Source organism: Sciurus vulgaris (assembly GCF_902686455.1).
Source record: "Sciurus vulgaris genome assembly, chromosome: 3".
In the NCBI taxonomy this organism is placed as follows: Eukaryota; Metazoa; Chordata; class Mammalia; order Rodentia; family Sciuridae; genus Sciurus; species Sciurus vulgaris.
This window is the reverse complement of record NC_136463.1, coordinates 35,185,664-35,329,842: the sequence shown is the minus strand read 5'-3', so window position 1 is coordinate 35,329,842 and position 144,179 is coordinate 35,185,664. Positions and strand designations below refer to the sequence as shown.

The following is a 144,179-nucleotide window of genomic DNA, read 5'->3' as shown; positions in this document are numbered from 1 at the left end:
AATTCACAAGTTTGAATGCACATGCTTTTTCTATACGACAACAAAAAAATTGTTTTTTTCTTCTTATCTTTGCTAGTCTATAATCCATTAGAATGAAAATGATTGCCTTTTCTTTCTTCGAATATTATCCAGTTTCTGTTTTAACCACTGTCCTACCAATCTCCCTGAATGATCAGTTGGATATAAAAATCATAAAACACATCTGGTTCAAAATAATAAAACATATCGTCCTACCCTTCTACTCTAAAAAGACCTTAAAGCTTAACAGTGTACAGTCCACATATTCCATATCTAGTCATTGACTGCTATTTCACAGAAGTAAAGCCACAACACATCATGTGACGTTTCTTCTTATTCCACTGCTCCTCCCTACAACTATTTAGAAGGTCTTGCTGCTATACCTATATTTGCTTCCAACATTGCACACATTTTCTCCTTGTGCTCAAAAATAAATGTCAAGTTCTTGATCTTTTGTTAAAGATTCATTGCCAGAGATGGATTCACAGCAGGAGCCTTCCTCGGGAGAGAGTTGGCTCACATTCCTGCTAAGAACATAACCTAGGAATGATGGAAAAATAATTATAATCAATGTCAGAGAGCATACGGGTTTCTATGGAGCAGCCTGCCAAGTGGGACCTGCAGTAATTCTTTCCATCCACTATCAGCTGGTTGACGCTAGCAGACAAATTCTTCCTATTTGGAAAAATGGAAGTCCAATTCACACATAGTTCTCCCACATCTGAGAGGTTTCTGACAGAAACCAGTGAATGCCTTGCATTTTCAAGCTTAATTTCCATAAAACCATGCTATTGTGTTTTCTTGTCTATGAATGCGAAACTGCTTTATTTCTACTGCTTTTTTTTTTTTTTTTTTTTTTTTTTTTTTGGTGCTGGGGATGAACCCAGGGCTTTGTACATGCCAGGCAAATGCTCTACCACTGGGCTGCATCCTGCCCCTATCCCCCCGCCCCCTTCTTTAATCCTGGTGATCCATTAAGGTCAGTCCACACGCAGAGAATGAAATGAGGTCATTTTAATATGTACATTTAAAAAGCACATTTTAAAGTCATCGTGCTTTATACTGATATGTATTTCAGCTGGATACACCCCAACTGTACGTGTCATTTCTAAAATAGGAATAATGCTGAGTTAATTAAATGGAAGCAGAAACACCTGGTGCATATCATTATGAAATAAGGTCCTGGGTGATTTAATTAAGATCTCTATTGTTACAAATTGGCTTTCCAAGTACTTTTCCACTGAACTTATATTTTACTTTACCATCCACCCTGCTTCTCTTAGGATGTAAGCCAGGTGGTACACAGTTATTTTAAGAGAGAATTTTCTGTCTGTGGAATCTCTGAATGCAGGGAAATCAGAGGCGAATTTGAATTTTCCTTACAAGCTTCTGCATTTCAAACATTTGAAAGCAATTTGCTTCTTTTCTATATAGTGACAAGATGAAAAACAGCCTCTCCCCACCCAGCATTCTGTTATCTTCTAAGCCTAAGTAAATCAATAAACACAATAAATACATTGTATGTTTTCTGGTTACACAATGCAGAGAGCAGACAAATGGGGGACATTTTAATTTAATATTGGTGATTCTTGTTTCCAATGTTCAGAATATTTTAAGCAAAGAGAAAAATGAATTGGAGATGAGGTTGCTGTTTGCTGCTATGGAGATTTCATTCACAGATCTAGCACTTAATTAACAAAGACGCAATCAATTGGGCAGCTGCTTCTCCATCATAAGACCCCTCTGCACCTATCCAAACATGCAGTTTAACTGTGTGAGCTTTCAAGTCAAATTCTAAACCCAAGATTTTAGAGGGGAACTGTGTATTGATAATGTTATTCCTCCCAGCTATGTGAGCAGGCCTTCACTCCTGATGATGAAGTTGCAAAGATGAAATGAGTTTTTCCCCAAGGCTGCATTATCAGCTTTCAGGAAGACTTATTTTTCTCCAAGCATATGTCTGTAAAAATCTCCAAAATGACCAATATCCCTAAAATAAACCTGGGTGCAGTTTTGTATTTGTAGAGTAAAATGAGTCAGCTATGGACATTCTCACACAGCAACTGTTCAGAGCAGGTTAAAACCTGGAATTCAAAGTATTTTTGACTCAGGGAAAAAAAAAAAATTCTTGCTACATTTTCTCTGCAACTGGTTTGACAGGACCTAGAAATCAGATTTACCCAATACTGGTCCCATTTATTTTGTGATGATACTATGCATATCACCCATAGGTTTCATGATTCAATTAATGAGGTGGCCAAATAAGATTATAGGAGTTTTCTTTGTCTTGAGTAAGCTAAGAAAAACACTTCACCCACTCGTTCAGTATAAAGGCAGGCTCCAACGCCCTCAGGAATTGTTCTCGTGTTTATTAGTAAGTTGGTATTTAGAAATCAAAGTTGCTTGTCCTTAGACACAACAATAGAAATGATAGTTAAATTCAAGCATAAACTCCAAAATTTGATTATGAAGTTATAGAAGCAAGATTAGTGCAAATTCCAGATGCTGGAATCAAATAACTGTGCTGGTTAATCTCCATTTTATCATCTGCTCTGGGCTCTGGAAGACTCTAGAAGGTTAACCTCCTACCGACTGGTTTATTCACCTGACTTCCTTGCTGACTGATTTTCAGTTGGCTTCAATCATGGAGGGGAATGGACCAGAGAGGGGAGAGTAAAAAATGGTGGTGTAATTCTTAGGCTATTCCTGTCCTGGTTAGCTGTCACCAGTTCACACAGTGACTGTGTTCCTCTGAGACACATGTCTAACTGGGCAGCTTCCTCCACAGGAATGCTTCTTACTGGGTTCTGGTAACACCATTCACTCCCTATGGCCCTAGTCTTTGGGGGTGTACAATGACTCCCTGTTCTTGCAAGTCTCTGGTATCTGAACATCCTGTATTGTTTGTCTTACCCTTGCCCATGTCTCACTTAATAGTTGCTTCATTAAAATTCTTCATTTGTAGGCTGGGGCTATAACTCAGTGGTAGAGTGCTTGCTTTGTGCGTGCGGGGCACTGGGTTTGAACCTTAGCACCACATAAAAAAAGATATTGTGTCCATCTACTATATATATATATATATATATATATATATATATATAGATTCATAATTCTTCATTTGTATTATCTGAGCAGAATTCCATTCATCAAGACTCTGAATCAGGGCTGGAGATATAGCTCAGTTGGTAGAGTGCTTGCCTCGTAAGCACAAGGCCCTGGGTTCAATCCCCAGTACCAAAAAATAAAAAATAAAAAAAAAAAACAAAGACTCTGAATCAGAAAGTGAAGGAAGAAGAAGGAAACAAGTTTTATATTCCTTTCCTGGGTCCAGGTATAATTGCAGATAGGATTGTTCATATATCTAACAGATATTTAGGATCATTCCTGTATCTAACAGATACTGACTGTGCCCCTCTTAAGTGCCATTAATTGTGAACAAACCAGATCTAATCCCTTCCCTCAAGTAAATTACTTTCCTTGTTGGGGAGACAATATATATATACAAATGAACAGTCAAAATAGTTACATGTTTTGGAAAATCTTATGAAGGAATAAATAGGGTGCCCTGATAGGGAATAGATGGGGAAGGGCAATTTAGGATAGGGTGATCAGAGGAGATGGCATTGAACTGAGACCTCAAGGTTGCGAAGGAAACAGCCACCATACAAAGAGCTGGCAGAGCTGGGAGATGTGTTGTAGGCAGAAGGAATAGAAAGTATACAGGCTTGGAGGTGGGAAAAGAGCTTTGTGGGAAAACCAGGACCTATGACAGTTGTTGGACTTTGGAGGAAATTAAAGGCAGGTATTTACAAGACACAAGGGGAGTTGAAAGGAGTCTGGTGTGACTGGATTGGGAGCCAGTTGAAGAGGGTAGGAGATGAAAGCTTGAGAGCACAGGCCAGGGCCATGGTGAAGACTATGGGTTTTATTCCAAATATAATGGGAAGCCAAGAATTTTAAAGAGCATAGTCATTCAATCTGATTTATCTTTTGAAAGAGCACTCTAGCTGCTCTATGAAGAAGGACTCAGGCAGAAACAGTGGAATCAGTGGACAGTCAGAAGCTATCAAAATAGTCCAAGCAGAAGATAGCCACAATTTCTTCCAAGTGGTGGGTAGGAGGGAAAAGCATACCTCTTCTAGTTTTGTGTCAAGGTAAGCTGACAGGACTTGATGAAGACGTGCTGTAGGGGGAGGTGAAGTAAAGAGGAAAATCAGGGATGCCTCTCAAGTGTCTGGCTCGGGTCACTGCCTGGATGGTGGAGCTATTTATGGAGAGGAGGAAGACCAAAGAAGAAAAGGGAAGATTGTTAAGATGAAGATGACTTTGAGACATCCAAGAGGGAATGTCAAACAAGCAGATGGGTACCTGAACCTGGGGCGCAGAGAACAGGCTTGAGCTGGGAAGTCTTTCTTCCAGTCTCTTAGTGGTTAAGCAGCCTTCTCAGGCCAACCAGGCTTAGGCCAAAAGGCCTAACTAGAAAAATGCCTCACTAGAACTCTACATGGGGTTTAGCTGTGAAGCCCCAGTTAGTAAAAAGCATTCCTATACTTGGCTTTGTCATGAATGCATGTTTTCTTTGAAAAAAGAAAAGAATGGCTAGTCAAAAGCAAGATTTGAGAATTCCTAGTCCCTGACTAAATACCATTGCAATCTTGCCTCTAGAGTGCCAATTTCAACATGACCTAATGGTTTAAATATATTTAAAGAACAGCCCCCAGTGTCCAGTTTGGCTGACACACAATAATGTCCTTACGGAGAGACATGTGCCCATAGTGAGAGATAAGGTTCCAAGGTTTTTCACTCTGGTTGTCATAGCAACAACAGCAAGAGCTCAGAAGGTGGGAAGGAGGAAAAGGGAGGAGAGAGGAAAAACCCAAAGCTGTGGTGGTTGTTAGTCCTCAGAAAATAATTGAAGACAGATATGTGCAAGCTTCATGGAGAACACACCCGGTACATCCAGGGTAGTTATGTGATTTGTAAGTGGACAGTTTATTCATTTTAATTGTCCAGATATACACACAAAAGCTTTATTAGACTCAGGGGCTAGAAGTACATCCAAGTGTCAACTTCATCCCTTGTGCCCAGTAGACTGTCTGGTATTCCATGTACTTGCATGAATGAATAAATGAGGTCTCAAAAGAGTAATTACCCTACATATTTCATATGGGGCTTAAAGCTGCTAGGATGGGAGATCTTTTGGATAAAGTTAAAAAAAAAAAAAAAAACACTTCAAAATCCTAAGTATATTGTGGTCAGTGATTATAGGGTAACAATCCTGAAAGAAGGACTAACTCCCAAATCAAAAGATCCATCAGGAAGTCTCAGTCTCTGGGGTTGATGCTGAGAGTTATTTGCTAACCATGGAGAGGATGTTTTATAACTACACCCCTCCCATCAGAGTCCATCTTATAATAGGCTTCAGATTACATTCTTGAGTAATTAAATACCATCTATAAACTGGGGATGTAATTAAAGTCAAGGAAGTAAGAAAGGTGATGGGTGTGATAAGCAGTACAGGGGATGGGGGATCTAGCTCCAGAACAAAGCACTGGCCTAGTATGTGCAAGACCCTGAATTTGCTGGCACTATAAAGTAAAATAAAATAAAATAAAGAATATAGGCAAGGACTGGGAATGCAGCTCAATGGTAGAGTGCTTGCCTCTATATCTGAGGCCCTGGGGAAACTTGAGAAATTTTTAAAAATAAAATTTAAGGGGTTGGGGAATCTCCAGAATTTTAAAAAAAAAAAAAAAAAAAAAAAAAGTTTAGTACATCTGAGTATATCTGATATCTGGTGCTTGCAAATATTCAGACATTTGAAAAGGAAAATTCCCAATGCTGTGAATCCTTGAGTAGCCTGTGTAAAATATCCCTCAAGACCTTTCATTTATCATTAATGCCACACTCACTGAACATAGACATATTTTTTCTTTTTTAAAAATTTTTTCAAGTTGTAGATGGACACAACACCTTTATCTTATTTATTTATTTTTATGTGATACTGAAGATCAAACCCAGTGCCTCACACATGCTAGGCAAGAGCTCTACTACTGAGCTACGGACCCAGCCCTGGACATAGACATTTTAATTACTAATTCTGTTTCCTTTATATGCTCAAGAGAATGACCCGGATAAGAAACATGTATATCTGATATTTGGAAATGTACATTTCCCTTTCAAAATTGTACCAGGACTATAATTTGAACACTGTACTCCATCTCCTGGCCTTTATAATCAGCCCCTGATGATCTCTCTGACCTAGAGGCCATTCGCTCGCCCCTTCTGCACTAGGCTCTTGTCACACTGGCCTTCTTTTCATTCCTGAGATACCACAAACTCACTCCCATCTCACAGTAATCACTCCCGCCGTCTCAACTGCCAGCCACACTTCTCTCCCAGGTCTCCCCATGCCTGCTTACTTCTTTCCTTCCAATCAACTCTCAGTTCAAACATCACCTCCCTAGATAGATCTCTGTGCTTATTGTTGTAATCTTTCCCCTTTGACCTCCCCTCTCAGTTCCTATCTATCTCTTAGTCTGTTTTATTTATTGTTATATGATATCTTACTTGTTTACTTGCTTATTATCTGATTCTCCCACTGGATAGAAATCCTATACTACTATAGCCCCAACACGTTTAGCAGAGTCAATACTCAATAAATACTTGCGTAACAAGTTGAACTTAGGAAAGAATGAAGTATGACTTGAGAAGATAAATAGGAAGCAGAACTGAGGTAAATGGAAACTTCCTTTCTGCCCACACTTTGACAAAGCACCCTTCAGCTGCTAGTCATTGCATATAGCTTATCTTTGTTTTTGAATGCCTCTTTGTCCCCTGTCCACTTTAGACTGTGAACAACTTGGGGAAAAGGACCAGATTTTTTCATGTTGACATTTCCAATGCCTACACAAATGTTTGCAGGCTCCTTCAGTGTCCTGCTGATAAAAGTGGCCTTTTCAGAGAAAAATTTGAGATTTTCTGGCGGGTGACCTTGGCTTAATTGGATGGGCCAGTGTCTGCCAGTAGGAGCAGTTTCTATAAGAAAAAAAAATAAAAGGGTTTGTGTGTATGGGTAATGGCAACACCAACAAATGGCTTAACATGGGTCCTCTAGCCCTTTCTCTTTTCTGGTCTCCATCAGCATCCCCCAAATCACCACTAAAAAGATTCCAGACAGGGACTGAGGATGCAGCTCTGTGGTATATAGCACATACTCAGGATGCAGGAGGCACCAGGTTCAATCCCCAGCATACACACACAAACACACAAAAGGAAAAAGGAAAAGATTCCAGGCAATTCCCCACATTTCTCCTATTTTGACCATATTGCTGCTCTGAGCTTTTCCTATTTAGAAATGCTAGAACCATCTCTATACATGGAAGCCAGACAGAAACAGTTCCCACTTGACAAGCATCCAGGGAGGAACTTATGAAAACAACCCGGCTGAAAATAAGCTGTATGAAGGAGTACCAGTAAGCACCAGCATTCAATAAGGAGTGACTGGAAAAACTGTTTAATGTTTTAAACATTGCCAATCTGAGTAACATGAGACTGAACTTGTTATTTTAGCTCAACTATATATAGTTTGCATCCTGGAATTCACTCATACTATATATAGTAGAGTTTTATTCACGCACTCAAACTGATTATGTGCGCTGGACTGAAGTGTCCCAGTGGTGCCAGAAATGAAGAGAAAATGAAAATCTTCCATGGACCTGTGGGCCTGTTCTTTACCACCATTGCTATTTTCACAAGTGCATGGCGGCAGCAGAAAACTAATTGAGACCAGCCATGGAATAACAGGATGGAAATTAGCCAAGAGAATACTTTTATTTGAGGACTTCCCCTGGAAAGAATGCCTCCTTTCAATCTTTTCCTGGTGGAGTATTAAAAGGCTGTCTATGGTCATGTTTCAGAAAAAATACATATTAAAAGAAAGTTTAAAGGCCAAATAATTGCCCAGCTTTTATAAGACAAAAATAGTTTATTGTCTTGTCTAACCTAACAAACAGTTCTATTAACTGCTCTTCATTAACTGCCTCAGAAACTTAAGTTTGGGAGATATAAGTAATTTTTTTTTGAACCTCTGCTCTGTCTTGATTAGGACAGCAATTTTTCTGACCTGTTTTTAAAAATAAAATGTTCTCTGAATAACCTGTTTCAGGCTGAAGAACTCTTATTTTAATTTGGCATCTCAAATGTCTTATGAACAGCTACTTTTTCATCATCTCCCCAAAACCTGAAGTGTCCAGTAGGTACATAGGAAGACTGTAGTCAATTCCGTAAGGGATAGGGGAGTCCTTTAGTGAGTGGTAGTGTTAGAGACATTTATACCATCCACCATCTAACATTCTTTCCCAACTCAGTTTTGTGTCTCTTTCTTTCTTTCTTTTCTTTTCTTTTTTTTTTTTTTTTTGGTGCTGGGGATTGAACCCAGGGCCTTGTGCTTGCAAGGCAAGCACTCTACCGACTGAGCTATCTCCCCAGCCCCGTCTCTTTCTTTTCTTCTTTCAACCTAAGCATTGTATTGTATTTATTTATGGTGGTGCTGGGGATTGAACCAAAGGTCTTGTGCATGCTAGGCAAGCACTCTACTATTGAGCCACATCCCACATTCCCAGTCCCTCTAGTTGAATTCTTTAATTGAGCTATGTCTGGGACCTAGGCCTGAACTTTTCAACTTACCTCCATCAACAAATTCCCAGTTTTGCTTAGATCAGTTTGGATTGAGCTTTCTGACACCTGGATCAGATACAGATGGAGACTGAAGAAAATTTAATACTTGAGGAAGAGAGGAGATATGTGAGGATGGTGGAGCAATTGGTATGAGGACCTAACAGAAAAGGCCTAAAGATAGTTTTATAGGTACCAAACTACTGATCTTACAAGTAATTTTAATTTTGTATTTCATAACTTGAAAGTCAAAACTAAATAGAAAGTTATTCACAGAAGGTTTCCCTTCTTCCCTTGCCCTCTTTCTCTCCATGAGTAACAATTTTTATCGTTTTTTATTGTTGTTTATTCTTCCAGTGTTTCTTTATGCAAATATAATCAAACGTGAACATATTTCTATTTCTTCCTTTTGTTATCCAAAAGACAGTATGCTTTGCTTTGTTCTACATGCATTTTATTTCTTCAATATATGTTCATTCAAAGAGTGCCCTTGCTTGAATTCTATATGCCTTTGATTAGTACTGGTTGCTTTCTACATAATGTTTCAAGCGACTCAGAACCTTACTTACAATATCTTACCATTTCTCTGCTCTGTTACCCTGGAGATATGTTAGTTTAATGCTGGAGAATCTTATTTCATTAGCATTACAGAATCCAAATCAAGGAGCTAAAATATGAGCCCAACTCTAAACCAAAAAATAAAAATAAATAAATAAAATAATAAAAGAGAGAGAGAAATAAATATATCTAGAAAGTCTAATTTGAATGATATTAGTGAACAGAGACCTTTGAGGGTGGTAGGGAGATGCTTATGAAAATAGAAAAGTCACTAAACACGGTGGTGCACGCCTGTAATCCCAGCTACTTGAGAAGTCGAGGCAGGAGGATTGCAAGTTCAAGCAACTTAGAAAGACCTTGTCTGAAAATAAAAACCAAAAAGGTCTGGAGATGTAGCTCAATGGTCAAGCATCCCTGGGTTCAATTTCTAGTACTAGGGGGAAAAAAAAGAAAGAAAGAAAGAAAGAAAGGAAGGAAGGAAGGAAGGAAGGAAGGAAGGAAGGAAGGAAGGAAGGAAGGAAGGAAGGAAGGAAGGAAGGAAGAAAGAAAAGAAAAGAAAAACTAAGAGGAGTCTAAATATTTAGATTAAAATGAGATGAATATTAACAGGTTTAGAGGCAAATATCCCAGAAAGAAGAATATGTATTGCCATAAAATGATCCATGATTTTGAATAGATGTCAAATTCAGTCCTCTCAATTGGGCAAAAATCTCTAATCAAAGTAATGGTATTGACCTGCATGTTCTCTATGCTCCCCGGTATCTTAGTAACCTCTGAAAGGATAACAGGGCTTTGATGAGGCCTGATAACCTCAGAACTTAGACCTGAAAACAGGGGATAATTCACCCGGGGCAATGCAAAAGAGAACATTTTCAAACTGAACCTACATGATGGATGTTCTAAAATTAACCTTTCTTTCTTAGAAATTGCATTCAGCCTTCGATGTGAGAGAAAATGCCTAAAATATGAATTTCAATGAAACAATGGGTTGAAAATGAAAGGCAATCAGAGATACACTTATCATTTCACTGCAGAGAGTCCTGATAATTCAACCTATTCTATTAAGCATTTGGCACTAGGATGGACCAAACCCAGTGCTTAGTACGTACAGAGTCTGCTGACTTCCTCTGTGAGTGAATGAACAAATGAATGTCTCTGAGATGTGTTTATTATTTCCCCTGATTCCTAGGCACAAATCACCATCTGCAGATGTTAACTTCATTCACTTGGGTATTTATGCAAGTGTTTATGGGCTATATTTAGTAGAGAAAACTATTTCAAGAAAAGAGAAAATTGGGTCTTCTTTTTCTGGTCAGTTTTTCTTTTCTTATATTACAAAACAATGTATTGACACAGGGAAGGTCAATGTTTTCTCTGGATCAGTTAGGTTTTAAATAAGTTACATAAGCACAATTCTGTTTCTATGGTTTCATGCAGATCATATTAGAAGTAAATGAGTCAGGCATTCTGTTCTTTTATTCTTTAAAAACTTAGTATTTCTTGCTTACTTGCCTTTTGATCTTTGAAATTCAAATTAGAGAGTTCAAAGAGTCATGAGAAAAATATTTTAAAATTTTTAGGTAAATATTTTTGTCATTTGTGTTTTGCCAAACTACAACCAAAAGAATAAAATTCTAAGCAGACATTCTCAAAGAAAGTAAGTCTTATGAAAATATACTAGGGTTTGCCCAGCATGGTGGTACACACTTGTAATCCCAGTTACACAGGAGGCCAAGGCAGGAGGATCACAAGTTTGAGGCCAGTCCGGGCAACTTTGTAAACCCTGTCTCAAAATAAAAAATAAAAGGGCCAGACTGGGTGTAGTGGGGCAAGCCTGTAATCCCAGTGGCTCAGGAGGCTCAGGCAGAAAGATCTGAGTTCAAAGCCAGCCTCGGCAATAGTGAGGCACTAAGCAATTCAGTGAGACCCTGTCTGTAAACAAATACAAAAAAAGGGCTGGGAATGTGGCTCAGTGGTTGAGTGCCCCTGAGTTCAATTCCTGGTAGCCCCTCCCTAAGAAACAAACAAATAAGTTAAAGTCCAGCCTCAGCAAATTAGTGAGACCCTAAGCAACTTAGTGAAATTCTGTCTTAAAACACAAAAAGTGCAGGCTGGGGTTGTGGCTCAGTGGTAGAGTGCTTTCCTAGTACATGTGAGTTACTGGGTTCCATCCTCAGCACTACAGAAAAATAAGTAAATAAATAAAGGTATTGTGTCCATCTACAAATAAAATATATATGTATGTATGGGCTGGGGATATGGTTCTGTGGTAAAGTGCCCCTGGGTTAAATCCGCAGTACAAATATAAATAAATAGGACTGGGATGTAGTTCAGAGGTAGAGCGCCCTGAGTTCTATCCCCACTACCACTGGGGGGTGGAGGGAGGAAAGAATTCGTATGTACACATACGGTATGATTACTGGGAAACACAGTCTTAATAATTAAAGGTTAAAGCTTTATCTTGTTGGTCCTGAAAATGGAATATTTTGTTTGCTGTACAGGTGATGTTGTGGAATGCATTTCCAGATGCTGGGATCTTAGGATATAATTATTGAATTTTTTAATCTAAAATATATGCAGTTTTTAAGATGGGTGCAGTGCCTACACCTGTAATCCCAGCGACTCAACAGGCTGGGGCAGGAGGATCATGAGGTCAAACTCAGCCTTAGCAACTTAGGAAGGCCCTGAGCAACTCAGCAAGACCCTGTCTAATTTAAAAAAAAAAAAAAAATATATATATATATATATATGTGTGTGTGTGTGTGTGTGTGTGTGTGTGTGTGTGTGCGCGCGTGCAGTTTTTTAATTAAGGTAGGGTTGTATGCTATTGTCAAATTTCAGTAATTTTATTTTGGGTTCAATAAAGCAATCAAAGAACATATATTTTGGAGCTAATGCTTTTATTCTAACAAAGCACATCTCCCAAGGATTAATTCAGCATTAAACTTATTCCAGTCATAAATCATAGACTCAAAATGTTATTTAGCTCATAGATTTACACTTGTAAAATAAGCAAGGATTCAATTAAAAGTCAATAGGTCATGTCTAAGCATCAATTAATTTTAGCCTGGGGCATACACCATTTCTATATTAAGTAGCCTAATAGAAAGCACTTTACTTTCAAGGTTTTATTTCTTCACTAACACACCATGTGTGAAAAATCCATTCTTGGCATAATATATTATACAATGGAGTTTGATTACTTACATATGTGTCTGAAATTTACAAAACCTGCATTGTCCTCAGAAGGTAGTATGGAGTATATTAAGTTAAAGACTACAAACAACAGAACAAGAAGTCGGTCCCCAATTTGAATAGACTAGAATATGTAGCCAAGGAATAATGGAGACACTCCTCATTTGTGGCTTTTTTAGAATGTAGTAAACAACTGTCTTTTAAGGACAGGTCACCAACCAAAAATTGTAACCAAACGAAATCTTAAGGAAGCTTTGCAGAAGAGAAACTGGTACATTAGAAGGGTAATCCAAAAGGAAAACATAGGAAACAATGAAATCCACAAAAGATTTGGCCATCAGAAAATCTGAGTATAACTGGGGTGGTGGAGCATGCCTGTAATTCCAGTAGCTTGGGAGGCTGAGGCAGGAAGATCACAAGTTTGAGGCTAGCCTCAACAAATTAGGAAGGCCCTAAGCAACTTAGTGAGACCCTGTCTCAAAATAAAATAAAAAAATGCCAAGAAAATAATTGGGGAGGAGTTGGGGATGAAGCTCAGTGGTAAAGCACCCCTGGGTTCAATACTCAGTATCAAAAAAGAAAAAAAAAAAAAAAAAGGAAGATATCTTGCTATATATATTTGTCTAATACTGAAGGCCTTTGATTCTGTTATGAGGCAGATCTTAAAGATCAGTGGATTTAAAAACAAGAACAATTGCAATCGCAATTTTCTCTGTTTCTCTTCTCTCTTCACTGCTAACTACTCCATTACAGAGCTTCCACTCGGTCATTCTTTGCTCATCAAGGACCTTTGATTCACTTTTACTCTTTACTAATTTAATTGACAGTGATGCTGTTATAAATATGGAATTACTCTTCTTGAAATTATCTGCTTTATAATGCTTAAATGTCACCATTAAATTCTAAATCTACTTCCTTTATAAAAATATCTTTAAAGAATGAGTCACTTTTCTTTCAGGCTTTCTTAGAGCTTATCAGTCATGATTTTTAAGGATAGTATCAGGACCAGTATCAGTAGCACACCCTCTAATCCCAGCTGCTTGGTAGGCTGAGACAGGAGAATCAGAAGTTCAGGCCAGCCTGGGCAATTTAGCTAGACCCTGCATCAGAATAAAGTAACAAGACTGTGGAAGTAGCTCAGGGGCAGAGCACCCCTGGGTTCAATCCCCAGTACTGCCACCACCACCAAAAAAAAAAAAAAAAATACACACACACACACACGCACACACAAACACACACACACACATACAGATCTCCTAGGTCTCAAATCATTTTATTGGCATTTAAGTCCATTCATACCCTTGTTGTATTTGTCAGGCCTGTTCTGTTTTCGTTGGACCTGAAGTTTTATGAGACAGATCTTAAAGTAGTCAGTGAGAGATTAAATTTAATTTAGATCAGGTTTTTAGTAACTGGCTATTGTAATAATAAGTTTTTTTACTATGTATTAATTTCTACATATTTCTAGAGCATCATAGTTTTGCTATGTGCTTTGTAGATTTTACACCTTCTTATCCAAGAAGGTTTTTAAATCCTTAAAACAAGACCAAATCATTTAAATTTTGCAAATCTGATATATATTTTAAAATAAACATAAACATTATACCCTCTATGGAGAGAGAGGAGTAACTACTCTCAAAGAGATGTGGACATTTCTTGTTCTAGACTCCTTTCCTGACAACCGAGGATTCTTTGTCCATGTCTGTGGGCAAAAAGAGAAGTACTAATGATCAATATTCCACAGGATTCTGTCTGACAAGCCTGTATTGAGTTGCCCTTTTGTTTGCATGGTTTAGGCAAAGAGACAGAGAGAGAGAGGAGAGAGAGAGAGAGAGAGAGAGAGAGAGAGAGACAGAGAGAGAGAGAGAGAGAGAGAGAGAACGTTCAGAAAGGAGCACTGTGGAAGGAAATAAATTCCTATGATGTAAAATTCTTGCACATGCTTCTTAACCATTTAAACATGACTCAACACATGTGCTGGTCAGCTCAAGTTGCTAAATGAACATAGGACCCGGAAGGTTAATAAGTATACCTATCACCTTGGGAGAACTCTAACTACAGGTCAGCCATCTCCTCTTCCTGTCCCTACCTCTCAATAAGTGACTTCTGTTTCACATTATTCAGAGTAGCCAAATCCAACTTAAGTAAAACATCATGGTTCTTAACAAGAAGAGTTTCAAATCCATTTTGCCTTGGTGTGGTTAGCTTTCAGTGAACAGTTAGGACTAAAGAGCTGCTATTAAAAGAGCTGTATTTTTTATTTTTCTTTATTGCCAGTTCTTGCCCTGGGACTAAAGTATGTTTGGTTAAGGATACTAAATCTAGACAAGGTCCTTCGTCTTAAAAAAAAATAAAATAAAATAAAAAGGAACAAGTTCTGTAATGTCTGTAATGTTTTTACAATAATTCAGACTGAAAGCAAATGAATGTTCCATTTTTTAGTCACACAAAAAGAGTGTATGTTTCATTTTATTTATTTTTCAAGTTACTGCCAAGAAAAGATGATTCTTTATACAAAATTTGGATGGAGTTCTTAGGGGTAAAAGAAAATGGACTGAGTATTTGTCTTAAGAGAACAATGCTGCAGAAGACTCAAGAAGAGGGGATGAGAGACTGACAAATGGTAATCACTGAGACTTGAGCGGACTGTCCCTGATTTGAGATACTTTAGGATATTTATTTTATTTTATTTTATTTTATTTTATTTTATTTTATTTTATTTTTGGTAGTGCTGGGGATTGAACCTGGGTCCTTGTGCCTGCAAGGCAAGCCCTCTACCACCTGAGCGATATCCCCAGCCCTAGAATATTAAAAAAAATTTTTTTTTAGTTGTTGATGGATCTTCGTTTTATTTATTTATACGTGTTGCTGAGAATCGAACCCAGTGCCTCACACACACTGGTGGGTGCTATACCCCTGAGCCACAACCCCAACCCTGTGTTGTTTTAATGAATGTTTTGGTAGTGTTTACCTCTCATACTTCTTTAAAATGTGGCACTCTCAAATCCAATTATCCGTGTGTGTGTGTGTGTGTTGCTGGTGATTGAACCCAAGACCTAAGTATATTAAGCATAAGCACGCACTCTACCACTAAGCTACATCCCCAGCCTCCAAATGTTATTTTTATTCTCACCCTTGAACAGCTAGGTATAAATGTCCTGTTACCTTCCCTTCACTTCCTGTAATATAACGCTTCCTAACTCTTCCTTTGTCTCATTTTACCATTCCTGGCTCTTCTTACCCTTCCTCCTGACATCTGCCATCTCCCAAGCATGCTTCAGCCTCTCTTTTCATCTGCCCATCATGGACAGCCACGTACTTACCACCCAGTCCTGTTATTCCTTAATTCTTTTATCCTATTCATTCCCTTCTCAAAAGACAAGGCAAGTACCTTAATGCTAAAAACACATCCAAGCAGAATGGACAGGAAAACCAGCCAAAGAAAATGTCCCCATTTCCCTTTCTCATGTTTATGAGGAAATACATGATGTGGGTCTGCGTCTGTGTTATCTCACTTAGTTTATACAGTTCGTGAGAGAAAGAGATTTCATTCCTGTCTCTGCCACTGATTGTCTGGGTGATCTTGGACAAGTTACTTAACCAGATGCCTGAGATCCTTTCTGGAACATGGCAATAGCACAAATAAATAAATGACCTCACTCAGACTTAATTTCCTAATTATAGAGGAAATATAGCATAGAGATTAAAAGCACAGGCTCTGGACTTAAAAATACTTGGGTGGGAGTCCTGGACTTTCCACTGACTTGCTATATGGCTTTAGTTTCCTCATTCGTGAAATAGAGCCAATAATAATATCAACATCATGAGACTATAGCAAACACTGAATGAGATAATGCACAGAAAGCTTTTTAAAGAGTGTCTGGCACTCTAAATTTTAACTATTATTATCACTAATGCTGCTGTCTTGAATAGGTTAGCATCATAACAATTAAAATCTTAGAGGTCAGATCACAAGGTTAAAAAGGAGATACCATTTTGTGGAAATAATCTACATTAAAAGAATTGTAAGCACATTTAAGTAGTATCGACTCTACTTTTATTAATTAATATTCTCCCCCCTCCTTTGGTACCAGGGATTGAACCCAGGGCCGCTTAACCACTGAATCACATCCCCAGCCCTTTTTATTTCTTATTTTGAGACATGGTCTACTAAGCTGCTTAAGGCCTCACTAAGTTGCTGAGGCTGGCTTTGAACTTGTGATTCTCCTGCCCTTGTCTCCTGAGTCACTGGGATTACAGGCATGAGCCTCTGCACCTAGCTTAACACTGTTTTTAAATAGAGTTGTCTCTTCTAATTATAGAAGTGAAAATATCCTTGCTTGCAATGTTCTGTGTTCTATCAGACTTGTTCATTAGTATATAAATTAATTAAAACTAGGCTCAAACTGTATATACTGTTTATAACTTGCTTTTTCATTAAACGATACATAATGGGCATGCATTCATGTAAATAAACATGAGACTACATCATAATTCTAATGGCTGTAAAGCAGTCCAGCATATGGTTATGTCATCCTTTAGTTAATGAATTTCCTATTGTTAGACATTTAGGACATTTCCAATTTTATATGCTAAATAATAATAAAATAATGAACTGTGTCTTTACTCACTCAAACATTTTTCCTTAGATACTTTTTTAAAAAATATTTTTTAGTCATCAATGGATTTTTATTATTCATTTATTTATATGTGGTACTGAGAATTGAATCCAGTTCCTCACACTTGCTAGGCAAGTGCTCTACCACTGAGCTACAACCCCAGCCCTTTCCTTAGATTCTTAAATGTAAAATTTCTTTTTCTTCCTCCTTCCTTCCTTCCTTCCTTCCTTCCTTCCTTCCTTCCTTCCTTCCTTCCTTCCTTCCTTCCTTCCTTCCTTTCTTTCTTTCTTTCTTTCTTTCTTTCTTTCTTTCTTTCTTTCTTTCTTTCTTTCTTTCTTTCTTTCCTTCTTTCTTTCTTTCTCTTGTGTGCATGTATGTTGGGTAGAGGGTACTAGGGGTTGAACTGTGTGCACTCAATAACCTCAGACCTAAAATTTCTTGATTAAAGAATGTATACTTTTTGAGCTTTCTTCTCACTCCAGTCACAAAGGCAATTATCAAGAATACAAGTAACAGTCAATATGCTTCTATTCTTTCTCTCCCCCCACCTTATTATGTGTTAGCATCCTCAGATCACCATCCTTTCCGTCCCCACACCCACTCCCCTCCCCTTACTCCCCTCTGCCCAATCCAAAGTTCCTTCATTCTTCCCTACCCTCCCCACTTAATGAATAAGCATCCGCTTATCAGAGAAAACATTTGGCCTTTGGTTTTGGGGGATTGGCTTATTTCACTTAGCATGATATTCTCCAGCTTCATCCATTTACCTGCAAATGTCATAACTTCATTCTTCTTTATGGCTGAGTAATAGTCCGTTGTGTATATATACCACATTTTTTATCCATTCATCTGTTGAAGGACATCTAGGTTGGTTCTATAGTTTAGCTATTGTGAATGGAGCTGCTATAAACATTGATGTGGTTGTATAGTATGCTGATTTTAAGTCCTTTGGGATAGCTAGATCAAATGGTGGCTCCATTTCAAGCTTTCTGAGAAATCTCCATACTGCTTTCCAGAGTGGTTGCACCAATTTGCAGTCCCACCAGCAATGTATGAGTGTGCCTTTTCCCCCACATCCTTGCCAACACTTATTGTTGCTCATATTCTTGATGATTGTCATTCTGATTGAAGTGAGATGAAATCTTAGAGCAGTTTTGATTTGCATTTCTCTAATTGCTAAAGATGATGAACACTTTTTCATATGTTTGTTGATAGATTGTATTTCTTCTGTGAAGTGTCTGGTCAGTTCCTTAGCCCATTTATTGATCGGGTTATTTGTTTTATTGGTGTTAAATCTTTTGAGTTCTTTATATATCCTGGAGATTAGTGCCCTCTGAGGTGCATATGGTAAAGATTTTCTCCCATTCTGTAGGCTCTTACTTCACATTATTGTTTCCTTTGCCGAGAGGAAGTTTTTTAATTGAGTCCATCCCAGTTATCAATTCTTAATTTTACTTCTTGCGCTTTAGCAGTCTTGTTAAGGACTCCTTCAGCCTTCTTAACGTCTATTCCTATTTTCTTGGGAGGCCCTCACAGCTTTCCAATAAACTTACTTCTCTTTCGGTAACTAGAATTAGTTTATGTAGCTATTAACCAAACAGAATATCAAGTAGGTTGTTGAATATACAAGTCTGGAACTAAGTCAAGGGAAAGACTGGCCAGGAGATGTATATTTGAGAGACACTAATATTATACTATGACTGAGAAACATCCCAAAGAGAATATGAACCCAAGAAGATGAAATCCTAATCTCCAATGCATTTACTCCTAACTTCTCTAACCAGTTCTTACTACTGCACTAATTTCTTTAGAATGAATTTGATTTTACCAGGAACAGACAAATTATATGAGTTGGCCTAAGTTCTGTAGATGTGTTTTGTAATGAAACACACACATACACACACACACACACACACACACACACACACACATATACACCCGCATGCCTGCACACACACACCACAGGATAAACAGTATAAAATTGGTGGGATTATTTTGTTTATTTATTTATTTTTTGGTTTGTTAACAAAAGTATGACAAACAAACAAAAACTTTGCACTAGAGTCCAGATTCACCTGGGGCATTTAAGATTCAAATTGGTTTCTGTTAGGTCCATATTCTCATGGTGTTGCCTAAGCAGCTGTTCTCATATCCATTCTGAAGACAAAAGACTATATCTTAACTCCGAAAAGTTAGTCTAGATATGTATCCTGAGTCTCAAACAGTGTTTTATAAAATAATGCATTTATTAATTTTGAAGGAGTTTTCAGTGGGGCTATCTGGAACTGAATGTCAACTTCCTCAATGCTTATGTACCTAAGTGAACAAAATTCAGTATTACACATGTTGTAATAAAGGGGGGCTTTCCTTCAGAAAAGATGAAAAGCGATCCAGCAAAATGGCACATGCCTATAATTCCAGTGACTGGTGAAGTTGAGGCAGGAAGATCCCAAGTTCAAGGCTGATCTTGGCAGTGAGACCCTGTCTCAAAAAATAAAAGGTCTGGGGATGTAGTTTTGTGATAGAGTACCCCTGGGTTCAATCCCCAGTACTGCAAAACAAAACCCCCCAAAACCTAAATCTTTTTCTATACTTAAATTCATTAATAAGAATATGAATATCCAGAGAGACTGATGAGTTTTTCAGTCATATGCATGTTTGCAAAAAGTTAAAGGCAATCTTATGTATTTAAAAAAATTTTTTTTTAGTTGTCGTTGGACTTGTATTTTATTCATATGCGGTGCTGAGAATTGAACCCAGCCTCTCACACATGCTAGGCAAATGTTCTGCCACTAAGCTACAACCCCAGCCCTGTTCTATGTATTCTTAATTTTGATTAAGAATACTTAATTTTGATTAAGAATACTTGATACTGTTGCTGAATAAACAAATAAACTCCAAAACTTAGTGTGGCAAAACCATAGCTATTTTATTTTGTTTGAGATTTTGTGAGCCAGGAAATTGGGAGGAGCTCTGATGGACAATTTTCTTTGGGGATTTCTCAGATGACTGCAATCACAGTTTGGCTGGGGCTGTGGTCATGTGAAGGCACGACTGGGCTCACTCTCGTGGCTGGCAGGTGCTGGGAGCTTGGTTTGGGCTGTCTCCTGGACCAGCAGGTGATCTCAGGGGTATCAGACTTCCTCCATGATGAGTAACTTCCCAGAGACTGAGTGTTGCAAGAGAACCAGAAGGAAGTTGCAGCACCTTTAGTGACCAAGCCTCAGAAGGCATACACCCCCACTTCCCATGTATTCTATATGCAGAGCAATTGCAGACACGTCCAGATTAAAAAGAAGGGGACATACACCCTTTCTTAATGTGTGAAGAGTGTAAAGAATTTGACACATGCAGCCACGTCTTAAGATCACCATCGCTACATGTTTAGTGTAGTCAGACTTAGTTTTGCAAGACTTTTAATTTGGTTTTAGGTCTAGCTATCTTCAGAGTACATTTTTTTTTTCTTTTTGGGGGGAGGGGGTGGTTTTTCTTTTCTTTTTTGGAACTGGAGATTGAACCCAGGGTTTAATGAATGTGAGGCAAGCACTTTGCTGCTGAGCTACATTTCAGCCTGAGATTACATTTTTGAATGTTTTATTTTTTTAAGAAATTAAATTTTTTTTTAGTTGTCAATGGATCTTTCATTTTCTTTTTAAAAATTTTTTAGCTGTTGATAGATCTTTTTTTTATTCATTTATTTATATGCAGTGCTGAGAATCAAACCCAGGGCCTCACACATGCTAAGCAAGCACTCTACCACTGATCCACAACCCCAGTCCCCCATGGACCTTTTATTTTATTCATTTATTTATATGTGGTGCTGAGGATCGAATCCAGGGTCTCACATATGCCAAGCAAGTGCTCCACCACTGAGCCACACTCCAGCCCTTGAATGTTTTATTATAGAGAAATTCAAGCATAAAATCAAACAGAATGGTACAATGAACTCCCATGTGCTATTACCCAGTTTTAAAAATCACCAACACATGACCTGCTATGTTTCATCTATACCTCTCACCTACCTGCCCCATCTCTAACTCCCGTATTTTTCTGAAGTAAATCCAAGACATCATATTGATTTATCCATACTTATTTCAGTATATATCTCAAAATGATAAGGATTTTTTAAGATAAGAATTTTTAAAATAATCATAAACAATCATAAATAATAATTACCTGATATCAGATATTTAGTTGCAATTATGTTTCTATTGTTTTGTAAATGACATAATTTTTTATTTAATTTGTTTGAATCAGGATCAAAATGAGACAATTTATCAATATGTCTTTAAAATCTCTCTAAATTTCAGATTCCCTCCTGCTATCCTGTTGTCTTATTCCTGGCCAATGTGGTTGCATACTTCTGTAATCCCAGCAGCTTGGAAGCGGGAGGCAGGAGAATCACAAGTTCAAAGCCAGCCTCAGCAGTTTAGTGAGGCCCTAAGCAACTCAGCAAGAACTTGTCTCTAAATAAAATAACAAAAAAGGGCTGGGGGTGAGGCTCAATGGTTAAGTGCCTCTGGGTTCAATCCCTGGTATCAAACAAACAAAAACCAACATAAAAAAAAAAAAAAAAAAAAACAACCCTTAAGAGAAAAAGCAATCATGAAATTCATCTGGAAGAACAAAAGACCCAGAATAGGTAAAGCAATCCTGGGCAAGAAGAGTGATGCAGGAGGTATCACTATACCAGACATTAAACTCTACTATATAGCAATAGTAACAAAAACAGCATGGAACTGGCACCAAAATAGACAAGTAGGTAGATCACTGGTACAGGATAGAAGACACAGAGACATACCCACATAAGTACAGTTATCTCATACTAGACGAAGGTGCCAAAAACTTACAATGGAGAAAAGATAGCCTCTTCAACAAATGGTGCTGGGAAAACTGGAAATCCATATGCAGTTAAATGAAATTAAACCCCTAGCTCTCACCCTGCACAAAGCTCAACTCAAAATGGATCAAGGATCTAGGAATTAGGCCCAAGACCCTTCACCAAATAGAAGAAAAAGTAGGCCCAAATCTCCATCACGTTGGCTTAGGACCAGACTTCCTTAGTGAGACCCCCCCCCCGTAGCACAAGAAATAAAAGCAAGAATCAATAAATGGGATAGATTCAAACTAAAAAGTTTTTTTCTCAGCACAGGAAGCAATAAAGTGAAAAGAGAAACTACAGAGTGGGAGAAAATCTGTTCCACACACACTTCAGACAGAGCACTCATCTCCAAAGTTTATAAAGAACTTAAAAAACTTTACACCCAAAATACAAAGAACCCAATCAATAAATGGGCTAAGAAAATGGGCAGACATTTCACAGAAGAAGATATACAGGTGATCCACAAATATATGAAAAAGTGCTCATCATCCCTAGTAATTAAAGAAATGCAAATGAAAACCACCCTAAGATTTCATCTAACTCCTATTAGAATGGCTGTTATCAAGAACACAAGCAATAATAAGTGTTGGCTGGATGTGGGGAAAAAGGTACACTCATACATTGCTGATGGAGTTGCAAATTGGTGCAGCCACTCTGGAAAGCAGTGTGGAGATTCCTAGAAAAACTTGGAATGGACCCACCATTTGACCCAGCTATCCCACTCCTCAGTTTATATCCAAAGGACTTAAAATCAGCATACTATAGTGACGCAGCCACATCAATGTTCACAGCAGCTCAATTCACAGTAGCTAGATTGTGGAACCAACCGAGATGTCCTTCAATTGATGAACAGATAAAGAAACTGTGGTATAAATACACCATGGAATATTACTTAGCCATAAAGAAGAATAAAATTATGGCATTTGCTAGTAAATGGATGAAGTTGGAAAATATTTTGCTAAGTGAAATAGGCCAAACCCCAAAAACCAAAGGCCAAATATTTTCTCTGATAAGTGCATGCCAATATATAATGAGGGGGGTTGGCGGGGGGAAAAGAAGAATGAAGGAACTTTGGATAGTGTAGAGGAAAATGGGGTGGGAGGGGGTGGGGGACAGAAAGATAGTAGAATGAAACAGTATTACCCTGTGTATATGTATGATTACATGAATAGTGTGAATCTACATTATGTACAACCATAGAAATGAAAAATTGTACCCCATTTGTGTACAATGAATCAAAATGCAGTCTATAAAAATAAAAGATTTTAATTTAAAAAAACCCTTATCTTATTCTTTGCAAAGCATTAGTTGAATAAAATAGCTTATTTGGCCTATACCATTTTTCATAACTTGGGTTTTGCTTACTGCATCCCTGTAGTACAATTTTCCTTGTTTGTTTTTTAATCTGTATTTCTTTTTTTTAATTATTTTATTTGTTCTAATTAGTTGTACACGACAGTAGAATGCATTTTGATAGATCATACATAAATAGTGTGTAATCTTTCCTTTTTCCGATTATACATATTACAGGATCACATCGGTCATGCAGTCATACATGTACATAAGGTAATAATGTCTGTTTCACTCTACTACCAGTCCTTTCTGCATACTTTCTTATAAATTGGTAGCTGGATATAGATGTTTAACCAGGTTTCATTATGACTGGGTTTTTTTTTTTGCAAGAGTATTTCATAGGTGGTTTGAGTTATTTCTTCAGGAGAAACATAACATACAATGTTCCCTCTTTGTGTGTGTGTGTGATATCAGCAGCACTGATGTTCAATGCCAATGGCCATTCATTCATTAAGAAAGTCAAGGAGGGGTGCATTGGCACATGGCTGACGCAGGAGGATCACAAATCCAAGACCAGCCTGGGCAATTTAGCAAAACCCTGTCTCAAAATAAAAAATAAAAAGGCCTGGAGATGTAGCTCAGCAATGGAACACCCCAGGTTGAATCTCTGGAGCTGAAATAAATAAATAAAAGAAGGTTGAAGGGGCTGGGGAATAGCTCAGTGGTAGAGCGCTTGCCTTGCAGGTATAAGGTCCTAAATTTGATCCTTAGCACCAAAGGAACTTTTGTAAGGGAGATGTCCCTTCCCAAGAATGGGATAAAGACATGAAATTTGCCGGGCAGTGGCAGGGACGGTGGTCTGATGGTGAATGTTGCAATGGGTAAGATCTACTGAGCTCACCATAGATCATATCAGGTATCTCCTGAGCTCCATTCTAAACCACCATGGACGCTGGGCTGGCCAGGGGAGACAAGCATCAGGAATGCAGCCAAGGAGAGTCTGATGGATATCAAAGGAGCAAAGCAGTTGTGCAACAAAGAATTAGCATTACACAAAGAGGCCTGGCCTTTGCTCTTGGCTACTGAAAGGTGACCTCTAGGCCCCTGAATGTCCTGCCTGACAGGGGTATTTTTGTTTGCCTAGGGGCTTTAACCATTGGAAAATCTAACATGATTTATGATGGAGGATTTGGGTCACACCATATAGGTTTTGACCTTTAGAAGGGGATAGAGACTTTGTAGTAGACTTCACAGCAAGATGTGATTGAATTCCCATAAAAACTTAGGTCAACAAAGGCTTGGATTAGTTTTCCTTTGTTGGCAATATGTGAATACTACTGCATACCATGATTAGGATTCTGTGCTTCCCTAAGAAGAGGTTGGAAGTTCCACGTGTGAACACCTCCTCAACTCTGCCCTTACATCTCTTCCCTGGGCTGATTTTAATTTGGATTCTTTGCTCTAATAAAATTATAACCATAAATATAGCACTTTCTTTAATTCAGTGGATCATTTATGAGGGTGGTTGTGGCAATCTGTGAATTTTTAGCCAACTAGTCTGATGTGAGGGTGGGCCTGAAAACCCACAAACTTACTGCTGGTGTCTAAAGTGAAGACAAATTTGTGGGGGCTATTCCTTCCATTTGAACAGTTAGTTAACTCAGTCCCCTGGAACTTGACAGCATCACACTGGCAGGGAACAGGCAGAAGTTTTGCACAGGAGTTCAGAGCAAAAGCCTTCAGCAATAAACAGACCTGGAGAAGGAGCAGCCAGGATCTTACCAGAAAGAAGAGAATTCAAGAAAGACTTCTTATAAAGAGGTTTCCTACCGAAGTGTCAATGACAGGCAATCACAAGGAACAGGGCAGTAGCAGTCCTTGATTCAAAAACACAAGAGAAGGAAGTAGAAGGGGAGGATTCTAGAGAAGCAGCTACTTCTGGGTGCAACCAACCAAAAACATCCTCTCCATTCTTTCCTCTTATCTGTGGAGTCTCCACCAACAGACCCAATGGTGCTAGGGACAAGGAAGGCTGTTGATGCAGACCATACAGGTCAGCCTCTGGGGTGGAAAAGAGCAAGGAAAAGCTGATCTAGAGGGACAGACATATAGCACCTGGCCTCAAATCCTTGCTTTGTGTCTACCAGCTGTGATCTTCAACACATCACCTAAGTGCAGTTCCTTCATCTATGAAACAGATGCGTTGATAAGCAAGGACTGAAAGAAGGAAAGGAACATGAAGTGCCTGACGTAGCACCTACTTCACAGGAAGGGCTCAGTACACAGCAGACAGTAGTATTAAGTTACATTTCTACTCTGCCAAATGCCCAGCCTCTAATAACTGGGCTTCTGACTTGCCTGTAAGACCCTGTTGCCCCCAGAATTCCATTCTGAATTGGATCCAGGTAATTTACATTGAGACAGGGGCTCTGTCTTGTTATTTGCTTAATCCTGGGGCCTCTTAGGAATGGGACCTTGCTGTATGCTTGCAGGTAACCATGGAAACTGGTTGCCTTTATCAGACAAGTAAAGGGAGTCGGAAACTACCTGAATGAGGATAAGGAAAAAGATGGAGAACAAAGATTTTTATAAGCATGCTAAGCAAAATCCATGCTTCATACTTGTGGTTGAATATTTTAATCCCTCAGAAGAACACCCAGTGCCACATTGGGAATCCTCTCTCTTAAACCACACTGCACACAGGACTCAAGAGTGCCCTCATAGTATATATTGTTAAGGTCCCCATGTCACTCTGCCTGCTGACTTCCAATGAACTCTGCATACCTGGAAGATCTACTGGAGCCATTTTTATTGAATAGCTCGCCACAGTTTCCCTTCCTCTGAGGCTTTGATTCAAGAAACCAGCACTAGACTGGCCAGAAGTAACATGGAACAGGTCTATGATTTTAGAGAAAAGGGACATATTAGTTTGCTAGGCTGCAGTCACAAAATACCATAAACCGGGGGCTTCAACAACAGAAATTTATTGTCTAATAGTTCTGGAGACCAGAAGTCTGAGAGCAAAGTGCCAGCAGGGTTGGTTCCTTCTGAGGGCTGGGGGGAAGAATCTGTTCCATGCCTCTGCCCCAGCTTCTGGGGGCTAGCAGGTAACCTTTGACCTTCCTTGATATGTAGAATCATCACCTAATCTTTGCCTTCATCTTCCACATGATAGTCTCTCTGCGTGTGTATCTGTGTCCAAATATCCTTTGTGTGTGTGTGTGTGTGTGTGTGTGTGTGTGTGTGTTAGCTTCTGGGGATTGAACCCAGGGACACTTTTCCACCAAGCTACAACCCCTATTTGTTTACTTTATTTTAACATAGGGTCTAGCTAATTGCCCAGGGTGGCCTGGAACTTGTGATCTTCCTACCTCAGTCTCCCAAGTAACTGGGATGACAGGAGTGTGCCACACTCTTGGCCTAACTATCCCTTTATGCAAAGATATTAGTTATAAAGGATTAAGATCCACCTTAATGATATCATCTTAACGAATTACATCTGTAATGACCCTATTCCCAAATCAGATCCCATTCTGGGGTACTGGAGCTTAGGACTTTATGAATGGGGTGGGAGCAGGACTCAATCTATAACTGGGGTGGGGGTGGGAAGACCACCCTATGACATCTGTCCTGGCTCTTAAATATTAACCCTTCTTGAATAGCTCAGGAAGTCCCTAACGGTTTGGATAGTTTGCCCAATGGCATCTAGTCTTATCCACCTTATCCATCTACCTGCTTCCCTTAGGCAATCTAGTTCCATCTCCACACCTTCACCCACTCTGGGTGGACACCTACGTATCCCTGTTCTGCCAGCCTCAGCAGACCTCCTCCAAGTCGAGTGTGTTCCTCTTAGAGTCGTCTTCACCTTGCAGGGTGCAACTAAAACAGGAGCTTGTCTCACTGTGTCTCAAACTCTGCAGGTGGTAGGTCAGACCCAGCTACATTCTCAGGGAAGCCAGCATTGTCTGAAGCTCATGGAAGGGGAAACAAGAAGCCAGCATTTAGATCCAGACAGACAAGGTTCAGAGCCAGGTGGGAGAATGCTGCAAAAGGAGACAGGTGAGCAGAGCTATAGTGCAACCTGGTGGATCTAAAGGGTGTTTACTCTTGGCTCTATTTCCTATTGTCCCTCATATAGTTGGCCCAGGCCCACGAGGCTGAATATGGCCATATGAAAGTCTGCAGATGAGGCCTGACCTACAGGAAAGCAGGACATTTGTGGTAGATAGGAGCATGAACTTGCTCACTGGGCCTCAATTTCTGCACCTATAAAATAAGACCCAAACTAAAAACAAACTAACAAAAATAAGGTATATAACAAAACTTATTTTCTTTATATGGGATTTTTGTGGGGATTGAGTAATAATATATGACCTTAATCTAGTGCTAAAGCATTGAACACACATTAGCTATGTTGGCCACGATGACCTCTTACAGTATACACAACATTTTACAGCAATCACAAAGCTCCATGGTGTTGGCTACCAGGTAATTTTTGGAATATGACAGACTAAAATTGCTGTTCCTTTTTTCTTGAAATAATACGCCCACACAAAATTAGACAGACTCTTGGGAAAATGATGGATCTCTCTGGGACGTTTCTATGCAATAGTATGCGTGGATGACCATTGAGCAGGGTAGGAGCTATCAATACTGCCCACCCTAATATTTCAAGCAGTTTCTCTGGCATTGAGCAGGTATCTTTTCTTTCCTCCCCAGGGAGAGGAGGGTGTCTGTGAGTTCCTGAGATTTTTAACACTGGGCTAGAACTAGATCCTCTGAGTGCTAACAATTATCCTACACACTTCCTAAGTTAGCTCAAAAAATACCCACACTCTTAAGAACAGGGTCAGGAGCACCTGATCATTTTGAAGAGATAATTTCCTCAAATGAGACATGAACCGCATGAGTAGTCATTATGTGCATCCCCTCCTGCCCCTTAGAAGCCAAAGTGTGATTTAATGTATTTTAGGAACTAAAGTTCAAAATGTGAATTTCCTGTGTAGAGAAAAATAATCTGTCAGAAAGCACTTAGGAAAAGGCACGGCAGACAGATTAAAAATGTTTGAAGATCCATCCTTGGCCTGGCTCTCTTTTCTGTTTTCCTTGACGATGTCATTCAGACCCCAGCTCGTGATGGAGGCTCACTCCCTGCCTGTGGTAGCAGCCTTGCCTACTTTCTGGAGTGCTGGGTTCTAAGTCTCTACTGCCTACTGGGGAGCCATCTACAATCCTGGAAAACCAAAATATCTCAGAGGGACATGATCATTTCTACACTTTTCCAGCTACTTCCTTTTGTTTGATGTTTGCCCTGCACTCTGGTCCCCACCACACTCCATTAATGATACTACCATCCTATTGACCATCTAGGCTCAAAACTGCTGGGCCAGTGATTCTTAGTCCTTTTTTTTTTTTTTAAAGTCTCAGACACTTTTGAGGTTGGTTGGAAGGTACAGATTCTCTCCCCAGAAAAACAAGCATCTGGCTATTCGCACAAATAGCTCAAAATATCGGGGGGGTCTTCAGGCTCCCCTAACTAAGCCATCTTAATTCCTCTCTTATTTCCTAATAATGCCTGCTCAAAAACCTTCAGTGATTCTGCACTACGAAAAGAAATATGTCTGTATTTCTTAACCTAGTACTTAGAGCACACCAAGATCTGATTGTAGGGCCTGGGGTTGTGGCCCAGTTGTAGAGTGCTTGCCTAGCATGTGTGAGGCACTGGGTTCAATTCTCAGCACCATGCATAAATAAATGAAGGTCCATTAACAACTAAAAAAAATTTTAAAAAAGAAAAAGATCTGATTGCAGCTTGTTTTTCTTTCTTTCTTTCTTTGTGTCTGTGTGCGTATATGTGTGTGTGTGTATTACTGCAGATCGAACCCAGGGGTGATTTACTACTGAGCCACATCCCCAATCTTTTTTTTTCTTGGTGCTGTGGATTGAACCCAGGGGTGATGTATCACTGAGCTACATCTTCAGCCCTTTTTATTTTGTATTTTGAGACAGGGTCTCCCTAAGTTGCTTAGTTACTGAGACTGGCCTCCAAACTTGCCATCCTCCTGCCTTATGATCCCAGGCTACTAGGATTAAAGCGCACTGTCATGCCAAGCAGCTTCTCTTTCTGAAATAACTGGTTAACACGTGCAAAGTGCAGAGCTTAGCACCTAGTGGACAATGTAGAAGTGTGAGCTGTAATTGCCACTGTCCTTTGTATCAGTCTAATTTCTCATTTGTCCTCTTTCTCTTGAACTTCCTGTTTTGCTCCCTCTGTGTCTTTTTATTCTCTCCTCACCAATCGTGCACTCCCACTGTTCTTAAGAGCCCTAGCTTTCTGAGAATCAGTTTCCTTAACTCAGGTCCCATGGTATAGGCTGTTCAGTCTCTTCCTCAATATTTCTGAAGCCACCCCAGACTATTCTACCTTCTCCTAGCTGAAACTGGTTACCTCCTTCCCTGACCCCTATCATGGCTTTCTCTCTAAAGCCTCAGGCGATTGTACAGCTTTGGTTACTCTCCATACCTGCATGGCACGCCCACACACACTGTCCTACACAGCCCAGCAGAGATGGAAGTCAGCTGATGCCATTTGTCTAATCAAAATCCTTTAATAGCTTCCCATCAAACCTAGAATAATCCAAATCTCTCCCTTAGCCAACAAAGCCAGTCTCCTTGCACCCAGAGACAGATTGAGGTTTTCTGAGGCTTAGAACATACAATTTATGCAGCAGGGAAGCATCTTAAGGGCAAAATATAAAATCACAAATAAAAATTTAAATTGAAAATGAATATTTAGAATCCAAGAAGAAACCACAGTAAATTTCAAATTTATTAAAGTTTAAAGAACTACCACCAAGTTGGGAAAATAACAATATATTTTTTACAAATTGACTGCTTAAAGCAACTACATTTTTTTGGACTTTTTTTTGGCTATATATTATGTCTTTTTTGGTACTGATGGTTGAATCCAGGAGCACTTTACCACTGAGTCCTTTTTTTTGGCAGGGGGCGGGGGCCGTGGTGGGTCCAGGGATTGAATTCAGGGGCACTCGACCACTGAGCCACATGCCCAGCCCTATTTTTTGTTTTATTTAGAGACAGGGTCTCACTAAGTTGCTTAGGGCCTCACTTTTGCTGAGGCTGGCTTTTAACTCGAGATCCTCCTGCCTCAGCCTCCCAAGCCACTGGGATTATAGGCAAGTGCCACAACACCTGCTGTCTTTGATTCTTCATATAACAATGTCTTAATACTTTTTTTTTTTTTTTTTTTTTTTTGTGGTACTAGGGATTGAACTCAGGGGCAATTTACCATGGAGCTACATCACCAGCCCTTTTTATTTTTTACTTTGCTTGCTTGCTCAGGGCCTCACTAAATTGCTGAAGTTGATGTTGAATTTGCTATCCTTCCTGCCTCATCCTCCCATGTTGCTGGAATTTCAGGCATACACCACCACACCCAGCTCAACGATTATTAATACTTTAGTTTTCATTTTCTAGTGAGAGAATAGAAATTCATCTGCCCTTCAGTATGTTGTTTAAAATTTTTTAATGATCATTTAAAAGAGTTTCTTTCAATTTTACAACTCACTGTTATGTAAAATGTTAGGACTGTTGTCAAATTTGAGCAAACCTCTATCAAATTTCTATCAGAGATGAGCTACAAGACATCAGGTGTGATGGGCTGACAAATCTGACTCCTTGAGAATGTTATAGGCCAGACTCTAAGGGAAATGACTAAACAGACTCCATTTTGCTCTGAGACTCCGTGTTACGTAGGAAATAAGCTTCTCCCGTGGGAACACCCCGCCTCTGTGCCCATCATCAGTTACTTGGTGTGACATGTTTAATAATATACAATGGCAACTCCTATGTAGTAAAGAATTGCTCTCTTTTGATTCCTATTGCTCTTAAACAATGTACCATGTGAACAGCGATTGTGTGGATGTTAGTAACCATTCTTTAGTTTGTACCTAGGTACAGGTCATTTTGACCCGCTTCCCCCTCTGTTGATGATCTCATGATGTTAATGTGTAATTTCAAATCATAGCAACAGACACTTATGATTAATGTGATTTTTGGTATAAGAACCCCACAACCCTGTGGTCGGGGCTGTTCTCCCAATAGCCATTTTTTGGGGGCATTGTGTGAGACAGTCAGCTGGCCGGCTTAATAAAGACTCTCAAATTTGGACTTCTCAGTGGTGATCGGTCTGTTCTTAAGTTGCGCCCCATAACATTTGGAGGCCCCAGCGAGATCCTCGCTGCCTGGTGGGCAACCACCGCTCACCAGTGACCTGGGAACTCCTGCGGAGGGGAGAGGCCACAACCTTGCTCCTAGGGGAAGGCCTCTGAGAGACGTTCCTCAGCCCCAGGCTGCACGGTCTGTGGAGCCCCACCCCAGGACTGAACTAAATTCTCTGAGTCACCTGTTTCTGCACCCCTGGGGGACTGGTAAGTCTGTTTCTGGTGGATCCACATCTAGGAACTCTGAGGAAGGCTAGACGCAGCATTACTTCCGGAGTCCGGGACTGGCAAGACATTGCTCAGTCCCTCTGGTCTGGAATCTGAAGTGGCCACTTGTCCATGTCTTTGGTGTTTTATCTGTTCTGTGTTTGTTTGACCTTTTCTGTTTTTTGTTGCCTTTAAGTGTAAGCATGGGTCAGTCTCCCTCACGTCAGTCATCTACTCCCCTCCAATGCATGTTAACTAATTTCCAGGAATTCCAGAAGAGAGCCAGTGACACGGAACTGGCTGCAATGTCTTTTCTCTCTCTAAATTCTGTGAGAGAGAATGACCAAACTTCGAGGTCAGATGGCCCCCTCAGGGGATCACTAAATTGTCTTTGGGCAGCCTGAACAATCGGATCAAATGTTTTATAGTCAAATTTGGGGGAAAAAAATTGTTAAAAAGGATTTTAACCATGTTCACTAATGCTTACATTAAAATGTAAACTGCTGCCAATTGGAACTTCCAACTATTGGAGTTGGTCCACCAAAATGCCAGGCTAAAATTTAGATGGCTGCTATACAAGAGACCAGGAAAACGGGGTTAGAACAAGACCCCAACCTGAGGGGGGTATCCCAAGGAGACCAATGGAAGCAGCTCTCTTGCTGTCTCTTCGGGAAACTCCTTCAGAGAGGGATAGGGTATAACCTTTGTCTATATTCTCTTAATTCCTTTTCATCTCTGATGAGAGGGACCACATCAGGATGGAGGCCAAAAAGACTCTCAAATTTGGACTTGTCAGTGGTGAGCGGTCTGTTCTTAAATTGCGCCCCATAACAAGGGCATGTCAGGTTTCCTTGTTAAAATGAATCTTAAAAAAAAAAAAAAGAAAAAAAAAAGAATCTTAAGCATGTCTTCATTTGACAAGAACTATCAATTGACTGGTTTGTTATTGAAGTCCTTATTTTATTTCTGTGATGAATTTTCAGTGTTATGATACTTTCATTGATGTCAATATTTCATGCCAAATCACAAGAAATCAGTTTTTTTCTGATGGATGCTATGATTCTCATCTTCAATAAGTAGGTTATCAAACAAACTAGGAATTAGTTTATTCGGTTCAAGGGAGTGTCCTTCTAATACCTTAGCAATATCTGAAGGTTCTGAAATTTTCGTTTTTATTGTTTAATTTACTTCTCAATGTTACAGTATTTACCATTTATTTAATCACATTTTTTCCTCTAAATATTTTTATTCATTGTTGATGAACCTTTATTTTATTGACTTATTTATACGCAGTGTTGGGAATTGAACCCAGGGCCTCACACATTCCAGGTAGGCGCTCCTACCACTGAGCCACAACCCCAGCCCTAATCACTTTCTTTTTTTAAAATATTTTTTAGTTGTAGATAGACACAATACCTTTATTTTATTTATTTATTTTTATGTGGTGCTGAGGATGGAACCTAGTGCCTTGCTAGGCAAGGGCTCTACCACTGAGCCACAACTCCAATCCATATTTTATTGCTTTCTTGATCACCTCTTTCACATTCTACTAATAGTTAATCTGAATTTCAGTTTTTTCTATAAAGATTTCAGAAGAAGGTGACTTTCATATCCAAATCAAAAGTCTATGACTTCTCACTTTTTCATTAAACTATTCCAAAATATTTTTCCTTTACTTCACAGCAAATTGACTTCTGATTACTGTGCTGCTTCAGAACCTTCCCCAGGCTCTGCTCCAGCTACCTGGCCATTTGATTCTTTGAACAAATCATGCTTGTACCAGCCTCAGGACCTTTGCACTGATGGAGATCTCGCCCTATAATGCCCTTTCCTCCAGTCTTTACTTTCCTGGCTTCTGTCATTCAGTCCTTAGCCTAAATGTCACCTCCTCAGAGAGGCCTTCCTTGACCATCCTGTCTTAATAGCCAACAGCAATCTCTGTCATATCAATCTACTTGAAATCTTTCAAAGTAATTCTAGTTGGGCACAGTGGTGCATACCTGTCATCCCAGCTAGTCAGGAGGCTGAGGCAGGAGGAGCACAAGTTTGAGGCCAGACTCAGCAACCCAAGGAGGACCTAAGCAATCTAACATGACCCTGTATGGAAATGAAAAATAAAAGGACTGGGGATGTAGCTCAGTGGTAAAGTGTCCCTGGCTTCAATCCCCAGAATCTTTCCCGGCCAAGGAAAAAGCAAGTCTTGGTCACAAATCATTTGTGTATTTATTATCAGTATTTAGTATCAGTTTTCCTTACAGATTGTAAGCCCATGAGAACAGAAACCTCCTTATGTATAACAGCCATTTGCTTGATAATCAATTACTTTTTGTGACAGTTTGGGATAATGGAGGTGTTCAATAGGCAATGCTATTGCTGAAGTTGGTTGACCTCTCCTGACCTGAATTTAGTTTTTCTCTCTCTCTCTCTCTCTCTCTCTCTCTGATACATGGGGTTGAACCCAGGGGCACTTTACCACATCTATACCCCCAGCATTTTTTATTTTTTTATTGAGACAAGGCCTCACTAAGTTGTTGAGGCTGGCTTTGAACTCATGATCCTCCTGCCTCAGCCTCCCCAGCCACTGGAATCACAGGCATGCACCACTGCACTCAGCAGCTATCTGTTCTTCACTCAGCCCCTGAATGCCGTCTTTTCATACAATTTCCTTCCCTCTTAACTTCTTTGAATTCTAAATCTACCAAAGCTCCGGTCCTGGAGCCGGCCCAAAGGAAGCAAACATCATTTTACATTGGAATAACCTCTCTATCTCAAGGAAACACCAGTTTATTGACTTCTGCACTTCCTTTTCATTTCTATTTTCCCCCCATGCCCTGGGCCTTGCTTTTCATAATGGAAAGGCCCATCAGCATTTTTTTTCTAAATGAAGAGGAAACCTGTAATAGCCCTCATGATGTGGAAAATGTCACCATCAATTTCGTTTAATACCGGTTATAATTTTTCCTTTCTGTGACACTCTACTTTCTGAAAATCCAATTTGCTCTCATCTCAAGACCTAAATATGAGGGCCAGTTATGAGGGCTACCTTGTCCACAAGGCCCGTCCAAACTTTCCTAGTCAGAAATATATCTTTTCCTGAAATTCAACTGTATTTTTTTCTGAATGTTTTATACACACACACACACACACACACACACACACACACACACACGATGTATAGCGTCAGGAACTAGGCCAGGTAGATAGTATTATTTCATTACACAGGTCTCTAAGTAGAGGTCACTTGGTATCAGTCATGAAGTGGGATTGTTATGGGCCAGGCTATATGGGCAATGCCCAGATAGACTCCATTTTACCCTGAGACTCCTTGTCACGTAGGAAATGCTTCTCCTGTGGGAACACCCCACCTCTGTACCCTCCAACAGTTGCTCAGCAAAGCATGTTTGGCAACACAAAATGGCAATTCTTAAACAATGTAAAATTGTTCTCTTTTTGGTTCCATTTTTCTTGGACAATGTATCTTGTCAGAGAATGATTGTCTAGATGTTAGTAACCATTCTTTAACTTGTACTCAACTAGGGTCGTTTTGACCCACCTCCCCTTCTGCTTCTGATTTTAGATCTCATGTTGTTTGTAGTTTTGAATCATAGCAACAGCCACTTATGATTAATACACTGACATGCTTTACTTATGGTATAAAAGGTGTACTCTAACCCCTGGAGGGGGCCGAAGGGTGAGGACTTGCAGCTTGCCCCTCCGTCCTGCCAGCTGGTGAGTCTGAATCACAGCTGGTGGAAAAAGATGGTTCCATCCATCTACTGCTTTAAGATCGACTTGGTGATTTATTTCAGTCTCACTATAACAGGATTCAAACCCATTCCTATTTCCAGTACACGAGCTCTTGGGCATTCAGAAGACAGACAGTGCTAGGGAGGAGTGGTATCCCAGTTCAAAAAAGCTAAAGATGCCAGGTCAGGTCAAACACTCTTCACAGAGCCCAACAGCAACTACAGGCCCTCCAGCCCCCTTGCTTAGCCTCCCCTATAGGACAAGCAAAGTTCACTGCAGGCTTAGAGGTGTGGGGGCAGCAAGGGGTCACCATTAAGGTTGAAAGGGAAGAAAGGGACCTCATCGAGTGATAGGTGCTGTAGTCTAGAGTTGTTGGCCTTCACTTCTAACTGAAGAAATAGAAACTGTAGGAAGAGGTATTTTACAAGGTGTGGCTGGGTGCCAGGAATAGTACTATTTAGCCATGATGATGCAAAATAGCAGTTTTACAGGATGTTTCAGGATCTGTTGTTATTGTGGCTTTCTTACTTAGTGCCAGACACTGTGCTGAAAGTTATACATGCATTATCTCATTTTTGTCTTTACAACAGCCCTAGGCCATCGGGGTTGCATTAATTGATAAAACCCTATAATTTAGAGAGATTAAGGAATTGCCCTCAGGACTCGCCCCTGGTGAAGAACATCCAGCAATTCCCGGACCCATCGGGAATTTTAGAGTGTTGGTTACTACTTTCTGCTGACTCTTCATTAGGTTCGTAGCCCACCATGTGATCCAGCTTAAAATACCCAGCTCAGTCTGCCCATCATCAGTGCCTAGCAGAGTGTTTTGTACATCAAACTGAATTGAATTAAAAGGTGCTGAGAGACCTCTTTAATTATAAATGTCAGTGGGACAGTCCACAAACATCCTGAACAAGGCAGGGTAGACTTTTTATTCACACCATGGAAAAGAACCGAAGTCCCATCCTGATTCATCAGACACTCCCATTTCCTGTAACGAAACAGGACTCACAAAATCGGGATCCCAAGGTGATGTGTTTTTCCCTGACTAAAAGTACAAATGAGTCAGAGACTGTCATTACTGGTGGGGACAAGTAGGTAGGCACGTCAGTCTTCGTGATCAGCTTCCTTGGGAATAGTTTCCCTGCAGTGATGGGGGAAGAGGGCTTCAGCTGCTTGCTTTGGCTCCCCACTGCTTCCCCAGCTGCTAACACAGTTCCTGGCACATCGGGAACTCTGGGTAAATTGGTGTTGGGGTCAATGCACTGCTCTCAGGGCAGTGGCCTGGGAAAGGGAATGAATCCTGGTGGAGCACCTGCTGTGCGTCAGTGCTGCCCTAAGAACTGGGGGTACGAAGGTGAATTGCAGACAGTTATATAATTGACAGGACCCAGAGCAAAATGAAAATGGGGTGGGGCACATGCACTTCACTTGAACAGTGCTAAGAATTTCAAGATGGGGATAGCAGAGCATTTAAACCAAGGGTGAGACCACTGAACTGTTTTTTTTTTCCTATACAAGCATACACAAATGTAATGCCTTTTCCATCTAAATAAGGACTTACAGTATACTTTGGCAGTTGGAGATTCAACAGAAACCTAATGAATTTTCTTTTCCTTCGCCACAATTTTATGGATGGAAGACTTATTCTTAGTGTAGATCTTTGAAACCTTAGCATATGCCAGGTATGGTGGCGCACACTGCTTGTAATCTCAGTGGCTCCAGGGGCAGAGGCAGGAGTATCACAAGTTCAAGGCCAGCCTCAGCAACTTAGCGAGGCCCTAAGTAACTTAACAAGACACTGTCTCAAAATAAAAAATAAAATAAATAAATAAGGGCTGGGGATGTGGCTCAATGGTCAAATGTCTCTGGGTTAAATCCCCAGTATCAAAAAAGAAAAGAAAAGAAAAGAAAAGAAAAGAAAGAAAGAAAGAAAGAAAGAAAGAAAGAAAGAAAGAAAGAAAGAAAAACTTTAGCATAGGATTCTTTTCTTATTAAGACAAGAACTTTCTCTTTGTCACTTCAAGGAAGTACTTTACGACTTCTCTTCAGCATTTCCAAATTGCTGACATCACTAGTCCTGGGCTTTGGGGTCATGATCAAGTAAAATAGGGGTTATTTGGATGCAACACTGTGATAGCATAATAGTTTATCTGATGACCTAGAAGATTACTAAGTGGCTGATGGGGAAAGTATACATATAAGGTGGATTTGCACTGGACAAAGGGATAATTCACCTCCAGGGGAGGATGGAGTCCAGGATAGTGTGAGATTTTGTCATGCTCTTCTGAATAGTGTATAATTTAAAATACGAATTGTTTGTTTCTGGAATTTTCCATTTAATATTTTCAGACCATGGTTGACTTTGGGTAACTGAAATCAAGGGATGAAAAACTGCAAGTAAGGGAACTATTGTGTATAATCTCCTTTTTTTCTCTCTTGGTACTGGGGATTGAACCCAGGGGTGTTTTACTACTGAGTTACATCCCAGTTCTTTTTATTTTTTATTTTGAGACAGGGTCTCAGTTAAGTTGCTTAGACTAGCCTTGAACCTGCAATCCTCCTATCTCAGTCTCTCAAATTGCTGGGATTACAGGTATGTACCACCATGCCTGACTATAATCTCCTTTTTACAGATGAGGAAACCAACACTCTAGAAAGCTAAACGATTTTCTCATTATCACACAAGTGATAAGTAGCACAGTTAGGGTGTTCCACCCTCTGAATTTGTCCAGGACTGTCCCAATTTCAGCATTAAAAGTCCCAAATCCCAGGAGACACCATAATCCTGGACAAACCAGGACAGTTGGTCCCTGTAGTTAGTATTTAGCCTCAGTCTGGCTGCAGTGCAACTGAAAATGGCTTTGTGTGATAAAGAAGCACTATATTCTTCAGGTAAAATCAAACCAGTATCTCCTAGAATAGCGTAGAAAATTTGGTTATTATCTCAGTATCCTTGAAATCAATCTGTGTTCCTTTCACTTAGTTCTCTAAGTCTCCACTTTATTTATTCATCTACTTATTTATTTATTTTGCAGTATTTTATTTCTTATTTTGCAGTTGAACCCAGGGATGCCCTATCATTGAGCTACACCTCCAGCCCTTTTTATTTTTTATTGGGAGACAGGGTCTCACTAAATTGCTCAGGTTGGTCTGGAGCTTGTGAACCTCCTATCTCAGTCTCCCAAGTGACTGTGATTATAGGTGTGCACCATCATACCCAGCAACTCTGTCTTTGTTTTAATATGTCCCAATTTGCCTCCCCACAACTTCTACTCTACTATTCTACTATCTTTTTCTCACAATTTGCTTACTTATGCTTTTTTTTTTTTTTCTGTCTTCTCTCACTGGGATATAAGATTTATTGAACCAGAGATAGTTCATTCAAATGTTTCGGTTGCTTAGTGTCTGGCCTATAACACACACTCAAAAAAAAAAAAAAATCTTTTTTTTTTTCACTGAATAATCCTTATGTGACTCCTAGACCTTGTATCAGGATGTCTAGTTGTATACCTCAATATCTATCAGGAAGTGACTATGAATAACAGTCACTATAATACTCTTAAAAGCTCCAAGGCATAGTATGAAGTCTAAGACGCTTACTCTCAAAAAGTTTGAAACCTCAGGGAAAGGTTTAGAAGAATAGTTTACTGAACATTCTAAAATCATTTACATAGATTTACCAATTATTAACACTTTGCCACATATCTCTACACACACTTTTTTAAAAAGTAGGATGCAGCTGTCATGACATTTCATCCCTAAATATCTCAGTATGAATCTCCTAGAAAAGGCATTTACTAAATAACCACAATATCACTACAATCACACCTAAGGTAATTAATATTCATTTAGTAATACAATTTAAGAGATTATCTATATTCAAAATTCCCCAATGGTCTTAAAATTGTCTTCTATGGTAGATTTTTTCCCCTCTGCAAGTCCAAAATCGAATTAAGGTTTACACATTGAATTTGGTTATTTCCTTAATCAATCTCTCTCTCTCTCTCTCTCTCTCTCTCTCTCTCTCTTTGTGCTGGGCATCAGCCCAAGGACATCGTGCATGCTAGGCAAGCACTCTACCACTGAGCTACATCCCCAGCCCCCTAAATCTCTCTTAGTCTAGAAAATTCTCTACCTGTTGGTGTTTTCCATGACATTGAACTTTTTTTTAAGAGTCCGGGCCAGTTATCTTGCAGATTTTTCCAAATTCTGGATTTGCCTGTTTCCTTATGTTTATGTTCAGGTTAAACATTTCCCGCAAGAATTCTGCATAATGGGTATCACGTATATCTGCATGCACAGTATCAAGAGGCCACTCATTCTCTTACCTTTGGCAAGGTCTGGTTTCATTGCTAGGTTCAGATAGTGTCTACCATATCTCTCTGTGGTAACCATAATTTTCCTTTTGCACTTATTCATTGGTCTGTGGGGGCTGCTTTGAAATTGTGATTATTCTGATACCTGACATCCTTTTACTTGATGACCTTATTGTCCATAGGTAATACTAGCCTGAATTCACTTATTTCATTGGCAGTTGCATATCCATATTCTATATTTGTCTATATTTATCAGTGGGCAAGCTTCTGAATTACTGTGAAATCACAGTCTTTGCATTTTATGTGTTATAATCCATTACCATCATTATCATTTTGATATCCAAATAGTTCTAAACTTGGCAAGTGAAAGCTCCAAAATTTGAAAGGTATTTATAATAACCTAATATAATGTCACAAAACATGATGGATTTAGGGAACATGAAACTCTAAAATGTAGACTATATTCATATATTTTTAAATAATTTTTGGATAGCTTGTTGGCATAACATGTTTGCTACCTAAAGGAAGTTCAGGGAAAATAAATCTGTTGAAAATCCCTTTGATTTTCTTAGAAGCTATATTGTAGAACATTTTCTTTGAACTTGATGTTGATGTATCATAATAGCATTTCTTCTTAAGAAAGTCTATGGGTTTTGATCTTTCCATGTTATTTGAGTTCATAACAGGATTTTAAATAATTTTAACCTTTTGGAGTGGCACAGGAAGAATTGGGGAATTAATTCAACTGCATTGGATGCTGGATTGTTGTTGAATTTTCATATCCTAGGCAATGTTGATCAATGTGAGAATAGGAGGGAACTCTTCATAGACCCAGATAGATAGGATTGGGTTGGGTTGCAAGTAATTAAAAACCACATGATGACTTTAATCCCACAAAGACTGTTTTTTGCTTGTTTGTTCATTTTGTTTTTTTCTCATAGAATGAAAAACCCAAAAGCATTCATTTCAGGGCTAGTAGAGCTGTTCCACAATATCATCAAGACTTCCTCTTTCGCTCCATTTTTAGTTTTTTGCTTTTGTCCTTATGGTCATAAGATGGCTAGTATACCCCTAAGTCAATTGATTGATATGTGCTCTTGGTCAGGAAGACAAAAGAAGAGTCAAGAGATCAAATTCAGACCCATGCGGTGGCGCACATCTGTAATCCCAGCAGCTTGAGAGGCTGAGGATTGCGAGTTCAAGGCCAGCCTCAGCAACTTAGTGAGGACCTAAGCAACTTAGCAAAACCCAGTCTCAAAAACAAAAATGAACAACAAAAAAAAGGTGACTATGAATAGATTATTAGTACCTAATAAATAGTGTCTACCATAGTCACACAAATAGCTAGGCATCTTTAGTTGATATTTCATAAAAGTGACAGCTAAAGAAATCAGCATAGCTACAATCTGTACGCCTGCAGTTCATAAGGCAAAATTTGAGAACGTCTTCTATATGTTATTATTTCATTGGCGACCTAAACATGAAAATAATATACTACTCTTAATTCTCTTTAGATTTTATATATATATGTATATATATATATATATATATTTTTTTTTTTTTTTTTTTTTGTGGTACTGGGGATCGAACTCAGGGCCTTGTGCTTGCAAGGCAAGCACTCTACCAGCTGAGCTATCTCCCCAGCCCCTAGATTATATTTTTGAAGGCTCCAAGTACTGAGTGCTCAGCTTTACGTCACATTTTAATGATAGTTTCAAATCCTATCAAAACAGAAAGGAATCAAATCACTCCATTGAGACAACTAACTCAGACAAAAATTCAACATTCTCCTGTGTGAACAGCTCGTTTTGTGAAGACTATCCTGAATTAAATTGATATTCAGGCAACCTTAACAAACTAACCTCAGTATTGGGTTAGACCAGCATCAACTCCAATATTATAGTGACTTCAGCAGGATTATGATCTTGAATTAACTAATGATAGTTAAACAGTAATAGATATTTTGGGAATCCTACTTACAAATATAACTTAAAAGTCATAGTGCTAGTACCCCAAATTCTTGTGCTTACACTCCAAACATAAATATATAAGTTTACTTAGAATTTTTGTGTCAGGCACAGCGGTGCATACCTCTAATCCCAGCAACTGGGGAGCCTGCGGCAGGAGGATCTCAATTCCAAGGCCAGCCTCTACAACTTAGAGAGGCTCCAAACAATTTAATGAGATGCTGTCTCAAAATTAAAAAATAAATAAAAAGACCTGGGATGCAGCTTAGTAAAGCATTCCTGGATTAAATCCCTAGTACCAAAAAGATAAAGGAAAAGAAAAATTGTTGCATCCAGCTGCAAGCTTTCTTAAATCTTCTAGATCAGGGATTGGTAAACTATGGCCCACAGGTCAGATTTGGATTGCGACTTGCTCTAAAGTTTTAGTAGAACACGGTATATCCATTGGTTTATGTATTGTCTAAGGCTACTTTGTGACCACAAAGGCAGATCTGAGTAGTTGTGATGAAGTCTCTATAGCCCTGAAAGCATAAAATACCATCTGGCCTGTGCAGAAAAAATTTTACTTATGTTAGCACATATAAGTGCTTCTGGAATTATGGAATGAATATATTCAAGGCTTTCTGGTTGCATATGAAAAAATTAAAAACTAGTTCTTTCTGTAGACTTCTAGGTATGTAGTCAGTTCTAACAAATTTAACCACACAGCATTTTATGTTAATCTGGTATTTGCTTGTAGTCTGTTATTGTTAACAGACCACATGTCTTGAATAGAATCTTAGTGCTTCAAGATTTCAGAAAGCAAATTGCTCTAGATGCAAGTTTTCAGAGTTGGCCTTTGGGCTAAACATGTCTCCCTGACATGTTTTATTTGGCCCATTTGGTTGTTTGTTTTGAAGGAACATTAGCTGCCAACATTTAAAAATAAAGCAACTTCACATAATGATACAGATTTCCAGACTCTTTTCAAAAATTGAAAGCTCTGGAAATGCAGGTTTTTTTAAGTCCAGAACCACCCAGGACTGAGTAGCTATTGCTACCTTCTCTGGGGTGAGTTTCCCCAGTTTTCCACAGTCCCCACCACTCCCTGGAGTCTTCACCCTGGCTGCCTCCACTCAGGTGCCTTATCTGCCTGACCCTTCTGTAGATTTTTATAGGTAGAATTGTTTACTCTAGAAAAGTATCATTTGCTACAAGAGCCCGGAACTGTAGCACTAGCTGATAACTATACATTAGCTTCATCTTCCTGGCTTGAAAACAGACTTGTATATCTGAAGACAAAACAGGAAAGAGTGATCGTGCTATTAACTCTTACCTTCTTCCCAACTAGAAGGCAACTTGGGTCCCCAACTCCCTTTTTCCTTTTCTGAACAAGTGGAGGACAGCTTTCTTTCCTGTCAACTCTTTAGCTCCTCGCACCAACTTCATATCCAGGCAGTGTTTACCTCAAACCCAGGGGGCCCGTCTCCCCAGTTCTCTGCTTCCTTGCTGTCCTTGAAAACAAACACCTTGGTCCTTTCTATTTATGGAGTTTTACTGTTAATCACTACAGGGAAACATACAGGAAATAACAATAAGGAGGAAATGACAAAGTTTATAAAGACCTTCTAGTTCTTAGTCATAGTCCCTAATTCTGTTAATGAGCAGGCACCTGGAAGTACACTATTTTTATTCTGTCCTGTTAGCGGGTGGATTGTGTGTAAAGGGCCCAAAAATACTGCAGCATCCAGTGCTGAAGAACTGCCTCCATAATACGGGAACCATTAGGGGGCAGCACAGGGCATGTCTTTTCAGGTCTTTCTACAAGAAGCAGTTGGGTGTGAAGTACTGAAATTTCTAGGAAGGGAGAACTTTGGAGTATCATATCAGGGCAAGCTGAGACCAGGAAAAGGGTAAGAGTCAGCTGAGAGACTCCCAATCACCCTGGGCTGTGAATTCCTGTCTCTGTGCCCTTTCCCTGGTATGGACATTGATTAGAATCACAGGCTACTAGAGCTGATAGGAATCTTCCAGCCTTACACCTTGATTTTTCCAGACAAGTAAACCAAGGCCCTGAGAGACTTAACGGGTCCAGTCACATGTCTCTGTGGTTTCACTAGTGCCAGTTTACCCTTCTGCTCTGTCCCTCCTGTTAAAAAGTATTTATTGACATCTGTTTAGTATGGTTAAAGACTAATTTTTTTTTTTTCCTGTTTTCAAATGTGAAGCCAAGAAGGATCTCTTTGCCTCTGATAGAGCAAGACTTTACACAGAAACAGAGACCTATAGGGATACAGGTAAATAAAAGGGAGCTTTCTTTATTTTGCCTCTAGTTACTTAATCCTCTGGGGAGAAGAGTGAGGGCCTCTAGTCCAGAAGGGGGAGTTACAGCTCATATGCAGGGTAGTTGGTATAATTGTGGCTCTTATCAAAAGTGACCTAGCATTACAGGGCTGGGCATGCACACTCGAAATAACTCACCAATCCTCTCAAATTACATTAGCAAAACCAAATGTATTCCTAGAATTTAAACACAGATTCAAACAACTGCACTGTAACAAAGTCATGGCCTCGGGCTTCCGTTAATTTAGGGGACAGTCTAGTGATCAAAGGGGGGAAACTGTATTATAAGGTAGCATTTGTTTGAAGGGCTCAGAAGGGGAAATTTCCTAGAAACTCCTACCAATCTAAACTTTCTGGTTTATGTTTAAAGCACTATTCTGTGTGTTACAAAGCCTCACTATTCAAAGTGTGGGATGGAAACTAGCAGCAAAACCTGGAAGCTGGTTAGAAATGCAGAATCTCATGCCCAACCTGAGGACTGAATTAACATCTGTATTTTAACAAGATCCCTACATGCCTGGTGAAGTTTGAGAAGCACTCCTTTAGGACATTCAAGATAAAATGCAACAAGAACAACCACACCACACTTCCTCCTAGTCCTACTTCAGAGAGTTCACAACTGATTCAGAAACACAAACCAAACATGTGGAAAATGGCATGAAAATGATCATTAAGAAATATGTGACAGGCATGGTGGTACACGCCTATAATCTCAGACACTCAGGAGGCTGAGGCAGGAGGATCACAAGTTCAAAGCCAGCCTCAGCAACTAAGTGAGACCCTAAGCAACTTAGCAAGATCCTGTTGATAAATAAAAAATAAAAAGGACTGGGGATGTATCTCAGTGCTTAAATGTCCTTGGGTTCCATCCCTGGTACCCCCGCCACCCTGCACCAAATGTTATTGTGTTGGGAACACAGCTCAGTGGTAGAGCACTTGCCTGGCATGCACAAGACCTTGGGTTCAAACCCCAACAGTGAAGAAAAGAAAGGAAAAGAAATATGTCATTAATGCCATGTGGGTGGCCCTAGAATGTATAGGAAACGCACATTTGGAATGGGTACGAAAGAATGATTACAGCCCCGCGTGATTGCACACACCTGCAATACCAGTTACTTGGGAGACTGAGGCAGGAGGATCACAAATCAGAGGCCAGCTTGGGCAACTTAGCAAGACCCTGACTCAAAATAAAAATAAAAAGGTCTGGGCATGTAGCTTGGTGGTACAGCACTGCTGGGTTCAATCCTCAGTACTGAAAAAAAAAAAAAAAATACAATTAATAGGGGTCATTCTGGGCAGTCTTCCTGCAGGTGGTGAGATTTTACTTAGCTCCAGACTAAGGTGATAAGCATGTGTTCGTGGAGGTCGAAAGGACAGGAAGGACATTTCCAGCGGACAGAGCGAGATAAACCTGGGAGGAGGCAAATTGTAAATCCCAGGCAGGTCCTACAAATACTTTATTACTTTACGCACGTTCCCAGACGTCCATTAGCTCCTTCCAGCTCCACATGTGTGGCACGCTGCTGTGGCTGCACGTTCCTTTAACCTCATCACATTACACCTTTTATTCAGTCAGTGTGGTTCTCATGGGATTCTTCAACGGTGCTCACCAGTATGCAAACTTTTTTCTTTTGGATTCACACAGGGAGGTTTACACCCCTTCCTTTCCTGTGCATTTGGCTGTGCTTTCTAGCTCTTCTTTTATAACCTGATAAAAAGAAAAATTCCTTACATGTGCATTCTTCTAAATTGCTGGAGCCTTTCTTAATCGTGATGCAAATCTTCTCTGTAAAGCTCTTAATCAGATCTCACGAACGATTAGCCCAAATGTGTTTTCAGTTTCCAAAGTTAATCATCCTTGAGGGCCAGGAATTAACAATGAGAATGAGGAACTCGTCTTTGTTCCTGTCTTTTGGGGTAGATTTATCTTGCAAAGCAAAAGTGGTTCCACAGAAGATGAAATCCAGAATGTTAGGGTTTACTTTCTAAATGAGCTGGTGGGATTGTCAACTTGTCATCTCCACACCCTTAGCCTGCAGCCCAAAGAGTTGTCCCACAGGTGAACTAGCGGGGATAAGAAAGAGAATGTCCGAGCGCCCCCACTGGCTGCCTGCGGGAAAGCATTCAAGGGGATGTTTCCAGAAGCAACATAAGTAACAAGACTCCAGAAGAAAGCCTCATCATTTGGGGGAGATCATGCCTTTATATAAGTCTTTATTTCAGTTCGCTCATAAGCTCATGTTCTGTTCTCTTTCCTGAGGCCTCTTGTGGGTCACTGAAATGAGGAGGGAGCTCTGAATCCAGGTGGGTGTCTGCCCCCGGGCTTCAGGGCTGCAGATGCTTTTGCCCAGCAACACTCTGGCAGGGAAGGCCTCATCGCCCAGGAGCAGCCAACTGTTCATCTCTGTCGGAGCCTATCAGCCAGCCGCTTGTCACCAGCTGCTCGGTACACTGGAAAAAATGGTTCCTATATTCACACAGATAATTTGGGTTGATAGGAAGAGCATCAGGGGACGAGAATGGTGTCACCAAATCAATACTTGAGCTTCACAAATGAATGTCTTGGCTCTGGTTCTGAGTTTATATTCAGGAGGCCACTGCTCCCAGACAGAGACACTAAATGAAACAGACATTGTGCTCCCAACAGCAGCAAATTCCCTTTTCTTAATGAGTCAAATAGAGATTTGATGTATTAAAGAAAAATCCATGGAGAACATTCATTCGCTGTGAATTTTATGTTTGTTTGGTATATCTCTAGGAATAATGTGAGGGGAGAGAAGGGAGCTGCATGCCTGGCCAAAAAAGCAGAAGGTACCCAAGTGTCTATCCATGGATGGTAAACAAAATGGGTAGGTAATATTATTCAGCCTTAGAAAAGAAGGAAATTAAGCTATAACATAAATGAAATGAAATGAATAAAGGAAGGAAAACGCCACAACATGGATGAACTTTGATGACATTAAATGAAATAAACAAATCATAAATAGGCAACTACTGGGCCGCGCACAATGACACATGCATATATTCTTGCCACTCAGGAGACTGAGGTGAGAGGATTGTAAGCCTGAGGCCAGTCCTGGCATTTTGATTTCACTTATGTAAAGTACCTAGAGTAGTCAAATTCAGAGAGACAGAAAGTAAAATGGTAGTTTTCATTGGGGGGGGGACCGGGCAAGTGATGAGAACTATTGTTTAACCTCTACAGGGTTTCAGTTTGAGAAGATGGGAACATTCCAGAGATGGAAGGTGGTAATGTTGCCCGACAATGTGAATGTACTTAACGTCACTGAACTGTACATTTTAAAAAATAGTTAACATAGTAAATTTATGTGTATTTTTCCACAATAGGGGAAAAAAAAAAAAAACGAATCTATCACTTATCAGCCAGGGAGTTATTTAGTACTTTTTTTTTTTTTTTTTTTTTTTGGTGGGACTGGAGATTGAACCCAGGGCCTTACGTTTCCTAGGCACACACTCTACACTGAGCTACATCTCCAGACCTTGCAAGCCCCTTATTTAAATAAAATCTTCACATCAGGCTCTCTGGAGATTTCTTAGAAATGTTTACTAGAGTTGAAATGTTTTAACCCCTGATTGAGTTTACTTTTGGATATAAATTCATAATCATAGAGGCAGACGAACAGATTATACACCAATCAGTCATGCAAAACAAAACAGATTGCAACACAGTGACATAAGGTTTACCAATGAGGCAGTTTTCCTATCTTGTAGATCAGGGTTTTTCAAACCTGAAAGTGCATGGGAATCACTCAGGCATGTCTTGTTAAAAATGCAGATTCTGAGTAAGTAGGTTTGGGGTGGGGCTTGATAATTCTGTTTGTCTAACCAGTTCTCATCTGACGCTGCTTCAGCTGATCCAGGGATCCCATTTGAAGTAGCAAGAGTGTAGACCTTGCTGGACCTGGTGACCTGTAATGGCTGCTCCTCAGGAGGCTGAGGCAGGTGGATTGCAAGTTCAAGGCCAGTCTGGACAATTCAGCGAGAACCTGTTTCAAAATAGAAAAAGGATGGGAGTATAGCTCAGCATTAGAGTTTGCTTACCGTGTGTGAGGCCTTGGGTTCAGTCTCCTCTACTATAAAATAATAATTTACATACACATATATATTTTTAGCTGTTGATGGATCTTTATTTTATTCATTTATTTATTTGCAGTACTGAGAATCAAACCCAAAGCCTCATACGTGCCACTGAACCACAACCCCAGCCCCTAAAATAATAATTTTAAAAAATAAATTAATTTTAAAAATTAATTTAAAAAAAAATTAAGAGTGTTGACCTCTCTACAACTAAGATTCCTGTTCACACCCCAAATTAACAGTTCCTTTTCAAAGCAGAACACAGGCATTTCCAGATTTAGATGAGAGTCTCTGGGTGGTATGAAATATTTCTGGGATCTCCACTCTACTTCTTACTGCCATCAAAAGTCAGATTTCACTGGGGCAGGGGGAGAAGAAGGAGGTGGCAAAGGCCAGTAATCCCAGTGATTCAGGAGTCTGAGGCAGAAGATCACAAGTTCAAGGTCAGCCTGAGCAACTTAGTGAGATCCCGTCTCAAAAACAAAACAAAGGAAAAAGGTCTGGGTATGCAGCGTGGTGATAAAGCCTCCTCCCCCCATTCAATCCCCATATTATGGTTTAGATCTAAAAATATCCTTCCAAAGAGCTTGTGTGTTAGGCAACGTATCAGTGTTGGTAAGGGAAAGACTAGATTCTGAGAACTGTAACCTCATTAGTGAAGTAATAATTCATTTGATGGACTAATAATTTCAGTGAACTACTGGGTGATAATTGTAGGCAGGTGGGGCATGGCTACAGGAAGTAGGACACTGCTCTTGGGCAACAGATTGTGTCCCTGGCTCATGCTCTGCCTGCTTCCCAACTGCTATGAGCTGAGCAGTCTTCCTTCCCCACACCCTTCCATCATGATGTTCTCCCTCATCTTGGACCCAGAGCAACAGAGCTGGTTGTCCATGGACTGAACCTCTGAAACTGTGAGTCCAAAATAAACTTTTCCTCCTCTAGATTGTTCCTGCCAGGCATTTTGGTCACAGTGGTGCACGACTGACTAACACACCCCAGGACCAATACAAAAACCAAAAATAAAACAATGCAGCGGATTTCAGTGATTTACAACTTTATCTTTTTCTCCACCCAAAATCATGAACACACTATAATGAATTCCTTGCCTTTGTCTTCTTCAGTTTTATGCCAGATTAGCTGCAACTTTCAGAAGCAATCTAGAAGGAAGGAAAAAAGAGAAAAAAAGAGATATTCTAAAAGACAGGGTTGAAGATGTAGATCAAAGGTAGAGCACTTGCCTAGCATGTATGAAGTCCTGGGTTCAATTCTCAGGATCACAATCAATCAATCAATCAATCAATGTCAACAACAAATATGTCAAATAAAAAAGGCTTTGCTTGAAGTGTTCTAAGAGAATCTTTCAGGGGTTCTCCATTACTTTCAGGCTGAAGTCTAGACTCTTTAAAGAAGAACCTGTAGGGGACTTATGAGATCCCTGGTCTGCTCTCCCAGCTCATCTCTTATATTTCTCCTCCTTATAATCTATGTTTAGCCATATTGAATTCTGTTCTTGGTTTTGTTTTGCTTGTTTTTGTACTGGGGATTGAACCCAGGAGCACTTAACCACTGAGCTATATCCCTACCCTTTTTATTTTTTATTTTGAGACAGGGTCTCTCTAAGTTGCTGATGCTGGCCTTGAACTTGCCATCCTCCTGCCTTACAGGCGTGTGTTAACGTGCCCAGCCAAATTCTGTTCTTTCTTACCTTTACAGTTGCTCGCCCCTTGATCTGGAACCCCATTCCTCCTCGTATTCCCCGGCAGGCATTTTCTGTTCTGGAAAGACTTCTATAACCACGCCACCACCCTCTGCGTTGAGAGGGCCTTCTCTGTCTTCAGTCACACACTTACCTCCATGACAACATCTTTTATTTATATTCTGTTATTTATGGCCTCCACTGGGCTGTGCACTGCTTGAGGGATGGGAAGATGTCTTTTGTTCCTAGAACAGAGTCTAGAACATTTGGTGTTCAAACAATATTGCAAGGATGAACAAAGACAAAAGAACTCTATAACATTGTATGACATTTGAAGATGTTGCTTATCTCCTAAAACACCATGAAGTTGCTCTCAGAATGACTTTCCTAAATGTCAAACACATTGACACCAATTTCTGTGTTCCAGCACTTATAATGGAACTCCCCTATTCTGATAAACTGTATTTCCACAGCTTCCTCATTTTATAACATTAATGGTGTACCTTCTCCTAAAGACAAAATACAAAGAAATATACAAGATGGTAAAAGCAGTATTATGTTCAATGAAATACAGGGAAGGTTAGAACCTCTCTCTCTTTCTCTCTTTATCCCCCAGTACTGGTGTTTGAACCCACAGGTGCTCTACCACTGAGCTACATCCCCAGCCTTTTTTTATTTTGAAACAGGGTCTCACTAAGTTGCCAAGGCTCTCCTCCAACTTGCAATCCTCCTGCCTCAGTCTCCCAAGTCTCTGGGATTACCAGTGGGCTCCAGGGCTCCTAACTAGAATCTCTGAATACTAATATGCTAGTTGTACTCCTATTGCTACTTTGACCCTAAAATAACATTTTAAATTTATAGTCTCCAAATTTAAATCTCTGGGCATTTAGCAGTTTCTAGCAATCTCCAAATCTCTCTCTCTCTAGATATATAGATATGTGTGTGTGTGTGTGTGTGTGTGTGTGTGTGTGTGTGTGTGTGTGTGTGTATCTATAGGCTGTTGCGTTGATACTGCTTGCTTTATGGGGTTAGGGCTCCTACTGCCAAAGGTTTTGCTCTTTAATGGAGAAATTTCACAAATGCTATGTGAGAACTCTCAGCAGCTCTGACCTACTCAAGTGCTTCCTTCTCTTGTCTCCTGTAACTTCCTCTTCTCTCCTGTTCTTTCAGTTGTTCTCTGGAATCCTCGTTTTAATTTTTTAGCTGGCTCCTCTTCCTTGGCCATCAACTTATAGTTGAGCTCCCTAGAATTTGTCTTAGGGCCTCTTCTTTTCTCACACTTCAGTCTACCCAGTCTGTGCCATTTAAGTCCATGACCGTGGCACCTACCTGTCTCAAGATCTAGCCCCAGTTTCCATCTCTCTCAAGTCTACCTGTCAATAGGGCCTGTCCATCTGAATGTCATGCAGACATCTTAAACGCAGCATGTCATCATCTTCCCTTCTGTTGCCTGTGGTGGAGACTGGCACCCTCATTTCCTCAACTGAGCAGGCTAGTGATTTCCAGATCATTCTTAACTCTCCTTTCCCACATCATCTCCCATTCAATAATTACCAAGTCTTGATTCAACTCTCAATTCGTCTTTTAACTCCTTCTGTTCCTCTTTTTCGATCACCAAGACCTTATATTTCTCGTCTAGATTATTGAAATAGCGTCTCTGTTGATTTCTTTGCCTTCACTCTCTCTCCCACTAAAACTCTTCCTTCAGATTGCTGCCAGAATGTCTTTCTCAAACCCCAAATATCGTCACTCCTTTACTTAAAAACCTCCAACGAGTCCCTTTTATCTATAAAGTCCAAAGCCCACAGCAAGGTCTGCGAAGCTCCAAGTGACTTACCTTTTGCCCCACTTAAATGTTCAGACTCCTCTTCTGATTCTCTGATGGCCTCAGATCCCTGTGCACTGACTACTTACCTTAACCATCAGCACATGTACTGGCTCTTCAAGGGCTTTAGTTACTCTGGAAATTCAGTCTGAAAAACTGTTATGTCGTAGATCCACTCAAATGTCACCTTTTGGAAGACTCCATCCCCAAGAATTCAGGGCATGTGTCTGTTAGAGGACCTCTCCTGTTATATTATAAGTGTTTGCACATGCCTCCTCCCCTCTTGGACTGAGCTCCTAGACTCCAGGAACCATGTCTTGCTCTGTTTGGTATCTGGGCTTTGGCGTTGTGCTTGGTACACATCAAGCCTTCCATCAATGTTTAATGAGTGAATGACTGAAAAATTGAATGAATAAATAATTAAATAATTAACTGTGATACAAGTCAGAATAAGAGCAGTCAGAAAGGTGCAAATGAACTGCTGCTGTACAGCATCCAGAAGGCAGAGTTATACTTCTTTGAGAGATCAAGACTTTGTATAATTGATTGCAATCTCTTGATTCAGCCCTCTATATTTGTTTATGACAGAACGAAAGGTCAATTCACTCAGTCCTGGTCATGGTCCACTCCTTCTCCAACTTCCTCCCCCAAAATGAAACTAGTTTCACCATTTCTGTCTCTAGCATAATAGATCTTTAGTTCGTTTTAGCTTTGCATATGGTTTCTTGTAATAATTTACATATTTTTTTAAAAATTGTTTGTAGTTTAGGTGGATAGCAGGCTTTTATTTTGTTTATTTAAGAAAAAAATTTTAGTTGTAGATGGATATAACTTTATCATTATTATTTTTTTAATGTGGTGCTAAGGATCGAACCTGTGCCTCACACATGCTAGGCAAGCACTCTGCCACTGAGCTACAGCCCCAGCTGTAACTTACCCATTTATAAAAGGAGAGTAATTATTATTGTTGTTATTAGTAGTATTATTTTAATACTAGGGATTGAACCCAGGGACACTTAACCACTGAGCCACATCCCCAGCCCTTTTAATTTTTATTTTCAGACAGGGTCTCATCAAGTTGCTTAGGACCTCACTAAATTGCTGAGGCTAGCCTTGAACTTGTGATCCTCCTGCCTCAGCCTCCTGAGCCACTTGGATTATAGGTGTGGGCCACCACACCCAGCCCGTCCTTATTTTAAAAAGGATTTAAGTACATGCCTATAAACTGTGTGTCCCTATTGTAGCTTTTTATATAGAAGTTACCAAAAAATGTTTGTTAAATGAAGAAATCAAGGATTGCTCAGGTACCACTGGTATTTTTGAGTTGCTTGTAGTTCTTCAGGACTGGCTATGGAAATTAGCAAGAGCACTCTTTCCACACTGCATGTTTGACTGCATTTCTGTCTGTTTCAATTCTTTGGGGTTATATCTTGTTTTACAGATCTTTTGAACTTAGAACATTTTCCAGTATAACTTCATGGCTCATGGCTCAAGTAGTACAGATCTGCCCAAGTGTGGTTAATATTTAGTCTCTAAACCACCAGCTGAATGTCCTTAAATCTGAAAAAGTAACGAACACACACCAATAGATGACTTAAGTAAAGTGACATGTGCCTTTTGCTTTGTGGCTACCACATCAATGATCCTTTAAGAATTCCTCTAAGGCACATGGTATCTTCCTTTCAAAAGGGAAAAGGGAGCCAGGTGTGGTGGTCCTTGACCCTAATCCCCACTGCTTGGGAGGTTGAGGCAGAAGGATTCGAAATTCAAGACCAGCCTCAGCAATTTAGTGAGAGACCCTGTCTCAAAAACTAAAAAGGGTTGGGAATGTAGATCAGTGGTAGAGCACCTCTGGGTTCAATCCCCAGTACCAATGAGGAGCAGAGGGGAGATAGAGAAAGAAAGGATCACAGAGCAAGAGACAATAACTAAAGCATATCAAATCCCTGCAACATCTGCAAGGGTCTGCTGCATACAGGACCAGTACAGAATTTGGAACAGTAATGTCTGGATTCCCAGGCCTATGCTTAATTTACCAGGAAGTAATGGAATGTCTCTATTGGTTTTGTTCCCTCAGAGCACAATCATAATTTTATTTATTATCTTCTTCTTCCCTTTTTCCTTTCCCAGTAGGTGCCCAAATTTCTGAGCCATGTGGAAAGGGCTCAATCTTCCCATATTCAGGGTGGGCCCCACTGGGTGTAAAACAATTAGTGTATCCTATCACACTGAGCTCATGACCTAAGATGTCCTGTGACCTAAGATGGTCTAATCAGAGAAGACCTCAAGAATTTGAAGGGATTTCTGGGATTTGGACTCTTCTCAGCCTGGTAAATGGCATGCCTTAGATCTGCTGCAGCCAGAGTGGGAAGCTTAAAGCTGCCAGGAGAGAGGAGGAGTTGTATCATGTGGTGGCTAAAGAATGAGTCCAATCAAGTCCAAAGCAGAGCCAAGCAATGGATCCGTGTTCTGAATCAAATTGTGCTGGGTGGCCAATGAGCCAATAAATTCCCTTTAGTGTCTAAGCATGTTTGAAATCATTTTATTTCACTGGAAACATTAAACATTCTAATTTATGCACCCTGGTTAGATTATAAACTGCAACAACAAAGACTGTCTCTCTCCATCTTCATTGTATCCCCTGGCATTCAAGAAGTAACTTTAGGATGGATGCATTTCGGCTGAAAGGAACACCTTCTATAAATTCCCCTCTGCTCATTTGACAGCTAAGGAGCTGGAATTCTGTTGGAAAGTTACGATTCGGATCTAGAAGCCAGATCTCACCTAACGCAGACTTTTCGTAACCACCAGGAAGTCTCCCAGTAAGCGTATTGGGGTCTTTGCAGAGGCCTAAAAATAGCAACCCCCTCCCTTCTCTGCAAGTTTTGAATGGAACCAAAGGTAGCGGTAAATTAAACGAGAGCCAAAAATAACCTTTATTACAGATATTACAGAATGTGGCTTATAATGTCAGACATGAGCTTCCCAATCCTCAACTTTAGGATCAGACAAATTGGTCACAGAGTGTGTACCCAAGACAAAAGAGAAGATGACATGAAACCTAGTTTCTCCTTCCAAACTCATCATCATATTAAACTCCTCCTACTTCTCAGGGAGGAGTGAGGAGGTGGAGAGAAGCCAGGAGTGCTGTGCTGAGCTTCTTTCAGAAAAAGAAAACATCAAGAGTGGGAAGACTCAATCTCCCTAACACACATCAGGTGTGGTTTGGTCAGGTCAGTTTGTTCTGCTTTGTTTTCAATCAAAATGGGTTGTTTTTCAAAGTGGGATTTGAATCTAAAATACCAGTCACCATAGAATAACTCACATATCACAGCAGCATCAAACACCAAAGGAGTTTCAGATCTTCATTTAAAATCATACAAAATCCAAAAGAAGAAATAAGAATGCATGGCAAAATGACACAATCGGGGGCACTAGGTGGCAATAATCCGCGTGCTTGCTCACCATGCCCATCAAAGGCATCTCAAGAGCCCTGAAATCTCACACACTTCCCACGCCAACTGTCAGGTTCTTTCTCGATGATCTCAGAGCCACACAGTGCATATTAGTCACCGGGAGAACAGAAACAAAGTTTAACTCCTGATGGCACAAGGGAAAATGGCTCTTGCAGTTGGATTCCAGGAAATCCAGGGAAATACTGGGCTTAGGAATCCTGTCGCCATGTTCCCAATTTCCCCAATGCCAAGGCAAGCACTGTTCAGAACAAATGCTCGGTCAGTCTGCAGTGTGACTGCCTACCACATCCTTTTTGTGTGTGGTTCTGGGGATTGAACTCAGGGACACTCAACCACTGAGCCACACCCCCATCCCTATTTTGTATTTTATTTAGAGACAGCGTCTCACTGAGATGCTTAGCACCTCACTTTTGCTGAGGTTGGACTTGCGATCCTCCTGCCTCAGCCTCTTGAGCAGCTGGGATTACAGGCGTGTGCCACCACGCCTGGCTTGCCACATGTTTTTGATTTCACTCATCAAGGCATTTTTTTCTGCTTTTGTTTTTTAGAGTTTGTTTGCTTGCTTTTTGCTTTTTAAGGTAAACATTTACTATTCAGGTTTCAAGAAGCTTCCTAAAAAAAAAAAAAAAAAAAATTCTTTGAAGTTTGTGGACAACCATTTCAATTGGACAATAACCTCCCCCCAACACACACAACAAATTAACCAAAAATACTATTAAACTTCAACAGCTTTTACTGAAAACTGCATTGTGAACCATTTAATGTGACCAAGTCCAGTGAGAACCAGGATGCCCTGAACCCAGCAGGGATCTCCTCTGTTCTAGCTGCTAAAACCATGCTTTGTTGTAATCCTGCATAGTTCCATGGTGGACTTTTTGTTGGAGGTCACTCAGTAGATTTGGCTGGCCAGTCCTGGGAGAGAACCCCAAGCTAACAATGGAAACCTAGGACACAGCAGATTGAGACAATATGTTCTCATCCTCTTTTCTCAGATATAAAGTGATTTTCTCATCTATTACCTACCTCTATTTTTATCAATAGAACTCTCCGATGCCACTTTAGCTATCAATAATTGGCAGGGAGTTTTGCAGTTAACAACTGCCCAGAATCAATTCCAAGGATGCTACAACAGAAACCACCTCCAAGAAACCTGATCTGGGGATTACTCAGCGGCCTTTTCCTTACCTCCTACAACAAGTATCTGCTGGAAGCACCTGAAACTTGAACCATGCGCCCAGTTTTTTTGTTTGTTTGTTTGTTTTTTTGTTTGTTTTTGTTTTGGTATTAGGAATTGAACCCAGCGGTGCTTAACCACTGAGCCTCATCCCCAGTCCTTTTTATTTTTTCTTTAGAGACAGGGTCTTGCTGAGTTGCTTAGGGCCTTGCTAAATTGCTAAGGCTGGCTTTGAACTTGCAATTCTCCTACCCTGATCAGCCTCCTGAGTCACTGGGATTAAAGGTGGGTGCCACCATATTCGGCTTAAATGCCCAGTTCTGAGTATATTTTGAGATATTCTAGAAATATTTGGATTGACTGATGGATTGATTGATGTGTATCTAGAGGAAGGATGGGGGCACTTTCATGAGAAGTTGCCTGTAATCCATAGTGAAGAGTGTCTTTCCTGCTGATTCATAACTCCATTCTTATTTCAGGCTAAAGGGCCCAGGAACAGATTTGGGTAAGAAAGCTGGCTTCAGGGAAGCAACTGAAGTCTGATCATTCCTGGGAAGAAAATAGGGAATCATCAACTATGTAGGGCACATCTCAGTCTTTACTGGTTTATCTCCTTCCTGACAGCCCCAGGAAGGGGCCCTTGAGGTGGCTGAACATCCTTCTCATCCACTCCAATTACAGACATAAACCAAGGCTTGAGGCAGAAGTATCACAAGTTCCAGGCCAGCCCAGGCAACTTAGCGAGACTGTGTATATAAAAAAAAAAAAAAAAAAAAAAAAAAGAATAGCAAGATATGGTGGCGCACACCTATAATTCCAGTGACTTGGGAGAGTTAGGCAAGAGGATTGCAGTCTCAGCAATCTGGTGCTGCCCTAAGCAACTTAGCAAGACCCTGTCTCAAAAGAAAAAATAAAAAGGGCTGGGAATGTGACTCAGTGGTTAAGTACCTCTGGTCTTAATCGAGTGCCAAATAAATTAATTAATAATAATTTAAAAACTAAAAGGGCTGGGGATGTGCAAATCAAACAGACATTAACCAGTGCTTTGGATAGCTTGTCATAGCTTCTGCTCACTTGGCATTGAGGAAGCCAGTCTTGTCACCATGACCTCAAAATGACTCTTTCCAGTACTGAAGTCTGTGGGCCTCTGTTAGCTGGAGAACTAGGAGGCTTTTATTTTTAGAGACATTCTACATTCTGAGGAGCTGTCTGCTCTATCTTTCCTCAGCTCCTAACCTGGTGGGTTGTGGCACGAAACCCTCCCAGGGCAGCAAACTTGGAGGGGGTACTCGGGAGGTGATGGCAACTGGAGCCAGCTGGAGCCAAGAGCTGCTGCGAACTTGGGGTGCACAGGCAGGGATTTATGGACCTGCCTTTTCCCTTGCACTTCTGCATGTGCTTCTTTAAACCAACTGTAGCCAAGCCGCTGTCGTGAGGCCTTGTGTTTACAGCAGGGACCGAGATAACAGAACCATGGAGATGCCTCTCCTGTTTGTATACTGACTCAATGGTCCAGGAATCATCACCTGGGCCAGCGGGCAAACTCTGTCCTGTCCCCTCTGTGTGAAATGCCAGAATGCCTCTGCCTCAAAGAGGTTGACTCTGTTGTCAGCTGTGGGAAAAAACAGCCAGAGTTACTATTTACACAGTGAACTGCAAGCTGGGTAAAAATAGCGCTAGCAGCTTGGTCCAGCTTCAAACCCCACTGCAGAAAGAGATTATTTTTGGAAGAGAAGATTTTCCTTCCCACCTACAGATCTGAAACCGGTCACCTCTCCGGAAGGGAAGAGGAAAGACAATCCCACGCAAAGGTGAAACATACCCTCTTTGCACCCCACTACAGGACAGGCCAGAAAGGGCCAGACTAGAAATGCCCTCCCTTATAGCCACGTGAGGTCCCTAGCACAGACCTGCAGGTGACCTAGTTCAAGGTACAGTGAGAATTAATTAACTTTGACTATAGTGAGAGGAAGCAGCTGTCTGAACCTAGATGCTACCGCTGGCTGTTGATTATCACTGCTATTTAGGATATTTGCCTCTCAAAAAAAATTCTTTTTTAAGTAAAAAGAAGAAAGAATTAGCCAAAAGAGTACATAAGATCCTTAATCTTAGCTACCTGGGAGGCTAAGAAGGAGAATCTCAATTTTTAGGCCTGTCTCAAAAAATAGCTGGGTATGGGGGCCCATGCCTGTAATCCCAGTGACTTGGAGGCTAGGCAAGAGAATAACAAGTTCAAAGCCAGCCTCAGCAACTTAATGAGGCCCTTTCTCCAAATGAAAAATAAAAGTCTGGGGATGTAGATCAGTGGTAGAGTGCTTGTTTAGCATGTGTGAGGCACTAGGTTCAATCCTCAACATCATATAAAAATAAATAAAATAAAGGTAAATAAACTATTTTTTTAAAGTACAAAAAAAAAAAAAAAAAAAAAACCCAATAGTTTAGAGATTGGGGCCTTGAAATTACTTTCCCTTCCTCTCAGGATCATTTGCAGCCATGATACTGTTGGTCTCACCTCCATATTTGAGACTGCTTGAAAGCTTCCCTCATGTTCTGCCAGAGTTTGAGACCTGAGTTCACAGGTCTGGGTTCACAGGATCTCTTTCAGATCTAGGAAGTGACCCATGTGACAGTCAGTGAAAAGAAAGCCATTACTTAACATTATGCTCTGTATTCTGTAAAAAGATATTCTTTTTTGTTTGTTTTCTGAAGTGCTACAAATCATATCCAGGTGGAAGAAATTCTATAGATACATCTAGATGGACGTGGTGGTGCACACCTTTAATTCCAGCTACTCTGGAAGCTGAGGCAGGAGGATTACAAATTCAAGGCCAGCTTCGGGAAATTAGTGAGACCCTGTCTCAAAATTAAATTAAAAAGGGAAGTAGAAGAATTCCCCTGGATTCAATCTCCAAGTACCAAAAACTTTAAATTAAAAGGGTATGATACATCTCAGTATACAGTTATGAGACCTGTATAACTCCAAAGAGAGAGATACATGTGGGTAATTTTTACCACTTGGAATTATGTTGAAAGCAGCAGAGAAAGACCAGATGGATAGAGTCATAAATTACTCTATAATCTAAAGTGCCCAGGTCACCCAAAGCTGAACCTGATAGGTGCTTAATAATTTTTAATAAAACACCTCCCACATCATCTCTCTATCTGCACCTCCTTCTTCAGAGATCCAAGAACCAAAACAGATCTCCAATTTGAGGAGGCACAGGAGGCATACCTGTCCTACCAAAGGAAAGGCAAGAAGACTACAATATATCACCCCCCAACTTCTCATAACCTCCCCCAACACATACCACGGACCCTCCTCCCTGGCCTCGCGGGAGCACTGGAGTTGTGACAGAGTGAGTTGTGACAGCTAAGTCTAAGGAGAAGTGCAAAAGATGAGGATGTGCCTCTGGCACCAGGGGGGCGCATGCAGCCTGACTTTTCTCCTGGCATCCAACAGACTTAGGTTTTAGTCCTATCTTTGTCACCTGCTAGCTGTGTGAACAAGTCACCCCACCTTTTGAAATCTGAGTTTTCCCCTCTGAAGAGAAGGGTGTTAATAAGCCACTTGATAGGTTGATGAGCAGCAGCCTACAAGCACATGCATAGGGTCCTGTATGAAGGAAGGGATACTGTGAATCCAGGCTCCAGGGGCAGTTCTGCCTCCTATACCATGCCCTGACTTGGGGATCTGTGCTGCTTCCAGCTGCCAGATGATGGCCGAGTCTGCCAAATGGCTCAAGTCTTATCTTCCTGAGAAATGCACTGAATTTACAGAATTTACAAAGCATCTCGTTCCCATAGTTCAAGGCCCTTCTGCACCATACCCTTAATTTGCCGTGGCCTTTCACCTCTCCGTTTCCACCTTTCTGTAACACCCACATCCCCAAGCCTTATCAAGAAACCAGAAATGGAATCTCCCTACTTGGATGTCTCTGCCAATGGGGAGCTCTGGCCAGCTAAGCGATGGGTCAGCACTGACTTCTCAGTCGAAGGAAGCCACAGAAATGTAGCCTGGGTGCCCCTGTCCAAGTGGTATCGACTGAAGGCAAGGAAAGAAGAGTTGCTGCTCTTGCTGAGTCATAACTATCGAAGCTATTTGCACTCAGGATTCTAAAACTCCCCAAGGACCAGGGAAAGACAGCTAAATAGCCCTTTCATCAAGACTGCTTCAGGATTCTATTTCCAAAGTTGAGAAATCCAGATAATGCTGACTCCTGCCCAGGACGGAAATGAACTCAGGTCTGTCTTGTGCACTGACCTCCTGTAGAGGATTGTAGGCCAAGGTGGCCAGGCTCCCCCTGCCAGCCTAAGTCAGCTTCCTTCTGAGTCAGCTTTCTTCACCTCCCTATTAATAGCCACTGCTTTGGCTGACTCCACTCACGGTATGATTACAGTTTAATAATACAGTTCAGGCAAGGAAGCAGCACCCTTCCTGGAGATGGGTTGCCAAGGCCCGGTAGAGCACATGATCCATCCCACAGAGCAGGGGCTGGGGCTCCCTTCTCTGCAGAAGGGGCAATTGAGTAGAGACTGGGAGACTAAGTAGTTGGCTGCAAAGACAAGTCACTGCTTTGGGGTTTCCTTCCTGCAGAGCTACCCCTAGTTTAGGGCAGGAGACCAGTATGCAGGCTGACTTTCATTTTGTTGGAGTCTTTTCCCCCCAGATATTCCTGGGGAGGACTGCAAAAGTGTGACTGCTATCTTATCCAGGAATGCAGATTCCTTAGCCACTCTGATGGGTCAAGTTGGGGTTAGTCCCTATCAAGGTCACCTTTTCTCAGCCTCTACAGTGACAAGGTGGCCTACTTAACAGACGCTCTGATTGGATGGCATGGAATGCTGAGATCAGATTGAACTCTAGCAAAAAGACAAAAAGAAAAAGTTTCTTTCATGTCTACACCTACCTATACCTCCCCAGTAAAAGCAGATCAAGCTAAACACTCTTTAGCTAGATTCATACAAATAAGCAATGTTGCCAGGTCACCCTGAAACTTATTCTAGTCTTCCCATCCCTTGTGGGCCCCGAATGAGAAGAATAGTCAGGTTTAGAAGCCAGATACTTTGGGTTCAAATTCTGACTCAGTCTCTTACTGCAAAGGTTTAGTAAATTGATTCCACATTTCCCAAACTCTACCCTCTCATATATATAAAAAGAATAATAATATATCCTGAAATGGTTTTGATACAAATGACATGTGACAACTTTGGAAACTATGTCTAATACAATGCCTGGAGTATAGTATGTGAACATTACACTGTCTTAATTTTCTTTCCATAAAATAAAAGATGGGGAAATGTGACAGCAAGCCAAGGCCACTCAAAACCCTCATGCTAGAGGGAAAGCAAGTCCAGCATCTCCAAATGTGCAGACATTTGATACCAACACCTTTTTTTAAAAAAAATATTTTTTAGATGTTGATAGACCTTTATTTCATTCATTTATTTATATGTGGTGCTGAAAATCAAACCCAGTGCCTCATAAATTCTAGGCAAGTTCTCTACCACCGAGCCACAATCCCAGCCCCTAAACATCTCTTGATGTGAAGGATCATAAGAACAAGCAGAACTTTATGTCTCTCCTTTTTTTTTTTTTATGTTTTATTTATTTATTTATTTAGTGCCAGGGATTGAACTCAGGTGCACTCAACCACTGAGCCACATCCACAGCTCTTTTTTGTATTTTATTTAGAGACAGGGCCTCGCTAAGTTGCTGAGGCTGGGTTTTAACTTTCATTCTTGCCTCAACCTCCCCAGCCACTGGGATTATAGGTCCACTGTTTCCCTTCTTTAGATTCACACCATTTACAAATTCCTTAGAGCCCAGGGTGGTGGCACACACTTATTCCAGTAGCTGGAGAGGCTGAGGCAGGAGAATCACAAATTCAAAGTCAGCTTCAGCAACTTATCAAGACCCTGTATCAAGATAAAAAAAATAAAAACAGAAATAAAGGACTGGGAATGTGGCTCAGTGGTTAAGCACCTCGGGGTTCAATTCCCAGTACCCCTGACCCCCCAAAAAAGGAGAAATCCCAAAGATAGGCCCCAACCTGAACTGCACTGTATCCGCTGGGGCCAAAGTAAGGAATTCCTCAGCTCTGTTTATCTTCCCTGTTGACCGTTGGGAGGTCTCACCATTCATAAACAAAGGATGGCACTATCAAGCATGGGTAAGCAAAATGTAGGGAATTCTTCCATCTGTTCACCACTGTGTGCCTATCTGTATTTCAAGGTCTCCTTTAGAAGAAACAGGTCAACCAGGCCTCAGAGCAGCCCTGCTATCAGGAAGGCCAAAGGAAGAACAAAATATCATGCATGCACTGTTCTTCAAACTACTGAGAAAAAACCTGCTCCCAGACACCTGCTTATTAGATGGCAAATAATGGTCCCTTCAACCCAGAACCAGGTGGCTTCATGTCTGGGGGCCTGGGGGGCGGGAGGGCTACTTTATTCTTGCTACAGCTCAGCTCACTTCTTCCTGCATGCCAAAAGCTTGCTTATATCTGATGGGAGCCAGCCAGAGCTCTTGGCAGCACAAAGTGGGGCAAGCCCCAGCACGACCTGCCCCCAAGCTTCTGCCCCCAACTGTGCACTAACTAGGGGCAAGGTGGGAGGGGAGGAGAGGGCTGGGGCTAAATTGTCTTAGACTCATTTCCATCAAAGCAACCAGAATTCCCCTCACCTCAGTAGGCAGAAGAGCAGGACCTTACACCTCTTGGAAAGAGGTCCTTATTTCCTCTTTAGACCCTCCTGTCCTTTGTGTTAACTCTAACCTGTTTCTACCTACATGCAGTGTTGAGGGGTGAGCATACCATCATTTATTAACATGTCACAAAGTCCACACAACTGAAGGACTAGCCACCCCAACACCATTCACTCTTTCAGTTACTCCAGCAACTTTATTTATTTGTTTATTTGGTTCCAGGGATTGAACCTAGAGGCACTTAACCACTGAGCCACATCCCCAGCCTTTTTTATTTTTGAGACAGGGTCTCACTAAATTGTTTAGGCCTTGCTAAATTGTTCAGGCTGGCTTTGAACTTATGATCCTCCTGCCTCAGTTCCCAAGCTGCTGAGATTACAGGTATGGCACCCGGGCTCTGCTCCAGGTTCTTAACACACATTGGTTAATAAAACGAATATGGCATGTGCCCAAGGGGTAGAGCCAGACAATGATTATGAAAATTAATAATTGTATCACTGCAAATCATGAGAAATGTTATTCAGAGAAGTACTCAGGTACTGTAATAGACAATAATGATGGGGATGTGTGTCTAACATAGAAGGTCAGGGAGGCCTCTGTGAGAAGGTAGCATTTAAAGACTTGTGGGATTTTGGTGGTCTTTGCTCATGAGGGTCTTTTTACTACTTAGCTGAAAGGTCCCTTCTCTCATGAAAACAAAGGAAAGAATATCTCAGTTAGGGATGCAGTGAAAAACATTCTGGAAGAAGACAGGGGGCCATAAGCCCTTTCTTCCAAGTCTCCTGCCATGGATGCATGTACTTCTTTTCCCTTTCTGTTCCCCACACCTCCAGTATCCATCATTCTCTGTTGTAGGGCCTTTCTAGAACACTTGTTTCCTTTATAAGATTCCTTGGTCCCATCCCTTAGTCTTTTCACTGTGAGGACATTGCCTTCCCTGGCACAGCCCAGAGAAGTCCTTCATGAACTCAACCATCTTTGAACAGTTTACTTCAGGAAACCCACAGTCCTGCCCTTCAATCTCTGGAAGCCAAATAGCTCTGAGCTGCAGTAGATAAAACTCATAATTCCTGTTGGGTCAGTAGGACTAATTACAGAGTCTGCTTTCTATAACTCTTTATCTCAGGTTTGTTTTCCTAAATTAGCATTAACTAGGCAGATATCAGGTCATTTTGCCTCTGAGTTAAGGATTTGGCATCTTTATAGACTATTGTGAAGCCCGAACATCAGGATCAAACAGACCTAGGTTTGAATCTTAGCTCCCTATACTGGCTTTGTGGCCTTGGGCAAGTCATGGCTCTTCTCTGTGCCTCAGATTCTTTATATGCAAGATGATGAGGAGGAGGATAATACCTACTCTGCAGAGTTGCTGAAAGAATTAGCCAAGAGGTATACCAGATGGATGGAAGTAGTAGGTAAGCTGCAAATGGAAGTCTGCATTGTTATATCAAGCTATAAAATAATCTGAACAGAATATCGGCAGTACCTTCTATGAACGTGATTGATTACTATGTTAAGAATGGTGACCAGACAGGTATGTTGATGCAGTTACCCAGAAGGCTGAGGCAAGAGGATTACAAGTCTGAGACCAGCCCGGGTCACTTAGTGAGATCCTGTATCAAAATAAAAACTAAAAAGGGTTGGGATGTAACTCAGTGGTAAAGAATCCCTGGGTTCAATTCCTAGCACCCCCCCCCCCCCCCGAAAAAAAGAAATGGTAGCCAAGGCTGCATTTCACCAGGCCTTTATTTGGACCATTGTATCTCTTTATGTATTGCTCAGAACTAGTTGAATAGAAGAGGGTTTAAGAAAGGGCTCGAACCCCAGAATCCCAGATTGGTAAGAATCCTGAGAAAAGTCTCCTGCTATTGGGTGGGACTGAATTTAAATCTCAGACAGATGGAAGTCTTTTCCAGTATGTGGCCCCACCGATACTGCCCTGCTGGTACTGTTTCTGCAACTGCACAGGCTTTGTCATCAGTTCACTTAGTCATTCAACTGTTAATTTTTTTAAAAAATATTTATGGGGCACCTATTATGTGCCAAGTACCATTCAAGGTATGTGGGATACAGAGGCAACAAGACAAAGTACTGCCTCTCATGTAAACCCCCCACATAGAGACATGGACAGGAGGAAGAGAGGGAGAGAGGGAGGGAGGGGGGCAGGAGAGGGAAGGAGAGAAAGAATAAGAAAGGAAGGAAATAACCAGTTATGGTGATGCACACCTGTAATCCCAGCTAGTTGAAAAGTTGAGGCAGGAGGATCAAAAGTTTGAGGCCAGCCTCAACAACTTAATGAGGCTCTAAGCAACTTAGCGGAGACTCTGTCTCAAAAATAAAAAGGGCTGGAGATGTGGCTCAATGATAAAGTGCCTCTGGGGTAAATTCCTGGTACAAAAAAAAATAGGAGGAAGGAAATATAGGTTACGTGACATGAAGAAAATAAAACCAGGTAAAAGGATAAAGAGCGATAAGATAAGAGAGATTGGAGGAAGAAGGGATGAGGTGGACAGACAAGTCCTCTTGGAGGACATGACATTGGAGACCTGGTGGGTAAGAAGGAGTCAGTGTGATATGATCCAGGGATAGAGCACCCTAAGCAGAGGAGACTCAGTGAAAACTCCCTCAGCACAAACAAGATGATGTGTTCAAGGCACACAAAGAATGTCCATGTGGTTGTGAGTTGTAAAACTGAAGGTGTCAGAGTATGTAGGACGTGGAAGAGTTTGAATTTTACTCTGATCACAAAGGGGAGACACGTTCTGGTTTATGCCTTAAAAAGATGGTGGTACTTGTTATGGTTTGAATGTGAGGTGTCCCTCAAAAGTCAAATGTGAGACAATGCAAGAAGGTTCAGAGAAATGATTGGGTTGTGGGAGCCTTAACCCAACCAGTGAAATAATCCCCTGATAGGGATTAACTGAGTGGTAACTGAAATGGTAGGATGTGGCTGGAGGAGGTGGGAATTGGGGCGAGGCTTTGGGTTCTATATTTGTATCTGGCAAGTGGACTTTCTCTCTCTCTCTCTCTCTCTGCTTTCTGATCACCACGTGAGCTGCTTCCCTCTGCCACACTCTTCCACCTTGATGTCCTGCCTCACCTTGAACCCCGAGGAAGGGAGTCAGCCACTTATGAGCTGAGACCTCTGAAACTGTGAGCCCCTAAATAAACCTTTCCTCCTCTACAGTTGTTGTGGTCGGGTCCTTTAGTCACAGCAGTGAAAAAGCTGACTAAAACAGTACTATTCTTGGAAAAGTACTGGAAGGGGCATAAGTGAAAGTGAGAGTTCAGGCAATAGGAGAGGTGGCTTGAACTGGGTTGGCGCATTGAAGATGGTGAAACTGTTCAAATATGAGATCAGTTTTGGGGTACAGCCAATAAGACTACATGTTGGTTAGAAATTAGGGGTGGCAGAGAGCAGTCAAAGATGACCCCTAAATTTTGAAACTAATAAACTTGGGAGGATGGTGGTGCTAATGATCTGCGATTGTTGGGAGAAATCATTCATTCCATGTCTTGCTTCTCTGGAGATCCTGGAGTTATTTGGGAGCAACCATTCTTACTCCCATGGTGAAACACAACCATCAAGGCTCAGTCTCTTAGGATCAGTTCCCAATGTCCCTAGTAGGCATACTCATAAGCTTCAGTCTTCTCAAGGACACAGCCCTTTTCCCAGTGTATCTCTATACGGAGACCCACGTCAGGAGCCTGAGACCCTCTGAGAACCCTCCCTTTCTGTCACTAAAATGTTGAAAACAGAAAATGTGTTGAGCACTTACTGTGCCAGACACTGTTCTAAGAACATGGATCTCATGTGAACTTTTCCACCACCCTGAGCTAGAGGTACTATTGTTATCACCATTGTACTAAGGAAGAGACTGAAGCAGAGCAGTTAAGTAATGTGCCCGAGTCACACTGCTAAGAACTGTAGGGAACCAGGGTGGTTTGGGGCTATAGCCTGCTTTATAGCTTTAGTTCTGTTCTGGTTGCTAGAGCAAAGTATCACAGATGGAATATATTTCAAAAAACAAATGGAGGCTGGTAAGTCCAAGATCACCAGCAGTTTTGGTATCTGGTGAGGGCTCCCTCTCTGCTTCCAAGATGGCACCTTGTTCTTACATCCTCACATGGAGAAGGCAGAAGGGCTGATGAGATTTGGATGATATTCTCTCTCTCTCTCTCTCTAAATGGTGCTGGGGATCAAACCTAGGGCCTCACACATGCATGTTGAGCAATCACTCCACCACTGAGATCAGTTTTTGGGGTAGACCCAATAAGAACTACATCCCCAGTTCTTCTACTTTATATATATCCCACTCATGACAGTTTCACTCTCATAACTGAATCACCTCCTTGAGGACCCACCTCTAAATACTCTGCACTGATAATTAAGTTCCAACTGTGAGTTTTGGGGAACACGTTCAGACCATAGCAAACCACTATGCTACCTCATGGAGAAATAATTCTCAAGTCCTATGGACTCTACTTTTTCTTTCTTTTTTGGAGTACCAGGGTTTGGACCCAGGGGTACTCAACCACCGAGCCACATCCCCAGCCCTTTTTTATATTTTATTTAGAGACAGGGTCTTGCTAAGTTGCTGAGGCTGGCTCTGAACTTGTGATCCTCCTGCCTCAGCCTCCCAACTCACTGGGATTGCAGGTATGCACCACTGTGCCCTGCAGGACTCTACTTTCTTTCTTTCCTTTTTTTTTTAAATTTTTGGTAGTTGTAGATGGACAGCATGCCTTTATTTTTATCTTATGTGGTGCTGAGGATTGAACCCAGTACCTCACACAAGCCAGGAAAGCGTCCTGCCACTGACCTACAGCCCCAGCCCAGGGCTCTCTCTCTCTCTCTCTTTTTTTTTAAAATTTATTTTTATTTATTTATTTTTGCGATGCTGGGGATTGAACCCAGGGCCTTGTGCTTGCAAGGCCAGCGCTCTACCAACTGAGCTATATCCCCAGTCCTCTACTTTCTTAATCGCACTCTCATTTGTCTCTTCCTCTCTCCCCACAGGCACTGCCCAGGTTGAGCATTTGTTATCTTTTCTGCAGTATCGCTACATCCTCCAAAATTACCTCTCTGTCTCCATCTTGCCTTTCTGTTGCCCTCCAATCCTTCCTTCCATGATTAACCATGTTGGAATGTGATGCTCATCTGGTCATGTCATGCTTCTGCTCAAAATTCTTTAAGGACTTGTTGTTGTCTCTGAGTTCAAGCCCAAACTCCTTACAGGACCCTTCAAGACCTGCCCCCAACCTCCTTGTGCCGCCTCATCCTCCTCTCCTGCTGTTTTCCTTGGACCCTGTGTTCCAGGCACACCGAACACATGTGCTCTCTCAGGTCTGAGTCTTGGGACTGGGTTGTTCCCTCTATCCAGAAGGCCTCTTCCTCTGTGCAGTCTTTTTGTGCATATGTGCACATACATGCATGCATACACACGCACACAACTTGTGCATTCGATTCCTACTTCTCTGTGGCTCAGCTCTTAGAGCGCCTCCTCTGTGAAGCCCTTCCTTACTCACAGATCAAAGCTTCTCATCCACTTCTCTGGCATTGCCCCACCTCTGCACATCATTTTTTACTGTGATTTTCTCTTTACAGTCTCTCTTTAAGATTGTAAGAGCAGGGACCATAGTTATCTTGTTGCTGTTGTGTCCCCAACATCAGTCCATGTTCATAAATATTTGCTAAATGAATAAATGAATGGATGGTTGAAATTATTTTCAAAGTAGATTCTGAAGTCTGGGAAACATTTTGCCTTCACTTTAGTTAGACTTCTTTGCCTGGGGATCTTTGCGGCCCTGGGGCTCTGGTTGGAGGTGCAAGATAGTGATTGAGAGAAAACTCCAGAGCCACATTACCTGGGCTTAAAACCTGGCTGTGCCATCTGCTAACTGGAGGTATTTAGGAAATCCCTATCCAACTAAGACTGTTTTCTTCACTCCAAAACTGAATTAATCAGAGGACCTACATCATAGGGTTAACATGAAGGCAAATTAAAAAGCACATGTGGTGGATTTGGTGACTGGCAAGGAACAAGTGCTCAGTATACAAGAGCTATTCTTAGTACTTTTTCTGACAGCTTCATTTGACCCCATTGTGTCACCATTACTTTTTGAATCAAATGTCTGTCTGGAGTGTGGTTCTCAAATGTGGGTGCTCAATTTCAGCAGGATTTCCATTTGCCATTGTGCCGGGTCACCCTGGATACGGGCTTTGGGGAAAATGGATCCAGATGGTGTCCTAAACAAGGAGTAAGCTTTGGCTTGAAAGTCTTGATCTATTGCCTAGAAACCAAAAGCAAGCATTGCCAACCAGTCAGCAGATTACCTGAATTCTTCAAAGTACCCACCCTTCCAGCCCCTGCTCTCTCCTGCGTGTGGTTCAAAAAGAAGTGATAAGCGAAGTCAATTTAGGATACAAGCAGCAATTTCTTTTTCTCCTTACTTTTTAAAAATGGTTTTTCTTTTGTGGTACTGGGGATTGAACCCAGGGGCACTCTACTACTGAGTCACATTCCCAGCCCTTTTTACTTTCTATTTTGAGAAAGGTTCTCACTAAATTGCTGAGTTCGGCCTCGAACTTGTGATCCTCCTGCCTCAACCCCCAAATTGGTAGGGTCACTGGCATCCAGTGGCAATTTGAAGGAAAGAAAATGGAACATACAGACTCTCAGGGTAGGCTGTGGGGTCTTTTCCCCCTTCTGTTGGCTGCACAGAGATATACAAGCAGCAGCTCTGGATAAACAAGAGCCCCCGGTGTGACTGTCCCAAGCACAACTGGAAGAAAGCCTTCCCCTTGATTCTTACACAGAAGGAGGGGCTGTCATTTCCATTTCAGACTTGAGTTTTCTAGATCCCAAGTTAGGCACCACTTTTAGACATCATAATTGTCTCATCAGAGCCTTGAGGCTAGATGGCCCAGATTATAAATTGCAAGATTATGCTACAAATGTATATGCCAGTGAAGGGAAGGAGGAGTGACAAGAAAAAAGAACGAGATGATTCCTTAAAAGGATTCAAAGACATTTCATGTCAAGTAACTTTCTAGAGCAACTAGGAAATAACAGAATTTTGGGTCAAGGGTGAAGGCTTCTTTTATATACATTTTTTTTTTTTTTTTTTTTTTTTTTAACTATGTGGCTAATTTAGCAGGGATAGTGTCCCAGCTACCTTGCTGTAAGAGTTGGCACTTCTGGTTTAAAGGAGACTAGTTTGGATGACAGGGCTAAACATAAAAAGAGGCTCATTGTATAGTCTACCCTGAGAGCAGAAGTACATTTTCCCAAATGGATTAACCAGGAAAACTTGACTAAAGGGTGTGTTTCCTATCCAGATGGGCAACAAGAAGGAATCATATTGAAAAGGTTATGAGGTTCCCACATCTGGATTCCTCTGCCCAGGACCTACCCTCTCATTTCTTTGTTCATTCTCATCTTTGTGCTTGTGCATGAGGGAAAAAAAAAAATTTTTTTTTTAAAATTTTTTGGTGGTATTGGGGATTGAGCCCAGGTACTTATTTGTCCATAGTGGGAAAGCCTGTTACCACTGAGTAATATCTCCAGGCTTTTTTTTTATTTTTTATTTTAATTTTTTTGCGTGGTGCTGAGGATCACACCCAGGGCCTCACATGTGCTAGGCGAGCACTCTACCACTGAGCCACAACCCCAACCCTTCCCCAGGCCTTTTAAAAGTTTTTTGTTGTTGTTGTTGTTGTTGTTGTTTTGTTTTTTTGTTTTTTTTTTTTTTTAATTTTGAGATATTTTCTCACTCAATTGCCCAGGCTGGCCTTGGCCTTAAACTTGTGACCCTCCTGCCTCAGCCTCCTGACTAGCTGTGATTACAGGCATGTGCCACTGCACCCAGCTAAAGAGAATATATATATTATATATATATATAAATAACTATTATAGAAAATATCCTTAATTTCTTCTTAGATCTGTGTTTCATGTGGTCAAATAGGATTTTCTGTACATTTATACCAAGGGAGGAATGTGGCAGGCGAAATCAGAAAGAAAAACAAAATTCCAATGCCAGAAAAAAAGTAATAATTGCCAGTAATCCCAGCCACTTGGGAGGCTGAGGTGGGAGGATTGCCAAATTTAAAGCTAGCCTTAGCACCTTGACAAGGCTCTAAGCAACCTAGTGAGACCTGGTCTCAAGACAGAAAATGTAAAAAGGGCTGGGGATGTGGCTTGGTGATTAAACACCCCTGGGTTCAATCCCCAGTTCCCAAAAAAAGAAAAAAGAAAGAAAAGAAGGGAGGAAGGGAGGGAGGGAACGGGGAGGGTAAGAGAGAGAGAGAGAAAGAAAGACAGACAGACAGACATATCTATATGGGGGAAAGGAATCCCCTATGTATAGGGGAAACCTATACATAAATGCTTTTCACAATAGCCAGAAACTGGAAACCACAAAAAAGTTCATTAAATGGTGGGCATACTATAATATATCCATACCTATAATGGGATACTATTCAGCAAGGAAAAGGAATAGCATACTGATCCATGCAGCAAAATGGATGAATCTCATAAGCATCATGCTAAGTGAAAGTAAGGCTACCTATTGTATGGCAGTGTGAAAAAAAGTAACACTAGAGGAACAGAAAACACAGCTGCTGGGCACAGTGGTGCATACCTATGTAATCCCAGAGACGGGGGAGGCTGAAGCAAGAGGATTGCAAGTTTGAGGCCGACCTGGCAATTTAGCAAAACCTGTCTCAAAATATAAATAAATGAATAAATAAATAAATACAGTGTTGGGGATGTAGCTCAGTGGTAGAGCACCCCTGGGCTCAATCCCCAGGGTGGGAGGAGAAGAAAACAGGGTTGTCAGGGGCTGGGAGGAGAGAGCTTGGGAGAAAACACTATAAAGGAAAGCAATGTTTCTCCACCTCCATCCATCAGGTGAATAGAATTCCCTAAACCACAGAAAACAGGAGTGAATGAGGAAGAGCTATCAGTGGAGCTTGGAGATGAAGAGGATGAATCTACAGGGACCCCATAAAGAGGATTAGAGCCATGTCCACTGTCTGTCCAGGCTGTGGCTGAATGAGCCCATTCGTCATCTGCATCCAGGCTGGACCTCCAAGGACTTCGCCTGGGCAATGACGGTGCTCCAGGTCTGACAGCACCCGAGACTGTTCTACCCCACACCTGCCATGTGGAGAAATCCGCCACTCTGTTATTACGCGGGTGACCGCCAGCCACCCCACATGCTGGGAGATGTAAAACATGCACTTGCCTTAGCTGCCTTTCCCGTCCTCTTCTTTTCCATTTCAGTGGAATGGAGGTAAATCTAAAGCAATCTTTCCTTCTCCCCACATAGATTTGACAAATATCACTAGCTTCCTGTTGGGTTGGGGTTGAGAGGAATACCTCTTCAAATAGGCGACCACCCTGACGTCCACTTGGCTCTTCCTTCATCAAACATTCATTGAGCTGTCAGTCTGGGCAGCCTCAAAGAGAGTCTGTCCCTGCCCTTCCAGGGAGTCCAAGGGAGGGGCACAGACCATGCAGCCTGATAAGGCCATAGCAGAGGTTTTGGTTGAGTTTCAGGGACCCAGTAGAAGAGGGGTCATGGTAGTACATTTCCCCAGGAAGCCTTTCCAGAATCATGTTTTATTTATTTTTCTTTGCAGAGCTGGGGGTTCGATCCAGGGCTTCCTATATGCTAGGCAAGCCCGGGAGCCCTAGAACCATACTTTCTAATCCAAACAGTAATTACCATGGCAACTCTGACCCCTTCTTTTTTTTTTTTTTTTTTTTTTTTGGCGGTGCTGGGGATCGAGCCCAGGACCTTGTGCTTGCAAGGCAAGCACTCTACCAACTGAGCTATCTCCCCAGCCCCTGACCCCTTCTTTACTGAGCAATTACCCCCTCCCCCTTGTTAAACAGCAACCCCAGAGGGGACTGAGAATACTCCCTGAGGGCAGGGACCTGGTCTGTTATCCCTGGCATAATGCCTAACTGGTAAATACTTGTTGAAAGAAAGTGTAAGAGATTGTCTTTGCCAAATTCTTCTGGAAAATTTTATATAAAGAGAAACATGTTTAGAAAGTGATGCAAAAAATTTAAAAAAAAATAGTTACCATCCATTGTTAATAATCCTCATTTGTGCAGTTTTGGGTGCATTTTTCTGTTTTGAAGAACGTACATTTAATAATGAGCATTTCTTTAGCTTTAGGGTTCAGGGTCTGTCTGGGAATCTAGTGTACATTACCTCACTTGGTTCTCACAACTCCCCTTTTTTTTGAAGAGGAGTCAACTGAGCCTTAAGAAGTTAACTGACCTATTCCAATTACACAAGGAACAGAACCTCAGAGTCCAACTCCAGCACCTGCATTTTCAGCACCGTTCCCCAACACCGGTGTCCCCTGCCCAGTAGCAGGCAGGATCTTTCTTTTAAAATATTTTTTTAGTTGTAGGTGGACATAACTTTATTTTTAATGTGGTGCTGAGGATCGAACCCAGGGCCTTACATGTGTTAGGCAAAGGCTCTACCACTGAGCCACAATCCCAACCGGACAGGAAGGATCTTCATGGATATTCTCCTGTTGGGTTCTGCCTCCCTCAACATACAGCTTTTCCAGGCCAGCCTCCATTGGCTAAACCTGGACTTCCCCAAGGCAAGAAGAAATATCTGATGTTCGGGAACACAATAGATTCACACAAGTTGCCTGGGTGGTTGGGTGGTAACGCTGACCTTTTTTTTTTTTTTTTTTTTTTTTTTTTTAATAGGATGACCACCAATCCCCCCCTTGTTAAACAGAAACTCCCTGAGGTCCCTCCTACAGAGGCCCCCCCCAGGTCAGCAGCTCTTCCTTTCCTCTAGCCTCCTCTCTGGGACGGAGAACATTCTCCCTGGTAAACTATTCCTGTTATGATATCATTGAGATCTTTAAAATGAAATGAAATCTGAACCTTGGCTATGTCTTGTCACCATGGAAACAACGTCAAGCTTGAGCGCCTCCAGGAGATGTGGGTGCTGTTCTTCCACTGCCAGGGAAATAAGGCACTAGGGACCGGACAGAGCTAAAGCAAGGTTCTGTTAGATGAGCAGTAGTTTTGGTAATAAACACGTCATGTTCAACACAGGATTATGTCACCTGCAGAGGCATGATCAACCTATACTTCCAGTTTTCCACAGGAAGCTTGGTACAGAACATATCAGTCAAATGAATGACAGTTCTGATATTTCTGTCACTTTTATGAAGGTACGTTTTAATCTCCATTAAGGTGACTCAAAGAATGCAATAGGGGGAAAAAAAACAGCAGTAAACATATAGAAAAATCTCTAGAAACATTTTTGCTTCCGGGAATGGAAAACCAAACAAAATTTTCCTAGGAGACTACATTATTAAAATCATAAATAAAACACCTCTGATTCAATGTCTGGTTACTTTGCTTGCACGGCTTTGCTCTGGAGAAGTGGCCCAGAATTTGAGACAGGAAGCCCAGGTGAATGTGACAGTATTCTGTCTCCTCTCCAGCCTGGTACCTGCACACTGCACCACAGTGCAAGAATAATGAGCAAAGTTTGCTTTGCTGGAGACTCTCAGAGATGGTTGCCACAGAATTAAAGGATGAATTTCCTGGCTGATGCCCTTCCTTCTTCCTTCATACACATTCTTCTCTAGAAGTAAGAGCATGAGCCAGGCGCACACCAGTAATCCCAGCTAAAGGTGGCTGAGCCAGGAGGATCACAAGGTCAAGGCCAGTCAAGAAACTCAAGACTCTTATCTCAAAATAAAAAATAAAAAGGGTTAGGGATGTAGCTCAGTGGTAGAGCACACCTGGGTTCAATCTCCAGCTCTGCCAAAAAAAAAAAAAAAAAAAAAAAAAAAAAGAAGAAGAAACAGTAAAGTAAAAGCAAGTTGTGTGGTACAGGAACCACAAGCCTGATTGCTTAGGTGGTCTGGGTTCTTGTCCCAGTGCCAGTGCTTATCAAGCCAAGTAACCAAGGTTACTTAACTTCTGGGTGTAGGTCACCTGCAAAGGTGGGGTTAGAGGGATGAATGCTGTCTGCTATGTGCTAGCAGAGTTCATCACAGTGAACCACTCAGCAGAAAGACAGGGGACATTTGCTAAGTCCTATTTGTGCTGGGCACTTTATGGCTATCATTTTATTTGTCCTCACAATAGCTTCTGTTGTTGCTGGTATCTCCAATCTACAGATGACAGAAACTAGTCCCAATAATCAGAGTGCCTGTCTCAAAGTGACGAATGTATAAGCATGCAGTCAGGCTTCAAATCCCCATCTGTCCAACTTGAGAGCCAAAGTTCTTTCCACTTGACTCTGCTAATTTCTGAGCTCATGAGCTTGGGACAGATCATTAACATTATTTTAAATAAAGTAAATATAATTCAATAGTTCTATCGCAGGTTTCACATAATTTGCTAATGCCTTCAAGTTTGAGCTTCTCTAGTTATTGTCTTATTAAAATGACCCCACATCACTTGGGAGTTAGAGGTGTCTTCCTACAACATGAACTTTCAAAATACTAATAAATTGTTAATCATATAAGAGCAAAAAAAAAAAAAAAAAAAAAAAAACATGAACTTTCAATACTTGGCTTGTTGCTAGGTAGCCTACAGAGTTACCCTTGAATGGCCCCATGGAGATGTTGTCAGGAGTCAGGACACCTTAGTCACTTCCACCTGGGCAAGTCTGAGGATTTTTTTTTTTAAAATCATTTTAACAGTTGAGTAACTGAAACAACTAAACAACTGAAAGCACTTTCTCCTCAAAAGAAGTATAAAATTATAGTCCTACAAACAACAGCCCTAAAATCCTGTAAAACAAAAGTAATACAACTCAACTCAGCCTCGGTTCCAAGCTCTGTGCTTCCAGTGCTTGAAAGGACAGGATTTCCATTTTATGAAAAAAAAAAAAAAAAAAAAAAAAATATATATATATATACAACATGAGAGAACAAAATAGCCATGACATTTTGGGTGTGTGCTTAGATCTGTAAAAAAGGTTCCTATATGGTAGATATTTCACTGCAGGCTGGGTCACAGATAGGGTGTGGGCTTCAGAATCAGAACAGAGTTAAAATCCTAGCTTTTCCATAGGCACGCTACTTTATTTATTTATTATTTATTTATTTTTCATGCTAGAGATTAAATCCAGGAGTGTTTTTACATCCCAGGTCTCTTTTATTTTTATTATTATTTTTTAACCATGAGATAAGGTCTAGCTAGATTGCTGAGGCTGGCCTCAAACTTGAAATCCTCTTGCCTCAGCCTCCTGAGTTGCTGGGAAGTACAGGTGTGTGTCACCATGTCCAGCTCCGTAGACATGCTATTTATAGTCTCAAAGCCTGTTTCCTTATCTGTAAGTGGAAGGGTTACTGTGAAAATTAAATAATGTACATAAAGAGCAAATATGATATTCTTCAGCCTACTCTCAATTCAAAATAAACTTAGGCAATCTATAATAATAACAATTTTCTTTTTTTCTGAGATGGGGTATTGATATAGTACTCAGGAAATTGAAATTATGGGCTCAGGTCTTCCTGCCTCAGCTTTCTAAAGAGCTAGAACTATAGATTTGTGCCACTAGGCCCAGCAATAGCAATCATTTTAGTGATTCCTTACCATGTGCTGGGCTGCTGGGTGCTGGTGGTACATGTCTGTGATCCCAGCAACTCGAGAGGCTGAGGCAGAAGGATCCCAACTTCAAGGCCAGCCTGGGCAACTGAACAAGACCCTCAGCAACTTAGTAAGACACTGTCTCAAAAAATAAAAAAGGCAGTGGATGTAGTTCAGTGGTGAAGTACCCCTGGATTCAATTTCCCATACCCAAAACAAAAAAACCCAAAAATATGTGCTAGGTGTTGGGCTAAGTCTTTTCCACAGATTCTTTCTAAAGGGAAATCAGTATGTTAAAGAACCCAGGTACTCTAGCTACAGATTCTGTCCTGTGCCCTGCTCTAAAACATGAGCCATTTATTGGAGTCAGATTCAAATATTTATTGAGTGACTGCTTCTGCAGAAAGCAGCAGCCTGTGAGGGTTCAGCATGAGGACCTGTCTGAGCAGCTGGGGTTTGGGCCAACAGTGAGGAGAGGGCCATGTATAACCCTTCGTTCTCCCATTCTGCATAAACAGTACCATTGATTTCCTGCCCCGCTGGGGTTAGTTTCACCACTAGACTATGCACAAAATAGATATTCTAAAAAAATGTTGTTGAACAAAGCAATGCAAATAACACTGATCTCTAATGGTGTACTCATTTACCTCATGTATGAAGCATTTTGTGCTTTGTTCTCTTCTTAGGCACACTAGCATATTAAATGGAATTTTTAAGGCTGTTAATTCTCCACCATCTCCATTAATTCAATGTCCATTCGAGCACTTATTCAGCACCTACTATTAATGGAAGGTGCCAAAGATTACATCTGCAATGCACTGGAGAGTATTAAAAAAAAAAAAGCCAAACTTAAATTTAGCTATGGAATACACAGTACTTTTCAGGTAGCCTTGACTTTTTAAACTGTTTCATGTTAATTTTCTAATTTGCATTCCCTCAGTTCTTATTTATTAAGAAGTCAAGACAGACAGGGAAAGTGTCATGTATCACTAAGCAGAATCAACAGGGCTGGAAGAGAAAGGTTAAAACTTGGAACATGGTAGAGAGGAAGAACCTAGAGTTGGTAAAGCCAGATGGTCTACAGTTCCTGACTCTGTCACTAATAATGAAACTTGCAAAACCTCAATTTTAACATCTACAAAATGAGGATAATTAGCACACATCATAGCTTTCCCACTGGATGGGCAGAACTCCTAGGACAACGTGAGGAAGCATGTGATTGTGAGGACCCTGCAAAACACTCAGGGCCTGGCACAAACCCAGGCACTCAATGAACACTGGTGCTCACTCCTTCCTTCCCCCCAGCCTGATCTCCATGGCAGCTGCCATGGGGAATAAGAACTTGGAAGAACACAGACCCAAGGATGGCTGGCCTGAGACTGGTTGTCCACTGCACATGTTATTTTTTCTCTTGTCCCTGTCTGCAAAAGAGAGACAAGAGTGAAATGATAACAGGCATGTCCACTGAAGCAAAACAGGTCACAGGAAGAAGATAATACTCAATGACAAATAAAAGTCAACTGCAGCTGGGCCCAGAAAGGGTAAGTGAAAATCCATGGGAAATAGAGAAGGTATGTCCTTTTATATGGAATAGGCTTTTAAAATATTATCACCAAGCCAGGCATGGTGGCACATGCCTGGACTCCCAACAACTCAGGAGAGAATCTGAGACAGGAGGATCATGAGTTTGAGGCCAGTGAGGACAATTTAGCAAGTTTCAAAATAAAAAGGGGTGGGGATGTAGCTCAGTTGTAGAGTACCCTTGGATTCAGTCCTCAGTACTGCAAAAAACTAAAATATCACCAATGTGAAAACACACACACTTGCCTGTGCAAAGTGGAACTCCCTAAGAGACAAAATGTTTACTTTATAATGTAAACGATGACATAAATCTTCAGCCTTGTTAAATGAAGGTACCAGACATAAAACTGTACTCACACTGATTTGATATTCAAGACTGTGTGCATATGGGTAAGACTCAAGGAAGGGCACTTGGAAAAGAAAAGGCTGATTAGAATAGAATTGCCTCACCCAGTGCCTAAAATCTAATATTTGTTTAATAGATATTTGTTGAACCAGCAAGAAGACTTGATTTTTATTTTCCATATATTGGAACTGAGAATATTTACCTTTGTTAACAATCAGAGATACCAAACCTTTATGACATAAATTTTGTTGTTTTGCTTCCCGCCCCCTTACTTTGTCATCTTATATCCACCAAAGAAAATGATGTCATCAGAAAAGCTTGTAGAGCTGGGCATGGTGGTACATGCTTATAATCCCAGAGAATCTGGAGGCTGAGGCAGGTTCAAGGCCAGCCTGGATGACTTAGTAAGACCCTGTTTCAAAATAAAAATGGCTGGGATGTAGTTCAGTGGTAGAGTACCCCTGGTTCAATCCCTGGTATCACACAATAAATAAGTAAATAAATCTATCTAAGAATGTGGGGTTTGGTATAGATAACTGGATAAAGCATGCATTTCAGATATCCATAGCAAGGAGAAGCATTGGTAGATAAGCAGGAGATCTGCCATTTATTCATTAACTGGTCAACTGTCTTGGAAAAGTGGTCTCAGTTGACAGGTCTGTGACTGGAATGGTATCTTCTGCAGGCCTTCCACTACTTTAAAAGTTAAATGTTGGGCTGGGGCTGTAGCTCAATGGTCGAGCACTTGCTTAGCATGTGTGAGACACTGGGTTCGATTCTTAGCACCACATATAAATATATGAATAAAATAAAGGTCCATCAACATAAAAAAAAAAAAAAGTTAAATGTCAAGACAAAACATACTGGGTCATTATGTCATGTGTCTGTGTGAATACAGCAAAATGAATCCACTATTATGAATAATTATAATGCACCAAAAATTTTTTAAAATACCAGGTCAATGAAGACAGATGAATTCTCAAAAGAGTTAATATTTGAAAACTTTATTTTCTCAAATGAGCACCAACACAGATCAGAAATATGACAGAAACAATGCACTTCGCTAATACTGAATCACTATGTACAAATACAGGAAAAAGTGAAGACAAATTATTTGATAACAATTACCTTTGTTATCGAAGCAAAGTGACCTGAAAAAATGCCAACAAAGACAAAAACAAAACAACCCAAATCCAACAAATACAGTTTGTAAACACAAGCATAAATAGATTCTGTATTGTAAGATAGTCTCTGCAGGTTGGGAAAAGGGAACCCAACTCCCACTTTCACCAAAATGTTATATAAAACACACGGGTAGACAGAACTGGGTAATGAGAAAATCGCTTGTTTCTTGGCATTATCTTTTACTGCCAGTAAATTTTATGACTAAAAATTTTTTTAAAAATTCATCTTTTTCTCTTCTCATAGGGACTAGCATGTTTTCTCCTTTGAGGCAGATTCTTTTAAAATAGGTAAGTTGATTGTATTCAAGATTTGATTTCCCAGCCTCTTCCTGAACCTGAGGCAATCTGACCTTAAAAAAAAAAAAAAAAGCTGTTTACCTAGAAGGTATGTGTATTATGTTATTAATGTTCTTTTAACCCAAACTGGCTAATGTTTAACACGCTGTGGCTTCTAAAACAACTGGAGCCCTGGGACATGTGATTAATATGCTCACATCTCAGTTAAAAGCACAGATTTGACTCTGCTTGATCTTCACAAACAGATTTCTTTTTTATAGTCTGTGAAAGTTGAGCACACAAAGAAAAGGAACAAAATGGCAACAGCTCCATGCTCAGGAAAACAAAGACCTCGTGGTTTGTGCTGTTGGTCCACTCAAACAAAACAACCAGAGAGAAAGAAGGAAAACCTTATGTGCCCACAGTGAACACTGTAGTTAGTGTCCCCAAAGAAAACAGGCGGCACAATCCAAAGTGCTTTCACTCACATTCTCTCTCTCTCTCATACACACACACACACACACACACACATACACACACACACACACACACACAAATTCAAGATTCCAATTTGTTGGGAATTTTCCCAACAAGTGTAATTATTTCATTTTATTTATTTTCTTTTCTAGTCAATACTGGTGCAAGAAAATATTTCAGTTCTTAACCTGGTAATTTACTGCAGAGTCTGTTCCACTGGGTCGGGGGGCAGAGGGAATACAGACAGGCATTGCTTTAAAGCCTCAATCCCGATTAAAGTGAGAGATCTTAAAAAAAAAAAAAAAAAAAAAAAGTATATTGGTGATTACTGTTTCCCTTAAAATATATTTCAAGAAATGCTGAGGAAACCATAGAATTTAAAATGAAAATAAAAAGTGCTCTCAGGGGATCTGAGAAAACAGCACCAAATATATTATTTAAAAAATTAAATATTATTTACAAAAGTATATTTCACAAGCAACTTTTTTTCATATATATATATCTATATATATATATATCTACTTGAAAATCTTATTATAAAGGGGACACCTCTTTTGCACACACTGATCCACCAGTAAAGACTAACTTTACCCTATCTATGTGATCTTAACTGTCACAGGAGCTGGGGCAGTACTCAGACCCAGCTGAGAACTTGTGGGCATCAAGTTTGGCTCTATTTGATTCATGTCCAATCAACCCATCAGCAGCCTGAGACTAATATCCCAGGGGTCGGGGTGGGGGGCCTGGGTGCACTTCAGGGTGGCCAAGGCCGTATGACCTAGGGTGGTGCAGGGCAGCTGGAATGCAAATCTGCCAGCTGAACTTCAGTTCAAAATGAAGGCAGCTGCTGGCTGAGGTATAGAACTTCCTGCTTTTCCCTTTCTCACTTCTCCTTTCCTCTTCCCTTCTCCCTGCAACCCAACCCAAGTTTAATCAACAAACTCCAATTCCCTGAACCTGCTTAGGGTGAATGGATGGGGTCTTTGGTTATGCTCTGAGTCAATAATTTGGTGAGAAAATTAAAGAATAAACTGACCAAGGCCATGGGTTGACGGGGTCTCCATTGCTCAGCTGTGGCCTCTCCAGTACCGATAAATGTTAGACAAACCACAAATGGAGCTACTTATAAGAAGCACTTTTGGTTTCACTGACACAAAGGGAAGCCTAATGAGTTTTTTTCCCCCTGTAGTTATGGAAAAACCAACACTCAGATCTCTTGCACCAAGCATGGTGCCATGCACCCACTGGATGCTCAATGGATAGTGACTGGAAAAACCCAGAAGCAGGGTCTGACTGGAAACTGCTCTGATCCATGCAACAGTCAAAAGCCCCATCTCCAAAGAAGAACAGTGGCACATTGGTCTCCTCTGCCCCTTGACAATTCTAGGACACTCCATGTCCAGTTTCAATACACCGTTACATTCCAACTAGTTTTAAAAACAAAACACCTGCCTTCGTTTAACTCCCATTTTCTTTTTATGAAATGGACTCTAATAGCCTGGATAGTCCCTGAGCGAAGGGTCTAGTCAAATCCATGAATGAAGGCCACTTGCTTCAGGAGGGAAAAAGAGGGGAAATCTGTGATTTCTGTCATGGCAAGCCAGTTTAGGAATGTGAAAGTTGAAAAATGTTTGAAAACTTGGGCCTGGGCGCCAAAGGACAGTTTCTCTGGGAGCAGAAATTAAATACTTCTGAACCTCAGTCGGCCTTGCAATAAAGTAGGGAGAACAACTTAATCTCTAGGGCTGCTTCCTTGACAAGAAGCCCTAAAGAACAAAATTCAATTTTTTTTTTCTTGGTACTGGGGATTGAACCCAGGGGCATTCTACCACTAAACTACATATCTAGCCCTTTTTATTTTGAGACTCAATAAATTGCTGAGGCTGATCTTAAACTTGAGCTCCTCCTGCCTCAGCCTCCCAAGTTGCTGGGATTATAGTGGTATGCCACCATGCCTGGCCCAAATTCAATATCTAGAAATCCTTCTGTCTTAAAGAGGAGAAGCATGTTTATTGCTAAACATGGAACTACCCTGTTTTCTGTCATCCTTCCATCTGCCAGTAGCAGGGCAGCACCATGTCTGTCTCAAATCTCCCATTCTACTCTCAGCACATGGAGGTATTTCCATTATAGACTCATTTCTTATAGGAATTTGGTTCTGCTGACAATGAGATTCTGAAATGTCCTGGGTTGGCTGCTTTAATCTTAATCAACTTTATAGATTCTTATCTCCATGAATTCACTTTGTGAGGCTGTTAAGGTGAATTTTCCTATAGAAGCAGCCTGCTTGGAGAAAGATGCTGAGAATTACCTACTCCACAAGTATCTTTACAATATTTTCAGTCTACGAAACGAAATTAACTCGGTTGGATGAGTTTCAGCCATGCATCGTTTACCTGGCTGAAAAGCAGAAGAGGAGACGTCACAGTGTTGATTAAATGGAAAAAAACTTCTCTTTTTTTATAAGCCTTGCAGGGATTTGTTCTTCACTTCTCTAACACAGTGAAGTTTGGGTGGGAGGGGAGGACAAAGGGGGTATAGTGGAATTTGTAACCCCTCCCCACTGCTGGACCACTCGGACAGACTTCTTTCCACATAAGACACTGAAGGTCCAAGAAGAGTAACTAGGGCCATGAGAATCCCACCAACCAGGTGATCCCTAGGCTCAAGGCCATGGGCCTTTATTTTCCACAGTCTACAACGTGGAGGTGGAGAAAAAGACCCAAAACATCACAATCAATCAATCGCTGATCCCACTGAAGCCACTGCATATTCAAAGAGGAAAGATACACCTAACCTGGACTGGTTCAAATCTGAACTATTCCTCATACTGTTCCAGTCAGCTTCCTCCCCTGGCAATATGACTCAGTATTACTAAGGGTCAGGAAACAAGGACAGTCAGAATTGCTAACTGATTTTACTTTTAATTTTTCTGGCTCAATATCTGAGCCATTTCTTTAGGAGCTCCCAAGCTACAGCCCCCCTCTTATTCCCTGCTTGCCTCAATTACTGATTTTACTTGGTTGCTGGTCAAAGCCTTCGGGGCATGTGCATCTTGCACTCATTGCAAATGGCAGTCCCCTCTGCGCTCACCTGCAGTGGCTAAGGAAGCAGAGATGATAGCCCAGAGGCTGAGTGAGGAACCAGATCAGAACCCATCAGGACTTCACCCACCTCACTCACTGCTGCGAGGACATTCCCCAGCTCAGCCCAAGAGAACCAGGCTCTTGCCCTGTCAGCTAGAATTAGGGCCACTGCTTGTGCTCATTTGCTATCCTGGCACACACGGTATCAGGAACAGAAGCTTCTGATCAGAGAGAATGCAGCCATGAGGTATATATTTTTTTCTCTTTGTCCTTTTAAACAGGTTGATTATTTCAAGCCTAAGTTACTGGGTCTCTAGGAGCAGTGCAATTTTGTTCCTGCTTCCACCCTCCCACCCCCTGCCCATTCCCAGGACGCTTGGGGTTCCCCCTTTTCCCTCTTCCTAACACCCACGTGCTGTGCCACTGCTCTCCTGACAAGAGGCCATCAGGCAGCTCTTGCATGGGCCCTTGGGCCCTTTTCAAGGTGGGCTGCCGCCATGTGGTAAGGATCTGTTCCTTTTGTTGTTTTGTTTTCAGCCAACACTAGAACAGAGAGAGAAGCCAGGATCAACTCACAAACAGATACAAAGCAAAGAGACAGAGACAGCAATTTAGAGGCCGGTCACCAGAAAGATGGCGTCAGTGTGGGAGGATGCCCCCGATGGCAAGGCCCCTAAATGGATGGAACCAAGTGTTCAGTCACTCTCTCACGCTTGGGTAGAATGTTCAGTTGGATGGCGTTCACGTGGACACTGGGTTGGGCAGATGCTGTCGAATCAGTCCCAGCCATTGTCCTTGATCATGTGTGCTAGTTCAATGATGTATTTGCCTTCTTTATATTTCTGGCTGCTTTCAAAAGCGTGTTCCTACAAAACATAGAGGAAGAGAAAAGACAACTGAGTGACCAAAGACCAACAGGTAACTTTTGTGGCATAGAAGCAGAGGTGTTGCCAACAACAGGCATCAGGACCACTGAGGTCCCATCCAGGCTTCACCCGGACTCACTGAGAAACTTGTCACCACTCAAGCACTCTGTCTCCTGCACTTAACAGCAGAACTGAGGAAACACTAGGACTTCCTCAGTATTATGAAATAATTTCATCAGGATCTTTGCACTTTTAATTCTTTGCTCAAGTGTCAACATCTCAGAAGGTTCTTTCCCAACTACTGTACTCAAAATCCCAATGAAAATTTGCCCCAGCATTCCCTCTCCCCTTCCCCCACCCCCAAATTAACATTTGCCCATAGTATTTACATTATAATTTGTAGTTCTGTTTTACTATCTGTCTCCCTTGGTGATAATATAAACTTCATCAACGACAGAGATGTTCATGTTTTGTTTCATTGCTGTGTCTCCTAGACAAGTGTGAGGCACCTAACAGATCTTTCATAAATCATTGCTTGGGCTGGGGTTGTAGCTCAGTGGTAGAGTGCTTGCTTAGCACAAATGAGGCACTGGATTTGATCCTCAGCACCACATAAAAATAAATAAAATGAAGGTATTGTGTCTATCTACAACTAATAAATAAATAATTGCTGAAAGAATAAGTATACATTCAATGACGGTAAAAAAAGAGAAAGTATTCCTATTAAGAGAAAGAAAGAGGGCTGGGGATGTAGCTCAATGGCACAGTGCTTGTCTGGCATGCATGAGGCCCTGGGTTCAATCCCCAGCAGCACAAAAAAATAAATATATAATCTTAGGGGACCTTGACTTCTGATGCCAGCTTTATCTATCCACAAAATTTCCATGTCATTTCTGCTACTTCCTAGGAACTCAGGAGAGTCTGGTCATAATTTTAAGCTGAACTTGTTAGTCTTAGAGAAAAGATAGAAAGAGAACCCAGATACTATGAGGCCAAACAGGTCTCTGCCTTATATCCTTGTTTTTGCTGTTTTCCTGTCAGATGAGTCAAGTATGTTTTTCCTTCACTGATTTTCTCCAGGGAGACAGGAGCTGTATAAACCCAAGGCTGAAGAACCTGGCAGCCCTCAAGCCCCACCTGACTGCCAGATCTCCAGAGGGAAACCTCAATACCTGGCAGGTTACTTTTAAAAATTATAGTACTGTGGGCACTCCCAATTAATAAGCCCCACAGAAAGCAGTCCTGCACTGGTACAGGATAAAGGGTTATTTCATTTGCAGCAACAGACATCTAAGAACATCCTGGTGTATTATCTGAGAACACTGCTCCCGAGAGCTGTTATGTGACTAAGCTCAAGGTGCAGAGCAGCAACATTAGTTCTTCCTCTAGGGCCCTGGAATTAAGACACTACAGCCTAGTTGGTAGGTTCCTGCAGAATCTGCATGAAGAGTATCTTCTGTTCTATAAACCCTGAGGTTTCAGAGCAAGAGTCCAAACTGGGTCTCTTGTTGAGAGACGAATCATTCACAAAATAGAAGGTGAAGGAAACCGAGAGAGTAGTTATGAGCTCAGCAGTGATTTCCTTCACAACTCATCATTCCCTGGTGCCACACATGTGAGCGTGCACATGCACGTGTGTGCACAGGAGCATACACACTTATACACAACAAAGGAATATGGTTTTGAAATAAGATCTATTGTTCCACAATAATGTGTTCAGGTGGAGGAAAAAGAAAAGGAAAAAAAGAAAAAGAAAATAAATTAAATTGCCCTGAGCAAAAGGTATTTGCAAAATGTCAGGACAGGAGTCCAGTGGAAGGAGCACCAGATCCAGAGTCTACAAAATCACCAATGACCCCACCTTTGCCAGGATCAGAAGCATCACTTAACCACCTGACTTTCTAGTCAATCAAAAATTTAGGATAATTACAAGAGTATTTTGAGGGTCAAAATATTTTAGTAAAAACCACAACTGTGCCTGCCCCCACCATCACTCACTCAGAGGGGTGAGAGATGGCAAGAGGCAGAATGGCCAAGGCCAATTTCTCCCTGGTGAACAACAAGCCAAGCAAGCACCTAAACCATGTTGGCATCCCAAAGCACACTGTCTGGAGTTTCTCTTTCTAGGGCTAAACATTTCCAAGGAGATGCAGAAAACTGAATCTGAAAACAGTTCTGCCAAACTCCGCTGTAGACTCCACCTGTGGCAGTTTTTAATTTTTTTTAATGACTTGCACATTTTCAAGTGTTATTTAAATGGAATCATACTTTTATGTCTGGCATCCATTGCTCATACTATTTTATGTATTTCCCCCAATAAACTTTCTATTTTTTGAGTTATATTAGTTTCACAGCAAAATTGAGCAGGAAGTACAGCTATTTCCCATCTACCCTCCTACCAAGTGACAGACTCCCCACTAACAGAAGCCCACACTGGAGTGGTCCAATTGTTATCACTGGTGAATCTACATCAGTCACCCTGCAGTAGTTTTGACTATTCCCTGAGGCTCCTTCCCAAACCAATAGTAAGGGAATTTGAGACATTTTACATAGAATGAATTGCCCTTCCAATGACAGAAAGACCAATTTTTCAATATCCTCAAAATGACAGAGAGGGCAAAACAAAAAGTATTGTGGTACGCCTGTATGTACCTAAGCTGGAGGAAAAAGATCTGCCAATAGCAACAACCTACGTAAGCTTATCTTCACTAACATACACTATATGCCAAGTGATGATCTAAGTATTTTGCCAGCATTATTCTATTTAAAGCACTAAAAACTCTCATGAATGAGGAAAATGAAATAGCTGCCTAAGGACACACAGACAAACAAGTGATGGAGCCAAATCTGAACCTGAATCTAGCTACCCAAATGGTATTCAGCCACCAGCCAGAGGACTATGGGGCTGTGTTTATGGTTGTGTGGTGACCCCAATACATGTTAGAACACCTAGTCCCAGTGTCTTTGAAGTAACAGATCCCTGTACTCCTCCTCTTACCCTGGCAAAGGAATGCTCACTCTTCCTAGGTCCCCGAGAGACCTTAATATTCTGTGTTGAAAGAATGAATTGTGCATTTAGAGAGTCCAGTCATAACATCTACAATGGACTTGTGGGTAAAGTCTGATGTTGCCGAGCACATGACCTAGGACCTAGGCAATATTCTCAGAGCATTTACTGGATCATCAAAGTACAGTGGTCTAGAGCTCTATAGTCAGACAACTCAATGATTGATTCCTTTCTTGGTTTGGCCATTTGATGGCTGGATAACATTGGACATACTATTAATCTTCTTCAGCTTCAGTACCCTAATCATGAAACAGAGATGAAAATAACACCTAACCTCCATAGATGCTGAAGAGTAAATATAGTCATCTGTCAGGAAATGTTCTACGCTGTTAATATTATTATGAAGTCTAAAATAAAAAAAAAAAAGCATTCTTCTAAGGTGAGGCCCTGTGCTGATCCCTTCATAGCCCCCTCAAGCAGACTTCTCTATACTTACGTATTTCCAGCCCAGAGTGGTTTTGCAGTTTTCACAGTAAATGTCTGCAACTGCATGTAGTCCTGTTAGCAACACTCGCTCTTCTGCAGGCCCACAGCCCACATTAACTCTATGCCAAAAGAAAAAGAGAATAGGTAGTTAGTCACATGTACATACATCATTCATTGTTTAGGCTGAACTTCCAGCAAAAATCCAACCAAACAAGGCTGTCCCAAGGGAAGTCAACAATAAGAACCTCATCTAAAACTTAAGTCAAGAACATCCCCCAAATGACAGCCACATAGAAATATCTCAGTTGCAATGAATTCCAGACCTGCAAGATTAGATTCACTGGGTCTAAGATAGTCCTGATTGAGACTTTGCTTAGGATTTAATTTTTCTAACGAATGCTTTTAATCTTATGACTTAAGTGGAGGACAACCACACTGTGAAGTCCAAGCCATGAGTGCAGGTCCTCCAAGTTTACTGAGGACTAAATGAAGCCAGAGATGTCAAATATGCCAGCTGTCTTGTCTTTAACACAAGTCGAGTTCTGAACATTGCACATACTACTCCTTCACAGAGCACCTATTTCAAACAATGCATTAGATTTCCATTTTTACAGTTCAAAAGGCTTATGTAAGCTTCACCTTCCTTTCCCAGGAAGATGTTATAAATCACAGGTCCAGTAATGACTGTGGGCTGTGTACACGGTCTGCAGTAGGGGCTAGAAGTGCTTCCCTAAGTCAGCCTTCACTCCATCTTTATGTTCTTCAGCAGATCCTGGTGGAGATCTTTTTTCACCCTCTCTCCCCACAGTGACAAATTTCACATCTGATTATGAGACCTCCATGTTGAACCTCCCTCAGAAGCTCCCCAGCTTCTTCCCTGTAGGACTACTGCAGGCAGTGTGGTGAACATATTATTTTCAGCCAGAGATGTTGCAAAAAAAAAAAAAAAAAAAAAAAAAAAAAAAAAAAAATTCCCAAAGGTTGCTGACTACGTATTGTGGAGATTAATGCTCCACAGGGTTTTTGTTACAGAGAAGTCAGGATCCACTGTGGAACTGTTGAGGACTGCTCTTCCCCTTCCCTCAAAATTTGCACCAAATAAGAGATGCACCATTCAGAGACACTCACACTGAGTTAAAGAGGTATGCTCGTCCTTGACTTCCTTGGAACGACTGAAATGCAAGAAAACAAATTGATGGTTAGATATCCATTTCACCTACCCATTTGGATAACCAACCCAAATCATAACAAGCACAACCTTCCAGGATTGACACAGAAGCGGGTGGTAAGCCAGCTAATGGTCTAGCTGGCAGATGGTGTGAGGAAGAGGAAGAAAGCAGAATAAATAGCACAAAGCTTGAACCAGCCCACACTTCTACTATTTCACCAGCTCAGGTGAGAAGATGGGGGATCAGGGCACACCAAACCCTGCTATGTCACTAAAAAGTGCTTCCCTACTGAAGATGCCTGAGATGATTAATCCATTTGAGATAATTAGTCCACATTCACTTCTCCTGGTACTACTTGATTTCAGCCATCTGTGCTGGCCAGTTTTCCCACATTGGCTGGCACATGGAAAACCAATATGAGCACCCTTGTTTGTTCTCTTTGTCCAGCCCAACTGAAGGCAGCAAAGAATCCCCAACAGAAGAACAAACTACTGAACCCACTTTTTCATCTCGCCTTCTGGTGGATCCTACCTGCCACAACAGTCACCATCTTTCTAAATGGGATCATGGGAGCTCCCATTCTGAGGTGTGAGCAACTTGATCTCTAGATCACAGAAATGCTCGCTAGGCAGAAATCCCATCGCAGCCTCTAGCTTAAATATGAGCTTCTTTCTTCCGGCCGGGGAGTGGTGGGGGAAAAGGACAAACAGGAGCCAGAGAGCTTGCCAGGCAATCTGACATCTACTTCCATTAACATAAGCCCTGTCCATGTTTTCCTCCTCTGGTTACACTGAGATGTCTGGCTGACATGAGCCAGCCATGTTCTGCATTGCTGCCTGCATTTTTAATGTGGTATGAAAATCATGTCCTGAATTTAACATCCTAGTTTGCTTTGAAAACCACTCTAAAAACAACAGCTCTAAAAACAAACAAACAAGGAACTCTGAAGAAATCTGGAGGTGACTGGTTAACAGACGATAGGATAAGAGCACCAGACAGGGCACAGATCACAATACATGAGATAGTCATTCTGTCAGATGGTCAGGATGGCAGGGACTAGAGCTGCTGGCCACAGAGAATGGCAAAACGGTTTACTTGTTCAAACACTGCCTCTGGAGCAGCTGGACTGTTGGTTGCCTCCAACACTCAAAGGCACCGGATGCCCTTACTCCCAGGTACAGCTGCAAGGAGCAAGCGGATGTTCCCCAGCTGCTGCCCAGACCTGCACCAACTCTCTCCTGTTGCGGTTCTTGAAACATCTCTGGGGAACATAGGACCTCCTAGGTACAACTGAGCAGCTCTGAGTGTCACAGTCTTAAAACCTGAAACCTAGAGGCCCATGCCAAGTGTTTTCATAGGACAACATCCCATTGACATAAGCCTAGATTTGGATAAACTGTTAGTTCAACCTCGGAGCACAAAGAAACCCCAGGGTTTGGAGGGTAGGCAAAATTTCAATGTCTGGCTCCACCCACTTCTCCATTCTCTGTTCTTGCTACTTTCCTTTGCTGTAGTGAAGACAAGTCACATGTGGTGGTTGCATTTCATCAACTTTGCCCATGGATGGTCCTCAAATGGAGAGGCTCTTGCACCTGATCCCTTCTAAGCCTCAGTTTAGCTCCTCTTTCATAAGGCTTTGCCTGACCCTCCCCAGGAAGAAGCACCATCAACACCCATGTTCTGGACCCCACTTGTTCCCTGTATTTTCCTTTTTCTTAGTGTTTAACATCCTGGATTTAACTGGCCTATTTATCTAACTCCCTCACAAGGTTGCAGGCTTCCTGAAGGTCTGAGCCATGTCTTAAATCTCTCTGAATCCTTAACACATATGTGAATCTGGCATACAATAGGCATTGAATATTTATTCCAGAGAGAACTACTACTAGTTTCTTTTTTCTTCAAACAATTGTACAGCAGTCTGACATATAATATACTACATATTGAAAGTATACATTGGGGCCAGGTGTGGTGGCGCACACCTGTAATCCCAGCAGCTTGAGAGGCTGAGGCAGGAGGATTGCTAGTTCAAAGCCAGCCTCAGCAAAAGCAAGGCGCTAAGCAACTCAGTGAGACCCTGTCTCTAAATAAAATACAAAATAGGGCTGGGGATGTGGTCAATGGTCAAGTGCCCCTGAGTGCAATCCCCAGTACCCTCCCCCAAATAATGATAAAGTATACATTGGACACTTCTGATTCTGATATCTGCACATACCTGTGATAGCACCATAATCTATAATAAGATTACAAGTTATTCATCGTACCCAAACATCCTCATTCCCCTCTGAATCCAGCCTTCTCTGTCCCCTTCATCTCCTCCCTAACTGGGATCCAAAGGCAACCACTACTTTCTGTCACTTATTTGTGCACTCTAGAATCTTATATAAATGAAATCATATAGTATAAAGTATTTTTTTAAAATCAGGTTCTTTCACTCAGCACAATTCCTTTAAGATTCATCCATGTGTTCTATAACAATAGTACATCCCCTTTTTATTGCTGAACAGTATTCCATTCTACAGATATACCAGAGTTTATTTTTTGTTTGATTAATTTAATAAAAGATTTTGACATCAGAGTCTCCTTCCAGCTCCAGAATTATATTCTCTTATGAATTCATGGTCCTAAGTTATGTGTAATCAGGTGCACCACCCTCTAAAACACATTTGCTAAGACCTTCAAATTCAACACTTGGAAAAAAGTGGCTACAGGAAAACAAATCCTAGATGAAAACAGTAACATGACACCAAGCAACAGAGCTACTCCATTCTTAACAGAAAAGGGCCCTGAAGAACATATTCACTATTTCTCCAGCACTCACTGATCCTCTACTGTCCACTAGACACAATGGGGAATGCAGGGAGAGGCAACGCTGAGATTTTCCAGGGCGGCAGGGTTCCCAGAAGGTTTGTAAGATGATTCTCCAGGGTAGGGAGAAAATACTAGAATTTTTATCCATTTGTATCCTCAAAATTAAGTTACACTGAGCAGTTACAAGGAGGAGGACTGGGGGTATGGCTCAGTGGTAGAGCACTTGCCTAGCATGTTTAAGACCCTGGGTTCAATCCCCTGCACCACTGGAAAAAAAAAAAAAAAACAATATGGGTTGCCACCAGCACCTTCTCTGGGATAGTATACATCGTGTATATCCAAAAGGAAGGGTGACAGTGGCAATTTTCTTCTGCCTTTGCTTTTAGCACATTGTGAATACTGCTTTTTTGCTGCTATAGGATGTCAATAATGAAGCTGATCTGATTAAAAAGAGCCTTAAATAGCAGGTTCTTTGAAATTTTTTAGAACGGGACAGAGCACCACAAAGGTTCACCTACAGCAAAATACCTGAAGCTTGTGCTCCACAACAACCTTGCATTTGGCAAAGTTTTCATTTTTTAGTTATTTTTGTGACTTAAAAGCAATTATGTAAAATCACTATTTAAACAAAAGGAGCATCATATATCACCTTCAATAAAGTAAGATTAAAAACAATTTTATAATTATTGACTTTTTCTTTCTAATTATATATATAAGTTCATTCAGTTTTTCTTTTATACTAATTTCTTGACTTTGAAAGTTACTTAACTTCTCCAGTTTCTGCGTGTTTCCCATCTATAAATGGAAACAACACCTATAATGTACATATCCCACAGCAATTCCCATATACAATTTATAAGTAGGTTTATTTTTTTCAGAGTATGTACTCAAACATTTTACTGATAGGTCACTGCTCTGGTGATCCAACTGGCTTCAGGGCACAGCCTAGAAGTAATGTTTTCTCACCTGACACAGATTAGAATTCCTAGAGAGTAGGGGTGAGGGAAGGGTGAGTGGCAGAGAAGAAAAATGCCAGCCAGGCCCAGAGGAACCTCACAGGCTGGGCCACTACAGTTCCTCCAGGCTGTTCTACGGGAGTATGCTGACAGAGGCCCACACTCTACCAAGGGTGCTGAACCCAGGCTGTTGCGGCAGCAAGACCTCCTCGAGTGCCCCCCGAGAGGCAGTGTCTACAAACCTCTTTTCCTCAGCCTGGCACTCAGAATCAGCTGCACTTTCTGAGGCAGAGCTCTCTGGAAGCTCTTCCACCAAGGCTTCCACCCTGGGACCCCTGCCAAGTCGATATTTATGATGGGAAAAACAGCCACTGAGAACAACAGGCATCTTGCAAACAGACACAGACAACAGTCCGGCGGGGTCACTGTATCCTGTGGGGTCCGACCCAGCCTGGTGCAACCTGGCACAGGCTGGAGGTCTCTTGAGTGAGGGTGGTACTGAAGGTGGGGAGACTGAAAGGAAGTTAAGGAAGCAATTAGAATGAAGCAAATAGAATTGCAGACCGGGAGATGCCAAACAGACTGTCAGACACGTTTGTTTGCTGTCATTACTGCCAGGCAACAAGGCGGTTCTTTCCCATGTTGTGTATCAACCAAGGCTGGTGTGCAGGCCTCCAGGAAAGGGTTTCTGCTTTGTTTTTTCAAACCACACAAAACTTTTCTTCTGTCCTTTAAAGTAATGGTTCCAGGCCCAGCCCTTCCAGCCAGCTCAAAGGAACGGAAAGGGCTTAGAATTTCCTGTTTAGTAGCCAAAACCACCAATTTCTGGACCCTTTGAAAGTCTGGAAGGCCGTGGCTCCTTTTCAAAGTAGGAGAATCACTGAGGAGTGAATACTTTTGGTGGGAGGCAGCAACAGAGAAATATGTGGGTTCCTGCCCTTGGTGGTAGGTGCAGGTGCTCACCTTGGAGTCCTGCTCACTTGATCAGACTCCTCACAGCATGAAGGATTCAGCAGAAGGACAGAGCCACTCCACTCACAGGGAAGAGCCAACCATGTTCAGCTGATCGGGAGCTCAGGAGGTGCAAGGGAAGATGAGGAAAGCAGAGGTCCACCTGCCTTGCCCGCTGTGGTATCTGGGAGCTATATATATCTGTGCAGGGTGTGAGGATCTTGTCTTGGCATCAGAAATGTCAGGTTCAAATCCTGGCTTTGCAACTTCAACTTACTACTTAAGCTTGGCAGAGTTATTTAATTTCTCTCAGCTTCTGCATGTCTTTCATCTATAAATGGAAATCATGCCTTTTTCATGGGGTTGTTAAGAACAATAAGTAAAACAAGGTGCAGAGTAAACAGGTTCCTATCTTTCCTTTTCAGGAACCTGGAAGAGATGAGAAGGATCATTCTAACTCACTTGGTCCTTCAAATATGGTTTCTTTGGTGACTCTGGTCTTGCTCCTTCTTTCCTAATATGCCAAAAGGTAAAGATTCACCTCTTTGCAACTCAGTGTCTTCACAAAAACAGAGATGGGAACAGAGCTTCCCACGGATACTTTTCAGTTAGAATATTCTGTGAATCCACCCCTGGAAAAGCACTTGTATTTCTTCTTTAATCTAACATGCTTATACATGGCATTAATTTCCTGGGCTTCAAAGAGTCAGAGTGCCAGGGTATGAATCTTGTCTTAGCCGTATACTAGCTATGTTACTAATGAGCAAGCCAAATAGCTTCTCTGAGCCTCTCAATTTCCTAATGTGTAAAAATGGGCACACTAGAATAGTATTCTCATTCACACCAGATTTGTTTAAAAAAAAATATATATATATAACTATGTAGTATGAAAGTGCTTCATAAATTTCAAGATTCTATGTATTCTGCTGTTAGAATCTGTTCCTATTATGCAGCTATAGAAGAATTTATTAGGCTGGGTGTGATGGCACATGCCTGTAGTTCCAACTACTCAGGAGGCTAAGACAAGAGGATTGCAATTCTAAAGCCAGTCTGGGCAACTTAATGAAACCCTGTCTCAAAAAGTAAAAGGGGCTGGGGATGTAGCCAGTGGTAGAGCACCTCTGGGTTTAATCCCCAGTACTGAAAAAAGAAAAGAACTGGTATAAATGTAAAGTTGAGTTTTTTTTTTTTTTTAATTAAGATATAATTCACATTATCAACATTCTTTTAAAGTATGCAATTCAGTAGATCCAAGGTTCTGCGACCCTTATCCCGATCTAATTCCAGAACATTTTCGTTCTCTAAAAAGAAATCTCTCGCCATTAACAGTCACCCTCTATTTCCCTTGTCCCCACATTCTGCAACCACAAATCTACTTTCTGTCTCTACAGATCTGCACTATACATTTTAAGGGATGGTTACAACTGATTTCCTCTTAGGCACTTTTTGGCATCTCAGTGGGAAGGGAGCAGAAGTGTTCAGGTAGAGCTACAAAGGAGGATTTGTGGTCCTTGACCTAGAGTGTTGACTGCCACCCCCAGTTCAACAGATCTACCATTCTGCAGGAAAGAGTCAGATTAGTCTTTTTATATTTTTTTCTCATTCTTTTCTCTGACTATGGTTAGGCCTGTGAGGTTTTTTAGGGTCAATTCCAAAGGGTTGAAACCTAAGCAAAATAGCACTGGATCCTGCTTGGATTTCACCCTTGAGGAAACATATGGAGAAAGTAAGAAGAGTGATAATAAAGAACAATGATGAAGACTTCCAGAATTAGAACATGAGTGCAATTTTAAGAAACTGACTGCTTAGCTAAGAGGAAAGAAGACTAAAGGGGAATTCTTCCATCTTTTCTACAATAAGAACAAGAGGAAATGGGCTTAGGTGGAAATAAGAGACGGGTTAATTAAAAGGAAGAATTTCCTGACTGGGACTGGGACTGGGACATAGGTCACTAGGAAAATCAGGGATAAAATAAAGCCATTTGTACTGTTTATGACTTGCCAACAGCTTTCACATATCTATCTAGAAAACAAGGAGGTGGGAGTAAAAAGCCATGTGTGCTGCCTAGGGGCAGAAGGATGGCTTTCTTAAGGCCTTCTTCCCATGCCTTTGGGCTATGGTAGGTCTCCATTCACCCTGCATTCCCTAAACAGATGGAGGGAGGGGCAGGGAAGGGACTGACTCTAAAGGAGGAAATATCTGCTGTGTGGAGTCATAAAATTCCAAGGGCATGGGAGTGTTCATGATGCCTAGAACTGCAAAAACAGAAGGTGGTGAGGGGGCCTGGGTGTCACATTTTATTGCTGCACAGGGGAGATTATAAGACACAAGCCACTTATCAATCAGACCTTTCAATACACTTTCCTGTTGGCCTCCACGGACTGTCCACCTTCAGGCCTGGACCTAGGGAATGGGAGATCCTTTAAGGCCTACACTCTGGTGGTGCCACGTCTGCCTGATGCCCATGAGAAAGGAAACAGGCTGCAGAGCCCGGGAGGCCTTGGACCCACAGCCTTTCCTAGCTATGTAACTTTGGGCAAGTCGCTTCATCTTTCTGAGCCTCAGGGTCCCATAATGCCCTACTCTAGAGGGATGTCATGAAGATTAAGTGAATGTATATTTCTTAAGCAGAGCCTGGCTTATAAGAGGTATTTAATAAATGTTTGTTTCCTTTCACATCACCACAGACTTTCATGGTTTCAAATAAGAGCACAGCTAGTTTGGAGGGGCTACAAGGTCCCACTTTTGTCTAAAACCCCCTCCTGCTACAGACTCCAAAGGCTCCTCTTCCACAACTCTCCCAGCTGTCCCTGGCCTCAGATGGACTTGGGCAATATGGTGTTCTCTGATGTAGCAAGGGCAGAATAAGCCTCTCTAGTCCGTGGCAGCAGGTTAGGATGGTAGATGCTAATGGAAACCTGCAGCCAGAGGGAACACAGATGCTGCCAGCTGTTTATATCCTGCATCCTCTCCTCCCTCTCCACAGGAGTGAGGCCTCGAAGACATGCATTCTTCAGAGAAGTAAAGAGTGGAGAAGGCCCATAACCAGATAGCCCCATTCTCTATAGAACAAAGGCTGACATGTCAGTCTCACTAGGTCTGTTTGGGGAGGCTGGCTTCCCATTTAGAAACTGGGGGTGGTGGAATTAGGATGTAAAGGCAGCCAGCCATTCAGAGTTGGGTTCTTTACAGTTCATATACAGAACTGAAATTTTAAGAGGGCTTTCCTACTGGAGCTGAAATTTCTCTCAAAGCCATCAGGCCTTTGAAAACAATTCAAAGTTGCTATTACTTCAAAGGATAATGCAAATTAATATGCCTGGGAAGTACAAATACCAATTTCCTGATTTATATTTCAGCCTATACTCTTGATCCCAAAACCATCAGTGTGTTGGCAAATAAAAATGTCCATATAATACAAAGAATATCTATGGAGTCAGTGGGTAAAACCCACAGACCCAAAAGTAATAAGTCCTTCCTTACACCCAGTCCAAAAAAAGAGGCCAGAGGAAAGCCACCTTTCAGGCCTGCAGCCTGTGCATTAGAAATTGCTGCTTTCTAAATATTGTCAAACAAGCAATCACTACAATGAAAATGGAGATTGAGATTGAGATGACTCATTAAAATAGATGGGAAATTGTTAAAAGACAAAAATAATGGCTCATCCTGATATGGGGCATTTACTAGGCGCCAGGCAGAATTCGAACTGCAATTCAGAGCAAAGTTGTTTAATCTTCTCAAGAACTCAAGATGGAAGGTTCGATCACCTTCCCTATTTTGCAGATGAAGAAAGTAAAACGAACATGCTGAGGGTCAAGCAACCAATAAATGGCACAGATCCAGGGAGTCTCACTCCAAGGTCTAGAAGAAAAGGAAGATGGGGTTAACAAGGGTGTTGTCCAAGCCACTTCCTAAAAAGGAGAGTGTGCAACAGAAGTAACTAAAATAGATACAAATATGTCAGAATTACAAAGCACTTTCACATATATTAATGATTTCACCTCCAAAACAAGAGGAGGAAAGTGAAGTCCAGAGCTATTAAAGTCATTTCCCCAGTTTTACACAACTTGTTAAGTCAAGGTCAGAACTTACACCTAAGGCTTTTGACTTCAAGTTCTGACATTTTTCTAGAGTGTATTCACTTGTAAAAATCTGTCTCTTTAATGAAGAAGGATGGCTCAATCTGTCAGTACTGATGAAAATCTCGTAGGTTATTCAAATTCCTCTTCTCTGATTCCATATTTACTTAGCAACTGTCTAAATTTAATTCTCTCACTCCAGTGGGTTTACCTTCAAGGAAGATAACACACAGTTTGAGCTTTCAGGATTATGTGCTCCACTGTAAATCAATGAATTAGAATTCTGGCTTACCAATTAGCTTCCTGTGAGTTGTGTTACAATGAATCACTTTACCAGAGCTTGGTCACTTTTGAGTGAATGGAAAAGAAAAAAAAAAAAAAACCCTTAATTTGGAGACCTACAATGTTTAAGGCTGAGGACCACACCAAGGGAATGTTCTGAGTCCCAGACTAAAAACAGCTTTTCCAATTCACTGCCAAATAAATAAATGGATGGTTCTTATTTCACAACCCTTTTAAAGGAAAAAGAAAAGTCAAAAGCTAAGAAGCCCCTTGAAATTCCTTCTTTCTTTGGAACCTGGACTTCATGGCAAACAAGGATTAGAAGAATAATGCTTGGAGAACTAGAAAGAGAATAATGTTTAACTGCAATCTGACGGAATCTCACGCAGTGGGGTATAGAGTTGAGGATCTTAAAATGTACATATGACTTTATCCAGCTCCAATTTCACAGATTCACAGACTACTGGAATTTGCAGGACCCCTAAAGATTAACCACTTGCCTTAAGCATGGTTCCTACCCACATTTCTACCAAACTCTTCATATTGATAGGTTCAGAGATAGAAAATTCCCTACTTCCTCAGGAAGCCCATTCTACTGCCAATAATTCTGATGCTGCCAAAATCCTTTACATGAGCTCAGTCTGTCTCCATGTAGCTTCCTAAATCTTCCACCTTTAGATCCTTTGGCACTATTAACTCTTTGTGTTATAGATTTAAAGTTCTTGCTCACATCAAGATTTCCTTCTACGGACTCAACTTCTCCCATTCAGTAGGTTGGTATGATGAAAGAATTAAGTGCAGTCATGCACTACACAGCAGCACTTTGTGTCAGCACTGGACCATAAATATATGATGGGGGTCCCATAAAGTGACAACACCTAGTGATACATAGCTGTCCAGGTTCTGTGCAAGTACAATGGAATTACCTGTGAACATAATTCTCAGAATGTACTGCCATCATTAAGCAATGCTTGACTGAAGTTCTGCAAACTAGATTCAATCCCTAGTTCTGGCTTTTCTCTGTCATGTGTTCCTAGTTCTCATTACCTCTCAGGTCTCAAGTTTCTCATCTGTGAAATGGGATGACATTATCTACTTTCCTTCTTACTAAACCCTTCCAATTTTCTGTATGTGGCATGGTTTTGCATCTCCCTGACCATGATTGCCACCATCTCCTATGCCTGATTTTTTCATTTCATGCTACAAGGTATTCCCTAAATGTTCTCAACATCTCTTTCCCAGAAATGCTAACCAAAAGCATAGGCCTTATTTATAACAATTAATTGAGCTTCAGGTTGCTCTCACAAAGGAAAGTAGGTTGATTAATGTGTTCTCCTCTGCATGGCAGTTGTCCAGTTATAAACTTTCCTCTGGTGAGCACATTAGCATATATCTACCCTTAACCTCCGTGTTCACATACCCTGAGGACCAGGTTTAAAAGTTGTGAGATGAGGTAGTTAAATTGGGTGCTGATGATTCTTGTTATTCCCTCTACAAATGAAACATAACTGGATCAGAATGACCAGCCTACCCAATCCCACCCCTTCCAGGCAAGGCTAGATAATCTGCTCCAACTAAGATGATGTCCTTGGGCAGATCCCTGATACTCTGAACTGAGATTGCATCATCTGTGAAAAGAGGGGGTTGAGTAAGGTCTCTCACAAGGGTGAACATTCTGAGAGTCCATATTCTCAAGAGAATAACGCCTCGCACATAAAACGAACATTTCTGACTCAGAGTTACAGCTCTTCTCTCATGTTTCTAAATTTCCTGTTTATACATGTAAAAAGCAGGTCTTTTCTGTTCATTGGCTGACCCATCTTATCTGATGATTCCTTAACATTCTCATCCTCTCCCAGCTACTTGGAAGACTAACACAGGAGGATCGAGTCTGAGGCCAGCCTGGGCAACTTAGTCAGACCCTGTATCAAAATTTTTAAAAAGGGCTGGGGATGTAGCTCAGTGGAAGAGTGACACTAGATTTAATACCTAGTGCTGCAAACAACAGCAAAAAAAAAAAAAAGAAAAGAAAAGAAAGAAAGAATGAGTTGGGCTCATTGTAAAATATCAGGCATTGGAAAATCATCTCTCAGACAAAAAGATGTGTTAACCTAAAGGAGTCTATGATTGTAAAAAACTGGGAGGAAAATCTAAAACTCCAATATTTAGGAAATGGATTCGAATCTTGTGGTATGGTCACATGAATAAATACTGGGCCTCCATGATTAGATAGGCTATAGAGGTCCAAATAGACTTTCATGACATAATAAAACCAATAATGATATCTTGTATGTTCTACAGTTTGCTGGCCTCAGGGCATTGTCCTAAGCACTCTTTCCTTTTGCTTCTCCCAACAACCTAGGAGAATACACAGGTGATATCACATTTTAAAGGTGAGGAAAGACAGCAATGGACTGGGTAGAAGCACTCCTAGAACCCAAATCTCACAAATCCCTGCTTCTTTCAGCCATCTGCCCATTTTGCTGTGTGACCATTGTCTATTGTATATACATCTAAACACAGGGCATTCTTCTCACTACCCTATCCCATAATCTTTCCTCACTGATGGGGGTGGAGAGGGTGTGGGATCCCTAACAGAAGGGCAGTACATCTGAAAGCAGAACTTGTTAGTTTTTAAACAAGGACCAGCCAGTTGGACCACAGAGTGGGTGTTCCCATGCAAATTCCAGCACTTTCATGTTGCTCCATGAACAGAGCCCAGCCAGCACAGCAAGCCATGGGTTTCTGCAGCCAGCTAAAGAGTCTTTGATTAGGTCTAGAGAAGGACTCAATTAGCATCATGGAAACACAGAGCAGATTTCAGAAAGGAAAGGTCAGCCGCAAGCCCTAGCATTTGCTATCAGCCATCTGCCAAGCAGGAAGTGCTACTCAGATCTATTTTTAATCATCTTCCCTAGCTAGGGCTCCTGGGAGAAGGCAGAGGCCAGTGTTATTCCAAGACAAACATTTAATTGCTACCTTTCTGTACACATTTTAAAATAGTCTCTGGATACTCAAGACCAACTTACACATGAAGGTCCAGTTCTTGGATTCTGTCACTCTGGCACATACCCACAAAGTCATCTTTGAAAGTCATGGTTGGAGATTACTCCTTGGGGAAACAATCTGAGACAGTCTGGAATACGGACCAACGCCACAGAACTTGATAACCCCTATAACTAGGTTCCATGGATTAGCTCTGGTTCAAGTGACAGGGAAGAAGTGGAGTTTAGGTTTGGGAATATGTGGTGATTCCCCCAAAGAAGTGAGACTGGAGAGGTGATTGGTGCAAACCTCCTCTTCACTTTTTATTTTACCCACACTTTATCACTTCAGAAAGGTAAATTAAAACCAGTTCATCTGGGCAATAACCTCATTTATTACTCAATATGTGGAATGGCTACAGAAAGAGGAGAGGTTTCATCTCAATTCCCAAGGACCCAGCCTGTGCTGAGGCTGGCCCATCCAAGCACAGGAACATTTTGTCCACTGGCTTCTTCCCCATCCCATCTAGCAGCATTCAAGCCTCAGTTCAATCCAGCCCAAGCAATGAAACATTTCTGAGAGGTCTGAACAGGAGTCTGGCATGGCTGGGGCAGATTATGTAGCAACAGAGCCTGGCTCAGGCAGTCCCTGCGTTCTCCCAGCCCACACATCGAACACAGAGTTTCCTTGTCTCTTGACACTTACAAACTTTCAGCCTCCAATTTCCACCCTAAGGTAAAACCTAAGCATATGTACAACTGGGCCCCAGCCAAGCCAAGTTCCATCTGCCAGTAAAGGCCTGGGACCAGGCCCCTAGCCAGCACCCAGGCCTGCCCCACCCAACACAATACTGGGGAGTACAGGGCCCACTGTGCCCGCTGACAAAGGGGTCTGCTTGGGGTTTTGCCCATATCTCCACCCTCCCCTTCCCTCCTGTTAGGAGCTTATCTGTCAGTGAGCAGCCAGTGGAAAAGCTAAGCTGAAAGGGCACCTTGGCTGTGGGATCTCTGCCTGAGGATGTGAAATAGGAGACTGGGTATTTGGGGCAACTTAACACCAGCCTGAGCCTGACCAAAGGGCCAGGAGGAAGGGACTGAATAGGCAGGTATGTGCTTCAAACAAGGTTAACCCCTTTGGTGGGGGAGGGCGGGGCCTGGAATCTCTCCCACCAGTGCTGGGAACTCTACTCTAGTGAGCTGGGGCACACCTGGTGGGGGGGGGGGGGGCTTTAAAAAAAAAAGGCCACTGCACAGGGTCATTCCCCCTGACCTAGTTGGACCATAGTTTATTCAGGGCTTCTGAGTCCTGCTGACTCCTGAGTTCTTCTTGTCTGGTTTTTCAGGAGAGAAGGGAGTTAATCAGCAAACAGTGTAGGAAAGGACAGCACTCCGTCCCTGCTGAGGGTCACCTGTGCTCCTGCTCCACTCTTACCCGTTTGCCATGGCACCATGGGCCAGAAAACCCTATTTAAAAACATATAAAAACCCAGAAGAAATCTGGGGTGCCACACTAGGTCTGAGTGTAAAGCCCCAGCGACAGAAGGCTTCCTGGAGATTTCAAAGTCAAGCAGACAGCCTGGAAAGGACTGTTCCTCAGTTAATTCAGAGCAAGAACTAGGTTGTGTGACAGAGCACTGAAGGGCAAGGACTTGAGGTCAGGCCTGATTTTAAATTCTGCTTCTTCCATTTACTAGCCGGGTCACCCTGGTCAACTCCAACCATCCAAGTCTCACTTTCCTCATCTGAATTTGGGGACAATGGTGGTCCATCTCTCTTTGGGTTAATATGAGACAAAAGATGTGATTCATGTCAAAAGTGTCCAGCACAGTGCCTGCTTGGTGTTTAGTAAATAGTAAAAAGATGACTATACATCATCATTTGAAGGCTTCCAAAGAACTAATTAAACAAATGCCAGTCAAAACCACCCTTCTGGGCCTCTAGGGAGCTACCACAAGAGGAAGGGAGGGGCTAGATGGCAGATAGTAGACAGGTGGGACAGCATATATAGGTATCTTCCAAGTACTAACAACAATGGTCCTAGAGTATTAGTACTAGCTGCATCTGAATGGGGAGGGGAGTGAGGGGAAGGAAGCTCCTTAAAATTGATCCCCAGTAGGATTGGGACTAGGGTCAAGTGAGTCAGAGAGCTAGATTGCAAAATTTATGGAGGCACTCTGAGGTGCTGATACTGTACTTGTACAACCCTGAGAGCAGGTGCCACCTAACTGAGTTGCTTCCACTGACCAGATAGGGCCCTGGTTGGCCACACTCAAACTTACTGAATAGGAGTCTCTCGGGGTAGGACCTAGAGAGCTGCCTTTGTGGTGCACCGTCAGATCTGGGAGCCACTGCCCAGGAATCCGCATTTTCTGATGCAAATTTCATCTATCCCTCAGGTAAGCCCTACAGAAGTCACTTATTTCTCCCTTCAATTGGCCCTGTCCCAAGTCTCACGGCTATACCCAAATCACCTGAATTCTACAATTCATCCATCCTTAAAAATAACAGAAAAACTAAAGGGCTTGGGGGTGTGGCCCAGCAGTAGAGTGCTCAAGAGTACAGCAGGCCTTGGGTTCCGCCCTCAGTACTGCAAAAAATTTTTTATTTTTTTAATAAGTAATTGAAAAAATCTCCTAAGTACAGGGCTGCAATTGCCAGCTTTCCATAGTTCAGAGAGCGTGACTCAAGAAGCCAGAACAAGTCAGATGTAGTTGCACACTCCAGTAATCCAAGTGACTTGAGAGGCTGAGGCAGGGGGATCTCAAGTTCAAAGTTGCCCTCAGCAACTTAGTGAGACCTTGTGTCAAAATAAATAAATAAACAGGGGCTGGAAATGTAGCTCAGCAGTAAAGCACTTCTGGATTCATTCCCCCAATTGCCTCCCCCGCTGGCAAAAAAGCCACGGAAATCAGGTGAGAGAGTGCACAGGGCCTGCAATCCTCCAGGTCTGAGCAACCATATAAAGGCACCCCTCAAAGTTAAGGCTGCTTGTAGTTTAACAATGATTTACCTGCTTGCTGGTAAGCTGATGACATCACCAGGGAGAGACCAAAGCTAGTTATTTTATAAAGTCACAGCACATTATTGATGCTCGTGAACTGCTATACAATATCAACATTCTTAGTCACACAAAGTCCCAAGATATAGGGTTTACAGAAGCTTGGCATAAAGCTCATTTTCCACACGGGTCATGTTATATTCTTGTCCAATTTCAATCCAATTCTATCACTCCCTTGCTTCGAACCTTTTAGTGGCTCTCCATAGCACATCAATTGATTCTTGTCTCCTTGGCCTTTGTACCCTGACTGACGCGTCCCTGCTGATCTCCTGCTTCCCTCAAACACACCCTCTCCATCTATCTTACCAGTGGTTCCCTGGGCTTCGTCTGCTCTGTACTTAGAATTAACTTCTCTTTCCTTGTTCACTTAGTAAACACCCATTCTGCATCCTGAATGAGTACCCACTTTAAAGCCTGTGTTTCACCACATTTACAGGATAATTTACCTGTTGGCCTTCCCCACTGGATCATAAGTTGCCTAAGGGCAAGAATTTTGTTGTATCCATCTCTATATCCTCAGTGCCTCATCGAATAGTCTTCAGTATATGATCACAGAGGTTAAATAACTCATCCAACACTGCACTGAGAATTTAGGGCAAAGCCAGACCTGGAGCAAAGAGGTGGCTTGACCCCTCTTTACTCAGGTCTTTGAAGATGGTGCCACTGACTCTCATCAGCAGGGCCCCACATTGTTTTCCACTAGAGTGATGAGATTGTAGGAAACTATGTGCACTGTCTGGCTTGGTCACCCTGAACCTATTGTGGGAACCTGTGTGTGCTAAGGCTGAGGCTGAAGTCTGGACTGTGGAATGGAATTTTCTGTGCAGCTAATTGACACCAGTGTCAATTAACAGAGTGCCTCAACCCCTACACTATCCATACCAAACGTAGCCACCCTTGAGATTTAGGATTCCTCTTGAAATCACACAAGCCCATTTCTCCAACAAACTTCACAACAGGCATTTCAACCAGCTAGCCCAGGAGTTAACAGGGTTTGTAAGCCCAGCAAATAAGCCCAGGGCCAGTGTTTTGTAAATAAAAGTTTTGTAAATAAAAGTTTTACTGGAACAAAGCCATGCTCATTTGTTTATGTGTTCTCTATGGCTGCAGGGTTTTGGAGTTGAGACTATATGTCTAGAAAAGCCTAAAATGATTCACTACCTGTCCTTTTTGTAAAAAGTTTTGCCAACTATTAGATCTAGAGCAAATAATAGGGAATCAAGGCTCCAAATGGGCCCTCCCTCCTACCAAGGGACTGGCTGCCCCTTCTCTGGAAGCTAGTAGACCAACTGGCTTTTGAATGAAGTCATTTCTTTTTTTAGCACTGGTTACAGGCCTGGGATCCAGGAGGAGATTTTTGCCTGTCAGAGACACACAGGGAACTAAAATGCCCTGGTACCTAACAGTGCTCAATAAATGTTTATTGAATAAATGAACAAAGGTATGAGAAGTCAGTCAGTCTGATTCCTGAACAACAACAACAAAAAATCCATCCTCCCTCCTGTCAGTTTTCAAGGTGACCAGTCACACAGGTGGCTGGCAGCAGCCTGGTGGCCTAGATGTGTCAGACCTTATCTTATCCTCTTTCCTCCTTCCTCCTGTACTTACCCAGCACCTACCCCCACAGTGCCCAGGGCAGACCGGCCTGTTGTTTTTATAGAGAAGGAGACAGACAGGGAGGAGCTTTCCTCCCCCACAGTTATATTTTGCTTTTCTTTCTTCTGCTGAGGGAAGGATGAAGAAATATGGGGACTTGGGAGTTTGAAGGAGCTCCATGAAGTCTGGTTTCACCCACTTCCTCTCCTCAGATTTCCTGGGTGAACGTGTCTAAGATGAACCCTTTCAAAGGCCTCCTGGGGGCCCTACCTGTCATGTGGCACATTTGGCATCTAAGGGGAAGAGGGCAGCTCTGGGTGAAGCTGGGCTTTTAGAAGGTCCAGAGAATGTACAAAGCAGCCACCGCCCAGCACTGACAGGCCTCACCCTGAGAATACAGATGTTGTCAAAGACATAAGTGAGCAGCAGGTGGTTTTACCAGGCTGGGTCAACTTCAGCTGACACTCCAGGGGAGGACAGGGACAGTCAGGGAAATAGCTGTATACATCTGACCATCTCATGAAAAGCAGGTGACCTGAATGGAAAGCAATATGGAAATGGTAGCTTCCCAGTTGCCCCAGATAATCCTGGAGGCCAGGTTCAGGATGGAGACCCCCATTTCTGCTGGCCCCAGCTGCTCCTTCAGATGCTGGGCTTTCCAGTAACCTAAGTGTACTGGGTACAAGCCTGGGAGGACAAGGCTTATATCTGTCAGTCACTATATCCCCAATGTCTAACAGCTAAGAGGAGTTCACTAAATGTGGAACAAATGATAGAGCTTTAGTGCAGGAGGTTTCACTCTGGGCTCTTCTATTTTGGCAAGGAAATGCTTTTCTGTCCCCTTATCCATCTGCTGGGAAAGTGACACTACAGTGAATGCCCACGGTGAGGCCAGCCCTAACAGGGAAGAAAAAGAGCTCCTGGGTCGCCAGAGATGGATGATTTTCCTTTTGATGAATATAAGTTGCCCCTTCAAAGATCCATGACTGACAGGGGTTTGGGGGGGCATGGAAAGCAAAGGGGGGGTGGCACCACCTGCTCTGCCTCTTGACATCACCATGGCTGGGAGGGAGGGAGTTTATGGACTGATTAGATGTTGCTGTTGTTTTTAGTAGCAGCTGGCGGAGCCATCTCCTCATCTCTTCCTCTCCTCCCCCTCCTCCTCTGAGTCACTGTCCAGCCACCAGCCATAGGCCAGGGAGGCAGGGAAGCAGAGAGCTTGGCAGCCCTGACCCCAGAGATAATACTCTGGGTCACCAGGTCAAACCCTCCCCTCAGGAGCTTTGCTGAGGGCTTTGGGAACAAACATATCAGGGATTCTTCTTCGGTTTTGTTTTTTTAAAGATAAAGAAAATGGTTCCTTTCAAATGGATCTCAGCCCACCCCCACCCTGAAGCCCCAGAGAACAAGCACAACTGACAAGCTAAGCTCAGCTACTCCCAACACCAGACTAACAACCCTCTTCCAGCTGCCTGGGCTGCTGTTGTCACAGTGGATTGAGGCTTTTGTAACCAGTTGACACATAGGTCAGAGGCAAAATGACCACCTGACAGATTAAAAGAGGGCTAGAGGCAGATTTTTCCATTTAAATTCTAGAGATAGCTCACTGCTGTTTGCAGGTAAGGGCCCCAGAGAGCAGCAGTGGAAGGTGCTGCTGATGTTATTTAATTACCTCCGGAGACCTGCTGGTCCCCTTGGAATTATAAGGAATAAGAGACTCAATGATTACAGAGGCCTCAGAAGACCAATGACAGCTGGATAGCTAAAGCGCAAGAGCACAAAGTCTCAAAAAAAGAAGGGAAACGTGCAAATATACCAGGGTGCCAGGCCCACTTTCCATTTGACTTTGCTTAGTGAACATTCATAAACTGAGAGCTACTAATACTTACTGAGCATTTAGTTTGTCACATGTGGTAAGAACTTTACATTGATTACCTCATTTAATCCCACAAAAATCCTTTCAGGAATCTAATATTAATAGTATGTCCATTTTGCCAGTAAGATACAGAGAGGTTACTTGCCAAGTGAAAAAGTCCTGGAAGTCTGGCTCAGAGGCTATACTGACACAGGGGTTCACTGGATGCTTTGACTATGTCCCCGTCGCTTTGAAACTTACATGGTTTTTCTTTTTCCCAACCTTTTCCCTGACCTTCTCCCCACTGATCTTCTTTTCCCTAAACTTCTCCTCCCTGATCTCTCCTCTCAAATCTTATTTTCTCTGAATCACCTCTAGAAAAGCCCCCTGTTCCTGCTGATGGGCAGAATCACAGGCTTTGGGACTAGCAAAGCAATAAAACTTCTTTTTCTTATTTTCTCAAAATCATGTTCTTGTTATTGGACTGGCATCAGGGACAAGGACCAAGCTTTCAGCAACAATACTGCTAATCACTAAATTATGTTGCCTGGTATCATCTTAGGCTATTCCACTAGACTCAGAAGATGAGAGAGGTAGAAGAAACTTTTGCGTATAATCTATGACATACATTTGGATGGATGAGAGAAAAGGAGAACCAGAGAGGTGAACAGTCTTTCAAGATCACAAAGACTGACTGCTGGGCATGATGGCACATGCCTATAATCCCATTGATTGAGACTGAGGCAGGAGGAGCATAAAATCAAGGCCAGCCTCAGCAACTTAGCGAGATCCTGTCTGGGTTCAATACCCAGCAACGTACAAGGCAGTAAAGTAGCATGATGGGGCAGAGGTGGCAATGTGTAAAACCAAGACGCCCTCCATTTTTCTTTCTGGGGTTATTAATCTATAAAATGAGAAGCTGAACCAGAAAACCCAGGTTCTCCAGACCTACAGTTCAGAAAGCTTGACTCCAGGACATTTAGAATCTTGTTAGGAAACAAGACAATTATACATAAAAAGTGCATGTAACCGCAGGCCATACCAAAAGGTAGTCATTAATTAACAGCCAAGAGAACAATCAAGCAGTGAATTCTACAGATGTTCAGAGGAGGGAGGGAATCCTATAGGCTAGGAAGATTTTCTAGAAAACATCTGAATTGGTCTTTGAGAATGGATGGGAATTAAGTAGAAAATGATTCTACAGGCAAGGAAAACAGCAAAACAGAAGAAAGGGAAGGATTTACCAGCCACAGTAGCTGATGCCAAAAGGAGTACCCAAGGTTACAGTCAAGCTGTGGTATAAAGGGCATGGACAGATCTAGATTTGAGCCCACGGGGCTTCTTGGGTTCCTAGCACACAATAGATGTTCAAGAAACAGCAGTTAATAGCAAAAATGTGGGTTTTTTCCCTCCTGTGAATTTTTATGTACCAAACACAACCTCACCTATAACATTCTTCTGCCCTCTGTGGTGAGTCTTACATTCCTATGTCCCCTAGGATCACTGGCTCTGAATATAAGAATCACATTGGCTTCATCTTCTTATCTCCAGCACCTAGAGCCTACGGCCTGGGATGGTTTTGTTACGGTACTAGGGATTGAAGCCAGAGGCACTTTACCACTGACCCACATCCCCAGTTCTTTTTTTATTTTTTTAATATGAGACAGGGCCTCACTAAGTTGCTAAGGGCTTCACTAAGTTGCTGAGGCTGATTTTGAATTTGTGATCCTCCTACCTCAATCTCCCGAGCTGCTGGGATTATAAGCAGGCACCTTTCTGAGCCCAGCCTTTTTTTTTTTTTTTTTTTTTTTTTCCTTCCTTTTTGAGTCAGGTTCTCAGGTTCCAGGATGGCCTGGAACTTGCAATCCTTCTGCCTCAGTCTCAAGTTGCTGAGATTACAGGCATGCACCCTGCACCCTACTGGCATGGTGTTTTTAAGGTATAAGAAATACAGAACTGAACCATCACTGCAATAGAGTGGATTCTGGTCAGGCCCCAAAATACAACCGCCAAACCAGCAATGGTGTGGCTTTATCATTCCAGAGGCCTAAAGGAGTGTTGGTGCACAACCAAAACCACAGTAGGAGAGGCCTGCAGTTACTTCTTGTTCCCAGAGTGCATACCCTGTTGAAAAAGGTTTCTTTGAATTTTGAGGAACACAAGCTTGCCATCACCTGTGTCCTTACTAAGTGCCCAAATGCTAATATACAAACCAGTCTTATGATTAAAACCTCACAGGCATTTGTAAACCACTGAGTTAATTTTCAGGGTACGCCTCATCGCTCAAGTCAACATTTCCTTGTGGTATTTGAAGTAACCACATAGAACAGATCGCATTTGAGCAGATCCGTGCTCCAGCTGCCTGCAGTCTGCAGCAAAAAAAAACCATAAAGATGATTCACCAGACTTGGTCCCCAGCTGCTCCCTTGATAATAAATTGGTGAGCAACCCTACATGTGCCCAGATCATTAATTTTCACAGTGAGCAAGCACAACTGTGGGATAGGTCTGCCTCCCATCGAAAGAGTATGACTTCCTGGATTCAATTCCCTTGTTCATGCCTGTAAATGAGAGAGACTTTTAAAAATAAAAATAAAAAAACCACCAAGTGCTTAGATTTGTCTGCCAAGTAGTGGTCAACAAATATTTACTGAATGACCACCAGGTGTCTGGAACACATTCAGACCACAGCAATGGACACACTCAAGCTGCGCCATTTCTAGTCTCTTCAGCAGATCATCTTCCACATTACAGCAACACTCACCATTAGCTGGTCATTACTTGTTCAAAAGTCTTCGGTGGCTACCAAACTGCCAAAAGGATGAAGTCTGAACTTTTATTCTTTTAACAATCTGGCTTCAACCTACTCTTTCAATCTGTTTTCACACAGTTCCTCAATATCTAACCCAAAAGAATGGCTGCTCCCTGCAGGCTTCCTGTCCATCTCTTTGTTCATGCTGCTCTTTTTCCTCCCCGTTCATTTCCAGGTTCATGCTTCCAGGCACAGATTCTTCCAAGGATTCCCCAAACCTCATTTTTCAGACAGACAGATCTTAAGGTGTAGTTGGTTTCCTGTTTGTTTCAGGAGCAACTTTGAGACCCTGATGAAAGCTACAGAACCTTTCTTAGAAAAACACACAGGCACATAGAACTATACTGAAATTTCACTTGAAGTCAATCCACAGACCCCAGACTGAGACTCCCTCATTCCTAATATCTAGCACAGTACTATATACACAAAGAGAGAATACTAACATATATTTAGTATTTGTGCAAAGACAGAATAAAGCAAGTGAGATGAAAGAGCAAGAATAGGCACAGTTCCCCACTGCCATCACCTGCACACCCCCTGAGATCTGGCTGAAAGGGTCCCCCATGGATCATCTATGCTATACAAATTATACCAGCCTCATTTATGGCTAATCTCACCCTGAATTGGTTAAATCTCTGTCTCTGTGGAAGGAGGATACCATAAAATACTGTATTTTACAATTTACAGAGTTTCTTCTTATCAAGAAACACTGTAATCTAACCACATCCCCTGGTTCGAGATTTTCTGTGCAACTTGGTTCCCCATCACACCTCCCTGGGTGGTCAACAGTTTTGGAGGAATATGGAAGTCCTGACACTTCATTAGCAGGAGACAGGGATTTCAAAGGTCAAATACTTGAGGAAAAGAAGTAATTCTGCATAGGAAAAATGATTCTCTTTACAAAGCCAAATTGGTAGATGTGTTTTGAAACTAGACTTATTGGGTTACGTCAGACTCTTTCATAATTCATTACTTCTTTCTTTGTTGAATCTCAGAAATGCCACTTCAGAAACACTGCCATTCGGGGTTGGGTGTGTAGCTCAGTGGTACATGCTAGTGCAGGCCTAGCATGCACAAGACCCTCAGTTTGTTCAACGGCAAAGCAGCAAAGGCACCAACTATTAAATGGGTCATACAGAACAGCTGTTCTCAACCTTCTGTTTCTGAGAATCTGTTACTCTGCTAGAGCCTGGGTCCTACTATTCTAGAAACAAAATGTTGACTTTTATAAGAGACATGAGTTTACATGCATTCCTACTTTTTTCCTGTTGTTAAAATAGAAATATTAATTTTATTCAACTACAGTTTTAATAAAACTCAGCATATCACATATCCATTGGATAAAAGTTACTCTCTCAATTAATAAAATTAGAGTTCAGTGCTTTCCAAGTTAGATGGGCTCATGGGATAATTACCTTTAAGAGCCACATCTTACATTGTACGTATTCCTTATGACTTATGCAATAAGATGTGACAAGCAGTGGCTAACACTAATGTAACCCACTGCCCCAAAAAACATTTCCCATGTACCTAGAAAAAAAAAAAAAATGAGGGGAGTTTTGGAAATTCTGTTCCTTTGCTTATTCCTTACATGAAGTGTTCAGGATATCAATATTTTAGACAGCAGTTCTGTTGTACATTAAAGCACATTGGTAGGCAGTAGGAATTACTAGAAAGAAAGCAGTGCCCTGACGGGTCAACTGTTGGTGATCATCGCTATACTTCCTCACCATCACCTCTCTGTGGCACCTTTTTTTGGGGAGATGGGGGTGGTGGATACTGGGGGATTGAACCCAGAGTGCTTCTGAAGCACTGAGCTACATCCCCATCCCTTTTTATTTTTTATTGAGACAGGGTCTCACTAAGTTGCTGAGGCTGGCTTTGAACTTGTGATCCTCTGGCCTCAGCCTCCCCAGTCACTGGGATTACAGGCATGTATCACCATGCCCAGCAGTGTCCGCTACTTCTAAGCCGTTGTACTGGGTGTACAGATCTTTTGGGGAATCACTGGCTCAGGGAAAGGTGGGAAACTGAGGGCAGAGCTGGCCTTTTGGCAGCTACCAGATCAATAGGAGGTTTCAGAATATCTGACCCCCTGCCTCTCTTCTCAAAACATCACTGCATCTAATCTCTAGGCAGGAAGAGAAAACCAAAATGCCACCACTGTAAGTCCAATGGAACTCTACAGGGAATAAAAACAACCTGCCTCCTAAGTTCCCAACTTCAGTAGGATTGCCCAGATCTTAAAAGCAAGTCAGGTCAGAGCTCCTCACACAGCACAGCTGAAGGGTGTGCAGTAGGATTTCCTGGCTCTGAGGCTGTGTGACCTCGGGCTGATCACTGAGTTGCCCGTGGCCTGTTTCCTCATGAAGAAGAAACTGGACTACATGATCTAAAATTCTGGGAAGCTTGTATTTGTTCCCAGAAAGATCATCTGACCTAAAAATCTGGCGTAACAATAACAAAACAGTATTGGAGGGTAAGTATTTCTTCCTTCCTCCTGTCCTGCCACCTACTCTACAGTGCCTTTCTCCAAAGACCTGGACAAAAGCAATCTATGTCTTGGATTGAAGTCACAAGTCCCCAAAGTGGATCTGTGATGGACTAACTCAATTCACCATCCCCAAATGGCCTACTCCACTGTGCAGGTTGGCAGAGGGAGGCAAGGGAAGAGAGAGAGACATTTTCACACAAAGCTTTGTGAAGTCCCAGGATGTGACCACTCGTTCAGATTTTTCTCACTCAGAGCAACTAACTGGTGCAATTGAAGCTCTTATTATTGTATAACCAAAGCACATTTTTATACTGGGACTGGCCCCATTAAAAAAAAGACAACAGTGTGAGCAATTCCTCGTGCCAACTCAAAATACCTCTGCTTGCAAACAGTCCAGCATTTTGACCACAACACCCCCTAAGAAAGAAATGGCAGGATGCTGGACGCCTCAGCACATTCTCTAGATAGTTCTACTATCAATTCAAAATTATTCCCCCACCCTCATACAGAGTAGACCATGTTACCATTCTACAGACACAGTTGGCTTTTGCTGTTGTTTTGAGGTGCTGGAGATTGAACCCAGGGCCTGGTGCATTGGGCAAGTGCAATACCACTGAGTTCCATCCCCAGACTGACACACTCAGCTGTCTATTATCCCTTTCTCCTATCCAAATCCTATGTTCCAGGTTCTGAAGCAAAACTATCTTGGCTAATGTAAATCTTCTTGTTGTTAGGCAGGAACAATCCCCTTCAACCTACCCATCCACTCTCCTTTTTTGGGACAGTAAGGACAAGAGAAGCAATCAGACTACTTTATGTTTGCACAGAACTTTGTAATTTGCAAACCACCCACCCACACACCCATGATCTCATCTGAGCCTTACAACAACCGAAGGAGGCAAACTGCTCCCCTCCCCAGTAAGGTCTGTGTCTGCATAGGACTGGGTGGCACATGGTGAGCACATAGTAAGTTTAAGTTACTATTCATGTGCCATGGTCTGGATGTTTGTGGCCCATCAAATTCATATTGAAATCCCAACCCCCAAGAGGACAGTATTAGGACATAGGATCTTTGGGATGTTATTAGGTCATGAGGGCAGAGCCCTCATAAGTAGGATTAGCGTCCTTAAAAAAAGGCCAGAGAGAAATTCCTCACGCCTTACACTGTAAGATCACTGAGACGCAGCCATTTGTGAACCCAAAAGTGAGCCCTCAATAGCCACAAACTCTGCAAACACCCTGACTCCCCAGCTGTGAGAAACAAACTTTTGTTGTTCCTAAGCCACTCACCTCACAGTACATCACAGCAGTTCTAATGGACTAAGACCACATTGAACACAGCAAATATCATTTCATTCATTTCATGAATGAGAAACTGAGGCTCAGGTTGGATAACCAGTTGACTGCAGGTAACTAGGCCTCCAGGAAAGTAAAGTAAGCTGGGAAGGGAGAAAGCCTAGTGCAGGATTCTTTCTACCACCAAAGCAACATAGATCCTAATTGTTTAAAACCTTACAATTACACATTTCCACATAGGCTTAGGCCTAGGAGAGCCTGAAGTCTGTACGGTTCCAGTCAGTCGGCCACATACTCAACAGCATTGGTTCTTTGGACCTCTGTGCCTTCCTCTCTATAATGAAGGCAGACTCACTGCTTTTTTTTTTTAGGTTTTTTCTCCTTCTTCTTCCTTTTTCCAAATAAACATCAAGCTTTCAGACTACAGGCCCTATTGCAAGCACAAAGTATCATTTAATTGCATTTCTGCACCAGCTCCAGCTATCTGTTTTCCAGTTCCTAACTCCCACTAGGCAGATTCTGAAGCCACACAGGAGATTAAGTCAAGAGGGGAGAACAGGAGGGACATTCACTCCTTGAACTTTCTTAAATGGAAGAGAGGAAAAAAAAAAGAAGAAGAAGAAGAAAAGAAAAGAAAGGCCTATTTTCCAAAGAGGGGGCTGGGGCAATGATCTTTCCATTAAGTGGACCTGCATAAGAATCTATAGATTATTTAATGCTGGGGGTGGCTGTGGAGTGAAATAAAGGAATCTTTGTGCAACGCCAGTCACAGTTCCCTCACTCTTTCCCCAGTCAGGCATTTCAACCAACTCTTTAAATCATCAAGCTCTAATGCACCCCATCTGTGCAATGGCTGTAGCCAATGAAACCAAAGCTTTTGCTGACTTTGGCCTGGACTTGTGAATGAGCCTTTCTGCCCCAAAAGGGGCAGGATGGAGGACACAGGGCCAATGAAGTCTTTTTTGCTCATTATTTGTCTTCTCCCAATGCTCAAGCTCCATTCGTCCTTTTATTGGATTACTTGCTGAGCTCTTACCACAGGTCAAGTTCTGATCTGGAGACTACAGCTGAGAGGACACGGCCCAGTGATGTGAGAAAGAGCTCATGAGAAGCGGGGGGAGGGGGGGGGGGGGGGGGGGGGGGGAAGGGGGAGGGATGCTTTTGCCAGAGATCCAGGGGCCTGAAATACCCCTTACCTGCACATTCAGAGAATGTTGCTTACTTCCATTCAGCTACAAACTACCTCAGAAGCTAGATTCTGTCAGATCATTAAAGGCCCTGTATACCAGGTCAAATAGATAAGACATGAACTTTGAAGGTCATTACTATCGCTATATATTAAACTTTACCCATCTCACAAGGTTCAATTCAAATAATCACCTCTTCCAGAAATACCTCCTGAACACCTGTGCCAAGTAATAACTCTGTCCTCTCCAAACATCCAATCCAAGATCCTGGACAACTTTTTGACTCTCAGTTTCTCCATCAGTATAAAATATGACTAAAGACTTCTCATGAGGGTTAAATGGGATAGCATTTATAAAGAGTCAAGTAGCAGTTTTTAATACATAGCAGGTATTTAAAAAGCACTGTACTGGTACCTCAATGTCATACACAGCACTTCTTCCTTGTGTTAAAATGATGCCTTGGCTTCCCAACAGATGTAGGCAAACTCTTTGGAAATTCTTCCCCAAAAAAGAACAACTTCGAAATTCCCCTAGAAGTTCACAGGTCCACTTCCAATGCCCAGAGGACTGGCTGCTCTCTTCTCTCACTGACAAAGCCTCCCACATCCAAACTTCCTGACAAAGGGTTCCCCCCAAATTCAAAGAGAACCTGAGAAAAGATGATTTGTTGATATAAAAGGAAGGCCAAAAGCTGGCTGAAACATAAATAGAATAAAGGAGAATAATTCTCAGAAACACAAAGAAGGGAAAGTGGGGCAGAGTGAAAGTCCAGCTAGGTCTTTGAGGGCTCCAGGCATCAAGCTCATGACAACTAAACACTTGGGAATAGAGAACAAGGAACTCCGTCCTTAGGCCTGATTTGAGAACCTCCACTACCACAGGCTTGGTTATTCTGGCAGACTTCTTCCCATCCTATTCAAACCAGCCAGCTAGCCAGGAATGGTCTAACTGTTGACTGGAATCCTCATTCCTGCCTGGCCAAGGCTAGTGAACCAGAGGCAAAGAAAGCAAGGCCACCTTTTCCAGCTGTTCTTATAAATAGGTCAGGAACACTAATTTTATTTTTGGTACTGGAAATTAAACCCAGGGCATTCTATTACTGAGCCACATCTCCAGCCTGCTTCACTTCTAAATTTTCAGACAGTCTCACTAAGTTACTGAGACTGGCTTTGAACTTGGGATCCTCCTTCCTCAGCCTCCCGACTCACTGGGATTACAGGCAAGAGCTACCATGCCCAGCACTAATTTTCTTTTTTAACCTAGTCTAGATCTGCATAAAGGTTGGTTTGTTTTCATTTGAATGGCATGAAGTCTAAGTTCTAAGATGCAGTTTAAGGGAGAATTCTCCCACGATCTTTTTCTCTTTGTCAAGCAGCCTAGTAAAACCTGTTTTTCTTCCCCTGGGAATGGAGGTCCAGGAGACTGGTAGCTCCATGAGAATGCTGCCTGAAGGGTCCAGTTCCTGAATTGTACAATGGAATGCTGGGTTTATTTCGTCCCAACTTCAGAAGCAGTTGCCAAGGCTCCTCAAGGAAAATAAGGTTCTGTTCTTTCTTGTAATTATGATCAAATGTCACTCTATGCATAAGCCCAAAAGGTACCCTCAAGCCAGTAGATCATCTCTTCAGCAGGACACTTTTGTTTCCCCCCAAAGGCCACTCATGTTAGTGATGCCACGGTCTCACAACTTCTCACAACTTCCCCTGGGGCTCATCAGGGGCTCTCTCACCTTAGCCAATAAACCCCACTATAAAGGGGTTGGCAATGTAGATGGATGGCAGAGCCCTCATCTAGCATGAGTGAGGCCCTGGGTTCAATCCCCAGCACTGCAAAAACGGTGAGAACAACAAAACCCTTTAAAACCCAAGATCCTCTTCTCCCCACCTCTCTTAGAATTCACTTTCCAGGCAGAAATCACTCTTCACCATGTTCTGCCAACTAAGTCAAACAAGCTGAGCATAAGGCTTCAATCCTTTTTCTGGCCTGCAAGCTGCCAGCCCCCAAAGCCTCCAACAAGGATGACATCTAATTTCCAAAATAACAAATTAAACCACCACTCTGTCCCTGCGACTTGGAGTGATTTCTCAGGGAAGTGAGGCAGTCATGTGGGTCAGCCCTCCCGGTACAAAAAAATGGAGTAGGAATATCCCAGTGTCTTTGTGGAGCTTATAAACCTCTGCAACCTTAGCAGATGTGCCCTCCCCCGGGGGTAGGCAAGAAAGGCCTGCGGGAAACATGTACCTTGGAAATGAGTTCATCATGATTGGCCAAGTGAGCCCTGCAGTGAATGCAGCTATAGGTCCGGTGGCAGGAGGGCAGATATGCCTGGAAAGTCTTGGATCTTGTCATCTTCACCATTGGCGCCGCTGAGCGTGGGGTGAGCTCTGGGCCAGCCCACGAGGCACTCCCACAGGATGGGTCGCACGGGAAACACCGGAAGACACAGGTAAAGGCCGTGGTTTGGCAGGGGGTGGGTGTGGGGCAGGCTCCACACACTGGTGACGTCTTCAGAGGAAGGACCCTCAAGTAGAGGTCAAGGGCTGGTTCTCAGCAGCCTGCAGCACCAAGTAAAATACCATTAGCTGACAGAGTAAATCTTCCTATAAAGCAAGTAGAGTTTACGTGCCACCCAGAGAAAGGCTAACACAGGATAAAACTAGTCCCCTCACTGTGTCTTGAACTGGGCCCAAGGTGCCCAACGCAAAAGAAAGAAATCACTCCAGACCTGTTGCTGTGCTACAGTTGGAGGTTCAGTACCAACTCAGCACTTTCAGCAGTGACCCAGCCAGTTGGCATCATCGTTCCCATGCAAAGTCCAGGATTGAAGATGAGCTACCTACAGCTCCAGAGAAAGGATATCTGAGGGTCCCATTTCCTGAGCAGACCAAGATGAATGGTTGGATGAATTCACCCTCTAGTGATTTAGTATATCCAACACTCCTGTGTGGATTTCCCTTCCATTTCCAGATGCCAGGAGTGCTCCAATATATGAAGCCTGCAGAGCAGCAAACCCCATACCAGCCTCTGCATAGGGATTGAGCACAGGGTACAAAGGACCAGCTTCCCATTCAGCAGGACCGGCCAGCTCCTTTGGGAACAGTGACTTCCTTTGCAACACCTTGCTCAAAAGTAGATGCCCAGTTCGTTTTTTAAAAAAACAAAAGCAAGTGAGTGAATCCATGTCATTAAAAGACTCCTTCATCTGAAAATCGTGGTGATAGTGAATTTTACCAAAAATTTCCCCCAATCTTCAGATTTCCCATTATTCATCCCACAATATCAAACATCTCTCCTCCCATAACCTGAGTTCTTTTGTTCTATTGGGAAACAAGGACACTGAGGAAGTGGGTGGCTCCCAAAATAACTAAGTGAGCAGGTTAGTCCCAGTAAATGTCTAGGGAGACAGCCCCCAAGGCCTGAGGCTCACTCTGCTCCTCTGTGGCTTACCTACCTGAGGCTTTGACACCTGTCTATTCCCTGGACTTCACCGACAGGGATGGTGTTCCCACTTGTCTACCTCCCAGGAGAGCCCTGCGTGTTAATTAACACCTGCGTCATGCTTTGAAGATAAAAATTATTTAGAGAGATGGGGGGTGGGGGGACAGGACATACAAACAAAATCAGATGTTCCTTGTTGGATTATCTCTGGGACCCATCTGGACACTTAGGAGAAATCTTGCAAATTCATAGTCTTCTCTTTCCTCTAAACCTCACTGGAACCTAAATCTTCCAAAGGGAAGTTGCTCTTCGCCCTGGCCTCCTTCCACCACAGCAGTCACTACAGCCATCATACTCCTGGGACTTTCCTGCCTGGTGAAGACCACTGCCGACCAGTAGGCTGAAGGACAACAGTGGTCACTACCCCTCATCCCACAGTGAGAACACATCCCTTCTGCAGCCCTGAGCCACACAGGCTCCACATCTAAGGGGACCGATTATACGCAAGATGCCTGACTGTTGGAGGGATTCAGACCTGCAGAGGTCAGAGCATAATGTCTCCCTGCTCAGTGTCCCTTACAGATGTGAGGTCAGGTCACACCAATTTCACACCTTAAAGAAATACTTGAAGGATATGGAAATGGGAAATGATTCCCCCACCTCGGCCTCAGAGTTAGACCTGGTCATCACAGGACACAGGGCTGGAAGACACATGAACCCCTGGATCCAGAGCTCCTGAGCATGAGGTGAATGGACAAAACAGCCTATGGTAAACCAGTGCTACTGGAAGTCAAAGAGTTACAGGTGGTAGAAAGAGCCAGGCACACAGCTTGGGCTTTCCTGAAATAACTTCAACCTTTCCAATATGTCTGTTCTACTGTCAAGAAGGACAGAAGATCCAGGAAGGGAAGGGGTAGTGGGCTAGGGTAAGGAAACAGAGAAGACAGGCAGAGAACAGTGAGTAGCAGGCTTCCCCCAGGCCCAGTGCTTCTAAGTTGTGGCCTCCACTGCCCAGTAGGGAGCACAGGACTCATCAGTCTTATGTAAACACCAAGGGAAGAAAGGGAAACAATGACCCTGGCTGCCTTTCTGTGTTTACAGAGCAGCTACAGAGTCTGTTTTCTTATGCATGCAGACAGCTTCTAAATTATGCATTTCCCTGGAGTAGAATTATTCCTTTTCTCACTTCTCTTCTGTAGGAAACCTCAAAAAAAAGTTCATAGGCAGAAGTTTCTGGTTATGCTCAACTTCAAATCCGAATCCCAAAACTTATTCAAGGCTACTTTCTGCAGAATAAGCATTTACAGTCTGTATTAAATGTGAGTGTGTCAGTCAAGCATGGAGGTACATGCCTGTAATCCCAGTGACTCAGGAGGCTGATACAGGAGGATTGCAAGTTCAAGGCCAGCCTTAGCAACTAAGTAAATTAGTGAGACCCTGTCTCAAAATAGAGGGCTGGGGATGTGCTCTGTGGTAAATTTCCCCTGGGTTAAATCCCCCATACTCATTTTTTAAAATGTAAGTGTGTCAGGGGAAGAAAGGTAATCCTGTTTCCCTTCAGATTAGGGAGAGGGAGAGATTAGGGAGGACACAGGGGACTCCTGTCTCAGAGGCTATGATTCTGCCTATCAAGGGGAGCATGAGGCTTGTAAAGAGGTAATTCAAAGGGTACATTCTACATGTTCTGTCCAGAGTTGTGATTTACTTGTTAATTTGGGATATAGTCATTTCTGAGAACTTCTGATGCTGTCCCCAAAGTCTGAATTACTTGGTTCCTTTGGTAAGTGTCGGATCAAAGACAGATAATTCTGCCTACAGTGAGGAAGAAAGGTAATCCTGTGTTTCTCCTTTGCTAGAAAAGCAGTAAAATCTTCTTTTAACTTTTTCTCAAAACCATGTCCTTATTATTGAATTGGCATCTGGAATAAGGACTGAGATTTTGGTAAGAACTATAGAATGTACAGTTATGTATCGGTATATAATCCTCTATATAGATAATAATCTGTTATTGATTTATGTATTACTACACTATATATTTTATCACTATTTTAGAGTAATTCCAATTTATATAAAAACAACTTGACTGTAAAACAGCCTTAGGTAAGTCCTTCAGAAGGAGGATCATAATCAGCTCCCTGTGTATTATAGTCCCTAAAAACCTAGTGGGAGGTAGAAGACAGTGTTACTGAGGGTCCTGACCCTTGCGTAGTCCTTAGCTTATGTGGGTCTTAGTTTGTGTCTAAGCTTTGAACAAAAATGTTTAAAATGTAAAAAAATTTAAAAATTTTAAAAATAGAATAAACCTTATGAATGAGATAAATAAATAAGGAAAAAAATTTAAGTGTGTCACAAACATACACACATGCACACTCACTGTTCACCATGGCTCTGAACTTGAAAAAGACAAGAGAATAAAGAAGAAAGGAAGGAGCAGGATGAATCACAGAAATTATCTTCCAGCCAGAGACTGAAGAATATCCACCTCCTGTGGCCTCCTTCTCTTCTAAGGGAAAACTGAGAAACTTGCTTGTTGGAGCTGATTCTTTTTTTTTTTAAAGGAAGGAATTAAGGGTATAGGTCTATAGAGCATTTTAATTTTTGAACTTTGATCCCTGTCGATGGGGCCACAGGGTCCAGGGGCTTCGTGAATCCAACTCGTTCAGCATTTTATGGAGTCCAAATTGATCTCCAACAATAATCAAATTAACTCAGTATTTTAAAGCCTCAGAGCACATGTACAAATTAAACAGCATTTTAAGTGAACTAATAATCCATCACAGTGGAAATTAAAGAAAGATTTGCTACCACCCCAGCTGGCTCAGCATGGAAAGAAAAAACGTGAAATATTGTGATTAAAAACAAAGATCTCAGATAAACCACCTCGAGAGCCAAATGCATAGGGAGTGCACTCCGGACCTGGCTGGCCTGCCTGACAGACAGGCTCTTTTCACGAGGAGCTACAGTTCCAGCTGGAACTTAGAACGGAACCTTCTGAGTGTCACCGCAAGAGAAAGGCAGCAAGTATGCATTTTTTAGTCAAGCCATGAAGAAGCTGAGTGCTGGGTTAGCCAAGCCAGACCATCACACACAGCCACAGAAACTGACTTGGTATGTGGAACTCGCTAGAGGAAGCAACTCCTCCAGACCAACCAGGCCATCCCCAAGGTGTGCCTCTGCATCACTGTTTCCAAGGAGTGTTTTGGCAGAAAGTAGGCGGAGACTGGAATAGAAATGGACTCTGGCATCTCACAAACCATTCTTACTCCTTTCTAGCTGGGTGACTTTTGGCAAGTTAGGTGACCACTGTGACCCTCAGCTTCCCAAACCTAATAATAATAATAATAATAATAATAATAATAATACCAAAAAGTTTGTATGACTTATTATTTATTTGATACTTAGGATGCTAAGTATCAAATGAGAGGACAGAAGTACTCAGGACCGGCACACAATACACACCAAAATCATAGTTACCACTATTATTATTTTGTTTTGTACTGGGGATTAAACTCAGGCACTCAACCATTAAGCCACATTCCCAGCCCTATTTTGTATTTTATTTTAGAGTCAGGGTCTTACTGAGTTGCTTAGCACCTCACTTTTGCTGAGGCTGGCTTTGAACTTGCGATCCTCCTGCCTCAGCCTCCCGAGCTGCTGGGATTACAGGCATGTGTGCAACACCATACCCGGCCACAGCTATTATTTTTAATGGCCAATGAAACACAAAACAGGTGCTACTGCTTAAAAAGAAAAAAAAAAAAAGAAGCCCCGAGAGTTTGAACAGACAAGGAGTTTGGGGTGGGGTCCTTTAACAAAGCCTCATTTCTTTCCTGCTTTCAAGTTGAACCACAAGCCTGTGTGTAGCTAGATTCAACCCAGTGGAATGGGCGGTCTGCTGCTTCCACTGGGACCCTTTATTCTGTATTGAAACACCCTACAAGATGGTGCCATTCAGACTGCATCTCCCCAAACCTAGAATTACCTTTTTAAGGAGAGACCAGGTAGTTATAACACTGAAAGACACATGGGGTGTGCTGCAATGAAGGTCCTTCCAAGAGGTGGCTTCATTGGTGGCCATGTTCTCTGATTTATACAGCCCTGACAAGCTCCTAAGCCTTTCTCCTCAAATCCACCCTCTGCATTTTAGACACTGTTGTCTATTTTGAAAGCAGATCTGACCGTATCATAACGCTCATGGCCTTCAGAAAGGCAATTACAGGGTAGAGGCTAACAAGGCAAAAACCTGGAAGCAGTTTCAAATCTCAGCCCCATCATTTATTAGCTATGTAAACCTTGAAGAAATTACTTAACCTCTCTGGACCTCAATTAGGTCAACGATATCTACTAGAAAAGGCTCTTGTGAGGATTAACTAAATTAAGAGTTACACAGCATGTGTGACTGGCATGTAGTAACCATACAGTAAATTCTAGGTATGTGTTCCCACCTGCATCCATGAAGGTTTTAGCCTCATCTCATCTCATCTATACCTTATATTCTATACTCCACTTACTGAACTGACATTAACAGTTGACCATGTGTCAAGAACTCTCTTATAAGTATTTAGGATTCGGGCAACTGGGAAAAAGCTCTTCATAGTTCCCCATGACCCCACACTTACATTCACACGCCCATGGTTAATGCCTCTCCCCCAGTGTGATACAACCTTCTCATCTCTCCTCTTCAGACCCTCACTTGTCCACTAAGACTCAGCTCATAGGTGCCCTTCAACAGATGAATGGATAAAGAAAATGTGGTACATATACACAGTGGGCTATTACTCAGCGAGAAAGAAGAATGAAATTATGGTATTTACTGGTAAATGGATGGAACGAGAGACTATCATGCTAAGTGAAATAAGTCAGTCCCAAAAAACTAAAGGTCAAATGTTCTCTCTGATATGTGGTGCTAACCCTACGGAGGGGAAGTGCAGAAGTTCACTGGATTAGACAAAGGGGAATGAAGGGAAGGGACTGGGTATGAGCATAGGAAAGACAGTAGAATGAGTCAGACTTAACTATCCTATGCTCATATATAAATACAGAACCAGTGTAACTCTATATCATGTTCAACCACAAGAATGGCATCAAAATTGTAATAGGTTGCACCCCATGTATGTATAATATGCCAAAATATACCTTGCTGTCATGTATATCTAAAAAGAACAAGTTTTAAAAAAAAGACTCATGGGCTAGGGCAGTAGCTCAGTGGTAGAGTGCTTTCCTGCACATGCATGAGGCACTGGGTTCAATCCTTAGCACCACATAAAAATAAATAAAGATATTGTGTCTATCAACAACTAAAAAATATTTTAAGAAAGACTCAGCTCAAATGTCACCTCAGCATTGGCTCAATGGCCCCTTCTCTGTTTACCTCTAGCTTAAGCCTACTGGAATTCTCTTTTTCTGCTTCTGCATCTTCTACTAGAGGGGTCACGTGGTCCTTTATGTACCCCTGAGCTCAGTAGTCATTAAACACCATCACTGAACTGAATTTCCTCTGCTTCTTACTGGACTGGTGGCTAGATCACTCCACCTACCTGCACCACCTACCACACATGAAAGAGGTCCCCTCCTGTCCGTCCCATGTAATGAAGAAGGAGGCAAAGTCACCCTGGGTCCATAGCCTCCATCAAACCCAACTCTCCCCTCACACCTTCCACTTAGTCCTGTACCCAGGAAAAAAATCATGATTTTTCTGGACCACAGATGACATTTTTTCCCCTTTTTCTTTCTTGTACCAAGGATTGAACCCTGGGCACTTAACCACGGAGCCACATTCCCAGCCCTTCACGTTTTTTATTTAAATTTTGAGATAGGATCTTGCTAAGTTACTTAAAAGCTTCCCTAAATTGCTGAGGCTGGCTTTGAACTTGCGATCCTCCTGTCTCAGCCTCCAAAGCTGCAGGGATTACAGTTGTACACTAGCTTACAGAAGAACTTTTAAACCCTGGATGTTGATTAAAGGTCTGTTATTGGCATCCATGCCTGTTATTTACATCACTGAGTCTATGTTAAAAAATAAATAAAAGAGCAGCATCAGTCAGGCACAGTGGTGCACACCTGTAATCTGGAAGGCAGAACCATGACTGAGTACCCATGTTCTGTCCAACCATCCGTGAGGAATGTGAGAAGCACGGATGCACAGTGGTGGCAGTGGAAAGTGAGCTGGCAAGCCATTTCTGAGACTGGAAATCAGAAAAAAGAACAAGAGATCGAATGCCTGTGGAAGGCCTTTAAGCCACCAGAGTTGTCCTCCTTACCCAGCCTAATTTTGCCAGAATCCAGAACCCAAAGAAGTCAGGAAAGACCCAGGATCTCTGATCTGCCACACAGGAAGAGTGGACAGCAGCGTAGTCATCGGCGAGAATCTAGAGGCAGATGGACTTGGATTGAGTCTGGGTTCTTCTCATTAGCTGCATTACCACTGGGCAAACAGCCTGAAAGGAGATAACAACAGTGTCTACCTCCTGAAGGAGACAAGAGAATCAAATGATAATGCAAGTGAGGCATTCAAACACTGCACCTGGAACCTGGTCACTATTCAGTAACCTTGATTAGCTACAACCATCCTTCCCAGCAAGGGAGAAATGGTGAAGGAGCTGTTCCTGTTCACACAACCAAAGGGAACACTGTTCCTGTGCCCCAGGTTGATTCATGGTGGTTAGGAGGTTAGGGCCTAAACTAATCCACTTAAAGATGCATTGTGGTTTAAGTAGGCTTTTGTGGCTTAACTGGGGACCTGATATTATTGCTGTTATTCCAAACAACAGAACACTCCATCACTTGGTGCATCAGACAAGTTACCCATGGGGTCTATACTGACACTGCTAATCTCGGGATGGGGCCTCACTGTTGAAAACTTCTTTGAAAATCCCCTATTAAAACTGCCACAAGCTGATGTGCAAGATACACAGGAAAAAAAAAAAAAATCAATATCATCATTTTATAGATACCTTTTATAGCACTGACCCAGGTGGTACTTCAAATCCATCTAGCTGATAATAAAACGAACCTGAACTGTCAAGGAGGCATTCTCCCTGAAAAACAAAGCCAACCATTCATCTCAATGGATATAGGGTCTAGTCTTGATTTCAGGGGGATTATCTGTCAGACAATAATCCTACATGATCTCTAGGATTCCTTCCACTCTTTAAAGTCCTGGTTCCATGTGTAATGATGCCTGCCAACTGAAATCTGCAATCCTGTCCCAGAGCAAAGTATCCATCCCCCAACCTTCATTTTGATAAGGCCTTGATTTTAGAAAGGTCATAGACCAAGCCAACCTTACAGAGGCCATTCAGAGACAGATGCTAACATGCTTTTGCAACATCTGTTCGCAAAGGAATGTATTTACTATGGGATCCTTAGTTTGACACTTCACCTGAGGAGGGCTCCATGTGAGACTTGCATTTGTTAGAACATCTGCATATAAGAGGCAGTTCCCCTGCAACTTGCATGTCATTTACTCGATATCGGAAGTAGCTATTGCTAACTGGCTATCAAACAGATCAGATATTACTTCAGGTTTGTCTACAATTTCAATTTTTATTTTTTTTTTTTTTTTTTTTTTTTTTTTTTTTTTTGTAAACAAATGGGATACATGTTTACAATTTCAATTTTTAAATATGGATGGTGGCATATGGTTTTAATCCAAGCAACTCAGGAGGCTGAGGCAGGAGAATGGCAAGTTCAAGGCCAGTCTAGGCAACACGGTGAGAACCTGTCTCAAAACAAAATTAAAAGGGCTAGGGATGTGGGTCCAATTCCTATACCAAAAAAAGAAAGAAAGAAAGAGAACTCAAAGTATTTGAGATTAATTATAAAATCACATATAACACAATAAGATTTAAAATAAAGAAATTAGGATGGGGAAGAGAGCTGGAGATATAGCTCAGTTGGTAGAGTGCTTGCCTTGCAAGCACAAGGCCCTGGGTTCAATCCCCAGCACCGCAAAAAAAAAAAAAAAAAAAAAAGAAAAAGAAAAAAAAAAGAAATTAGGATGGGGAGTAAAATTAAAAACAAAAGGAGAGTCCGGACACAGACATGTATACTGCTAAGATGCTGAATAATCACTGAAGTTACACTTGGCTTTGAGCTCCCAGTCACCAGAGCGGGGACAGGGGTTGATTAAATCAGAATTTACAAGGTTTATCATTTCCTATAAAATAAAAACACACTGGTTGTTCAGGATACAAGTTTTCTGAAATTTTCCTGTGAGTGGCTGAAGAAGAGACAATGAGTAATCTAGTAGACATGATTCCCAGAATGTCCTACGAGCTCCGACCCTATAACCATCTTGCAAGATGCCTTTGAGCTGGGCACAGTGGTGCACACCTGTAATTCCAGCAGCTCAGGGAGGTGGAGGCAGGAGAATTAAAAGTTCAAAGCCAGCCTCCGCAACTTAGCAAAATCCTGTCTCGAAACATTTTAAAAAGGGCTGGGGATGTGACTCAGTAGTTAAGCCCTGCAGGGTTCAATCCCTGGTACTAATAAAAATAAATAAATCATTCCTTAGTTCCTCCATGAAAAGAGACAGCATAACAAGCATCCAAGTACAACTGAGTAAATGGGATTCTACACAGTTGGATGAAGCTACAGCAGACCAAGAACATGGATTTCTAATTGTACTGCTGGATCTACTGATACAATACAGATCCACCCAAGGAATGGAAGAGCTACAAGGCTTTCTGGCAAGGCCTCATGAATATCATTTATCACAACTGGGATCTTGAATAGCAAAAGCATGGGCAGCTTTCAGATGTCAAATGCAAACACTACTACTTTTGACTGCTAACCCTGTTCCTTGGTGCGGCATTCAGCTGCTTTCTCCTGAAAGATCATGGTTTTACCATGTTCTTCCACCTCAGCATCAATCTCATGGTGCTCTTCCTTCCATGTTTCTCCTTGGAGGTGCTTCTACCTTGTGCCTCTGATTGACTGCTCCCCTGGACATTCTCTAAACCCTCACAAGCCATCTGAACTTGTGCCTCCTACTCCTGAACCCTCAACTATTTCCCTCCATCAAGATCTTAGGAATAGGTACTGAAACAAACATCCGAAGCCAATAATGTGGGCTGGGGTGTGGCTCAGTGGTAGAGCACTTGCCTTGCATGCACGAGCCCCCCCCCCCCCCCCTTCCATCCCCAGCATTGCAAAATTAAAGAAAAAATCATCATCTTTTCTCTTTCCTTTGCCCCCATAACCTTCACCCCAATTCTGTTCCTTCCTCTTGTAGGCCCAGTTGCCTAAGCAGGAAACACCATTTCCTCCCTCTCCCTCCTACATCATACTTCATTTCTCCCCTAGACAGTTGGTTCTCCTTAAACCCCAATTTCCACTGCCATCCTCACAGTCACCAGCAGCCCTGTGGGGGCCTCGTCCTCTATCACTGTGGACTACTGTGCTTGCTCCCTAACTGGACTCCCTGACTCAGCTCTTACCTCTCTAGCCCATTCTAGAATTCTATTTATAAAATACAATCTAATCACATCTCTCTCATGTTTCTAAATCTCCAGTGGTTTCCTAGCAGCCTATAGGACACGGTCCAAACTGTCAGGTGACATCAAGATCCTGTTCCCAACTCTTTATATTTTCATCACCTCCCCAACTCCACTCTAAACCTATTTCCCCAACACACCAAGTCTGGTCACTACCTTGTGTTTTTTCTCAAGTTTCATTCCTTAAATGTGTTAACCTCTGCCCGTTCATCCTGTAATACCCAGCTCAAATAAGACCCTAAGCTGGTGGCCCCTTCCCCCTAGCACACCAAAACTTCACCTTTATCTAGAATGGCATTTTATTACATTGCTCATGAGTCTCCTCACCAGACTGGGAATTTCATGCAGTCGAAAGTCCAGTCTTATGGGTCATCCCTCACAATGGGTTCCACAGGATTCAGGGTCCAGAACTGACAGAGGTTTTTTTTTTTTTTTTGGTACCAGGAATTGAACCTACGGGCACTTTACTGCTAAGCTGTATTCCCAGCCCTTGCATGTGCCACCATGCCCAGCACATTAGAGATTCTTGAAAAATGTTAACTGAGTAAAATGAACAACCATCAGTGAAATCATGCTGCCATGTAAAGCTGTTTAAAAAAAAAAAAAAAATCTCCTTAGTTACATTGCCACTATCCAATACATTTAAAATATCTAATTCTGGGCATTACATGGGACTCACCATTAACACTCCACGAAATTAAAAAGCCAGCCTGACTCTTGTGATGCCAATTGGCTAAGACTTGTTGATGATGTCTGAAACTCAGTATGTGAAGTTACAGCTCAGATGAGCCACACCATGTGAACCTATGACAGTTTGACCTAGCTGTCATCTGACCACAGAAACATTTCTAGTTCTGCCTCTCCAAGTCCAGAATAACCCATAAGGCACCTTCCCAGGTGGCCCGAATCAGTTTGGCAGTGACTTTTAGAGCCCTAGAGAAACTCCCAGATTTCTTATCTAGAAGTCTCCTCCCAGGGTGGTCCCTACAAGACCCCAGGGCAGTCTGAGCTGCTGCTCTAAGCAAGACTCAGAGAAAACTGAAGTGTCAAACTTGCTTTAGGCCAAGAAGGAAAGGGATCCTTTCCTTCCCTAGGCATGATGGCGCATGTCCATAGTCCCAACTTTTGGAAGGCTGAGGCAAGAGGATTGTAAGCTCAAGGCAAGCCTGGCAATTTAGCAAGACCCTGTGCTAAAGGCACAACAGGCTACCACTGCTGCAGCTAAGAACAACTCTATGGAAATGAACTGACTTCTATTCACAGTGAAACTCTTGTAAAGTCTTTGTTTGTTTGTTTTAATTTTGAGGCAGGGTCTCACTAAGCTGTTGAGGCTGGCCAGGCATGATGGCGCATGCCTGTAATTCCAACAACTCGGGAGGCTGAGGCAGGACGATTGCAAGCTCAAGGCCAGCCTGAGAAATTTAGCAAGACCCTGTCTCAAAATAAAAAAAGAACAGGCTGGGTTTGTAGCTGAGTGGTAAAGTACGTCTGGGTTCAATCCCCAGCACAGAGGGGGGTGGGGGGGAGGGAGGAAACAGGGTCTTAGAAAATTAGGAGATATGGCCTATCTTTAGAAGTTATTTCACCAGGGAACCCGCCCCAACTCCCACTGTCAAGTCACCTATTCCACACACTCAGCGATACTGACAAATTGCAGTTTTACTTTCATTGAAGTGATTGTATCCCTGTTTCCCAAACTCGGATATCTGCAGAATAAATGAATGTCTTCTGGACTATGGACACTGTGTGACCTTGATTTCTCTTTAACTGCTGGTCCCCAGGGCACAGCTGGGGCCCCAATTAACTGCAAGCGTCCATCCCAAATCTGCCAATACAATTCCCTTGTTCAGCCGTCAGTGTGCCTTTGGCTTTCTCACTTTCATCTCCCAATTCAAATAGATCCAAAACTCTAGACTCTGACACATGTGGTTGGGCCCCCTGCCTTTCCACAACTGGAATTTAGAAAAGGAACTTTTTAAAACTCAAAGAGTAAAAAAGGGAAGAGGCACCTTCAAAAGGAGGCTGGTATGTCTAAATACCCAACCATCACCAGCCCAAAGATGGATGTATTTTGTTTTAGAAATTATTAAACTGTCATCTAATGGTGTCATTTCATAAAGGACAGGAAAGGGAGTGGGGTAGGAGAAACTGACTCTGCAGTAAATGTCTGGATTTCTTCTCTGTATGGGAACAGCAAGTAGATTTTATAAATAATTAAAGCCTCTTTCCCTTTCAGGCCTGGTACATGGAGGGGAGACAAGCACATTGCCAATATGGCTTTGTCAAAGAATTCAAGACGCCTCCACAAAGCTAGTTGTTTAATGGGTCAGTCTTCCCACTAGATTGAGAGCTATTTCTGGCCAGAGACAATGTCTGGTTAATCATCTCTCATAACTAGCCCAAATAGTGGCACAAAGTACAAGCTCAGGAAGCCTTGGTTGAAGGCAGCTGAGAAGTGGGGGAAGGACGGAAGAGGCCCCAGCAACTGCCAATAAGCCCTGGATGCTTCAGTTTATTAATTCCCTATTATGGGTCAGTGAAGGGACAAGTACTTGATAAGCATCATTATCTCAATTCTTCACAACCCAGAAAAAAAGAATACAAAAAAACTTTGCAACTCAAAAAGTCAGGCATTATGATGATTATCCCCTTTCTTGTGAGGAGAAAGGGATACTGGGGATTGAACCCAGAGGTGCTTTACCACTGAGCCATGTTCCCAGTCCTTTTTATTTTTTTATTTTGAGACCATGTCTAAGTTGTTTAGGGCCTCACTAGGTTGTGAGGCTGGCCTTGATCTTGTGATCCTCCTATCTCAGCCTCCTGAGTCCCAGGCATAGGCTATCATATTTGGTGATTATCCCTGTTTTTTAGATGAGAAAAAGGCTCAAGAGAAATTAAACTGTTTGCCCAAGATTCATAACTAAAAAGAACTAGTACCAAGACTCAAGTCCCTTCCCACTCCCAACTGGATTCTTCCTACCCAGACAAGCCAGAGAGGGGCCTGGGGAAGCAAATCTTTGGTACCTGAATCCTCTAGAACTTTAAACAAAATAGGAGAGTTCCAGTTAACTAATTATAATGTCAAACGAAGATGCTGCACCCTCTTAAAATACCTCCAGACTTAATGCTCCAACATTAATTGCAAAAATGAGAGAAAATGCAAAAGAAAAGGAAATAACCTGAACCAGAAGGTCGGACAACAGATTAGTACAAGAAACAGCTGGCTTTTGGTCCTTGGTAGTGGAGTATTTAGCTCCAAAGCTAGATTTAAGTGTGGGGCTAACTTTTTTACTCAAATCCTAAAGGAAACAAATTAAGAGTCTCATGAATAAAACAAACTAAAAGCACCATTTAATTTAGGTTTACACAATACACATTTATACCATTAATATAGCAAATACTGAAAGATAATTTATTTCTACCTTAAGCTCCATTTGACAGTGGGTCACTTTAGAGAGGTCCCCTAATGGACAAATACCAAGGAAATAAAGAAGAGACAAAGGGCAGAGAAATATAATGAATGACGAGGGCTACAAAGAAAAGGAAGAGGCAAAAATAGAGCGAGGGAAAGGCAAGGCCAAGGATGTTTGGTAATTTCGGCCAAGGTGATTAACCATGGCCCCTGTGGTTTCCAGAATCCAGACAAGTGTGGGGTTGGCTGCATTAGGAAAATGCAGGGTTGCAGGGAATAAAAGTCACAGGAAATATTGGAGTGGGGTAGGTTGTGAGTTATTAGCATTTTTTACTACAGAGTCCCCATTCTGAAAATTATTTTTTGTAGATCTTTGGTGAGGCCCAGGAATTCTTAAGGTGACCAGGTTTGGGAATCCCTAGACATAGTCTCCTAGTCGGGACACTTTTTAATCCATGTCAATTAGCCACTGTTCACAGCTAGCTCTTCATTCGTAAGTGTTCTACTATGAGCCAGGCACAGTGGCACACACTTGTAATCACAGTTACTCAGAAGGCTGAGGCAGGAGGATCCCAAGTTCAAGCCCAGTCTCAGCAACTTAGCAAAACCATGCCTCAAATATAAATAAACTTTAAAAATCTTTAAAGGCATTCCACTGTGAATAGAAGTCATAGTTCCCTGCCATTGGTCTTAGCTGCAGCAAGGCAGCCCAGAGTTCCCATATCTCAGGTACCTGCTGAGCATTCTTCATATATTCCCTCTCCCCTTCATACCTCTGTGCCTTTGCATGCAGGTCCCCCTGGTGTGTTCCTGCATGTTTAAATCTCTTTGTTCTTTATAAGACCATGACCAAAAAGGACAAGTACTTGCTATCCATTATTATCTCGACTCTTAACAACCCAGAAAAAAGTAGAAAAAAATTTTGCAACTCAAAAAGGCAGCATTATTATGATTATCCCTGTTTTCTAGATGCAGAAAAGGTTCAAGATAAGTTAAACTGTTTGCCCAAGGTCACACAACTAGAAAGAACTAGTATCAGGACTCAAGTCCTGTCCCACTCCCCGAAGGGATCCTTCCTACCCAGACAAGCCAGAAAGGGGACCTTGGGAAATGAATCCTTGGTCCCTGGAATATTTCTGCATGTTTAAATTCTCTTCATTCTTTACAGGACCATCTCCAACCAAACCACCCTTCTTTCTGTATCTCTGTAATGACCCTAAACCCTTGCTACCTTGTACTCTGGTTGTTTATACATATGCCTTTATCACTTGGACTAGAGAATATGCTCTTGTGGGCAGAGTCCATATCTTAACTCATCTTTATCTCCCAAAGGCATTATCTGCTGAATGAGTATCGCCCAGGAAAATAAAACCAAGGTTAAATTCCGGCTTTTCAGCCAGAGGTTCCTCTTTTTTTTTTCTTTCAACCCCTCCCCCCTCTGTTTTTGTGGTGCTGGTACTAGCAATTGAACCCAGGGGCACTCTACCACTGATCTATATCCTCAGCCCTTTTTATTTCTTATTTTGAGACAAAGTCCAACTAGGTTGCCCATGCTGGCCTTGAACTTGCTACCATGCCGGGCTTCGGCATTTCTTTTTCTCTAGCTCAAAACAATAATCAAAATATTCCTGATTGGCAGAATATGCTCAACACGACACTCACTTGTGCCAGGTATAGCACTCCCCAATGAAACTCCCTGAGAAAACAAAACAAAATAAATCATCAGGAAGGTCAACATCTCCTGGAATTAAACTTCATATCAGGCAAAATAAAATAAAGCCAATTTCTTTGGTGCAAGTAAGCTCAGCCACCGTTCACACACAGAAAACATCCATCTGCCATCTGCATGTCAAGCCTTCCTTTCCCAAGGGAAAGTCTGGACATAACCACATTCTCAAGACCAGGGGCAAGGCTAATTGCCCTGTAACTCAGGAGACAGGAGAGCACAAGTGTTGCTGGCCCAGCCAGGTAACAGAAATGCAGAGGACAGCAGAGCTGTACCTCCGTGGCAGAGCGCTCCTTTGCCCCAAAACAGACAGAAAGTACCTTTGCCTAACATTGAGACATTATAGGTGATTTGGGGTTTGGGTCAGGAGTCTGTGTTCCTCTAGAATGTACACAGTAGAAAGGGCCCTTGGCCTGTGAAACAAGAGGTATGTTTTGTTTCTCTTTGCCCTAATTAGTGGTAGTGTCTTCAGCAAGTCCTTTTCATCTGTTTGAGCCTAAAATGAAATATCTAAAAATGCATTTTAAAAAATATTTAGTTGTCAATGCATCTTTTTTCTATTTCTTTATTTGTATGGGGTGCTGAGAATTAAACCCAGGGCCTCACACATGCCAGGCAAATGCTCTACCACTGAGCCACAACTCCAGCTTCCCCTAAATACCCAATCCAGTATCTATCCAGCTTGTAATGAAAGTTACAAGTCATTCACTTGAAATTAGAGAAAATAAAAATTAAAAGTTTAACAATGGAAAAAAATTAGGATGCAGGGCCCTATACAGTTCCTAAAATCAAGCCACAAATTTGGCTCTGTACTTCCTTGCAGCTAAAGCCAAAAGGAGAAATATGAGCAGTTATAAATTTCCAATTGTCCACAAAGAAAAAGCAAACCAGTTCCCTGGGAGAGGCAAAGCTTTTCCTGGCACCATGTTCTGAAAGAATTTCTCCCATGAACTTCTTAAAGCGAACATAAAGAGAGGCTGCAGCTAACGTCTTCAATATAAGGACAGTAGAAACCAGTTATATAAAGCTATTTCTGACCAGTGTCCTATGAACGCAAAGAACAGACACTGATGTTTTCTCAGTAAAAACAGTTCTGGAAAGGCTGAGATAATATGGCCCAACTATGTAACTGTATCAAGGATAAAGCCCAAAATGGCTAGGGCCACAGGTAGACAACACTTCCTTCTGTAAACTTTCACAAATAGTACTTCTTCCAAGCAGGTGCTTGTTAAGAGATGGGCAGCAGGCAGTTTGTAATTACATGATCTTTAAATTCCATGCCAGTTCTGATATGAGTGTCATTTCTGGTCTTCATTTATTTATATTAATGTAAGATCTGGGAGTCTTCCTCTCCACTGGCCATTCCTAAATCAATGGATTAGGAATGGATTCCTGCCAGAGAGAAGAATCCAACCACTAACGTGTGTGTTATTATTAGCTAGTTGGGTGCTTATGTGCCAGGCTCTGTGCCTGGTTTCCCTTGCATTCTCTCACTTAATCCTCTCATAAATCCTGTGTGATAGGAACTATAATTAGTCCCATTTTACAAATAAGGAATAAAGATTTAGAGAATTTTTGATTGCCCAAGGTCATACAGCTAATTATCCAGTTCTTTCTGATTCCAAAGCCCAGGTTCTTAGCCCCATATATAGTGTCTCCTGGTATTAGTGAAGTGTGATTTCTGATGGAAATGCTAATGTTTGTCAGGAGAAAACAGTGAGGCCAAGGGAAGGTCAGGGAGGAGGCAAGCACTGTTTATTAACAACTACAAAAAGAATATAGCTTTTGAAAGCTTTGGCAACTTATACATGGAAAAAAGCAATGACAGTATAAAAAGCAGAAATTGCAAAAGAAAGTTAATTTGGAGAGTAGTTTCTTATCTTGGGAAGAATTTTTGCTTCTTTTCCCAGGATAAGAAGGTACTTTTTGTGGTGGAGCACATCTATAATCCCAGCAGTTTGGGAGGCTGAGGCAGGAGGATCTCAGGTTTAAAACCAGCCTCAAAACTTAAGTGAGGCACTAAGCAACTCTGTCTCTAATTAAAATACAAAAAAATATAAAATATAAAAAAGGGTTGAGGGTGTGGCTTAGTGGTTAGGTACCCCTGGGTTCCTAACCAAGAAACGTACTTTAAAAAGGTATTTTTCCTTTTTTTTTTTTTTGCAGTACTGGGGATCGAATTCAGGGCCTTGCACTTGCAAGGCAAGCACTCTACCAGCTGAGCTATCTCCCCAGCCCAATATTTTTCCTTTTTATCTCTGAAAAAATAAAGTGTTATTTCTACTTTAGAAACTGGAAACCTTGCCTCGCTAGGTCATGCATTCATTCAATCAACAGGTATTTGTCCAGTGCCCACTCACTGCCAAGTTTGTCAGCAGAAAGTCAGAAGAGCTCTCAGACTTCCACTCCAATAAACAAGTAGACAATACATTTCCAGATGATACTAAAGTGCTTTGAAAAAAATTAAGGGGATCAAAAGAGGCTGAGGGGTGGGACAGGGTGGGGCACAACTGGTCTAGCTCACAGAGGGGTTCTCTGAAACCCAAGTGAGAAAAGGAGTCAGTCATGCAAAAGTTTGGAGAAAGGGCATCTTGAAAAGCAGGGCTAACAGCAGAAACCCCATGGGGCAAAAAGATGCATGGCATTTTCAGAAACTTCAGGGAGGCCAGTGCAGCTGCAGCAGAATGAAGCAGGGTGCACCCGGCGGGGACCAGGGGGAGACAGAGGAAGGGGACAGGCTGCACAACACCTACAGAGAAGAGCTGGATCATACCTGAAGGGCAAGGGAAGGCATTGGTAATTTGTGAACAGGGACGTGAAATATTCTGACTTACTTTTAAGCTCTCCAGAGCTATATTCACAGCTCCTAGGGAAATTCAGGCAGGTGCAATCCTTTACAGATCCAAGCATGTTATCACCTTTTGTTAAGAATAATACACTGAAAACTGTCAACTCTAACAAAATGCGTTTAGCCTACAGGCCCTGGCTGGCTTTTCCATCATTGTAGGCTAAAATTCAAAATGACACCTCTCCCTTTACCAGAGGTTTGTACCTGTGGGAGCACTTAGTGGTTTGGTTGATTGACCCCAGGGAAATGCTGAGGTAATGTACAAAGGGAACTGATCCTGATCCTCCATTTGAATCTCACCTGAGCATCTTTTGCCTCTAATTTTCCTATCCTAAGATAGCCTATCCCTTGCCACACTTTTGTTGCTTTCTTTTTTCCACATGCTCAAAACTAAACATTCTGAATGTGAGCTACTTGGCCAAACTGAAAAGTATTTGACTGAATTTAAACAATCCCACAGCTAATGTTCCCACAGAAGGCACAACTTTGGCAAGAACCATAGTTGGCCAGGTGTGGTGGCGCATGCCTGTAATTCCAGAGACTCAGGAGGCTGAGGCAGGAGGATACCAAGTTTGAGGCCAGTCTCAACAACTTAATGAGACCCTAGCAACATAGCGAGACCCTGTCTCAAAATAAAAAACAGGGCTCGGGTTGTGGCTCAGTGGTAAAGCACTTGTCTCGCAAGGGTGGGGCACTGGGTTCGATCCTCAGCACCACATAAAGAAAATAAAGGTGTTGTGTCCATCTACAATCAAAAACTAAAATAAAAAATAAAAAGGGTTGGCTGGTGCTGGGTTGTAGCTTGGGGGTAGAGCACTTGCCTGGCACATGTGAGGCACTGGGTTTGATCCTCAGCACCACATAAAAATAAATAAAAAATAAAGGTATTGTATCCATATGCAACTAAATATATTAAAAAAAAAAAAAACAAAGGGCTGGCTGGGGATGTGGTTCAGTGGTTAAACACCCTTAGGTTCAATCCCCACCCCAACCCCCAAAAAAGGCATAGTTGAATTTGAATTTGGATAACTCAAGAGTCCTTTTTGAAGCTAACTTGCAGCTTTGATTAATTCAAAGAAATTTCTTTTACCAACCTGTTTGCAGATAAGAGGGGGAAATCTAAAGTGTGACTGCATCAGTTGTATGTTTGTGCTGGAAGGTAGAGGGAACAGCATCAGAAACTGGATGACTAACAGGATCCATCTGCACACAGGAGCAGTGGGAAAGAACCAAAGCTGAGTAGACAAAGAAGTGTGGGAACTTTTATCTCTATTAACATCTGATGCAACAAGCCCTTCACTGCTCCCCCACCCCCCAAATAAAAATAAAGTCACCAGCCTGCCTTTTCCCCAGGCTACACAGTCTGGAACACCATCCAGATATTAAGCAAAATCAACCCTTTCTTCTGCTGGCCAGTTGTTAATCCCCCAGGCACAATGACAGAGTTGCTGCCTCAAAACCATTAGCATCATTATGACAATGAAAATTCACATAATCTGTGAACAGAACAGCAACGCATCAGCACTACTCACATCCCCAACCCCCACGCACCTAGAAACATCCAGTGGCACAGAACAGTGAACAGCAGCCCTCAAATGAGCTGGGGTGCTACAGGGAGGGAGAGGGCTGCCAGTCTCTTACCACCAACTACTTCAAAGAGTTGAAAACAAACTACACTGTGCCCTTAGACTTTCCAAAGCCTAAGCTACTGTGACTGGTGGCTGAATGATCTCAGGATTTCTGAGAGTATGGGTTATATACCTGATCTTGTACTTCATATTCAAGTTCATGCCTTTTATAGCTCATTGCCACCAACTCCCACTGGACCAGAGTTTCTAATCAGCCACCTTCGTCACAATCTTAAGGACCACTTATTAAAAATGCAGATTCCAAAGGTTTCTTTCTGCTCCAGAGCTCCCAAGCGGAAGGCAGAAAATAAAAACTAAAAACTAAAATGCTCAGGAGGCTGAGGCAGGAAGATGGCAAGTTTAAGGCCTGTCTGGGCAACTTAGCAAGACCCTTGCTGAATATAAAATTTCAAGAGATAAGCATGGTGGTGCATGCCTGTAATCCCAGAGACTTGGGAGGCTAAGACAGGATCACAAATTTGACACCAGGGTCAGCAATTTGGTGAGACCCTATCTCGAAATAAAAAGTAAAAGGACGGAGGATGTAGCTCAGTGGTAAGGAGCCCCTGGGTTCAATTCCCAGTACCAAAAATAAATAAATAGGTTAGGGTGTGGCTCAGTGGTACAGTGCTTGCCCAGCATGCCCAAGGTCCTGGGCTTAATCCCCAGAACTAAAAAAAAAGAAAAAAAGAAGAAGAAAAAGAAAAGCAGATCCCTGTGTCCCACTGAAAATAAACACCTCTGACAAACTATTTTTAATCACTACTGGGGTCAGGGTCATCTTTTTACACATTTAAGTCTGAGGACCTCCACCCAAAAGCAATATTTCTCCAAACTGTGGGTCATGACCCATTTGGTTAGAAAATCAAATTCATGAGTCACACCAGCAGTTGCTTTTTTAATGAAGTAGAAAAAATTAAACAGAACACACTGCAGGTAGTAAGGACAATAATTACTATTTCCTGGAACTTATTTCAGTTGGGGACCTGTACAATACTGTAAAATGTATTCTTCATGGTGGATCCCATTCAATGTCTGAAAATTGTGTTCCTAGAGGGAATGAGAAAAATAGCATTCTTATGCATTTCTTTCTTTCTTTTTTTGGCTGAGGATTGAATCCAAGATGCTTTACCACTAAGCTATATCCCCAGTCTTTTTTTTAAATTTTGGGACAGGGTCTCACTATATTGCCAAGACTGGCCTCTAACTTACCATCCTCCAACCTCAGCCTCCAGAGGCTTCTTTCCCATTTTCCACCCCTAACTCCAAGCTTCTTGATTTCAGTTCAAGCACAAAGATACAGACAGATCCAAGAAATGGTGTTACTGAATCCTAAATTAATAAGACAAAGTCCAGTTGAAGGTGATGAGTCAAAGATCCCCACCCAACATGTTTGGTGCAGGTAGGGACAAAAAATGATCCCAAAGGGAAGTTTACAAAGCTCTCTTCAGGATAGGCCTATTCCTGTGGGAAAGACTTGTAGCCATCCTGTCACACAACTCAGAAGAAAGAAAATGTTCCTCATTAGAGGAATAACTATCACAGCATTAAGTACTAAGCATTAAGTACTTAAAAAACGAGGAACAGATGGACCGAACTCAGATTAGACCCACCTCTGAGGTCCTATGGCAGAGACAAGGTAAGAACAAAAGCAGGGAAGGCTAAATCCAACTCATCACAGGTCCTGTGACTCCAGAACCAAGAGACCACTGGAGAGCATCAAGCTTGTGAGATTAAGTCCCACGGCACAGCTGGCGATATTTACTTAATTTATCAACCCCAAAGGTTCCTCGCTCCCCTGGTGTTCTGTACGTGGGGTACAAGAAAGACCTCTACTCTTCTCGTCTAGAGATATGGCCTGGGGAACCCCACCTTGCCAGAAAAGAGGGGAACAAGGGGAGAAAGGAGGGGGGGGAAGATGAGTAGCTAGTTGTCTTGTTAGCTTTGCGACACACAAAGGCAAAGACTCACTCAAATGACCCACACACAACCATCACCACATTGCATGGAGAGCAAATCAGCAAAGAGACTAAAAAAGCAAAACCCCTTCAAAACTCAGGAGCAGTTCCGTGTGCTGTTAGCAGCGACAGGGTCAGTTACACGCCAATCAGAGAGAAAAAAAAAAAGAAGCACTCTAAACTCTTGTAGCTAAGAGTGAAGTCAGAGGTAGCAGTCCCCAGGACAACAGGTCCAAAACCCAGATAGCGTCCCCCTCCCCAGCCAGAGACAGAAGAAAAGCCCACCATTTGAGGAAAAGCACCCAGAGGTCGTCAGCAGGCAAGCAGTGTGAACTTGAAGCAATGAGAGGTCGGGGCTGCCCCTCAGCGCCAACCCTGGGAGGTCCTCATTGCAGAGGCCCCCACATTCCGTTGGGCAGGAGAGCTCGCGCCCACCCTTTGGCAAAGACCTTGGGGAGGCGCCGGGAAGCAGCCAGGCAGGAACTCGCTGCGGTTACCGCGGCCCGGGGCTGGCGAAGCGCTCCCGGGAGTTTCGAGGACAGCCAGTCCCCCACAGGCGGGGCCCTCAGGGCGGCGTCCCCGACCCAAGTGTCTCCAGGGAACACGCGGCGTCACGCGGGGACAGAAAACGTCCAGCGCTCCCACCCTGACCCATTAGAGTTCAAATCCGCAGGCACTATACTGACAAGGAAGCAGCGACTCGGGCTTCCCGTCCCCAGACTTGCTCGGCTCCTCGCACGGGTCCCCAGCCCCGAACCAGGGACCCGCGCCTCCCCGGCTCCTCCGCCGCCGGCCCTGCAGTGTTTGTAAACAAACCGGTCACGTGGCCCCGGCGGCCCGCTCCCCGCCCCCGGCTCGTTGGCCCCCACGGGGACCCCACGCGGGACCTCCAGCCGTCGCGCCGGGCCGAGGGCGCTGCGCACTTCGCGGGATCCGGCCGGAGGGAGCTCGGGCCGGCGTCCAGTGCCGGGTATCAGGAGCCCGCGCTGACAGCGCGCCCCACGCCCACGCGCGCCCAGCCCGCGCCGCGCTCCCGGCTCCTGGCTCGCTTACCCGGCAGCAGGCTGCCCCGTCCGGCCAGCGCCGGGCTCGGCTCCGCGGGGGTGCGCAGCAGCGAAGGACCGCCCGGCTGGATCGCCCGCTGCCGGCGCGCTCTTAAAGCCACAGTCTCCGCCACTGCCGCCGCCGCCGCCGCCACTCCGCATCCCTCCAGGTCCGGGCAGGGGGCTGCCCCGTGACGGACGCGCCCCCGCGCCTATCCCCTCCGCTCAGCACATAGCAACACGACACGGGTTGGCCTGGCACGGCCGCAGCCCATCCGCACAGAGCCAATCAGCGGAGGACGGAACTCCGCCCCCCGCTTCCCCTATCTCCCACCCCCCCCACCCCTCTGCCCTGGCCGGTCTTGGGTGCGGGGAGTGCTGAGAGTGTCGGGTCCCGCCGGTCCAGGCAGCTAGCGGGCGGGGCGGGAAGAAAGAGTGATGAGTAGGGGTGGGCTTTCTGCGCCAGGGAGGAGGCTGTTTGTTTGGGTTTGGGGCTTGTCCCCAGGTCAAGACTGGGATTTCCCAGAACCTGGAGCTGGGAAGGTGGTCAATGTTGGGCTACGGGATTTATAGTACTTCCTACCTTTAGATTGCCAAAATAGTAATCCCACCCTTAACCTTAAGCCATTCCTAACCCAGAGTCTAAGCTGCTAGAAGTTGCCCTCAGGAGCTGGGCAGTTGAATTTAATGGAATAATACCAGACTCACCCAACCCTCCCTGCCCTGCGCAGAAGCAAAGCATTTCCCCCCTTCTCCCGGCCCTGCTTGTAATTTCGGCCAGCGAAAAGTAGGAAAGAAGAGGCTTTAGGGAAATTGGAGGGTCTGTAAGTGCTGATTTTCCAGGACTTTTAGAGGGAGATGACGGTGGTTAGCCCTGGAGAGAGTAGGATGGTCAGAGTGACCAGAGGGGAGGAGCCCACGTTCTGGGTCAGTGGGGTGGTGCTTTTCGAGGAAGAGAAGGTTAAAAAATAAGCTCAAGGCAGTCGGGAAATCCAGGGGGGCACCAGGTGGGTGGAGTGGGGCAGAGTCTCCCAGCAGGAAAACAGGTCAGTTTGATAAAGAATGAAGAGAAGAGGTCCAGCCCTTTCTGTCAACCGCTGGAGTTCTGCAATTCCTCCAAAGAAAGCACGTGTTTTAACTGCCAATTTCGGAAAGGAGAAAATAAAAAGAAAGGAAACCACATGTTACATTGAGCAGCTATCAGCATGTGAGATGCTTCTGGAAGCCCAGAAGACTCCTACCTCCATCCATACACCAGTTTGCACATAAAACCACAGTAGTGCTGGGTTAGAGATCCAGGTGACTCGAAACTTCACCTTCAACTACACTCAGCTGTCTTTAAAATATATTTGGTCAATCAAATTATATTCACTTAATGAACATTGCATGGTCCAGTGTGAATTCAGGCCCAATGTTAGTAAAAATAACAACAAAACACCTCAATACTTGCAGCCTTTGATTTGCAGTTTTAGTGTAAGGGTACTGTCATAGTTTACAGTTGACTAGTTTGGAAAGTCTAAATCATGGAGAGTCTAAATTGAAAGTCGAGTTTTAGTTTGTGATGTGACAAAACAAGAAAGGTTTAGCATTCAATCCTTAATCTAAGAAGAAGTGATGAATTTTTTTAGATTATCAAAAGCTTGATTTCTACCTCTGATCTGCCTGTTGGACAAGTTTCTTTGTCTCCCTAGGCCTTGTTTTTCTCAGTTTAAAACAAGGAGGGTTAGGGTCTGGGATTGTAGTTCACTGTATAGGTCATTTGCCTCACTGTGTGTGAGTCTCTGGGTTCCATCCCAGCACTGCAAAAAGGAATAAAATAAGAAGGAATGAAATAAGATATTTCTCAAGTCCCTTGTAGCTCTGAAGTTCTAAATAGTCAAACTTGTTACAACATTTCTGCAATATTGTGTTAGAGAATATTCCTGTTGCCAGATCACCACTCCCTAACAGTAGATTCTGCATTGGTTTAACACCCTAGGATATGGGTATTATGTAACAAGATTGGTGGCTACCGTTTCTGTTTAAATAAAAGATAATGTTAGCTAAAGAAGACCAGCCTGGTACAGTGGTTCACAGGGAGCTCTGAGGACCCCTGCAGGCCTGCTGTGTGTTTGCAGAAGAGGTAACAGGACCACAGAGCCCGAGGACAATAGAATCAGCCAGTTAGCTATCAACAATATTTTTTTAAATTAAACTTAATCATGGCTCCTCCCAGTGAAAAAGTGCCAAGTGTTGTGAGTTGACAACAAAGAAGGGAGAAGTGAAACAAAGTACTAGAAACCACTTTCTTCCTCTCTGAACCCAGGCATCTTTAGATGTCCTCAGTACATATTCCACCAGTACCCACTGAGCAGCATTTCCTGCTTGAATTGGACATATTCTGAGAAAGCACTGAAAGGAGACAAGCTGAGACCAATGAAGAGATTGAAATTAGACAAACAAAAAAGGGATATTTATCCTGGAGGATAAAAGAGATGAAGTAATGTAGAGATGTCAAGAGATGTATTCAGAATCAGCTTTTTTAAAACAAGCAAACAAATAAATAAAAAGTTGGAGAGGTTCCTGACCTATCAGTTTATCATCCTGGCTTTGAAGAGTACCCCTGATCCCTCTTGGAAGCCAAATTTATCGTTCCCAAAGCCTTCCAAGCCATTTTTTTCCAGCATCTTCTCTCACCAATCGTTCATTCCCACTATTGCCACATAAGTACTTCTACTACCATGAAAAAGGTCACTTTTATGTGCCCATCTTAATCTCTCCTACCATTTGAAATGATTAATTACTTCTTCCTTTCCCTCACCCATACACAATACATCAGCAGGTCCTGTCAGCTTCACATCAAAACATTCATCTGGGGGCTGGGGATATAGCTCAGTTGGTAGAGTGCTTGCCTCAGAAGCACAAGGCCCTGGGTTCAATCCCTAGCACTGCACACACACAAAAAAAATTCATATGCTCTGAACACATCTGTGTCTGTTGCTTCCATCCTGGGCTGAGCCACCCAGATCTCTTGTCTAGAGTAAGCAGCAGCCTCCTAATAGATCTCTCTTCCACTTCATTTTCTATGAAGCAGCTAGATAGTACATCTTCCAAACTCTTTAGGGTGACCCACAGTTCCCACAAACTGGCCCTGCCAACCTCTCTGATCTTCCCGTCTGTCCCTTACTCTGGT

The 144,179-nt window shown here is 42.2% G+C and overlaps 1 protein-coding gene across 7 annotated transcripts; it reads right to left on the bottom strand.

The window, feature by feature from the left end:
- Positions 1–79,525: 79,525 nt before the first annotated feature.
- Positions 79,526–141,278, bottom strand: YPEL2 (yippee like 2). 7 transcript variants are annotated; one of them, XR_013762478.1, is made up of 6 exons: positions 141,018–141,278; positions 117,699–118,012; positions 89,060–89,103; positions 87,942–88,050; positions 83,985–84,438; positions 79,526–80,083 (listed from the first exon to the last, which is right to left on the bottom strand). XR_013762478.1 is itself a non-coding variant. In XM_079131488.1 (6 exons), exons 3-6 carry the CDS (start codon positions 117,813–117,815, stop codon positions 84,349–84,351), a joined length of 360 nt encoding a protein of 119 aa, XP_078987614.1. In that variant the 5' UTR covers positions 117,816–118,012; positions 125,156–125,332; positions 141,018–141,278; the 3' UTR covers positions 80,605–84,348. The 7 variants fall into 7 exon arrangements, 4 of the variants coding, with proteins under 4 accessions (XP_078987614.1, XP_078987615.1, XP_078987613.1 ...); XR_013762479.1 differs by having other exon boundaries at positions 84,199–84,438; XR_013762480.1 differs by lacking the exon at positions 79,526–80,083 and adding an exon at positions 80,605–83,790.
- Between the last annotated feature and the right edge of the window lie 2,901 nt (positions 141,279–144,179).

Coding starts and splice junctions, on each gene's coding strand:
- YPEL2 (XM_079131488.1), bottom strand. CDS start 117,815: ATGGTGAAGATGACAAGATCCAAGACTTTCCAGGCATATCTGCCCTCC. Junction 88,051..89,059: donor GCATACCTCTTTAACTCAGT/GTGAGTGTCTCT, acceptor CTTTTGGCATAG/AGTTAATGTGGGCTGTGGGC. Junction 84,439..87,941: donor CCACTCTGGGCTGGAAATAC/GTAAGTATAGAG, acceptor TATGTTTTGTAG/GAACACGCTTTTGAAAGCAG.